The sequence below is a fragment of the Prunus dulcis genome, chromosome 6, assembly GCF_902201215.1.
Source record: "Prunus dulcis chromosome 6, ALMONDv2, whole genome shotgun sequence".
NCBI classification, from domain to species: Eukaryota; Viridiplantae; Streptophyta; class Magnoliopsida; order Rosales; family Rosaceae; genus Prunus; species Prunus dulcis.
In genome coordinates, this window is record NC_047655.1 from 16957895 (window position 1) to 17078588 (window position 120694).

Below are 120694 nucleotides of genomic sequence, written 5' to 3' on the forward strand. Positions count from 1 at the left end.
AACTGCCTACAACGCGGTCAGGCCTTAATTGCAATTGAAAAATATAACAATGATTAATTTTTGTGTGAATATGCAGTGTCTTCAATTGGTGTCTTAATGAGAAAAAGAGAAGTAATGGATGATGAATGATGATTTTAGTTTATGGAAAATGCTAGGCATACCTTATTTATATACCACATTTTGTACCACCTCTATAATAGAGTTTTTAGGTTGAATGGTCTGTGAACTTTTACCCAGTTCGCATTTTTGTCCTTCCATTTCCAAAATCGTTCATGTGGTCATTTAACTTCAGTTTCTTTAGACAAATGGTCCCACCGTCAGTACTATAAATTTTTTTCATTAAATTTAGGGGTAAATGGGTCTTTTTAGGTTGGTTTTATTTTCCCCCATTGTGAAATTCGCCTTCCCTCTGAAACAACAAACCTAATGAACCTAAATTGCAATCCCCTTCCTCTTTATAAGCTGGTGTTTCTCATATTGGTTGAGTAAATGTTGAAATCATCAATTTTGGAAGCTTGGAAAGCAGATTAATTCACAGCCACCAAACAATTTACCAATGAGAGGAAGAGGACTACAAGATGAAAGGTGTTTTGTAACTGTTTTGGGTTCATCCATGATTGAACTATGTTGTGACTGCTTTGGATTTTTAGGAAAAAAGATTAAGTGTCTTTTGTACTTTGTTTGAGTAACAAGTTATCATTTTGAAATATTTGCTATTTTGGGATGCCCTCTGTGATTGAAACATGTCTGTCATATTTTGGGGATGTATTAAACATGTCATATGATTTCACTTTTGTAGAAAAGGCTCTATTTGTGAACATTTGAAATTTTAGTGAATGCAAGTTTGATTCATTTGCATATCATTGAAGGTTGCTATACTATTTCATGTGTACATTATGATATTTTGGGTGATTTTGTTTATTTTTTATGTTAATATTATTGTATTTGGTTTTAGGTGCAATGCATTTTGTGGCTTATCAATGAATTTGTTTTTCTGCATATTATTGCTTCAAAATGCAAAATTTTGGTTTTTGCATATTATTTGTTTTTTTAAATTGAAAATTAGTATTTTTATGGGAGATTCACTATTATACCCATATTAGGAGTCCAAATTATAAAAATACCATACATGAAATAGACTTTAGAAACACACCAAAATCTCATTTATAACATAACAAAGAGGCTTCGAACTTTCTATAAATTACAAAACTGCTATTTATTTCTTAAAACAAGCCCAACCCCAAAACTTCATAAAAAAACCAAAACACTTAATAGGGTATCAAAGTAATTTAATAATCAAAATTAAATTCAATAAGGTTAGCTATTATGTTTTGGATTTTTTTTGGGTTTGTTTATAGAAATTAAATGGTGTAGGGTTTATCTATGTCACTAGTGCTAAGAATAGATATATAACTAAAGGGAAAGGATCTAGTGAGAATACCTATATGAGAATATTATATGAGAACACCGTTGGATCTAATCTAACGGTTGCGTGAAAAGCAATTGTACGTGAAAGTGTTGTATTAGAATGAGGCCTTCTTCTCTTTCCTCCCTCCAAAATAGCTGTTTGCTTTGTTCAATTAGGAGGCCAATTTTTTTTTAATCATCTTTGATTGAGGAAGAACACTAACACTGAAGAGATAGTGCCCTGTTATTCCTTATTCGCTTTGAGGAAGAACACATAAACGATACCCTCATTTTTCTAGCTTTCTCATTCAAGCGAAACAAAGCAATCTTGGATCTTATATTTTCATCTTTGTGGTTTGATCTTTTTGGTTGGAACATTTGTCAATCCTTAACCAACATCGAAACTGGCGTTGAGTTGGAAATTGGCTACCGTACCATTGTGGTTATGTTCTCTTGGTTTTGAAATCCTTGAGCACGGTTGAAACAGAGGTTGAGGAAAATGAAAAGTTTTTGGGGTTGATGTACAGATCTAAAAGGGCTACATTGTCATATTTGTTGAAATTTCGAAGTTGGAAATCACTTATGAGGTAAGTGATATATTGTATTTGTTAATTTTAGTATTGGGCATCAGCATGAGTTACGTTAGTTTGTATGTAGGTTTTTAATGTTTCACCAGAGAGTCATTTTCATGTCATATGTTAGTTAATATACATACATATATATATATATATATATATTTTTAAAACTCTTTGAAAGCATGTGTCAATGTTGGTATGATGGTTGTGATGTGATATTCAGGGTTAAATTGCAAGAATTGTGAAATGGAGTGTGAAGGACAGGTGATACTGGAAGTAAGTTCGGACTTCAAATCAAAATTGAGACTTGAATTTGATTGTTGTGAGGATGTGTTTAATTTTTATAATATGTATGCCGCAAAAGCCGAATTCGGCAATCGGTGTTCTACAACGAGCATATGCACATTGACAAAAGAGGTAACAAGGAAAGAATACGTTTGTTGTAAACGAGGGTATTCGTTGACAAGCATTGTTACTCATAAGAGAAGACATCAAGGTTGTACTTGAACTGGTTGCAAGGCTAAACGTGTGATTTTGAAGGTAAAAGACAAGAATAAGTACATTGTTGTAGGATTCAATGAGGTACATAACCATGACATGACCACAGTTGATAAAGTCCATCTATTGAGATCTTATAGTAACTTAACAGAGTCTATAAAGGTCTATAGCACACATATGAGCAAAGTTAATATCCATGTACATAAACAGGTAAGCCTTCTTGAAGTGCAAGTAGGGGGATTGGAAAATGTTGGGTTTGTTAAGAGAGATGTCTATAATTATGCAAGGGACATGCGGGAGAGGTGATTGGGCATGCTGCAGAGCTGCTGAAGGAGCATTTTTTGGCTGAGCAAGAAAAGAATGAATCATTTTATTTCAAGATGGAGGTAGATTCGGAAGGAATGATGGGTAATGTTTTCTGGGCAGATGCAAGGTTAAGACGAGTTTATGGGTTTTTTTGGAGAGGTGTGGTATTTGATACAACGTACAACACGAACCATTATGGGATGGTTTTTTCACCTTTGTTAGGCGTTAATAACCATCGACATACATTGTTGTTTTGGTTGTGCATTCCTAACTAGTGAAACCACAGATTCATTTGTATGGTTGTTCAAGGAATTCAAGAAAGCCATGCCAGGTGAGCCACCCGAAATTATCATAATTAATCAAGATGCAGCCATGTCATTGGCAATTGTTATAACTCTTCCGAAAACATTCCATAGATATTGCATATGGCATATCTTGAAAAATTTACGGAGAAACCTGACATTGGAGAATGTTTTTCGAAAATATGCAAAATGCATATGGGGTATGGATAGGGCTCGTCAATAGGCCGGGCCAGGCTAGCCCGGCCTGGCCCAAATTTAATGGGCTTGGGCCGAGCTTTAAAGAGGAGAGAGAAAATATCAGGCCGGGCCGGGCCGAGTTTTTTAGAAAATTCAAAGCCCAAGCCCGCCTCATGAGCCAGGCTTGAGAAAGCCCATTAGGCCGGGCTGGGCTAAACCCAGCGGGCCGGGCCTAAACGGGCCTTATTTCATTAAAAAAAATTCATAAACTTAATCATAATGGCATTTTAGTCCAAATTTGAGATTAAACTCACTTAATTCCAATATTTTCACATCAAACCAAATTCATAAAACACCCAATAAAGTCACACAACTTATAAGATTTTTCACAAAAATGATAAAATCAAGTATTATTTTTGAGGTTATTACATAATTAGATCGTAATACATTTTAAGAAATAATTTTAAAAAATAATAAGTATAAAAAAAATATTTTTTTTAAAGGATGGTATGAATAAATATGCAAATATTTGGAGATGTGTTCAAGAAAAGCATGATTATATTTGGTGGTACGATTATATTTCGTGATATGATTATATTTGGTGATGTGATATGTTGTTCATCTTATATATATATATATATATATATATATATATATAAAATTGTTGAATTAATAATTGACACAAATTAATGTGCTAATCATCCAATTATAAATTAGGAATGAGTAAAGAAAAGTAAATGAAATGAAACAAATTATATATTTGATTTAAGTGATATAATCCTAAACCTAAACTCTTATTTATACATAATTATATATATATGCAGGCCTAACGGGCCGGGCTTTTGTGGGCGGGCTCGGCCGGGCTTTCTTGGGCTTAATCGGGCCGGGCCGGGCTTTAGACACCCAAGCCTAAGCCTAGCCCGGCCAAAGGCGGGCGGAGCCATCTCAAAGCCCATAACGGGCCGGCCCAGGCTTTTTTTCGATTGGCCGGGCGGGCCCCCATTGGCCCATGAGCCCGCGGGCCAAATGATGAGGCCTAGGTATGGACACGAAAGAAGAATTTGATGTGAAATGGGATGAAATCATCACAAGTAATGGGCTGAAAGACCATTCTTGGCTAAGCTCATGCTTTGCGGAGAATTGGCTTCCATCATATGTAAAACATGTGTTTTTGGCTGGGATGTTAAGTATTCAAAGGGCCGAAAGCTGTCATTCATTTTTCAAACAATATATTAACCCAAAAAACACATTTATGGAATTCATTGTACATTTTGGAAGAGCTCTTGGTTCACAGAGGCATAAGGAGTTAATGGCTGATCATGTTGATAACAATGAAAAACCTTTACTGCTATTTCGAACACCAATGCAACATCAAATGACATGCATTTACACTCGGGCAAGTCTTGAAATGTTTGAGAGGGAATACTTCAGAAGCCTTTTATGCTTGTTTGAATTTGTAGAACAAGATGAAACCCACTACAAGTGAGAGGGTAAATCCGGAGGTGACACGGATGAAGGAGCTTGTGCATGATAAAGATGATGATAAGCGAAAAAATCTAGGTCTATACAAGTGTATGGTCAACAACGTAGGACTTTGACTAGATCAAAGTTAGAGTTTCTACCCGGTAAGGTGGAAACTTCAGGTACTTCTTTCTCTTGTTGGAATTGTTATGCACAGAAAAGAATTGAACTTATCATCCAAGAGGCATGAGTGTGGTATCGGTCAAGCCCTCTTTGATTGCAAAGTTAGAACAAAGTTAGGGTTGATGAGAGAGTATTTGGGCAGAGTGTCTGAGTGAAAATATTTATTCGGGCCATGCCCTAATCATAAAAAAAGCGATCTTATTTGGCCATGCCTAATTATGATTGGAGGTACTGATCACAAGGGGCCAACCAATGAATGATACTTGGCGAGGGTTAGGAATGTTTTTAATGTAAGACACAGCCATTTGTTGACATATGGCATTGGTGATCTAATTAGTCCGAGTGTATGATCTTCACCTAGACAGTTCATAGAGGAGCACATGCCAGCATGAATAATTATTTGCACGACACCTATTAAGATTTTTCAGATTTTTACAAAACCCCTAAAGTTTAAGATAATACACTAGTACCTCATGAGGTTTCAAATTGTATTAAAAAAAATATTTTCGTTAATTTTCGTCCAAAATTGCTGATGTCTTCACAAAATTACTTCGAATGATAAAAATAACCTCAAAGATTAGAGGGTGTATGGGTCATCTAATCTTTAAAGTTAACTTTATCATTTGGAGAAATCTTGTAATGATGTAAGTAATTTTTGAACGGAAAATTAACAAGAAGGATCTTGTAAAAACAATTTAAAATATTAGAAAGTGTTAATGTAATTTCTCAAACCTTAAAAGAGTTTTGTAAAATGAGGAAAGACCTAATAAGGTGCCAATGTAAGTTAACTCTTATTAAACAAGAGCCTTTGAGCCAATGCAATCAAACATTCATGCTGAAGTTTTTAAGCAGAAATAATAGTTCATGAAATTTACATGCAAGCCCAAGCCCATTTCAAAGTTCTCTCCACTTCCATTCTTCTCTTCCAAGTTTCGAACGCAGCACAGCAGTCTGATTCCCTCCCTCCCCATTGCGAGGTTATCTCATCAGCTTTTTTGTTTTCTGAATTGTGTATATATAATTTTTTTTTTTTTTTTTTCTGAGTTGAGTTTTACTTTGTGCCAATATAGTTGCTTTGTTCTCTTCTAGGTTTTCAGCTCTATCTATATCTCTCAAATCCCAATTTGGAAATTTCAGTTGAGACCTAAGTTCAGCTGCTGATTTTTGGTAATTCTTCTCTAACTGTTACTTTACATTTGAATTGCGAATTACTCGTTTTAGTTTGAGAATGAATTGTTAGGGTTTATTGATTAAAGGTGCGTTTGTTTTATGAGAATCTCGGTGTTTGATTTGGTTTTTCTTTTCTTATTATCGATTACCTGTATTTTTTTTTTATATATAAAAAATTTGGTGCAGTTGGAAAAGTGGTAGATTGCTGGTTTTGTGGTTTTTATTCAGTCATAACTTTCTGGCATTAGTTTATGGAATTTAGTCCTGTATAATTTATAGAATTGAGGGTTGGTCTTGAGTTGTAGTTTGCTGACTCTTGAGTAAGCAACTGTGGCTGGTGAATCTCTTCTCTTCCTAATTTATATCACGTAGACTTAGTCCTACAAGTTCTATGCCAGCCATGGAATTAATTGTTTCTTCCATTAAAAAAAATTCTATCACCTTCCATTAAAAAAAGAGAATAAATGTTTTGTTTGGAGGTTTAGTCCGCCTGAACAAACTATTCTGGCTCCACTCACGTTTACTCTCAAGTGTGAAAGAAGGCGTGGAAGTGGTGCACAAGTGATCAGATGTATTTGCAAATGGTGGAACACTTTCATTAGCAGTTCAAGATTCATAAATTTCCGTCACGAGATGAATGTCATGAAAAATGCTTGTGAATATTTCTTTAATGACACAGCATAAGAAGGTGCTCACTCTTTTGTTATGAAGCATTTCCCAAGTATTTGGATTTACAACTTCCTAATCCCATAAATGGTTACGCCGTTTCTGGTTTGTGCAATCAGTTTCTTTGCATTTCTAACAATGTTTTGTTTTCACTTTTGGACCCTTTTGACTTTGATGATTCCTCTGTAAATTTAGAATCCATCAATCCGGAAATCTCAAGCGACTTCCATAAGGACTTATTCATGAGCACTTCTCTAAGCTTCGGGATCCAAAGTGTCTTTGGTGGGGGCACAGATGACTAAATGGTTCTGTTTTGTCATTATTGGTTGTTCAATTGTGTAATGTGGGTCTCCTAATTTGGTTGGATATATTTCCTATTTCCAGTTAGTTGCATGTATACAATTATGAACTGGTTCATGGTTTTGCCCTCTTTAAATGAAGCATGCATGGTGATGCTATTGGGTTGGATCTTTTCTATCTTCAAAAACTTTTACTTTTTTCTTCTACTCCTTTTCTGAATTAGTTAAATATCTGTGAAATTAATCAACTCACCTTTCATGCTTCTTTAAAGGGTAATACATTCATGGACCATTTACAATAAAAAAAAACCTTAAATTAAAATTTTTTTTTTTTTTATAAAAAAAAAAAATCACTTTGAATTCATGTGGTTTCAATTTTGGCAAGTTGATCCATATAGTTTGATTTTTCATTAAAATTCAAGGACATATCCAAATTTCCATCCAATTTGACACGTCCAAATTTCAGTCCAATTTCATGACGGAGTAAGCACATGCCCCTCACGTAGAGAGTTAAATCAGTATTTCATGACGAGATGAGCTACTTCTGCGACCTCTAAATTAAAATTTTCTCACTATGATCCTTCTACAAATTGATCGAAATCTCAACCCAAGAGTCTAAATTTTTTAAGAGCTCTTACGAAATAGGAAGAGATTTAGCCAAGTAGTAAGGTAGATAACACGAGTAGACAGAAATACCCCTATATGTGAAGAGCACATGCTTACAACATTAGGGAGTTGGAAGGAAATTTTTACTTGTTCTTGGATTGCGACCTTTATCAAACTATTTGGATCAAATTGGCAGTTGTGACACCAAAAGGACCAAAGTGTAACATCCGAAAACCTACAAGGACTAAAAGGTGACTTTATTGCGTAAACACAGCACAGCGGCGCAGACCATCACTCACTCAGCCTCTACTTCGACTCCATCCTCCGCGTACTCTGCAACTTCACTTTAACACTCACCCAAAAAAATCGACAGACAAACATCCAAGTCTTCTCTTCCAGACCGCTGCTCCCCGCCACATCCACCGACATCGGCGACAAAGTCCACACTGCCATCATTCGTCCTCTGCGTCCCCATCCCTCCTTCATGCTCCATCGTTGTTGGCGTCGTCTCTCTCTTCTCGTCGGCTCTCTCATCCTCACCCCTCTCTCTCTTTCTCTCTATTCAGGCCAACAACAGTGAAGGAGACGACCTTGCCAGCCTCCAAATTTGAGGTGGCTGACTTCAGATTTAGAGGCCAATCTCTCCCTCCCTCCCCATTGCGAGGTCAACTCATCATTTCTCTGTTAGTCTTTTCTCTTTTCTTCGAACACACCTCACTCTCAGTTGTTTTCTGAGTTCTATAATTTTTTTATATATATATTTTTTTCTGTTTTACTTTTGACTTATATGGTTGCTTTGTTGTCTTTTAGGTTTTCAGTTCTCTCTGTCTCTCAAATCCCAATTTGGGAATTTCAGTTGAGACCCAAATTCAGATGCTGATTTGAGGTAATTTCTCTCTTGTAGGCACTGTTACTTTACATTTGAATGGTGAATTACTCAAGTTAGTTTGGGAATGAATTGTTTGGGTTTATTGATTAATGGTGCGTTTGTCTTATAAGAATCCATCTGTTTTGATTTGGGTTTGGCTTCTGTTATATTGTCAATCAAAAAATTGGTGAAGTTGTAAAAGATGTAGCTTGCCCCTTTTTTATTTTATTTTGTATTTTCTTATTCTGTCATAATTTTCTGGTAACCGAACTGATTCCACCCCAATTTATAGAATTGTAGGTTCCGTTTCGTTCTTTTTTTTTTTTCCCCCTTCCCCTTCTCTTCATTAACTTAGTCCTACAAGTTCTATGTGCCATGGAATTAATCGTTTCTTTCATTAAACAAAGGCTCTATCACCTTCCATTAAAAAAAATGTTCATTTTGGAAGTTTAGTCGGCCTGAACAAACAATTCTGGCTTCAGTCATGTTTACGCTCAAGTGTCGAAGTAGGTGGGGAAGCAGTGCACAGGTTGTCAACAATGATAGTTAGCACAAAGAATTATCCCTCATATTTTCAAGACACTGCTCCACTTTAGAATGCAAATACATCCCACCAGTTGGAACTGCTAATGAAAGTGTTCCACAATTTTCAAACACATTTTGTAACCTGTGCACCGCTTACCTGCCTACTTTGCGAAACAATCGTGTTGCACTTGCATTGTGTTCCTGGGACGGGTCAGGGCCTTAATTGCAAGTGAAGGAATGTAAGTTCTTTTATTTTTCAGTCTAGGTATATAATCAATTCAACGAACCATGTCCATTCAATAAGTGTTTTAAATTCTATTTCAAAGCTAGATATATAATCAATTGAATGTGTTGTACACCAAAGCTTGACCCAGGAGATACCTTGTCATAAGTTTTTGTGTAACTTATTACACATCTAGATGTCATAGTTGAAAAGAGATCACCACAAGTACAAGACGTTATGCTTCAGTTTTTGATAGAATGCCTCTAGTTTTGTTTCTCTCTTCTGCTTCTTCATGTTTTGGTTCTGTTCTGTTTTCAATAAGTGTTTTAAATTCTATTTCAAAGCTAGATATATAATCAATTGAATGTGTTGTACACCAAAGCTTGACCCAGGAGATACCTTGTCATAAGTTTTTGTGTAACTTATTACACATCTAGATGTCATAGTTGAAAAGAGATCACCACAAGTACAAGACGTTATGCTTCAGTTTTTGATATAATGCCTCTAGTTTTGTTTCTCTCTTCTGCTTCTTCATGTTTTGGTTCTGTTCTGTTTTTGTTATATGTAAAGTTAGCTTGAGTAATACAAAGAAAATTAATCTTATTACTCAGAATTTTTCGTTTCATGGTTGTCTGATTGTGTGCCATGGATCTCTAATTTTTTCGCTGAAGTTATTTCACACATGGTATAATCTTTGCGTAGAGCTTGAGCTATAAGAAATTCCTCATCATATATGTTTGGGGTATAGAGTAACTTATTTGACAAAGATTCTTGTTCCTGAAACGGGATCATACAGACTACAAATTTGTACATGGAGCTTGAGCTAGGAAATTTCCAACCATATGTCTGAGAGGTATAGCATAACTTAATTGACATCATAGATTCTTGTTCCTTAAAGGGGATCTTCCTGACAACAAGGCCTCCTACTTAAGTTCTTGTGCTGCATTTTTATTTATTTTGTTTCGTAATGTTTCCTATTAAGAATTAAAAAACCATATGTCATGTTTGAACTTTTTTTTATTTGTTGGTTATCTGATTGTGTAATGTCAGTTTTGAAATTTGATTGAATTGATTTGTTTTTTCATGTTAAGATGAAGCATACATGGTGATGCTTTTGGATTGGATCTTCTCTATCTTCAAAAACTTTTAGCTTTTGTTCTACTCCTTTTTGAAGTTTGGCATACATGTTAAATTAAAAAAATCATCTTTCATGCTTCTTGACAGAATGTATCTCTGCGTGAGCTTGGAACAGCAAGCAAGGAAACACTACTTGGTAACTTGTCTGCCATTACATTCAAGAAATGTTGTAACAATATTTCCCTATTGAAATGTTTAAACTATCAGTAATATTAGGAAATCAAATGACTGAGAATTAAGAACTATTACAAGTGAGACAAAAACGCTTATACCTCTCCCAATGTACAATGCTTCTTTTCTTCATTAAAGTGCCCACTGGAAGAACATCACTTAATTATTCCTTTATATCTTTCATTTTTACCTTTGATTCCCCCTCCCCTTGGTCACCTTTCCTTTCTTTCATAATCATACAACACAAAAATCTCCCCATCTCTCTCTCTCTCTCTCTCTCTCTCTCTCTCTCTCTCTCTCTCTCTCAATATTTTTATATAGTCACATATATAAATGCACTTATATATGGCTATAGGTGCAAATGAAAGCTCTGAAACCGCTTATGTTCTTTCGTTCACCTCCAAAATTCCAATGCCTTCCCTCTAACACGGCCAAACTTTCCATATCTCTTTTCTCTTCTCTATCTTCACCCATGAAAATCCCAAACCCAAATGGAAACTCTCACCTAACAGATTACCTTATCAGTACCTTCAAATTTACCAAAACCCAAGCGTCCTCAATCTCGAATCGCTTCTCCTGGGTCACATCCCCTGAAAAGCCCCAATCCGTTCGTAGCTTTCTTCGAGAGCTTGGACTCTCCGATACCCATATCCGCTCTGCTGTGCGTGGCTCACCCCAAATCTTGTTTTCTAATATTGATAAGACCCTAAGGCCAAAGCTTGAGTTCTTTCAACAGTTAGGTCTTTCCAGTTCTGATCTTGCTAGTTTGATTTCCAAGAATTCCACGCTTTTGACTGTTAGTTTGGAAAGAAAATTAGTACCCTGTATTGAAATTCTCAAGAAAATCTTAGGGAATGATGAGAATGCCAAGGATTTGATTCGGGTTTTGTGTAGATGCAATTGGGTAGTGAGGAAAGATCCAGAATTGAGATTGTTGGGCAACATTGCCTTTATGGAGAGTTGTGGAATTGTTGGTTCTCAGCTTACCATGCTATTGAAGAGGCAGCCATGGCTTTTCATTGTGCAAGAATCTGTACTTAGAAGCCTTGTTTCACGGGTTCTGGAAATGGGTTTCTTATTGAATTCTAGGATGTTGGTTCATGCTCTCTACACAGTCAGTTGTTTGCGCAGTGGGACAATCAGCAGAAAACTGGACCTGCTATGTATTTTTGGCTTTTCAGAGGATGAATGTATGGAAATGTTTAGAAGAACTCCAGGTTTGCTTAGGACATCGGAGGAGAAGTTAAAGTTAGGAATTGATTTCTTCTTGAACACGGTTAAGTTCAAAAAGTCAGTGTTAATTCATACACCTTGGATTTTGATGTTTAGCATGGAGAACCGAGTGATTGCCCGATACAGGGTTTTAGAGGTTATAAAGTCAAAACGGCTATTGAAGAGGGATCCAACTTTTTATGGTGCACTTGTTTTGACAGAGGATGAATTTTTGGATAAGTTTATATCAAGATTTAGAGATGAAGCAGAGGTATTGTTAGTAACTTACAAAGCTCATCTGCTGGATTCTACTCAGGAAGAAGATTCTTAGTACAATTCAATATTTCAGCTTCCCAGGTGGGAGTTCTAGGCCACATTTGAATCAAGACTGTATCACATGGTGGTGGTTTTGGGTTCAGACGGATCTGAAAACCCCTTCGTGCCTTGTCTGGAGAATGGGTTGTGAGTAGCCTGAAAGTTTAAGGATATGCAGGATCACCATGACTACATGAGATACTTAAGATTTGGATATTATTTTTCTGTATTTTTTTTTATACGAGGTTATGTTGCATTGTTCTGGTTCTGATTTGTCCGTGTTCTTTTTAATGCCCCATTTTTCATTGTTTAAACAAAAAGAGGAGAGAATATATCTATGCTGAAAGGATCAACACACTTTATGGTTCAAATATGAGGTGGCACAAACACCTTGCAAGCACTAGCTATGAACCTACTTGCAGGGTGGACAGTTGGACATGGGTCATGCATGAATTGAATTGCACTCAGAAAAACAAAAAAAATTCCCATGGAATATAGGGGTAATTGGTATGAACAAGTTGACGTACAAGTCCATTGCCTAATTTAACTAGTTTTGGTAATGGATAAACAATACATCTAAGAATAACTCTTGAACGTTAAATTTCTTCTTCATCTTCCCACCTCTTAACGACGAGCACACGTGCTCTCACGTCATCCAATTTTGGATTTGGATGTGTTAGCTATGTCCATGTTCATGCGCATCAGTTGTGATAAGCTTGATCCTGGTGTAGCTTAAGTGTATTTCTATGTTATTTTACTCAGAAAGGGTATCTTTATTTCTATCCTCATTCTGGCAAATCTTTTGTTTCCATGGATGTTAATTAGTTGCCTGCTAGACAACGGTCCAAACTATCATTTGTAATAGCTCAATGTAAATTTTATTTTTTCCTTTTGCGAACGATATTAGGGTCCTCCCCTTTTCTTCGTGGTGGTTGGTCTCCATTTTGTTGGTTACATCCTCCTCTCCACCGCCAAAATGATGCATTCAATCCCTTCAAATCTTTTAAGCTCTTGGTTGAATGTTTTCTGTATCTAGAATGAACCGACGCTATTTCTTCATTTCAAACAGACGAATTGCAAAGGGCTTGTAATGTATTTAGGGGCGGAGTGACGCAAGCCTAATAAGATATGACACGAGCTCCTTAGGCCATGGAGTCCATGTCTAATTGTTTTCAGCCAGAGACAGTAAAATCGTTGCTTATGTATTTGAGGGCACACCACATGTGTATGGTAGCTGTGACTTGTAGACCAATAATAGCCACAGTTGGCATGTTGTGTCGTGGCTAAGGAAACTGTGGAAAGGAGAGGACATCGATTGGGTGGTGATGTGAACTCTTTTAACTACCTACAGGCTCTTGTTGGTCCTTGAAAGTTAATAGCCTTTATGTTCCATTGTTGAATGTCAACATGTGCAATACGTGACTGATTGAATAAACCAATGTCTTTTATGGACTTTGGACATTGTCGTCCCAACTCCCAACTTTTAAGGGGTCGGCCGAGATTTCCATGTTTCGGATCTCGCCGCTGTTTCTGTCACCTCCGTTTTTTTGATCTCTCCGATGTCTGTGATTTCGATCTCTCCACTGTTGATTTACCCTTGTCTCTCGACTTATTCCATAAGATATAATAAGTCTTAAGTGCACCTTCTCGATGAAAGGATTGATATTCATTTCCGTCCATATATGTCGTTAAATTCAATGTGAAGGTTTCGTCCATATATGTTGTCTGTGAAGGTTTCGTCGGACTTCAAATCATTTGAAAATCACTTTTCCTTTATCAAACAGAATAGAAGTAATATCAAGAAGAAAAGAACCAGCTTATATAGCAATTCTATGTGAATTAAGAACAATGCTATTGGGTTGTTATTTCAAAGTTTCGTTGAAGAATATAAGTCTCACATTGGAAACTTGATTAAATAAAATACAATAATATATAATGAATGTTTTCACTATTAATATCAATGAGGCCTTTTGTGATAAAACTCCACACCTACTGAGCTTTGTAGGTGATTAAGTTGGGACAATATCGGTGTCGCTAGTAGTGGGGGCGTTGACCATTCTCTTTGAAATTTAAACAAGTTTTTCTTTTGATTTTTCATTTCATTTATATTATTAAACTGAATTGGTTTTTCTTTTTCCCTTTTTTTTCTTCTTCATTTGGCTCAGAATAATTAGAGAACTTTTTTTTTTGTGGTCAGAATAATTGGAGAGCTTTTGACAAGCTTTAATTTCGGTTTCTGCAGCTAATATTTAATCAACATCTTTTCTGTCTTCAATTCTACACCTCAAGTTTCTCTTCAAATCTGCACCCAACATTCAGGAAATCTTACAGAAAAACATGTGACCTAACTTTTGATTCTGTTTTTTTTTCAATGTCCCTTTCTTTTTAATAGGATATATGTCAAATGAATGACAGCTAGGGTTAGTCCAACGAACTGAACTTGTATACATACCAGCTTTCCAATTAGTTCTGCAGAGAAATTGTGAAAAAAGAGGGGTTTCTGCGGCAGCAAAAAAAATGAAAAATATTTTACCTTCTCGATCCGGTATGCTAAGAAAATGTAGGCCATATGATCATTTTTAACAGAAAATGAGACGGAGTTGACAGAAAGGACTCATAATGCAATGTGCAATTTAACTGGAGAATGCTTGTAACAATTTTTGGAGATCACAGACGAAAATGCAAAATGGGGCATATGTCTGCAGAATTTTTGTATGAGGTAATTATGTTAGTTTCTCTTTTGAAAAAACAAGCTTTTCACTATATCTTGCGCAAAATTTATTATTGTTCTTTTGAAGACACATGCTGATTGAAACTAATATGTATCTAAAAGTTAGAATAGAAAAGATAAAGAATAAGCGTTCTGAGTTAGTACGTAGGTCAGTACAATGCTAATTCATGTACTCCACAATGTATTTTCATAATCCGACTCATTCAATTTTTAGGCCCTCATTCAAGGATTATCGATCCTTGCCAAATTGCATCCAAATTAGAGATCATTTAGCCACTTTTGCAAAGAATTCTTTATTTATAAAAAAATATAGTGTTCGTCTATTTAGTTTGTCACAATTAGATAATGAAGAGGTTTTTAATTTGAGTGAATTTTTTTGTACGGATGATTTTTCAATAAAGATACTTAAGAAGGAAACAAGTCGGATTATGAGATACATTGTAGTGTGGGCCAAACTATGCGATTACCGCAGTTTAAGTTACGAACTGGTAACCGTTTGAACGTTATTGATACTATATTACTTCGAAATTTTTAGTTCAAACTACATTTCCTAAAGATCAATCAAGTTGGTGGAAATGAAACCTTTTTTACGTTTGAAAACTACCTTGGAATTTACAAAGAAGATTCTCTACATATCTTCAAACCAAAACGATCAAACTGTAATTTATGTAATACAATAGAAGGAAGGTGACTAAACCAAATACGTACATGATGAAGAGTATGTCCTAGATTTGGTAAAGAATTGGCTACTATATTGGTTTCTTGAAAATTATGTGTAATGCCAACCTTGAAAGTTGTGAAGAAGAGCCTTACAAAAACTGCAGCTGCTTAACCATTAGAAAGAACTGAACCCATGCGGACATCCGTATGTTATTACCCATGCGGACCTCCGGCACATATAGTCATAGTAGCATAAATTTGTACATGAAACTGAAGCTTTTGAAAATACCACACGTCCGATTGTTACTTTTAATTATACATTAATTCTCGTTTTGTGTGGGACAGTAGAGAGGCATGTGGCTGTATTTTGAAGCCGCTGGACGTTGGAAACCCCTATTTAGTCTCGGAGGGTTTGAGGATGTTGGCACCCAAGATGTATAGCTAGCTAAATACTAGTTACATCATCACACGTACGAGATGGATAGTTCTTCGGGAGTGAGAAAAGGAGCATGGACTAAAGAGGAAGATGATCTTCTGAGGCTGTTCATTCAGAAACATGGAGACGGGAAATGGAACCAGGTTTCTCTACATTCAGGTGATACATATATTATCTCAAGAAACCCAATTCTAGTTTTAGTGCTTTAAAAGATTGGATGTACATATATATTTGATGCAGGGTTAAAGAGATGCAGAAAAAGCTGTAGACTAAGGTGGTTGAACTACTTGAAGCCAAACATCAAGAGAGGACACTTTGCTGAGGATGAAATAGATCTAATATCAAGGCTTCATAAGCTTTTAGGAAACAGGCAAGTTTTATATATCAATCCCCTTAATTTCCAACCTAGCTAAAGCACACCATATTTATTCCTGCTTAATTACTATTGTGGATGGATAACAGTTTTGCCATTCTTCATCTTGAGAATTAATCCCTGATCATGCCCGACCAAGAACTTTCTCCTTTAACCAAGAACTTCCTCCTTTAACCAAAAACTTTCTTTTGCCATGCTTACTGTCCTAGCTAGAACAGTATGTTCCAATAAAGGAAGCTAACCCCTAACTCTATAAGGTACACAGACCATTTGTAGCTAAACTTGGCTACTTTTGGTTGGATGAGTTTATTTTTGAGATTCAAGTAGCAGGTAGATTAAATCGATTTTTTTATCAAATTTAGCCAAAATTTAGCCCCCAAATTCATAAATGTCAGTTTTTTAAAAAAACTTTCAAATGTAGTCAAAAACTCACTTAAATTGACCAAAATGCCCTCTAAATTAAAAACCTAACCAAAAGGCTAATTGTCGTGCTCTTCCAAGCCATGGCCCTTAATGGATTTGCTTTGCAGTTGTTTCTTAATTAGGGTTTGGATACGTACATTTCATGGAACAATTATCACAATATCATGTTTTATATGCACCCACACTAGATATATTTTTGTTTTTTCACTCTCTTTTTGTTTATTTCATTTTATTATTATTTTTGTTTTATAAAGGTAGAAGGGAAAGCAAAGCTAATATAGGTAAGTTTGTGCTATGGGAAGATAGTCTGTGAATAGCGAGGGCCTTGCAATTTTTCTGGAGCTGTTATCCCTGAGGGAAGGCCTGGTTTGCAAGAAAGTTTAACCCCCTTATCAGATGCAAAGCAACATTATTTAAAAATTATTATGTCAAGAAACTAACTTTAACTTTTTTTTATTGTAAAAAACTCCCAAACCCACCGATTCAAGCCATAGCCGCATCGATGATTTTTGTTGCCTGGATTTATGAAAACATTGGCTTTTCCCCTTCTTCTTCTTTTTGGTAATTACATTGTCATTTTTACGATAGGATTCATAGGCATGATTGAGTTGATGGAGCCAATTTTGGTGCTCCTGCTATTTTGGGTTTTTGGTGTAATTGAGTTTTAAATTAGTGGGCATTTGGGTTTAAGTGAAATTTTTGCTATATTTGAAAGTTCTTAAAAAAACTGACATTTATAAATTTGAAGACTAAATTTTGACCATATTTGATAAAAACTTAATTAAATCACACCCATCCAACGACAGTTTGTGTGGTGGTATTGGTTTTCCATCAGCTTTTGGAATACTCAACATGATTTTTAGTGCAAAATATTTGCTCCTCGTGGTAAGTTTTTTTTTTGTGTGGATGAAATCGTGGTAAGTTTTAGTGCATATTGAGACATACGAAATCAGTTGGAATCCAATCCAATGCTAGAGACTAGTTTACAATAATCTGCACTAATAAATGAAATTTAGTGCATGTTTTAATGATAATCATATTATGTTGTTTTTTGTTTTTTAATTTTTAATTTTTCTCCAACAGGAAAATAAAACTCCTTTTATGTCTGGCAAAAAATAAATAAAATAAAATAAGCTCCTTATGTATTTCTTTTCTGTGTGTTATGCATGTAAGGTGGTCATTAATTGCTGGACGACTTCCAGGAAGAACAGCAAACGATGTGAAAAACTTTTGGAATACTCGACTGGGTAGAAAGATGGCTTCTGGTGTTGTTGAAAAGGTGAAAGAGAAATCTCCAGAGACCAAAAAGGACATCGCAGTCAGACCTCAACCACGGCGGCTCTCGAAAACTTCACACTATTTGAGTGGGCATAAAACTGTAACTTCACATCATAATCAACCAGAAGAGAATTTTAGCAAACTGCCAATACTACCCTCATCGCCTATAGAAGATGAAGTTGATTGGTGGGAAACCTTATTGGAGGACGAGGACAATGTGGAACGGACAAAATGTTCATGTCTTGTGCTAGAGGAAGACCACTTCACAAACTGTTGTGTTAAAGATTTGGCTCAGTGGACAAGAACAGATTTTAGATATTTGGAAGACTGTCCTTGTTGGATTGGCTCTTCTGATATGGACCTTTGGAATCTATCAACATAACAACAAAAGTTCACCCCTTCGGGACCAACTATGAATTTTATTTCAACGTTCTAAAACGATTAATAAAAGTTCACTCCTTTGGCTCTTTTGATAAAATACAATTTAATCAATAAATGTAAGGGTTTCTTAGCTCTAGGTCCAAAACGATTAGTTGTCATTAGGCTAAGTCCTCGTCGTTTTAGTTTTAGATGCAGGTCCTTTGACTTTTATTACTTTTTTTGTTGTGTCGATTTTACCCTTTGAGGTAAATAAAGAAACACATTGAAAATCCAATTTAATGCTAATTGTAATTGAATTTCAAATTTTAAAATTTGAATTCTTTCCTTGTGAATATTTACCTAATATATGGATAAAATACAATTTAATCAATAAAAGTAAAAACTCACATATTATACTAACCGATGAGACAAGTACTCACATGAAATTATGTACCTATGCATCAGGTAAACCCCCAAATATTAAAAACACAATATGTTTAATACTTATCAGGTTGATTTGTGGTGTTTAAGCATAGCAACAAATAAAAAACTTGAGAAAAACAATATAAACAAGAGAACTATTGATGACATTTTAATTATGTACCTAATATATAGGTACTATGAGCTAATGTGCTTTAATTAAGACAATTTTCTTCCACTATAAAAGTCTCTATTTGGTAAGGGGATTGTAGCTCAAGTATTAAGAGCATTTATCCCTACACCCGAGGTTCGGTTCCCCCTCGTCCGATAAGATTTTGTGGAATTGGATATATTTTCCCTTAGCATACCCCAAGATAATCGAATCTGACATTAGTTGATTCTCACAGATATTGTATTTCACTTGTTTGGATTGTGGATCTGAATTATTGAGTCAATGGGTGTTACTTGCAGCTAGCACTTGTTTTGATTAAGGAATATCAGTTTTGAAAATGAAGTCAGTTTGGGTTTCATGACTTCTTTCCTTTTATATAGTTTTCACATAGTTGAAATCACGTCCATAATCTGAGTTTGTTGTTTCAATTAAGCAATCAAGTCTACTTAAAGGAATCGACATTTTCTCAATCAGCATTATAAGTCTTTCTCTGCTCCTATCAACTACTTGATGATATTGCACTATGAAGAGATGGAAGAATCTTTTGCAAGGTGAACAGTTGGACATGGGTCATGCATGAATTGAATTGAACTCAGAAAAACAAAAAAAATTCCCATGGAATATAGGGGTAATTGGTATGAACAAGTTGACGTACAAGTCCATTGCCTAATTTAACTAGTTTTGGTAATGGATAAACATTACATCTAAGAATAACTCTTGAACGTTAAATTTCTTCTTCATCTTCCCACCTCTTAACGACGAGCACACATGCTCTAACATCATCCAATTTTGGATTTGGATGTGTTAGCTATGTCCATGTTCATGCGCATCAGTTGTGATAAGCTTGATCCTGGTGTAGCTTAAGTGTATTTCTATGTTATTTTACTCAGAAAGGGTATCTTTATTTCTATCCTCATTCTGGCAAATCTTTTGTTTCCATGGATGTTAATTAGTTGCCTGCTAGACAACGGTCCAAACTATCATTTGTAATAGCTCAATGTAAATTTTATTTTTTCCTTTTGCGAACGATATTAGGGTCCTTCCCTTTTCTTCGTGGTGGTTGGTCTCCATTTTGTTGGTTACATCCTCCTCTCCACCGCCAAAATGATGCATTCAATCCCTTCAAATCTTTTAAGCTCTTGGTTGAATGTTTTCTGTATCTAGAATGAACCGACGCTATTTCTTCATTTCAAACAGACGAATTGCAAAGGGCTTGTAATGTATTTAGGGGCGGAGTGACGCAAGCCTAATAAGATATGACACGAGCTCCTTAGGCCATGGAGTCCATGTCTAATTGTTTTCAGCCAGAGACAGTAAAATCATTGCTTATGTATTTGAGGGCACACCACATGTGTATGGTAGCTGTGACTTGTAGACCAATAATAGCCACAGTTGGCATGTTGTGTCGTGGCTAAGGAAACTGTGGAAAGGAGAGGACATCGATTGGGTGGTGATGTGAACTCTTTTAACTACCTACAGGCTCTTGTTGGTCCTTGAAAGTTAATAGCCTTTATGTTCCATTGTTGAATGTCAACATGTGCAATACGTGACTGATTGAATAAACCAATGTCTTTTATGGACTTTGGACATTGTCGTCCCAACTCCCAACTTTTAAGGGGTCGGCCGAGATTTCCATGTTTCGGATTGTTAGGAAATAACGCAGATTTCCTATAAACCAGATTAGTGTGAATGTGAAATAACAGAGGAAATAAGACACACAAATTTGATAACGGAGTTCAGCCAATTGTGCCTACGTCTCCGGACTTGCTGCAGATCATTTTACTAAAGGGAGAAAATATACAAAGTGTTTACAACACTTACAACTCTCAACCCACCCCGAATTATACTAAGAATTTTTCTCACAAAAATTCTTTCACAAGCTTTTTCTCTTAAGCTTTTCTCTCAAACTCTCTCTAATTCTCTAATTCTGGGGATACACTACAAATGAGAGCTACGGGATTTATATAGGCTTCAAAAAACATGGGTTGCCTAAGTTAGGCACCCCTTATTTATGCATCTCCATTGATAATTGCCTAAGTTAGGCACCCCTTATTTTTAACCAAAAAATGGTTGATGCCCATTTTCTTGACAATCTCCCACTTGAAGACTGATTTCAATCTGTCTTCACACCTCAATCTATGCAGCAGATCTTTCCGATCTTGTTACTCTTGCAGGCCAACTGAAGTTGAACACAACTTCAGTTTGTCGATAGCCACCGTCTTTGTCAACATATCCGCTGGATTCTTGCTTCCTTGGATCTTCTCCAGTATTAACACCTCATCTTTCAATAAAGATCTGATAAAGTGATAACGAAGTCCAATATGCTTGGTTCTTGAATGAAATGCTGAATTCTTCGCCAAGTGTATTGCACTCTGACTATCACTATGCAAAACATTCTTCTCTCACACTGCCAAGGGGCTAAGCTTCACCAACGACTGACAAAGCCCCCAGACCACCTGCCGGCAGACAATCTCACGACACAACAAAAATGTAAACATCTCCAGATAGACAAGCCGGCAAGGCCCACGAAATTTTCATGAGGGGACGAACATACCTGCTGAAAACGAGGATCCGCCTCAAGACCCCTCTGGTGCACTCCTTGCCGAACCACTAAGATTCTAGACCCTCACGGTCCTCTCGCAAATTTGATCAAGCCACCCTAAACCAAAGAAAGAGCAGACTCGCGAAAGGAAGGCCTAGCTCACGGAACCTTGCCGATGCGTGTCCCTTGCCCAAGCCACCACGTGCTGCTAAAGCAACTTTCCAGCCACGTCAAAGCTGTTCACGCAAACTTTACAAAAATTTCGATACACCCTTGCCGAACGGCAAGGGTCGAGAAGAAAGGTTGAGACCACAAAATTCCCTGCTTGCTGGCATAGGACCAGCCCCACGAGCTCACTGTTCAGCACCAAGGCCACCTTTGCCGAACAGCAAGGGTCGTTGGAAAATCGAAGGGAGGCTCACGACAATCACGACCCGAACCTTTAGCACCAACCCCTTGCCGAACCCAACCTTGCTGAAGCTGGGGATGAACAAAATCTCCTACCGAGCCACCTTGCCAAGCTGTAGAAGTGGAGCAACAAATTCACGAGCTCACAAGCAAGCCACCTCCCACCAGGTCTTACCGAACGACGCTAGCTCCAGCTCCAGCTCTCCTGCGAACAAAGTACCTAGCCCCCCTTTTCGATTTCACCTTGCCAAAAAGTTGGTCTGACTTAAGGGAAGGATATCACACTCCTCCCAAACCCTAGGACACTTCCTGAAAGCTCTAAGTCAGGCCCAGGCCCAGCTTTCTTCTTGACCTCGGTCTCGGCCCAAAAAAAAAAAAAAAAAAAAAACCTAAGTACACACCAACGGTCGAGCTCCTCCTTTTTCGAAATTTCTCTCCCTTGCCAAACGGCAAGGACCGTGTAACGGCTATGGAATGCTCGCTCCCTTCCTACAAATCAACTCATGGTCTCAGCCTACTTGCTGAACGTCTACGCCTCAGCATTCTGAGAAATTTGGAAACCCACAAAATTCTACCTTCCACTCGAGTCGTCGCCAAGGATCCCAGCCTTGTTCAAACCTCGGCTCTACAGAAATTTTCGAGCCACCCTTGCCGTTCGGCAAGGGTTGAACTGAACCACGTGACGGGCTTGAGTAATAGCCGAGGACAGATTTTCGCCAACCCCTTTTTGCCAAACACTTACTGCACGACAATTTCTAAACAAAAGAAAAGAGAGAAGAACAAACCCTAGCTTTTTCTCTTATTTTCAAACCCTTCCCAAAGGCCTAGCTATGGCCTAAGTACTTGCCAAGGCCCAGCTCCAAATAGCCAGCTCCAAGTACTTTCCAACTTACCCTCGCAGCCCAGCCCCCATGCTATCACTCAAGCCCAACTATGGCCCAGCCAATCCCGTATTACTCAAGAGTCAAAACGACTAGCAAAAAAAAAAAAAAAAAGAGGCTAGGACCTTGCCGAACGGCAAGGACCATGGAAGGAGAAGAGAACCCCCAAATTTTTCAAAGACCCAGCCTGCCGAAGGCCTAGCTCCCAAAAAAAAAAAAAAAAGGAGGCTAGGACCTTGCCGAATGGCAAGGACCATGGAAGGAGAAGAGAACCCCCAAATTTTTCAAAGACCCAGCCTGCCGAAGGCCTAGCTCCCAACAAAAAAAAAACAAAAAAAAAAAAAAAAACCCCTACGGACCCAGCTCCCATCCTACCTGCAGAATGCCCAGGTACCCAGCTGCCAACAGTTCTAGAGGCTCACACAGCTTGTATCACACATTCCATGTGTTGACGCAACTCCTAGCTTGCCAACTTGGGGGACTAGGGAGTGCCCTACGGCTCCCAATGAAGTTGGAATGCTCGGTCACGATTACACAAAAACTCACAAATTCCCAACCCATAAGTTATTTCTCGACCGCGAACTTGGGGGACTACTGTTTACACCATGGTGAACCGAGCAGACCCAGCATCAAAGCGACTAGCACCAAGGCAGCCACGCCTTCTTCCCTGCCGAAGGAAGACACACTTCTGAGGTGCCAGATACCTGCCGAAGCTCCCAACTGCCAAACCTAGTCTCCAGGACACGTGTCGCCACCACGACGACCTGCACAAAGTCCCACATTGAAACTTTGTGCAAACCTCTTACTTTCACCTCCCTATAAATAGAGAACAGTACCCAAGTAAAAAGGGATCTACTTTCTCACTTTTACTGTCACTCTGCCAAAGTTACCACTTATAGCTGACTTAGGCATCGGAGAGTCTTCGGCCAGCACCACATCGGTGACTGAAGCTTAACGATTACCATTTTATCTTCTGCAGGTCTCCCACCAGCCTAGTTCACCAAGAGCAACAGCCCTCTTCCCTGCTGAAGACCTCACATACCTCATCACTAAGTTGGACTCAATATTGGCCGGGCCATTTTGAGCATCAACAGATTGTTTTGTCAATAATTATAAATAGACGAAGCAAAATATGTTTGTGGGTAAAGGGTAAAATTACCTTAAGCCGAGCTTTATATGAATTGGAATTTTATTTAGAGATGGTCTTCTACTTTGAGGCTAATTAGGAATCCTACTTCTACAAGAATTTGGTGATCTCTAAATTATTATATAAAGCAAACTCTCCAACTTGAGAAGGGGTTCCTCCTAGTTCCTTCCATATCCTCCCGCTAGAACTCAACCCTACGATATCAATGTCTTATTTTATATTTTATATGAGTGTTATAGTTGTAATTGGGATATGAGTTGTGAGGAACAAACACTTTGTATACCTTTATTCTTTGTTCATTCAATAGTGGAAATAACCGACATCCCATGGACGTAGCCCAAATATAAGTGAACCACATAAATATCTTGTATTGCTTAATTGGATGTTCTTGCTTAATTTCTAGCGGACCAAGTTGGTTTGAAAAGATTGTCGACCTCTATCTTGAAAATGACATTTTCTTTTGAATCAATTTCAGGGATCAACCAAAAAAAAACAGACTGCAACTGAGAATAAATAATAGAGGCATGCAAATCTTCTTGCAAGTGGCAGGACTAGCCAAAAATAAAAAATAAAAAAATTGAAAGGACAAAGGGCCCCCCTCAATCAAGAGGGGCAAACTAGAATAGACAAAACATGCCGAGATAAAGAGTAAAATAATGGGCTACCCGCTCTTCTACGATTGGAAGGTTCGTTGAATGATGGATGGTGAGAAACCTCAAAATATGGACAAAACAAGTCGACCTAAAAAAAGAGCAAAAGTGAATGAAAACCCCAAAATATGGACAAAACAATTCCAAAAAAACAAAAACAAAAAAAACACTTTTGCTCCTTAGTTTGTTGAATTTTCACTTTTGTTCTTGTTAGTTCAGTTATGACAATTTGACTTACGTAATTTGATATCTTTGAATTGTTTGATATTCTTACAATTCAAAGACACGTGTAAATTCCTGTTTAATTCATGACAGAGTAAGTATGTGTCATTGACTTGCATAGATGTTTTGGACAGAATTAGAATGAATTTAATAGAATCACTCTTCATTTTTCTGACCAAAAACAGAAAGCAATACATGTCGTGTTTATTCGGGAATTGTGGAGGAAATGAAGATTTTCTGTCGTTTGCAAGAAGATGACCGATCGTAAGTGATTTTACAATGATTTTGTGAAAACGATTTATTATTTTTATTTTTCTCCTTATTTATTTGTAGTTTCGTTTTCAAAATATTATCAAATCAGAAATGTACAACAGTACCACTGTACACCCAGCCAAAGAAATCGACATCTATATGAACTATCAGTCATCATTATTAGGTTGAGCAAATAAAATGGTCATTTTTATATATTATTCACATATATTTAATAGATCTAATTGAATATCTAAACTTTGTATATATTTATGAACATTTCCCGTCAATTATTTTCGTCTAATTGTAATTGTGGATCACACAAAACTTATCTCTTTTATTAATTTTTTTAAAAAAAAATTACACCCGAGAAAGAAAGAAAAAGAAAAGGAGAAATGTTATACCTTTTGTCTTCCCTTTGTATGGAGAGCAGAGATGCACGTACGTAAGAGTATTTATATATAGATACCTTTGTCTGCATATATCATATAAAGACCCTTTATTAGACAGGTTGTGTCTGGAGGCTTCGAGAAGTGCGTACGGCGTATCCCCACGAAATGGAGGGTAATAATTTGTTGAGAGTGAGAAAAGGTGCATGGACTAGAGAGGAAGATGAACTTCTCAGGCAATACATTCAACAGTACGGTGAAGGAAAATGGCATCAGGTTTCTCTCAAAGCAGGTATTATTATTATTAGTTGAAAACACTGCTTGCTTGGTCTTTTCCTGTATGCACGACGTGACAAACTGTAATTTATTTATTCGATTGTAGGAGCGAGTCAGAGTAAGGAGGCAAGTAATTTTCTTAGCTAAATTTATATCTATACTTATAACTGGACTTGCTCAAAAAAGAAACTAAGGCTCGTTTGATAACCATTTTAATTTTAGTTTTTAGTTTTTATTTTTTGTGCTAGAATATATAGGAAGAAGAGGGAGAATAGAAGTGAGAATGAGAGTGAAGATGAGATTGAGAGGGATCAGGAGAGTTGAGGATGAGATGGATGAGTAAACAAAAGTGAAAACAAAAACTAAAAACTGAAATCTTTTTGAAATTGTTTTCACTTTTGTGACGACTCCTTCTCATTCTCTCTCTCAATCTCATCTTGACTCCCATTCTCACTCTAATTTTTCTCTATTCACTAGCACAAAAAATGAAAACTAAAATTGAAATGGTTATCAAAATGGCCCTAAATTGTTCTTTGTGGAGAATGTAGGAAGATTTTATGTGTAAGTTTTATGAATTATATATGCAGGCTTGAACAGGTGCAGGAAAAGCTGTAGACTGAGGTGGTTGAACTACTTGAGCCCAAATATCAATAGAGGAGACTTTACAGAAGATGAAGTAGATCTCATGGTTAGGCTTCGAAAGCTTTTACGAAACAGGCAAGTACAATCTGAACTTCTCTTTCGTAGCAAACTTGCTAGGAATGAGGGACTTTCTGTTCTTTTTGTTCGACTTGTTTGTGCTTTTTGCAGCTAAAACTAAGGACTTGGCCAAATTACATACACCAACCATGTAAATCTTGAATAGTAATATCAAATTGGAAAAAAGAATACCACATCCAGAAGGAAAAGAGTTCAAAAGTAATACGACAAATTATGTTATTTATTCAATATTATATATTATAGTAGCATAGGGATTAGTATGTAGAATTTATTTCACTTGAGTAATCATTTCAATCTGACTTAGTATATTATATATTTTGTTCTTTACATATATTCGTGCTTTTAGATTATAGAAGCATTTTCTGAAGAAGCACATATTATGTGTTTCTTCCGAAAATACTTGGATTTCTTATGAAAATTTTAACCTTCTTATAATAGAAGTGTTTATGAGTATAAGTGTTTTTTAGTGAAGCAGTCCCTAACGAGCCTTTAGACATATAAACAAACAAAACAGTGCAACGCCACATGATTTTGGATCTAAATACTTTGTGTCTCTACTACTATGTACACTTATACCAAAGTACTTTTGAGGCAATCTAATCCCTTTTTATCACTTTTTGTTCTCCATTAATTCACTTGTTCTAATAAGCTGTATTAAAAATGTCTACATAATATAATTTCTAACAAATCCTTTTTCTTTCTGCATGCACATCATTTAGGTGGTCGCTGATTGCTGGAAGACTTCCTGGAAGAACATCAAACCATGTGAAAAACTACTGGAGTACCCGACTAAGGAAAAATAAGTCTTCTGGGGCCGAAAAAGATAAGACCCTAGAAACAACAAAGACAATAATATTAAGGCCTCAACCACGAACCTTCTCCAAAAAGCCAAATTGTTTGAGCAGCCCAGCTCCAACTTTACAGCATATTCAATTACAAGAGAATTTTAACTGGCCATTGCCATCATCACCGCCTACAGAAAATGGAATTGATGAGTGGAAAAGCCAGTTAGCTGATACGAACAGTGTTGAAAGAGCAATGTGTTCTGGTTTTCAGTTGGAGGAAGATTTCTTCACAAACTTTTGGGTTGAAAATATAGCCCAAAACACTGGAACTGGTGTAAATTCTGCTGACGAAGGCCTGCTGAGTAACAGTGACTTCTCTTTTCATCTTTGGAATTTTTCAAAAGAAAAATGGAGAGAGAACTAAGGTTCAGAGGGTCTATGTCTTCCCAGTAGAATTCTTTTGCATCGATCCCTTTTTAAACATTTATTTCTGTTGAATTCTTTTGCATTGTAATATTCTGTAATAAAATTTTCTATTATGGTAGTCAAATAAATAATATTCTAGTTTATCAACAAAAATAACTATTACACATATGCCTGAATTTATTACCATATACGTTTTTTATTTATGCAACTGCTATTGGAGAAGAAGAGATTTAAACACAAGACCTCAAGTGTATGGCTAACTGCTCTTAACCCAACTCAGTGCATGCATTTATTGAAAATTGAATAAGTAGTTTCTTAGAGGCTTATTTACTGTAGTGCCCCTGAAACTTCGGTCAAATATACTTTACCATCTCAAAGTTATAGTGGCTCACTTAACCCCCTTGACTATGATTTCGTGTTCCACTTTACTCGCACTGTTATCTCCATTAATAACTTGGTCAGTTTTGATGATGTGGCATGGCTATTTTAGTTTTTTTTTTTTTTTTTACTATAAGAGAACCTCAGTGATGTGGCCCCAGAAGATGGTCATGTGTATCATCATCTTGCGGCAGCTCGTGGGCGTGGACCCAGCACTGTTGTTAAAGGATGTTGCCAGGGGTGGCGAAGATGGGATGTTGTGATGTGAAGCAGCCATTTTGTTAGTTTATAGTAGAGTTTTGATTGGATGATTGTAATGGCTAGCCTAATATTTTCGACAATTTGTCTATATACATGTTGTATGGATATGGTTGATGGATGAACAATGGTAGAAGATTATGTAATAGATTAAAATGTGGGCATATGGCAGTCGGCGAAACGGACGTAAGGAAGGGTTTATGGACCCACGAAAGGGGGAATAGAATGAGAATTTCTCTCGTTTTGGACTTCTGGTATTTTGTTTTGAATAGAATGAGAATGTGTGGTCCAGATTACTTAAGATTTGATGCCATAACAAGCCAACTAACACTAAACAGAATACTCCCTCACTTATTGGCCAAGAGAACATGAAAAAAAGAAATGGAAGCTTTGGATTTAACAATTAGGTTACAGCTGAAATTGTAAGACTTCACACTTTTTTTGAACTAGTTCTTGGCATTCAGAATTAGTACAGATTTTTCATTTTATAACTAAAATTCACCATCAATAAATATGCAATGACAATCAGAAATCAAATTCATAAAAATTTAAATGTTTCCATTTGATAAAGTTAAATGTTTTGTACAAAAATAAGCTCCTTGTGCCCCTATAAAGTCTCTTGCTGCCTCCAATAAGCAATCTGTGTTTAATAGAAAAAAAAAATTGGCAATCACAAATTAAAGAGTAGTTGCACACAAATGTCATTAACAAATTAGATTATATTGCATTAAACACAAAAGCAACAACAAAAACATACCTGATTATCCAAAAATCATTCACATTGTATTTGCTGTCTTATTTGAAGAATTAAAATTATTACGAGAGCTTTTACCCCAGAAGAAAAAAAAAAACACAGCTAGTACAATACTAATGTCTGAAAATTGATCTTCTTGAATTTTTAGAAGAGAAATCATCAATCAAATGTTCATAATCAAGTTTTTCAAGAAGTTCACTTTCAATTGAAATCAAAGCTAGTCCATTTAATCTTTCTTGCGACATAGTTGATCGCAAGTATGATTTTAACAATTTTAATTTTGAAAAACTTCTTTCTGCAGATGCAACAGTAACAGGAATAGTCAATAGGATTCTATATGCAATGAATGCATTTGGAAAACAATTTAATCTTTTCAAGAAATTTAATATTGCAATAGCTGTGGTATTTTCTTTTGGTAAAAGCTCCCGTAAAACTTTCAACTCAACAAATAAATCCTCCCCATCGACGTCAAAAAACTTGTCATTTTTCAAAATGCTTTCCAGATGACTACAACTATTCTTCAAATCGCAATCATCCAATGAATTTAACTTCTTTGAAGTAAACAAAAACCCAAAAATATTCTCATACTCTTGATATTGTTGAAACCTTCTTCGTAAAGAACCAATAGCTTGATCCACTAAATACAAGAAATAATCAATTCTAAACTTTTCTTCAGCTGATTTAGGAACTGATTGGGATGGCTCACAAGTATTCTCATCAAAATGTTTTTTTCTACGAATTTTTCGCTTCTCAAGAAACACCGGGTCAATTCCCATGTCAGTAGCAATTTCTTTAGCAGTATACATAGCTTCTGTAAACCCATTTTCTCTATACTTTTCAAAAAATGTAATCAACCCTTTCACTTTATCAATAGCAACATCAATAAGCATGTCTTCAGATTGTAAGTTTTTGCTAACTACATTGACAGCACCTAATATATCATACCAAATAACCATGCCCAATAAGAACTCAAAATTTCCAAGTTCATATGTTGCCAAAGAATTAGCTTCACTTGTTATTTTGGAGTCACCGTCACTTTCTGCTAACTGAAGTAAAGCTTCTCTTAAATCTGCAGCTTGGAATCTTATTGCTCTTACACTTTCAATACGACTTTCCCAACATGTAACTGACAATGATTTCAGAGTTAAGTGTTTAACATTATCTTTCAATATCTTCCACCGCTTTGTAGAATTAGCAAACAATGTATAAATACGTTGTATGATTCCAAAAAAATCTTTTGCTTTTCCACAAGAGTTTGCAATATCGCAAAGTGTTAAATTAAGACTATGACAACCACAAGGTGTGTACAATGCTCTAGGATTTACATCCAAAAGTTTTCTTTGGACACCTTGGTATTTCCCACTCATATTTGATCCATTGTCATAGCCTTGTCCTCTCACATTATCAATATCAAGCTTAAGTTTTTGCAACACCGTTTGCAACTCTTCAAAAAGTCCTTGTCCTGTTGTATCATTCACAATCAAAAATTCCAAAAAGAATTCTTCAACCTTTATTGGATTAGTAGAGACATCCACACATCTTACTATCAAACTCATTTGTTCTTGGTTGCTAGCATCTGGAGTACAATCAAGAATCACAGAAAAATATTTAGCTTCTTCAATCTTTTTAATGATTGCACTTTTGAGCTCAGAAGCTAACAAAAGTATCAATTCATTTTGAATCTTATGACTAAGATAATGATAATGAGTCTCTTTATCATCCATACGTCGAACATGCTCCTTCATAACTGGATCCCACTCTGCAATCATTTCCACTTGGCCCATAAAATTTCCATTGTTTATATCATGGATCTTCTCATTACTTCCACGAAAAGCCAAACTATATTTTCCAAGATATTTCACAATTGAAATTAATCTTTTTAATAAATTCCTCCAATGCTCTTTCTCTTTCTTGATTCGGTTTTGAACAACTCCATCAATTGTTTTATTTTTTTGCAATCTAATACGAAAATCAATCCAAGTGCTCATATGATTGATATGTTCAATACTTGTCTCATGCTCTTTAAGTCTGCCACTAAGATGTATCCAATCTTTAAATCCCTCATTTGCTAACTGACTTTTTTGTGGCCCTTTTTTAAATAACTTACAACAAAAACAAAATACTTTGTTGAGATCCTTTGAATACATTAGCCAATCTCTATCATGTTGCTCTCCATTTGGCAAATAACGAGTGTAAAATGTTGAAGAGAAACGTCTATGTAAATGATCTTTAGGACCTTTTCCTATTAATAGATCTCTTACAGGACCTTTTTCCACTAATAGGTCACGGAATTTGGGATCAATATTATTCCAATTTCTTGGATCATAAATATCCAATGGAATGGACTGGCTTGGTTCTTCATTGAATAAATCAGTGACGTTCTCATTGTTATGATTTTCTATGTCTACATCTTCAACATCTTCATTATGATCATCAATATCAGCATTTTCATTGTCATCATTCTCATTCTGCTCAGCATTACCCACACATTCATCCATATTGTTTTCAATATCTTGCAATTCCTCAACATCATCTTGTTCTTGTTCATTGAAAATATTTTCATCAATTGTAGCATGTGATTCTCTAACAATGAATCTATCAAGAGCTCCTCTTTGAGATTGAGTCAATTCCTCGATTTTTCTTTTTCTAAGCCTTTTTGTATATCCAGAAACATATTTTCTAGTAGGTGGCATGTTTAGATTACAAAGAAAAATTCCAAAACCCTATAACCTGGAAGAAAACCCCAGCAAGAAATAGATAAATATTTCTACAAACTATATTCTCATACAACCAATCATCAACATGATAATAATTTAATAAAATAAGTCATGTAATATATAGAATAGATTGAAATTTAGATACATACCTGAATTTGAATTGAGATTTGAATATGACTATTTTATTTTGAGTGGTCTTTATGAATTCAGGAATTAGGGTTTTCTTTTTTTGGTGTTCAAATTCCTGAAATTGAAAGAATAACAAAAATTGTCAAAGGATTGAAAAAAGAACCAAAGAGAAATTGATGAACAATGATGATTACTTACTAGAAAATCAGAGTTTAAGAGAAAGAAGAAGTATGAAGCTTTTTTCGTGGTGTTTTGAATGAAGAAAGTACTTTTCTTGGAGGAGAAAACCTTTTTTTATTTTATTTTTAAGAACGTTTGGGGGATATATCATATATATTCGTCCTTTGTTGAGGTTAAGTTAAGCTTCACGTTGCTTGTTTGTAAAAGGCTTTCTGTTTTTTTTATTTTATTTAAATTTTATAATTATGTAAAGTTTGAATGCAAAAATAATATCAAAAAATGCTAGCCAGTAGAACGACCTCAAGGAGCATCGAACTCGGGCCCTTTTGCCAAAGAGAGATGTGCTCCATCCAACTCCCCCAAAACACGCTGCTGTGCAAATATCTAGACGCTATACTATATATACGATTCATATAATATTAATATATATATATATAATATAAAGAATTTTTTTTTCGGGGGCCCTTAAGAATCGGGGGCCCTGTGTGGTGGCACCACTTGCAGCACCCCAGGGCTGCCCTTGCATCCAATGAGATCCTTACACTTGGCTTATAAACTTAAAGAAACGAAAACTAGATTAACTAACTCCTAAGTTAGCTTAAAGGCTTATAATTCAACACTCCCCTTTAAGTCTTGAGCTGATTTAATTCCAAGCATACTTATGAGATAATTGAACCGATCCTTAGCCAATAGTTTGGTGAAAATTTCAGCAAGTTGTTCACTTGTAGGACAGCACACCAAATCAATGATGCCTTCCTGTAGTGTATCTTTGATAAAGTGATATCTTCTGTCAATATGCTTTGTCTTCTGATGAAACACAGGGTTCTTAGTGATGGCAATTGTAGATGTGTTGTCACACTGCAATGGAGTTGCTTCTGTCTGAAGTTCCCCAAAGTTTTCTAACACAAATCTAAGCCAAATGGCCTGTGCAGTAGCTTCTGATGCACTAATGTACTGTGCCTCTACAGTAGACAATGCAACACAATTTCGCTTACATGATATCTAGTCTAGTAAAAGTTAGGTACAAGAGACTGCCTATAGTGCTTCTATATTGCTCCTCACTTGTTGCTCCACTTCCATCATCTTTAATCAGCTTCTCAGTTGCTACAAGAGGTGTGGTCACAATCTTGCACTCATTCAAACCAAACTTGTTCAATAGAGAGCTTGCATATTTCTTTTTTGTGGATGAATATGCTAGAGCTTGTTTAAGCCACTCCTATACCAAGAAAATGAAGTAGAAGACCCAAGTTTATCATCTCATATTTCATCATCATGTCTTCCTTGAATTCATCCATCAATTCCTTGCTACTTCCTGTATACACAATGTCATCAACATAAAGAGAAACAATTAGAATGTCTTTGTCTCCCCTTGTTTTGGTATAAAAGGTAGCTTCACTTAGGCTCTTCTCAAAACCACACTGAGTGAAGTAGGTGTCTATCTCTCCATTCCAGGCTCCAGGTGCCTATTTTAGTCCACAGAAAGCCTTGTGCAGCCTGTACACCTTGTCTTCTTTGCCATTGACCACAAAACCCTATGGTTGGTCTATATAGACTTCTTCTTGCCATACACCATTTAGGAAAGTTGATTTTACATCAAGCTGATATAGCTTCCATTCTTTCTGAGCAGCTAGAGCAATGAGAGTTCTAAGGCCTTCTCCAACCATAAGGGGCTAAACCCAAATTTTCCCCTCCAAAAAGTAACTATTTGGGTTTTGCCCAGACTCAAATCATTTTTTCTCCCAACCCTCAAGACTCAAATTTTAAATCCGCAACTTTATTAAATTGTTTAAGAATGGTTTAACTCTAATATATATATATATATATTTTATGGATAACTTTTCTTCATTCAATCTTTTTAAATAAATTCATAATTAAATTTTTTGAACAATTTCACCTAAAAAAATTGAAATTCCACAAATATAATTTTATTCCAAAAGAAAACACACAATGCACACCTCTTTGAGATTTTATGGACATCTTCAACAAGAATGAAAGGAGATTGATGAGATTGACAAAGGAAAAATAAATTGATAAATAGATAAAATATTTTTGGTAGATTATTTGAGAAATGGCTGGGTATTTATAGAGTTTGGAGTGAGTTTTGGGGTTGGATCTGATTTAGATTAATTTAAAATATTATTTTGACCGTTGGATTTAAATTTCAGTCGTTAGATCTTTTTTTTTTTAATCATTAAAATAGCTTAGATTTAATACCCATCGTTGATTTAAGTTATATGTATATACAAAAAAAAAAAAAAAAAACCAACTTATTCAAATGTTGCTGTTGGATTCCAACGGCAACTTCATAGGATAGCAACACGTGGTGCAAACAGAAGACAATAAGCAGCAGCAAATTTGGAGGTGGGACCCACGTCAGAATCTTTGCACATGGGGTTGTTTGGGATGTAGGTGGGCTCCACGAAAGGATTTGTGTCCAGGCAATACTTGGACTGGTATTTGGGTCCAAGTTTGGATTTTTCCAAATTTTGGCCCTTTCATTTTTTTGGGTTGGGAGAGGTTTTGGGCAATAATTTGGGATATTTTGGGGTTAGCCTCTTGGGTTGGAGATAACCTAATGGTGTCCAATCTAGCCACAAGAGCATAGGTTTCATTGTAGTCCAATTCAGGTTTCTGAGCATACCCTTTGGCAACTAACCTTGGTTTATTCTTTTGGACTGAACCATCTAAGTTTAGCTTTGTTTTGTAAACCCACTTGACTCCAATAACTAGTTTCTTAGTTGGTCTGTCCAATAGTTCCCATGTACCATTTTTGTAACAATCCGATCCTAAATTATTAGTTAAACATTAAATTATTCAAGAAAAAAGACAATTTTACCCCGGAAATATTGAAATGATTTAAGAGTTGACTTTTATTCGGGGGAGATTAAATTATTAAAATAAAAGAAAATAAAAGAAAATAATAAAATAATAAAAAAATGAAATAAACAACAAAATAAAATGATTTGAATTCATTAAGGTTTTTGAAAATTAAAGATATTATTTAATATAAAAAGGGGCAAAAAGGTCATTTTAATTTTGGGAAGGAATTTGGAAATTTCAATTTAACCGTTATGTAGAGCACGTCGAAACAAGTTCGTAGACATGTAGTGGACTCGAATCAGAATTGTAACGAAGAAATGGCGATCAAAAGAAGTTCAGTGGTATAACCGTAAATAATTCGAAGTTCATTTTTTTTAAACCCAGAATTTCTGCATTTTGGGGGACTCAACCAGCCGACTTCAAGAGGTGATTCCTATCAACTCCGACCACCAATTCAAGCAAGACCGGTTCCGTTAGAACCATCACACTTCCCTCTTCCAGCCCCACCCATTCTCTGCCTCTATCCGCCACCGTTGTCGCCGGAAACAGTCACGAAACAGGCAGTTTTGGATAGTTTTTTCGTAAACTTTCAACGGCTCGTTCTCCCTCCTCCGGCCACCGTTTCATGCAAGTGAGGTATGATTTCTTACATATTTTTCATAATCTAGCTAATGATTGGGTAGGAACTTATCAATTTTAAGCCTAGGTAGTTTAATTTTCGAATTGGGATGGCGATTCGGGCCACTTCCGGTCACTTTTTGGGGAAGGTCCAAGAACAAAAGTGGTTCCAAATAGGGTGTCTTACATAGGGCAGGAAGCTGGGTTTCCAATTTTGAAGATTTCCTGTTACCCAAATTTGATCAAGCCACCCATGTGCTACCAGCTATTGTGGTTGCACGTGGGCAGCCTAGTGAGGTCACTCTCAGTCCTAGAATGAACCTCATGTTGTCACGACTGTGTAGGAATTCGCAGATCTCAATTCGGACAACGTTTGAGCCCCGATCGGATCTCGCGTATTGTGCGATTTCTGGGTTCGATACATTTGAACCGTTGGATTGTAGTTATTCTCGTATATGTCGATCTAGATAATTCTAGGATCGTGTAGAAGTTGATGGATTGTGAACCGGAGTCCCGGATACTCCGAAAAGGCTAGCCCTAGGGCTAGGGTTATAGAAACCGTTTGATCGTGCGATCGTGATCAATCTGACCGTCCAATTGAGACCAAACTTTTGGGACATGTGTCCTAGGCAAATTGGAACCTTTAGGGACTGTCGGATCGGAATTTTGAGGTCGTGAACCCCACGGGACTCGGTTGACATTTTGGGACTTTATCACTTTTAAGTCCCGAGACATTTTTAGACCACTTTAAACCTTGGGAAAAGCCACCGCAAGCATAGAAATGACTTTGAAGTTGGTGCACGTACTTCCAGGAACCCAGGGCTAGGGTTTTGGATAAAATAACTCTATTGTTTATGTATGAGCTTTTAGGAATTCATGTACGTATGAGTGTTCATTGGTTTAACTATGACATTAATTTCATGAATATAAATGATCCTGGAATGGGCACGCATAATTGGAAGCATATTTCACTATGTGAGGGTATACCTAAGGGTTTTTACAGTGTTTCGTATTAATAAATATAAATAATCCTGGAATGGGCACGCATAATTGGAAGCATATTCCACTATGCGAGGGTATACCTAAGGGTTTTTACAGTGTTTGGTATTAATGCTTAAGTGAAGCTGAGGAAATCTCTAAGAGTATGAGTGTTTATTTATCTGTTTAGTGACCACCTGTTTATATATTCATATGACTAATTGTTTGTAAGATTATAAATGTAATGTTTGAATGGTATGTTAATCAGAGATCAATATGGTTAACAAACTAGCTAAGTATTTAATATATGTATATCCAGTAGTTGAAAAGAATGAGTCGCAGCCTTTGGCTGTTATTAGATTATGGCATATATTTATGTATATATTCTAAGTTCAGTTAAGAACCAATTTATTGGAAGTTGATATAAAGACGAGTTATGGTTTTCAAACCCACCGTGAGAGTACCCCCCTAGTTGCTTTGAGACAGTTTATCTTTTATGAACACTGCCCCACGTGTTTTGGGGACACCCGAACAGTGTGGTGCGAGGATTGCTGCTCAAATTGAAGTGTTATCTCTGAGACCTGTGATGAATGCGGCTCGAATGGACTTAGTGTCTCCGGGACCTGCGAGGATTGCAGCTTAGATTGAAGTGTTATCTCTGAGACCTACGAGGAATGCAACTCGGATGGACTTGGTGTCTCTGAGATCTGCGAGGATTGCGGCTCAGATTAAAGTGTTATCTTTGAGACCTGCGAGAAATGCGGCTCCGTTAAATTTATGTTTCCGAGACCTGCGATGATGGAATTGACGGTATTAAAGGAATTGATGGATCAGAAATGGGGGTACGACTAGGTGACGAGGATTTAAAAGTGCCTGGGTTGGGTGACTTCACACCACCCCCAAACATTGGGTATGGTCCATTTTATTTGGTACGGTGTCTATTTTGCAGTTCCAACGTTTACTAATTGTAAGGTAAGCTTTAGCTATTTTGATTTCTAGCTTCCTTACACAGTTTTGTATTTGCTACTGTAAATCAAGATTAATTAGTCTAGGATAGACTTGGTTGAACAGAGTTATTATGACTAAGATAAAGTGTGGCTAAATGCAAATCAGCTCAAAGGTAAAATCTTGCATTGGAATATGTCAAGTTGTGTTGACTAGTCATCCGTTACTCCCAATTCATTTAAATTCTTATGTGAGACTCATATATTGATAGCTGTAGGTTTTCTGTCCTCGCAAATTTATCTCATTTAAATTCAAGGTCATTTTATAGAGAAATTTTTATTATTTTCAAAAAATATGTAAAAAGAAAACTATTTGAGCATATAAGTGGGAATTGAACATGTACTTATAGTGAGAGTCAGAGCAAGACAAACCAACTCTAGTGTGTTGTGTGCTCACATATACATATAATCTATATATATATAAAGTAAAAGGCAGAGAATGGTGAAACATTGAAAATATCAAAAAATATCCTTGGTTAGTAAACATTAATAATTGAAATTATTAATTAAGTGAGGATAATATGGTAAATTCACACTTTTTTATATTTTAAAAAAATTAAAATTAAAAGAAAAATTAGATAATGGATCCTATTTTTATAGAACACAACTACCCATTATCTTTTTTAATTCTAAAATAAATTTAAAATTTTCTAAAAAAAAGCCCCTCTCAAGCGTGGAAGTGCGTGCGGAGAGGTTAGTATATACATGTGCAAAAAAAAAATTGGGTGCCCTAAAAAATTGGAGTCCCGATGCGGTTGCATCAATTTCACCGTATCAAGGCCGACCCGACACAGGATGAGAGTTTTTGAAAACACGTTCAAACCATACTAGACTCAAACGGGACCGGTATGATTCGGTATCAATGTTGATATCGTAAAAAATCTGCAAAATTTCATAAATCTGCAAAATTGTAATAGAAAATATGTTTTCCTAACATTTGTCTGAAACACACTGTTAGGATGAACATCATCCCCTATAAAAACTTATAAAAAAGAACATATGCAACGAAAATGTGAATAATCAATTGAAAAATAAACAGAAGATGACATACAAAAATGAGATCACACATTGCTGTGCTCACAGAGCATTTTCCAGAAATCCTTGAAAACTATTGGTACTTCCAAGTTCCAACTTTCTATTTTCCTGAAATTCTTTCTCACCCACTATTCTATAACGGAACCCAAAAAAAGCAGAATCAATTTTCTCTGCTTGGTTTAGTTTGTTGTCATGCAGCCCTGTAATATTTGAAAGGGTTGGGTCCATTTTTACCTGGTCTCTGTTTTTTCTTTTCTTTAGCCATTTCTTTTTCTTTCTTTTTTTATAAATAAATGTTACTGATTCAAATAGATAGAGATAGAAAACTGAAAATGGGAGAGAGAGAGAGAGAGAGAGAGAGAGAGAGAGAGAGAGTGGGAAAGGAAGAGAAATAAGGGAGGTTCTTGTGAAGGAGGGGATCTGATCTTTCCTTTTCGCGTTGAATTCTCTTATAGCTTTTTTGTGTAACACACACATATACACACACTAGGTGAGAGAGAAAGCAAAATAAAGAAAGAGAAAAAGGAGAAGAAGAAGAAGAAGAAGAAGAAAGAAACAGGATAGATAGGGAGATCCCTTTAGGCTTAGGAAAACTATTAAGGTAGCTATTGTTTAGCAAAATATATTGAGGAGAAACAAAGTTGAGTCAAAATGTCTGTGGAGAGAGAGGAGGAAGAACTGAAATTAAATTAGGATTATTATTTACATGTACTGTTCGGTACGGTATGTCACCAAATGGGATCACAAATCTAGAACTAATGTCGTGCCAAACAGTAATAGGATGGTACAGTATCATTCCTTTTATCCGTTAACACCAAACGGGACGGCATGAGATTGGCACGGTTTGACATGATTTCGAGATGATTTTGGTATTCCAATTTTAAAGCCCACCCCTAGATAATGCTACTGAATGCTCCAAGTTATTTTCATATTCACAGGCCCACTTATTTTCAATCATTGGGAGATGAAGATGCATACAAACCGATGCATTCATTAGTTGTTGGGAAATTCAAAGCTCCTCAATCAATAGTAGAATTCTCTAGTACTCATCGACTGTAGAAAAAATTGTATGAAATGGGAATAATACTATTTTGCTATCTTCTGTCAATCATATGATGTCACGTGGAAAAGTTATCACGTATGGTATACTGTGACTGACTAGAGATAGCAAAATAGTGTTATCCTCGTTTTATATAAGTGTTTCTCCACCAACTGACGATGCATACAAATTCAATGCATTAATTGGGCTACATATGATGTGTAGGATTAGGTAACTCACTAATGCTGAAGTAAAAACTGGAGTTCGACTTTCAAAGTTGAAGATAGAAGAAGAATTCATGAAGGAAAACTTTTCCCTTCCAATCTCTACAAATAGTAGGTTATCAGCACTTTATAATTAATTCATCTAATCCCTTCAACTTTTACAAAATGTGGTAGTTGGTATTCATTTCTAACTTTAAAATAGCTTGAGTGAACTATCCAATCCAATCATGGACACAAAGGTGGCAAAAGAATTCAATTATTCTACTGATTGTATAATGTAGTAGCTAAGGATTATCCTTTGTAAATCATTAATTAAAATATTTCTAATACCAGAAATAATATTTTAATTTGTATTCAATTGTGTTGAATCTCAATTACGTTTGAAAGAAAGAAAGAATAAATAAATAAATAAACTCGTTACCAGCAGCCCTTGGCATTCAATGTTAAAGTCAGTTCTCTATACCCCGCTGCCTTTTGCATCCTTTGTACCAGAGAAAAAGAATAATATGTTGGGAAGTCTTGAACACGGAAAGTTAACTTAATTATGATTTGGTATTTAAACACACGAGGAATTAATTTCAAATAAAACAATTATTGAATGAAATTTCACACTTTTTTTCAAAGTATTTGTATCTTAAATATAAAGTGGTGCAGTTGGCAAACTGCTATCTCCAGCTGGCGAGCTACCTAAGGTCTCAATGGCAGGGGATTAAATTTTGTTTTGTTTTATTTTAAATTTTTTAATGTTTTATCATTTTCAAATTATTTTTAAAAATATATATTTTTTATTTAATCCACATGACATCATATTATTGGTATGTGAGACTCACATGTGTGTCACATCATCAATTTAACATATTTTTGGACAGAACCTAACGGCATGGACTCTTTCTGACCGCACCTATTAACCTTAAGGACCACAAATGATTTTTAAAAACATAAAATATGTAATCTGATAATTTTGTAAACTTTAAGGATATTTTATGATAAAAAGTCTTCTTTTTTTTTTTTGGAAAAAAAAAAAGGAGATTTACGATTATACCCAATATAGGAGTCCAAATTATAAAAAAAAAAAAACCTCATATGAAATGGATTTTAGAACACACCCAACGCCCATTTATAACATAACAAAAAGACTTTTATATTTTTTTAAATGACAAAACTGTTGTTGATTTTTTAAAACAAACCCAACCCCAAAACCTCTTTAAAAAGCCCAAAACACTCAATAGGGCATCAAAATAATTTAATAATCAAAATTAAATTCAATAGGGGCAGCTATCATTTATTGGGTTTTTTTTTTGATTTGTTTATGGAAATTTAATAATATAAGATTAAACCATATAATTTGTGCTAAAAATAAGTATATAACTAAATATTTCTATAAAAAAAATAACAATTGCACGTGAGAAAGAAAGAAAAAGAAAAAGGAGAAATGTTACTTTCTGTCTTCTCTTTATATGGAGAGGAGAGATGCTCGGAAGAATATTTATATATATAGATACACGGCTTCGAGAAGTGTGTACGACACATCCCCACAAAATGGAGGGTAATAATTTATTGAGAGTGAGAAAAGGTGCATGGACTAGAGAGGAAGATGAACTTCTCAGGCAATACATTCAACAGCACGGTGAAGGCAAATGGCATCAGGTTTCCCTCAAAGCAGGTATTATTATTATTATTAGTTGAAAACACTGCTTGCTTGGTCTTTATCTGTGTGCAGGACGTGTTTGTAATGTAATTTATTTATTTGATTGTAGGAATGAGTCAGAGTAAGGAGGCAAGTAATTTTCTTAGTTAAATTTATATCTATATTTATAACTGGATTTGCTTAAGAAAGAAACTAAAGGCTCATTTGACAACCATTTTAATTTTAGTTTTTAGTTTTTATTTTTTATTTTTTGTGATAAAGTACAGAGTAAAAAGAGGGAGAATGAGAGTGGAGATGAGATTGAGAGGGAGCATGAGGGTGGAGGATCGGATGGATGAGTAACAAAAGTGAAAACAAAAACTAAAAACTGCAATCTATTTGAAATTATTTTCACTTTTGTGATTCTTCCTTCTCATCCTCCCCTTTCATCCTCTCTCTCAATCTTATCTTGACTCCCATTCTCACTCTCATTTTCCTTCAAAAAGGCCCTAAATTGTTCTTTATGGAGAATTAATGTAGGAAGAATTAATTTATGTGTAAGTTTTATGAATTATGTATGCAGGCTTGAACAGATGCAGGAAAAGCTGTAGACTGAGGTGGTTGAACTACTTGAGACCAAATATCAAAACAGGAGACTTTGCAGAAGATGAAGTGGATCTCATGGTTAGGCTTCGAAAGCTTTTAGGGAACAGGCAAGTACAATCTGAACTTCTCTTTCGTAGCTAACTTGCTAGGAATGAAGGACGTTCTGTTCTTTTTGTTCGACTTGTTTGTGCTTTTTGCAGCTAAAACTAAGTACTTGGCCAAATTAATACATACCCCAACCATGTAAATCTTGAATAGTAATATCAAAATGGAAAAAAGAATACCACATCCAGAAGGAAAAGAGTTGAAAAGTAATACGACAAATTATGTTATTTATTCAATATTATATATTATAGTAGCATAGGGATTAGTATGTAGAATTTATTTCAATTGAGTAATCATTTCAATCTGACTTAATATATTATATATTTTGTTCTTTATATATATTCGTGACTCTAGATTATAGAAGTACTTTTTAAAGAAGCACTTATTATGTGCTTCTTTAAAAAACACTTGGACTTCTTATGAAAATTTCAACCTCCTTATAATGAAAGTGCTTATGAGCATAAGTGTTTCTAATAGTGAAGCAGTCCCAAACGAGCCCTTAAACATATAAACAAACAAAACAGTGCAACACCACATGATTTTGGATCTAAATACTTTGTGGCTCTACTACTACATACACTTATACCAAAGTACTTTTGAGGCAATCTAATCCCTTTCCTTTTATCACTTTTTGTTCTTTCCATTAATTCACTTGTTCTAATAAGATGTATTAAAAATGTCTAAATAATATAATTTCTAACAAATCCTTTTTCTTTCTGCATGCACATCATTTAGGTGGTCGCTGATTGCTGGAAGACTTCCTGGAAGAACATCAAACCATGTGAAAAACTACTGGAGTACCCGACTAAGGAAAAATATGTCTTCTGGGGCCGAGAAAGATAAAACCCTAGAAACAACAAAGACAGTAATATTAAGGCCTCAACCACGAACCTTCTCCAAAAAGCCAAATTGTTTGAGCAGCCCAGCTCCAACTTTACAGCATATTCAATTACAAGAGAATTTTAACTGGCCATTGCCATCATCACCGCCTATAGAAAATGGAATTGATGAGTGGAAAAGCCAGTTAGCTGATACGAACAGTGTTGAAAGAGCAATGTGTTCTGGTTTTCAGTTGGAGGAAGATTTCTTCACAAACTTTTGGGTTGAAAATATAGCCCAAAACACAGGAACTGGTGTAAATTCTGCTGACGAAGGCCTGCTGAGTAACAGTGACTTCTCTCTTCATCTTTGGAATTTTTCAAAAGAAAAATAGAGAGAGAACTAAGGTTCAGAGGGTCTATGTCTTCCCAGTAGAACTCTTTTGCATCCCTTTTTAAACATTTATTTCTGTTGAATTCTTTTGCATTGTAATATTCTGTAATAACATTTTCTATTATGGTAGTCAAATAAATAATATTCTAGTTTATAAAATAAATAACTAAAACTATTACACATATGCCTGAATTTATTGCCATATATGTCTTTTTTTTTATTTTTAAATTTTATACAAACGATATTGGAGAAAGAGAGAGATTCAAACACAAGACCTCAAGTGCACGGCTAACTATTCTTAACCCAACTCAGTAGTTTCTTGAATGTTAGAACCATTGGTTCAGATTTTTGTGACCAAAACAAGGCATGAGATATTTTTGAATGACGCTAGGGATAAGTAATTATATATTAGTACTGGAGTATGGTTACGTGATATAACTTGTCCACGTGTTATAATATAAGTAGATTTAGTGATATTATTCCATAAAAAAGGGAAATATCAACCATTCTCCACCCATATTATAGCACGTGCACAAGTTTTACCATGTATCCGTACTCCAATTACCACACAATAATTTCTCGCTAGGGAGAGCCTNNNCACAACATGTCAAAGACCAATGTCACGTAATATTGTTGTAAAACGAATTATAGTCCGAATGTACATTTAACCATGGGACAGTTTATTTAATCTTTGTTGATTTTTGGGTATGCTCCATTTTATTTGGTACGGTATCTATTTTGCAGTCCCAACGTTTACTAAATATTGTAAGGTAGGCTTTAGCTATTTTCATCCATGGCTTCCTTAGACAACATTGTATTTGCTATTGTAAATGACAAAGCAAGATTAATTAGTCTAGGATAGACTTGGTTGAAGAGAGCTACTATGACTAAGATAAAGTGTGGCTAAATGCAAATTGGCTCAAGGGTAAAATCTTGCATTGCATATATTAAGATATGTCAAGTCAATGTGTTGACTAATCATCCGTTACTCCCAATTCATTTAAATTCTTAAGTGACTCACACATTGACATTTGTAGGTTTTCTGTCCTAACAAATTTTATCTCATTTAAATTCAGGGTCATTTTATTGAGAAATTTTTATTACTTTCAAAAAATATGTAAAAAGAAAACTAGTTGAGCACATAAGTGGGAATTGACCATGTGCTTCTAGTGAGAGTCAGAGCAAGACAAACCAACTCTATTGTGTTGTGTGCTCACATATACATTCAATATATACAACAATGGAACAATCTATGTCAGTTAATTGAATGTTCTCGATAAAAAATAAAATTGGAATAGATAGTACTACTGAATGCTCCAACTTATTTTCATATTCACATGCCCACTTATTTTCAAGGAGATGACGATGCATACAAACCAATGCATTCATTAGTTGTTGAGAAATTCAAAGCTCCTCAATCAATTGCAGAATTTTCTAGTACTCACCGATTGTAGAAAAACTTGTATGAAATGGGGATAATATTGTTTGTTATTTTTTGCTAATCATATAATGTTATGTGGAAAAGTTATCACGTGTGATATACCGTGACTGGCTAGAAATAGCAAAATAGTGTTATCCCCGTTTTATGTAAATGTTTCTACACCAACTGACGATGCATACAAATTCAATGCATTAATTAGGCTATATATGGCGTGTAGGATTAGATAACTCACTAGATTTAAAGAATGCTGAAGTAAAAACTGGAGTTCGACTTTCAAAGTTGAAAGTAGAAGAAGAATCCATATGAAAGAAAACTTATCCATTCCAATCTCTACAAATTGTAAGTTATCAACACTTAATAATTAATTCATCTAATCCCTTCAAATTTTACAAAATTTGGTAGTTGGTATGCATTTCTAACTTTAAAATACAATCATAGGCACCAAAGATGACAAAAGAATTCGATTATTCTACTCATTGTATAACGTAGTAGCTAGGGATTCTCTCCTTTGTAAATCATTAATTAAAATATTTCTAATATCAGAAATAATATTTTAATTTTTATACAATTGTAATCTCAATTACGTTTGAAAGAAAGAATAAATAAACTCGTTACCAGCAGCCCTTGGCATTCAATGTTAGATTCTGTAGCTCTCTATACCCCGCTGCCTTTTGCCTCCTGTGTACCAGAGAAAAAGAATAAGAGAAATGCTAGCAACCTTCTCTCTAACCTTCTCTTTTGGACCTTCTCCCTTCTCCTCATGACAAGTGTCATTTTCCTTACACTAAAAACAATGTCATTAATGCATCACACAAGATAGTTTTTGTTTTTCAAGTTTACCCTTTTAAAATGTATTGGCTTTTATATTTCCTTCAATTTATTCAAATTTTGTTACAACTTCTTTAGCACATTATTAAAAATTAAATAAGAAAAATGTCATTTTTTAGAATTTAAAAAAAAATAAAAATTGTTACATGACATTGTTGTCATCTTTATTTTGTTTTTAACAAAACACACATTCTCTTTGGAAAAAAAAATTTGAAAAACTTCAGTTTTTATTTTCTTATTTAATTTTTTAACAAGGTGATAAGAAAGTTGTAAAAAAATTAGCTTGTAATTAAAATAAATTAATACATTTAATAGGGGTAAACTTGGAAAACAAAAATTAGTTTGTGTGATGCATTAATGACATTGTTTTAAGTGTAAGGAAAGTGACACTTGTCATGAGAAGAAGAGAGAAGGTCCAAATGAGAAGGTTAGAGAGAAGGTTGCTAGCACTTCCCAAAGAATAATATGTTGGCAATTATTGAATGAAATTTCACACTTTTTTTCATTCAAAGTATTTGTGTAGACGTAGAGATAGAGAGAGAGAGAAAGAAAGGGTTGAGTTATATGGGGGCTGGGCTATGCTTTTGCTTGCTTGCTTGCAGTCTGCGTATTCTTCACGAGAGTTCCTTTCTGCCCATGGCAAGTTGGCACCCCAAAATCGTACGATCCCTTTCTCCACTGACAACGTCGTCGTCGTTTTTACCTACCTATCCATGGGGTACCTATAGCCATACCTTCCTTTTTCAGCTCGTCTCTCTCTGCTGAATCAGTGAGACCCCACGTTCATCACCTTCATGCATTTATGGAAATTGGGAGGTGTGCCAAAAATGCTTCTTTTCTTTTTATGCAACAGATGTAGCCCCCGATTTTTTTGCTTTTTCCAAAATTTGAAAATTTTATTCGAACCGACAAAACAAGAGACATCAGGAAATGTACCACGACCCAGATAAGATCGATCCATTAAATGAAGCACTACTCTTCCGTCAACTGAAACTTTTACTTCTCTGACTGGCCCAAATGATGAGGGTATCATTTATTAGGTGTACGTTGTCATCTCTGATTGGCCCTAAACTTTATATATATATATATATATATGAAGTTGATTTTTCCACTCTTATTTTCTTCACTTCTACTCCCTTTTACTTTTTAAAACTTTTTAATCAATCTTATTCTTTTTTGTTCTTTCTTTTTTCTACTCTACCCTCCTATATTAAAGTTTTGATAATAAAAATGAACAAAAGTTAAATAAAACCCCAAAACAAAAAAAAAAAAACAAAAAAACCAAGCCCACCTGTTTATCTCGACACCATTCCCATCCCAAGCAATCACCAACCCCACCCCCACCCCCACCCCCACCCCAAAACCCAGCTCCACCGACCAACCTCCCCCATCCATCTAACCCCTCTCTCTCTCTCCAAAACTTATCAAGACACTCCATCCCTCTCCTTCTTCGACGAACCCAGCTGTTGTGTTACTCGCAATTGTACATGCCAATTAATAGTATAACAAGACAAGTACGAGGTGGTACCCACGAGGATTGAGTTTAGATTAATTATGTACTTAGATTACCCAATTCTAGAAACAAGAAGTTAAGGCTAAAACAGATTTTAAAGTGAGATTGAGTTTGGAAACAAATGAAACAAAATGAAATTGGAATTTGAAGTGAGAGTGGTTGTGATTGTGAAAACAAATGAACAAAATGAAATTGCAAACGAAAGCAAGTAAACAAGTGTAACAAAGAGTGGTCTTAAGGGTTGGGAAATGGATTTGGAGACTTGGGCATTTGATTCACCATAATAAAGTTTATAAGGATTCAAGTGACAAGTCTAATTCAGATTCAAAGATTGATTCTAGCTAAAGTATGATTAAGCCATGGTGTCTGGTCCTAACCTTGTATTCCTAATTCCCTAAATAGATCCTTGTTGTCGAACCTAAATCAAGCATGAGAAATCCATTAAGCATAGAAGAATGTTTTAAACAACCAAGCATGTATCTAATCCCAGTTGTCGAATGTCCATACATACTCTTCCTATTCATAGTTCAATTAGAATTAAGGCATATGGTGTCTACTCTTAATTCCAACCAAGATACACAAATCTGAATGATAGTTAGGCATTCTGATTAGCAAATAGGCAAGTAGGCATAATGAATAAGATGTTGGAATTTTAAAAGGTTTTAAAATTTAACCGTTTTTATTTATTTTGGCTGTTTTATTTTATTTATTGTGGGGGGTTATACACATTTAATTTTCAGATATTATTTATATATTGTATGCCTTAATTTTATGGTTGGCTTTTTATCACAAAACATCTTTGACGTTTGCGAAACTATCAGATTGCATCCTTAAAGTTTTTTTGTATCACTCATGGTCCCTAACGTTAATGTAGGTGCTCTTAAATAGTCCCTATGTCAAAAAAACTATTAAATCCAGGGATATAATCGTCAAATCAATCCAAAATTATAAAAAATATATATTATTTCCTTCCCTTCTCTCTTTCTTCCTCCTTTTTTTTCAATTAATTTTCATCAGAATTTTCTGGGTCGGGATACTTATTTAAATTAGGCTTCTGGGAATTCACTAGTCTCGACGTTGTTTTCGACTGCGATATTGGTGAGCGATGAGCAATTTCGACGGCGTCGACCTTTGCCCTAACCTCCGTAGCCTTCTTTCGTATCGAAGCAGCCGACATGTTGTGTAGCTGCTGGCCGTCTTCTTGGAACACAAGTTTTGGGAAGTTGAGGTGCGTATAAGGGCATCTAAGGTAGAAAACGGTGGTGTCACATGCTCGGGCAGCGGCAACCGGCGTCGTGTAAGAACCAAGCCAGATTCAAGACCTCTTGTTAGGTTCTCTAATCTCAGCCACCCACTTCCCCCACTTCCTCATCTTATCCCTCTATATTTCTTTTCTTGATTACGATGATCATGGTTGCCTCCTACTTGTTGCTTTTGCTGCTGGTTTTGCCTCTGCTTGCGCTTCTCTATGCTTGTTGTTGTGGTTGTTGAAGACGATGAAGATGAAGAACAGCAATACTCTCCTTCCATCCCGAGAAAAGTTAGAAGCTACCTAATATTAATCAAAACCCTTTTAATCTGTTGTTGTTCTTATTGTTGTGGTTGCTTTAGAAACTAAATAATCCCAAAACACAAAAACGAAAAGGGGAATGCTAGCAACCTTCTCCTTTGAACATTCTCCCTTCTTTGCTAGACATGTGTCATTCTTCTTACACATAAAACAATGCCATTAATATATTATATAAGTTAAATTTTGCTTTCCAAGTTTACCCTTATTAAATCTATTCAATTTATCCAAAAAAAAAAAAAATTCACAACTTTCTTTGTAAGAACCTAAAACAAAATATCTAAAAAGAAAGAAAATATCTCAAAAGTAAGGAAAATATCTTTTTGCAAAAAGACAAGTTTGCCCTCGCATATTTTAATGGGGGAAAATTTGACTTTTTAATCGAGAAAGAATTTGGGAATTTCGCTTACGCTATTGCGTAGAGCGCAGCGAAACGAGTCCGTAGACACGGAGTAGACCCGAATCGGAGCCATAACGAAGAAGTTATGGTCTAAAAACCGCGAAGGGCAAAACGGTAATTTGACCAAAAAGTCAGACTTTTTATCTCTCTCTTCTTCCCCTTCACTTTTCTCTCTCTTCCCTCTCTCTCTCCCGCGCGACTTGGCCGTGCGCCCGTTCGACTTCCAGGCGACGGCCCGGCCACCACAGGCCGAGCCGATCTCCGCCGTGGGTACCATCGGGTCCGCCTCCGTGTCGCCGTCAAGACCTGACCGACCTCAACCCCGGGGCCGCCCTGAGCTGGCCGGAAAACCATGTTTTCCGACGGAGGTTCCTTCGAAGCCACCCGAACTTCCAGCTCAAAATTCTCCTTCGTTTCTCCACCAAATCGATCGAGTAAGGTATGGTTTCTCAGCTATTTTTCGTGTTCTAGCTGATGGGTATATGGGTTTCGATCGATTTTAGCTCTAAGGGGTTCGAACTTGAAATCTGGCCAAAAGTGGTCACTCCCAAATGGGGTGTTTTACCTAGGGTAGGAGTTTGGAGTCTTGGTTCCGAGATTTTTCGGCCACCCGAAATCGCTTTGGACACCCAAAGCTGCCCGCGCGTGCTGGAGCGCGTGGGCGAGGGTAGTGATGTAATTCTGTGCAGTTTTGTGACCCTCGTGTCGTCACGAGCATGTGGGATTTCGCGGATCTCGATTCGGAGTCCGTTTGAGCCTCGAACGGATTTTCCATGATGTCAGTATCGTTAAATAATCAGATCGCGCTGAATTTCGGATATGTCGGTCTACATGATGTCAGGATCGTGTAGGATTCGACAGATTGCGAATCGGAGTCCCGGATACTCCGGAATCGCGAACCCTGGGACTAGGGTTTGGATTTTAAGCGATAACCCGATTTTGGCTAATCCGACCGTCCGTTTCGGACCAAATTCGTGGAACACTATTCCTTCTCTATGAGGAACCCTTAGAGAAGCCCAGATTGTCCATCGGAGGCCATGGACCCACGGGGTCCCGGGTCGGCCGATCAGACAGCTTATCGCTTAATTAAGCGTCGGGTCTTCCAAAACTGATCTAAGAGTCTAAAAAGTTAATGTGGGCTCAGGAGTAACTTGGATTTGAATACGTGTATTTCTAGGAGCCGGGGCAGGATGTTTAATTTAATTCTTTTATTCAGCAGTTTATTAATTTAATAATTATAGGTAATCAGGCACAAGGAGCCCGACAGGACCACAGAAGAGACCTACATGAGGTCCAATTAGCTCGGACCATCTGTGAGTGGACTTTCTTTCATAAAGGCTTTATTTAAATAAGTTGTATAGATAATTTCTATAAATAAGATTTCATAAGAGATTTATATTGATTTTATATAAATAAGTTTTCATAAATGAGTTTATTTGAATAATTTCAGTATTTGATCTTGAATAAGTGATATTGCATATTTTCGAAGCGTGATTAGCATTGTGAAACATCTTTATTTTATAATATTGGTTGAGCAGCAGACTTGAAGGTTTTAATACAAAGGTAGTAGTTAGTTCAGACTTATCAGATTTCAGAGAGTTATCAGATTTTCTAATTAGGCCACCGTGTACCCATTTATTCTTGGTGATTACCCACAGTTGGACCGATGTCTACGGACATCCAGTTCGATTTCAGTTTATGTCAGTGCACTTGACTTTGCCTCACGAGTTTCGGGGACGCTCGGACCGTGAGTGCCAGGATTTGCGGCTCGGCAGACTTGGTGTCCCGAGACCTGCCAGGATTGCGGCTCGGCTGACTCTGTGTCCCCGAGACCTGCCAGGATTGCGGATCAGGCTGACTACGGTCCCCTGCATCCTGCCAGAGCGACTCGAGCGACTTGGTGTCATCGAGGAATCTGCCGGCGGGACAGGCTGATCATAGTCCCCTGATTTCGCCAGTTTGCGGCTCGGGTAGACTGCGTGGCACCCGAGACCTGCCAGGGGAATTGACGGTTATGATAGGGGTACAAATAGGTGGTACTTTCAAAGGATTTTGGGTTTTATCTTATTTAATTATGACCTTCAGTTATTTTATATCAGCTTTTCCGATTTTCAGGCATTGGTACCTTTTTATATTGTTCAGTTATGCAAGGTTTGAGCACAGAGCTTTTATACAAGTTTGATTTCAGTGTTTTATGCAAGCTTTGGTTTCAGTGCTTTTGTACGAAACTTTTCTAGCTTGAATATGATTTATATAGGATGCCTTGAGTTTAGCTTGCTTTAAATGGAGAGTACGTATTTAGTTTTATTTAACTATTTTTAAATGGGGGTTATTATGTTTATAAAATTATTTTCAAGAACATTATTTTTGTCCACTCACCTTTTCAACTTGTTTTTCGCCCCCAGGCCATAGAAGTACGCGGGATCCACCACCGGGCCATTCGTAGCTTCCGCGCCATCAAGTAAGGTAGAGTTTTGTAGAAAATCCTCGAAACATTGAAAACTTTAGAACATGCTCTGATATCTAGTATTAGTGGGAAAATGGAGTTGAGGACTGTTACTTGGGATATTCTGGCTGTTGGGATGGAGTTAATGATTGTTTAATAGGTGGAAAATTTTGGGATTGGTCAAAATACAGGGGAGACTCTGCCGAATTTTCGGCAGAAGTCTAAGGGAAATTTTAAAGAGAATTTGTTACGAGAAGGGTAAAAGGGTCTTTTGTGCCCGACATTCGCCAGGTGTCGGACACGCACAGGACTGGGCTCGAATTCCAAAGCGAAAATTGGGTCGGGGTCCTGTCATTCTTACCATTTTATTATTATTATTTTTTTAATGTAAGTTATTTTTTTAAAAAGAAAATGTCTGTTTTTAAAAAAAAAGAAGTAATATTCATTTTTTTTTGACACAAAGGGTTTGATTGCATTTCTTATACTACTAAATAAACAAAAATATCCCCCAAATCTGAGTAGAAACAAAACAACACATTTTAATATTAGCAACGGTTACAAAACACCAAATAGTGAAATCTTTATATAATATTAAAGTCTTCCCAAAAAAATTTCAGAGTCTAGTAGTAGTAGAAACAAAAGATGATTAATCTTCCCAGACTTCACTTCACTTCTCTTCTTCAAAGGTATACGACTTCACTACTCATCTTCCCAGACTCCATATGCAAATCTTCTCTAATATGTATCAACTGCTCCTATTACCACAAAATTCAATTGGTCAAACAAGCATAAACAAAGTTCTTATAAATAAATAAAAATTCTATAAATAAATAAAAAGTTCTTATAACAATACCATCTTGTGTAGCTTGACCAGCAAAATATTCATGCATGTCTGAGTTCCACAAATTATAAGTTCCCTATTACATATAGTAGATATGCAACTTAATTAATACAAAATATTAGCTTCAAGGGCAAAGAGAAGACGTTTTAGCTTCAAGGGCAAATATGGAAATATAATTTTTGATTTTTCTATAATTAATAGCATTGTGTTATGTGTAAGGAGAGTGACACGTGTCAAATAAAAAAGGAAGAAGGTCCAAAGGAGAAGGTTAGAGAGAAGGTTGCTAGCATTCCCCAAATGAAAAAACCCAAATGAAAATAATCAGAAAACACTTGCAATTCCTGACAGCAAAGGTTATATTATATTCACAGGGAGAGAAATAAGAAGAAGAAAGAAAGAGTGAAGGGAAGGAAATAAAATATATATTTTTATAATTTTGGATTGATTTGACAGTTATATCCTTGGATTTAACATTTTTTTTTAACATAGGGACTATTTAAGAGCACATATATTAACGTTAGGGACTATGAGTGATACAAAAAAAACTTTAAAGATGCAATCTGATAGTTTCGCAAACGTCAAGGACGTTTGTGATAAAAAGCCTTTTCTGGTTTAATGTGGTGAAGGTTACATGTTCTTGGATGCCTATAAAAGGCCACTTCCCCTTCACATTTGATACACCATCAAAATATCAAATATCACAATCTGATTCTCTCCTCTTCTACTTTTTATATTTTCTCTACTTATATTATTATTTTGGCAATGGTTCTATGACTTGGATACCTATATCCGTCTATGAACATGCTCATAGCGGATCTTCAGTTTGTGTACAAGGGGTCGTATCTTGGAGTCTTGTAGACCGTCAGTACCTGCACGTAAGGAGGCTACAAAGGCTTTAGGACAGTGTCTTTGACGTGCTTCACCATACCAAGCTCACCTTCTTACTTATAATGTATTTTGCTTTTACATACCTATCAATTTGTTTTTCTTTAGTTTCATTGTACCTTAATAGCTTTCCAATTTGTTTATATATTATTTATAATACAAAGTTTTTTGTATTTGGCTTTACGGAAAGAGGATAAATATATTTTTTATAACATAAGAACATGATCATGAATCAAACTTGAAACTTGAAATTTATAAACCCAGAATATTCATGTTAGGTTACATCGAAGCCCTAGATATGGATTTAGCTACTCATAATTGGAAAGAAACTTAAACATAAGTGAGAAAACATAATGAATGCAATAAGAGTAGAAAAACCATTTTCTGAAGTTCTTGTGGTGTCCAATGCTTCTCCAAGAGCTTCTCCACGTCTAATGCATCTCCAATGGCTTCTCCACATCTAATGCTTCTCCAAGAGCTTCCCCACGTCTAGAAGGATGTATGAAGGTTAAGAGGTGATTTGGGATAAGTTTGGGTGAGTGGTGATGGCTGCGAAAGAGGAAATTCATAGGGAAATGAAAGAGACGCTTGCTATGACAGTTTTGGTGATTTAGGGTTGTTTAGAGTGTTAGGTTGATTTCTGGAGTGTTTGGGGTTGTGGGAGTGTTTAAGGGTGATTTTTGAATGTGTTTGGGTAATGATGGGAGTGTGAAGGATGGAGTGATTTGTGGGAGTGTGAATCCCAGGATGTGGTTCTTCATTTGGTGCAGAATGGATGTGGTATTTATAGGGAGAAGGAAAGGGGAAATCTGATTTGAATATGCCTTCTACCAAAAACACTCACTTCACTAACTTTACCTAACACACCAACGCAATTTAAAATCAGTTTCTTTTATTATTTAATTGTGGCACTTCACCATAAAATCCCACCAGAAACCATAGCTCATCATGAACAAGCAACAATCAGCTCATCCTTAGGTCAGCATGACTAGCAACTTCATGGGCTTACTAATTGGACTTCCCTTAAGCAATTGATGACTTTGAGCCATCCATCTTAAATTTCATACTGTCATCTTTCCAACCACATGTCATTTGGGCCAATCCAAGGTCGGAGGAAGGAGTTAAGGCCGAAACAAATTTCTTACTCAAATTGCACGTTTTTGCACCATTTTTACACCTTTTCCTATCCAAAGCCACCATTGCTACCTAAAGCTCAATGAACTGAATGATAAACACAAAAGAGATTAAAAGCACAAGTTTAACTCAAAAACATAACCAAATCATAAGCTAGAAGGGTACAAAATGATATACAATTATGCACTAATCATCACACATGCTAATGACTAAAGTTGAGAGGTTTTATGTAGTTCTTCCACACACAAAAAAAAAAAAGGAAAAGGAATTTAAAAGGGGTGGCAAGTTTTATTTCGGTTAGGGATGTGGTGGGAAATTTCTTTAATTTTCTAGCGGACAATGAAAAAAATAAGGACTTATTACGGCTTGCATATTTGAACGCCATGAATATCTTTTTTTATATTTGAACGCCATGAATATCTTTTTTTTAAGGCGTGCGGTAAAAGGACGCCATTAATACCTTCTTTTTTTTTTTATTATAGGGAAATAGTGCTTAGTGCCACTACTTTCCAAACTTTATCTACAAATACCATCTTTATCCATATATTTGCAAATATAACCTATAAATACATACTTATTGCCCACTTATCGGCCACATAGCACTTTTGGTCAGTTTTTAGGGCCACATAGCACTTTTGGTCAGTTTTTATTTTCTCTCTCAGCTCTCTCTCTCTCTCTCTCTCTCTCTCTCTCTCTCTCTCTCTCTCTCTCTCTCGTGCACCTCTATCCCTCTCGCCTAACTCTCTCACTCGTGCACCTCTTCCTTTCCTAGCACTCTATGTCGGTCACTCAGCGAAACCCATTTCATCCTCTCATCTCTCTGTTCTGAATTGTGAAACCTCCCCAGACCCCATCTTCTAGGTATGTCTTCCAAATCACCTAAGGTCGCAGCTACTTGTAACCTTGGAGCTCAACTCCATCGCCGAACTCCAATAGGTAGTCTTCATGGTCATTTTCTCAATCTCTGTGGGTTTCTGTGAAATTGGTTTTACTCTGGTTTCTATGGGTTATGTGTTTTGAATCTTCATGCTCATCCATCTAGGTTTTTACCAAATGAATTTAGATTGCTATGGATATATGAATCTTGAAACTTGGGATTTTCCATTTGATGTAGTAGATTTGTATATTCTGATTTTGATGAATCCTTATTTACTGCTGTTTTATTGCTGTTGTATTGTAGTTGTGTTGCTATTGTATTCCTAGTGTATTGTCGTTTTATTGCTATTGTATTGCTGTTATGGTGTTGTTGTATTGATTTTGTATTGCTTATTTATTGTGGTTTTATTGTAGTGATTTGCTCGTGGCTTCACATGTGTAATGGGTAACCTCAAAGAAGATGCGCAAATACGAAGGGGGTGACTCAAAAGGCATAATAGTACCACGGACCATCACATTTGCTGAATTATTGGATCGTGTGCATAAGATTGGTAATACAAACAACAAGAGTGACAAGGTTTGCTTAAAGTTCTTAGTTTTGGTAGCCTGGAATGAGTGGAAGCACATAAAGATTGAGGACAATGATGATGTCAAATTTTTTATGAAGTACAATTGACTGGATATAGTTGTTGAAGGAGCATTACGGCTGTTAACCCCAACAAATTCCTCATGTCTTGCCAAGAACACCCTTGAATTGACGTAATGTGCCCAAGTCAGTCCCAAAGCTGGACTCACCTGTCTGCCGGATGTATGCAAGCACTTCAAGTTTCCCAATCTCACCACATTGATTCCATCATTTGGCCCAATAAAATCTACCACTTGGTTGGTCACAACCACTGCCACCCCAAACTTATTTGCTAAATCCTTCAATGTCCCAGATATCTTGAAAAATATTTCAGACCTGCATTTCAAATCTATCGGTGTTCTTTCATACTGTGATCGGAACAATGCAGCAACGGAATCAATGATAATGAGCTTCACAGGTAATCGGGTGCAATCAATGGCAATAAATGCTTCTATGTCTCGAAGGACATGGATTAGTTGGTGTGCATCATGAATGCTATGAATATATATGTCTTCCAATGGGTCCAACCCTATTAAGTTGGGGTATGATGCCTGATAAAGGTTGGCTACTTGTTGCAATTAACGAAATGAGAAGCTGAATTATGTGAATATGTAGAGGGAGGAGCCCCATAGTCCACCATGTAAGAGTGGGAGCTGAGCTCGTACCGTTAGTTAGAGACAAAGTTGCGTCTTCCCGGAACTGCTCTCCCCTACCAATTCTATTATCGAGTTGCAGAGTATCCCACCGCCCAAGCAGCTATCTAGTATTGCCGATGGATAATTTAGGGTTTGAAAGAGGAAGGAGCATGAGGTTTTGTGGTGTCATTTTTTGTAATTTAGGGGGGGATGTGATTGTGCAAGGTATGAATTGTATATATAGAGTCCTTATTGAAGGTGTGTAATGTAGGCCATATGTCTTTTAAGGGATGTATAAGTCAATCAAATGGTAGAGTTTGATGCAGTACCTACTGCAATAGGATCCTATTGCAACTGTATTGTGCTCTTATTGATCTCATATTGCCATTATACACTGATGTATTGTGGGGTTATTGCCTCCAAACCCATTCACTGTTTCAAACAAGGAATCATCATAATCAGAAAATTTCAGAGAAACCTCTAAACCCTAAGAAAAGAACCATCAACAGTACCTATTGGAGGTCAGCAATGGAGTTGAGCTTAAAATTTGGAAAGCAGTGGCATTAAGCGCTATTTCCCTTTCTTTTTTTAAGGCGTGCAGGAAGAGGACGTTGTAAATACCATTCATTTAAGGCGCTCATTCTATGCATGCTGTAAAAACAATTTGGATAAGTTGCAAGAAAAATGAAAGTCAATACATATAAGAAGGGTAAATTTGGAAAACAAAAGATAGTTTGTATGATGCATTAATGACATAGTTTTAAATGTAAAGAGAATGACACATGTCATGAGAAAAAGGAAGAAGGTCCAAAAAAGAAGGTTAAAGAGAAGATTGCTAACATTCCCCATTATTCATTTATGGCCTGCATTCAATGAGACATTTCTTGTAGTGTGGGCCCTCAATTACTTCCCCAATTTCATGGCCTATGGCGTCCAAAAGTAAAAACATTTTAGTAAGTACTAAGATGACACGGAGGTTCGAACCTGAGACCTTTAGTTTGCAAGTCAAGACCATTTTTCATTGAGCTAGATCCCATTAGCGTTAATTTACCCGTTCTATAATTTAATAAAATCTATAAGCAACAGTTAAGAATTACGAATTAAGATGATTTAGGATGAAATTTATGGTCACCTTTGGTCAATCCTAGGCACATATATACAGAGGTTGCATGTATTTCAACACTCAGTATATAGAATTACATACATTCATTACAAAGTGAAACTCAAATTATTATTAGGGGTAACGACAAATGACACCCTGCTGGCTTAGGGTCATTCTCAAATTGGACCCCATGGTATCAATTTACGCCCTGACGTTTTCAACATCGTCCAATTTCATCCTTCAGTTAAGTTGACCAGACGACCAATCATTAAATGCTGACGTAGCACCTGTGGGACCCACCCCACCAGCGCTTTTACCATTCCGCGCATGCCAATTGAAGGGCACTTTTGGGTTTCCACAATTTTAAATAAATAAATAAAAACTGAATATCGCACCCAAATTGGGCACACGTTGCAAGAAGAAGACCAAAGAAAAAGCCCCAAAACGTTGTTCGTCCTCAACCTCAATTTAACCTAAATCCTAAATCTCCATAGTTGAGAGCAAGTTCTACGATTTCGAAGAGGTGAGAAGAAATGAGTTGGGATTTCAGGTCTCCAGGCGCTCCTCATCCCTCGTATGGTAAGTTGGTTTAAATTTTTGTGATTTGGGATATATATGTTGAATGAGTTAGAGGCCGTATGGGTTATTGTGGTTTGAATGTTGTGTTTTATAATCTGCGTGGAATAGTGGGAGAAGTATGAAAGATTTTGTCAAATATAGGTGGCCCTTTTGCAGATTTCGAATATAGGTGGTCCTTCAAGCTAAGCATGTGTTGGAAATGTCTACCTTTAATAAGGTCAAAGCATCTGCCTTTAATAAGGCAAAAGTGTTAGGTGGAAGGGTGTGAAAAGGGTTGTTTAATAAAAACTTGGCCTTTTTCTATAATGGTCCTAAACTGAAAATAATTGAAAAGTGAGTTATGGTTTTTATGTAATGTGTGAATACTTTGTTTGAATACTGTGTTTTGTGTTGTGTTTTATGTTTTAACTGAAAATAACCCATGTTTGGTACATGTAATATGTAGGTGATCCTGAATTGTTTTCTATTCAAATGTACCATGGTGGTCAAATATGTGGTAACTATTATGCTTATGGCAGTGTAGCTTGGTTTGATTATTATGACAAGGATAGAATGTCAATGACTGAGACAGAAAATATGGTAAGGGAGTTAGGCTATGATGGGGTGATTAGTTATTGGTATATTATCCCTATCTATAGCAATGGTGGCCTAACAAAGCTAAATGATGATCAAGATGCCATAGACATGCTTGTATGTGTAACAGAGACAAGGCTAATAGACATCTTCCTACATCATGGGGTTGATAGTAAAGAGGGTTGGTTTTATAGTCAATCAGGATCAATCTATTTGTTGATGTAGAAGCTGATATTGTGCCTAACAGAGGAGTTGTGATTGAGGAGCTTGATGACAATTATAGGGCTATTACTCCTGTTGGTGGGAAATGCAAACAATGGAGGCAACAAAAAAACAAAACAAAACAAGTGTTGTGATAGAAGAGCTCAATGAAGACCCAAATAGGGAACAAAGTGGTGGGGGTACGCAAAAGCCAAAGGAATCTTGTGCAAGACAGGGTGTTTTTGAAAAAAGCAAAGAAAAAGCAGTAGAGAGGGAATCTTCTGCAGTGCAAAAAGACAGAAAAAAAACTGTTGAGAGGGAATTTTCTACCACTGTAGACAAAGGGAAAAGTAAAGTCAGCTCTGTTTTTGGGAAAATGAGGGCAAGAACTTTTGGTAAAAGGAGGTGCAAAAATATAAAAAAGACACATGAAAAAGAAGACCAAAGGTCCAATACAGTGATTGAGGGACTAGTTGAGAGTGAGGTTGTTGAAGGAAGTGTAGAAAAGAGCAAGTTATCAAGATGTCATTAAATGAAGACAAGAAAAGTAAGAAAAATTACCACAGTCTGTGATGATGAGGAGAAGTTAGCAGATAGTTTGGACTCTGATTTTGCAGACCCTAACTTCAGCTGTGATGATAATGATGATGAAGTCGATTTTGATGAATGGGTGGACAAACAAACTGAGTGGGTTAGAGATAGGGCAAAAGGAAAAGAGCTAGCAAATGCTAGGGTTGAATCTTGGGATTGGGGTGCAGATGTTGAACTGGATTCAGAGGAGTATGATTTTGATAATGTGCAGCCTAAATATGATTCTGATGATGACACTCCAATAACAGATAGATGGCCAGGGTTCAATTCCGCAACTGACATGGGAGATCCACAATTTAAGGTTGGGATGAAGTTCAATGATCGGCTGTCAGAGAACAATTTATAAAGAGGAATAGGGATGTTGTATTTGTGAGAAGTGAGGCTTTCAAGCTAAAGGCAGTTTGTGCAGATCCAGATTGCTCATGGGAGATATATGCTTCCAAAATGCAGCATGAGAAGACCCTGCAGGTTAAGAAATATGATGGCGAACACACTTGTGGTATTGTTTGGAAGAACCCCACTATGAAGTCTAGTTGGCTCAGTGCCAAATATATGGAAACATTGAAGACCAATCCAAGTTGGCCAGTTAGCTCATTCATGGAGACTATGGGGAAGGATTATAACACTGGAGTTTCTAGGCAACAAGTTTGTAGGCAAAAGAGAGGGCATTGAGGTAGATTGAGGGAATATACACAGAACAATATTCCAGAATTTGGGATTATTGTGAAGAGTTAAGGAAGACCAATCTAGGAACAACAACCAAAGTTCTATGCGATTTCAATGAACAATTGGGTCATCTAGTGTTTCAAAGGTTATATGTGTGCCTAGGTGCATGTAAAGCAGGGTTCATTGTTGGATGCAGACCCATTATTGGATTGGATGGCTGCTTCTTGAAGGGTGTATATGGAGGGCAATTTTTAGCAACAATTGGTATAGATGCTAATAATAAAACATGGGTGATTGCATATGCAGTAGTTGAGTCTGAGTGCAAGGACTCATAGGTTCAGTTCCTGGAATTGCTGGTAAAGGATGTAGAGATTGTTAACCAATTTGGATACACTTTCATATCAGATAAGCAAAAAGGATTATTACCAGCTTTTGAGCAAGTTGTTCCTAATAGTGAACATAGTTTTTGTGCAAGACATCTGTTCACTAACTTCAGATTACAATTCAAAGGGAATGCTTTGTCTGAAAAATTTTAGGGCACTGCAAAAGCAACAACTGTTCCACAATTTGCAAGACAGATGGAAGAACTGAAAAACCTTGATAAGGATGCTTATGCTTGGTTGACTGAACCAAAAAAACCTCCCAAGCATTGGTCTCGATCACACTTCAGCACTCATGTGAAGTGTGATATGCTTTTAAACAATATGTGTGAGTCCTTCAACTCATTCATATTGGCATGCAGAGATAAGCCAATACTAACCATGCTTGGGATAGTTAGGTGTAAGTTGATGAGGAGGATATAAGGCAGAAGTGTCAAAATGAAGAATTGGATAAATGAAATTTGCCCCAAGATTTTTAAGAAGGTAGAGATTAATAAGGCAAAAACAGGTGGAGGAAAATTTTAAGTTGGCAGTGGTGGGATTTCACAGTATATTGTGGACTTGGATTTGAGGACTTGTTCTTGCAGAGAATGGGATTTGACTAGTTGGCCTTGTGTTCATGGAGTGGCAGCTATAAATTACAATGGGGGCCTAAACGTAATGGATTTTGTGGATGCATGTTATCACACTCAGACATATTTCAAGGCATATGAAAACCTCATACTACCTATGAATGGGATGGAGTTGTGTGATAGAACTAATATGCCACCATGTGTGCCTCCTTCATACTCCAAACAATCTGGAAGGCCAAGAAAGGCTAGAAGGAAGGAAGCAGGTGAATGTAGCAAGAAGACCAATGTTGTTACAAAAGTTCAAGACTCTCTAAGGTGTGGCCAATGTGGAAGAAAAGGCCACAATAAAAGGACTTGTCATAGGAATCTTCCCTTAAAAAAAAAAAAAAAAAGAAGAGGAAGGTTGAGGTAAAAATCTAAGGATGAACATTTTATTAATTTTAATGTTTTTGGGACTATCATGCAACTAACAGTTTATTATTTTTTGCCTCATCCCAGCAAACTACTCAAACAAGTGAAGCTGGTCCCAGTACAACAACAAGGTGAACTAAGCCTGCAAGATCTGTGCAAAAAGGAAAATGGAAGAGAAAGGCCACCATTGCAGCTGGAAGTTCAAATGTACCGCCAAGTGATTCTGCTGCTCCATCCTCAACGTCTGCCCATCCTGTAAGTGGATTTGTGTCTCTTACAACTGGATCTGCCCCTCCTACATCAACTAAAGCTCCAACTGGCAATTCTTATTTATTGAGGAAACGACCTATGGTTGTGGGAGCATCAGACTTGAGCAAGGAATGATGATGGTCTTGCACACTTGTCTGTGTTCTATTAGTTGGTTTGGTTATTTTGTTATCACAAGACAGTTTTACCTTTATTAGCTGGTTGGATTAGGTTATTATGTTAATTTGGAAGACAAGTTGCCTTATTTTAGGAGGATAGCTTGTGATATTTTGTAAGACAGGTTCTGTTTTTTTTGGAAAACAGGTACCGTGTTTTTGGAAAACATGTACTTTTTTTTTTTGGAAAACTAGTTGTGTTATTTTGGCAGGTTGTAAATGTTATTATGTGGCCTATTTTGTTGTAATGTTGTAAGTGGATATGTTATTATGTGGCCTATTTTGTTGTAATGCTGCAAGTGGAAATGAATTTGTTCATATGTTGTACAAACGAGTTGTTGGAATGAACAGGTTATTGCATTACCAAAAATGTCACATTGTATGCAGATTACATAGCCATCATGATCATTCCCATTATGCAACCAAAATGCAAACTGTTCATTACATAACCAAAATGCGAAATGTTCATTCCCATTACATAACCAAAAACACACTGCTTCCATACCAAAAGCACAGTGCAAACCCTAACCAAAAGCACACTACATTACACCACAAGCATAGTACTTCCCATACCAAAAGCACTGTGCATCCCTAAAACATCCCATTTCATGCCAATTCCAAAGTCTTTAGCTTCAGACCATCTGATCCACCATTCCCTCCAAAGAAGAACATTGCAATAAGCATTCACAACACCACCAATGCTGCCCAAAGAACCAACTCTCTGCGTCTAGCCTTTGCTAGTGAATTCTCCAACTTATCCCACGATTTTAGCAACCTCGGAATCACAACTTTAGACCTTTCACACATTTCCACATCATACCTAACCCAGAAATCACAACCTCCTCTACCCTGCACAAAACCCACTCTGTAAATTAATATTTGCACATGCTACAATTCAAAATTTAATATTTTGCACCAAATCCAGTTTTTTACCTTTGCACACATAGCGAATCGCCTCATAGGATTTGAAATTGTCCACGAGGTTTGGATCCTCGCATTCTTACCACACCAACACACCATAGCCTTATGCTCCATTTCTCCTTCGTTTTATGGGTTAAGGAGCCAATACACTCAAATACACCTTTTGGGCGGCTCACTTCTTCAAAATCGTAGATCTGAGCTCAGCTATGAAAATTTAGGATTTAGGTTAAACTGAGGTTGATGACGAATTTGGGGCTTTCTCTTTGATCTCCAGCTTTGGCAACGCGTGCCCAATTTGGGCCTGATATTCAGTTTTTTTTTTTTTTGAAATGTCGAAACCTAAAAGTGCCCTTCAACTAGCATGCGCGAAATGGTCAAAGCGCTGATGGGGTGGGTCTCACGGGTGCCACGTCGGCATTTAACGATTGACCATCTAGTCAATTTAATGGAATGATGAAATTGAACGATGTTGAAAACGTCAGGGCGTAAATTGATAAAATTGATACCATGGGGTCTAATTTGAGAATGATCCTAAACCAGCAGGGTGTCTTTTGTCATTAGCCCTTATTATTATTATTACATAGAAAAAATTACAGCCTTACAACATATGAGTAAATCATGGATAATAGAACTTGTTAATTTGGCTCATTGATATCCCCGCAACAGATAGTCTTACCTGATAAAGTTTGGTTGGTTTATTCTAACACTACCAAATATCAAAATTATGAAAATGGAAATTATACACATAAATATTATTATCGATATCATTGCTGCTGAAGGCGATAAGTAGGAACTGCCAATAGATGCTTAGCCCTAGGAACTGTTAGACCAAACTCCTCCGTCATGTCCAACTCAGATGGCAACATATTATTTGGAAGCTCCCAATCAAAACAATGAACAAGTTGTGCCACCACAAGCTGGACCATAGTTATCCCTAATTGCATTCCGGGGCAACCTCTCCGGCCAGACCCAAATGGAATAAATTGAAAGTCACGTCCCCGAAAATCAATATTGCTACCGTCGAACCTTTCGGGTATGAACTTCTCTGCATCAGTCCAAATACTAGGGTCTCTCCCAATTGCAAATATGTTGATCATAACACGAGATTTTCGGGGTATGTGGAAGCCATTGACATTGCAGTCCTCAATGGCTGCATGGGGAAGCAGCAATGGTGCCACTGGATGAAGCCTCATGGTCTCCTTCACTACCATGTCCAAGTACTCCAACTTCTCCAAGTCCGATTCTTCCACCTCCCTCTCCATGCCCACTACGTTTTCTAACTCTTTCTGGACTTTCTTCATCACCCGCGGATGCTTGATGAGTTCGGAGAGTGTCCACTCGATTGCTGTCGCTGTTGTGTCCATTGCGCCGGCCAGCATGTCCTGCAAGGAAATTTTTGGACAGAAATACCATTTATTGTAAGATATGTAGTAGGGTTTGGCAAATTGTGAATTTGGACCGTTGATTAGGTTGATTGTTGCAGATGGATTGATGCGTGTTTTGTCCAAATTCACTATCTAACAATATAAAAATATGCATGCTAATATAATTACCAAAATTATAGCTTTGATGTTGGAGCGTTCGATTCGGTACTCGGATTCTTCTGACCCCATGAAGCCCAGCATGACATCAACAAAGTCCTTTGTTCTTTCTTGATCTGTAGATTGAATATGTTCATCAATGATCTTCTCAAAAAATGCATCAAACACCTTGCTAACCCCCTTCATGCGCTTAGTTAGCCCCTGGAGGTCAAGTGGAGCAATAAAAGGAATGAAATCACCGAAGTTTGGGGTGCCTGCTAAATGCATGCCCTCTTGGATCACAGCCTTGAAACCCCTCTCGTCAAATTCTTTATCCATGTACTTCTTCCCAAACACCATCAGGCAACTCATGTCAGCAGTGAGAGACGCAACCTTGCCACTGAGATCAACAGTAACACGATCACTAGCAGCCTCTTGAATAAACTTAGTCAAGAGGGCAAGCTCTTCTTTCCTCATGGGCTTGAAAGAGTTGGTTTTGTGGCTGCTGAGCAACTCAAGGGTGCACATCTTACGCATGGTTCGCCAATAGGAGCCATATGCACCGAAGGACAAATTCCTTTGCCCATAGGAAATATGTTCAGCAGCTTGAAGAGTTGGCCTACTTGCAAAAACAAGGTCATGTGTTTTGAGAAACAGCTCAGCAGCCTGAGGGGATGAAGCAACAACAACAGGAGCAAGGCCTAAGCGCATATACATGATGTCGCCGTGCTTTTGGGCTAGTCGATGCAGATCCCGGTGAGGGAACTCCCCTAACATGTGCAGGTTTCCGAAAAGTGGAAACCCTCTGGGACCAGGAGGCAATCTCTTCTTCTTGTTCTTGCTTTTGGACAACCATGCTTGTAGTACATAAACAAGAGCAAGCAACCCAAGTATTGCCCCAACCCAATCCATGGCTAACTCTACTACACAGCTATAAGGTTGGTGATTGAGCTTGTTGGTTGTGCTTAAATGGTTGAGTAGGTTAAGTGCTAGAGTGTACTGGTTTAATATTGCACTGCAAATATTTATAGGAGCACTTTGATCTCACGATTAGTTACAATATCAATGACTTGAATTCTTTTTTTCTTTTATTTTTTGGGTTTAATATTGACGTGAGTAGGGGCGAGTTCAACCTCTTGTCTGAGGAGCCAAGCTTTATTTGAATATTTATCCGGCACTGAAGATGGAATTAAAAAAACCAATAATACTATTTGGACCATATTTACTGACCACCTCTAATCTGGCCAGTGTATATGGGATTCACCTGTATTTGTATTAGAGAGGTGGTCAGCAATGACTAGTCAGTAAATGCGGTCCAAATAACACCACCCTAGAAAAACACACTCTTGGCTAAGTTTAATGTCTAGCTACGCCTTATTATTTTCTAATTTTTATTTCAATTAAGGAATGAGTAACTTTATTTTAATTGATACCAAATTCTCGTAGACATGGATGAGATAAGTTGTTTATGGAACTGAAATTATTTTGAAGTGGATATCAAGTAAAAAGCACACTCTTAGCTAAGCTTAAATTATATTTTCGCATTCATTAAGAAATGAAAAAAACTTTATTTAATTACTCCAAATTCTCAAGGATATGGATGAGAAATAATTCCTAGTTGTTTATGGAATTTCTTGTCCCAAGCTACTGCCGACTAAATTATTGTGAAGTGGATATCAAGGAGGAATTTTAATAAACAAGGGTCCTAATCTTTGTTTCTTTGTTTCCTTGTGTTTGGTAAATACTACTTAATCTTTTTTATATTTGGATGGATGTAATATCAAGGCACACTTCAAAATTAAAATATGATGTCGATCGTTTCTATGATGGAGTATATTCAGCCGGCAGAGAAGAATTCCCTACTGGCTTATGACAGGATTCCATCAGTTTCCTTCTAGGCCTACAAGACCAATTTGATTTGTCCTCAAAACTTCTTCTGTTTTACGCAGGGGAATTTCAGACATAAAAAGTTATCCATTTAACTACTTTGAACTCGAGTTACTTGAATTTATTTAACACGCTCAGAAAGTACAAAACAGAACAAAAGAAATCACACCCAAAAAGCAAAACGAAAGGAAAAAGAGTGCATAATTACCATACATTCGCTTATGTAAAAATTTGCTTCATCTACATTAGAAGAAATCACACACAAGTGTGAGAAGAGTAAGGCTTTTTTTTTTACTGTAAATGGGGAAGAAGATTATAATAGCAGTAGAATTGCAAGAAGATGAAAACGGCAGAAGAAATTACAGATATTTAGTCATATACCCATTCTTAGCACTAAAACTATAAATAAATCCTATACCATTTAATTTCTATAAACAAATCCAAAAAAAACCCAAAATATGATAGTTGGCCTTATTGAATTTAATTTTGATTATTAAATTACTTTGATATGCTATTGAGTGTTTTGGACTTTTTAATGAGGTTTCGGTGTTGGATTTATTTTAAGAAATCAATGGTAGTTTTGTAATTTAAAAAAAGTTAAAAGTCTTTTTGTTATGTTGTAAATGAATTTTTGGTGTGTTTCTAAAGTCCATTTCATATATGGTTTTTTTATAATTTGGACTCCTATGTTAAGTATAATAGTGAATCTCCCAAGAAATTATTACCGGGCAATGTAAACTTCTTATCTGTTTCAATTCAAAGGGAAGGCACTAAAAGGACAAGGGGAAGACCAAGAGCGCATGGGATATAGACCAAATGACACTTTAAGACAGCAACGCCTGCTCTGTCGGCAGATTGATGCGAATGGGGCCGGCAGAGGCAAGAAATAAAAGTTAATGAGATACCAAAATCTTACTCATGACATGGGCCTAAACATGATATAAACGCACATTTCTACAACAGATAAAATAACATCAAACCAAAAGTTCAAATTATTTGGCATTTATGGAAAATCTGATAGGGGCTGACTACATTTGAATGACTAAGAAGCAAAAATCAAAGCAATGTTGGTGTATAGAAATGAATTGAGAGTAAAACCGAGTAGTCTATCACTATGCTCTGGCTTAAATCAACGTTCATGACCATGTTCGATTCTCTTGGGAAATTACTAAAACAAATGACGAAAATTACATATGAATTATATACAGGAAAATGATAGAATATATTTCACATAAATCCAATCTCAAAGGTGTCAGTAGAATGATACAAGAGCATTTTCAGGCACTACAGTGATTGTTAGCACAATGCTAGAAGTAAATTAGAGAACCTTGGATTGGCAAGTAATGCACGGTTATGAATCCTGATTGACCACTTGAGCCATTTCAAGTCAGTCATCCCTCTTCCGACTCTGCCCATCAATCCAGAAATTAGAATGAAAGCAGAAGAATGAAAATTTTCAGTTTAAGGGGCATATTATTCACTCCCATACATTTTAACAGTCCATCCATCACATAAAAGGGTATATTTGCCATAATCTCACAAAAGGAAGAAAGATAAATTTGAAATTCAAAGGCCCAAATAAATTCCACTTGATAAATGGCAAGCATGTGCTAGTTGTAGTGTTGATATTTTAAACGAGAGAGAACAGGTACTCATTGGAAAGGATTCATACCATGTATGGCTTCCATGTTGTCTTCCTTGTAAACACCAAGGGGTGAGCCATGGACAGATAAGAGCATCTCCCCAGGCTTTGGGAGCCTTCGCGTCTTGGGTGTCATCCCAATAGACAGCCTCTGGCTACTCACCTGCAGCATCAACCAGGGTTGATTAGATCATACGGACTGGAAGAGCCATCAAGATGCTCTTTTTGCTCAATAGTATATCCAACAGTACAACAGCAGAGAGTTTTAGGACAATCAACAACTATATTGGCAGTTAAACTAAGTACTAACTTTTGCATACTCTTGCCACAACTCAATACCTAAAAAACTTGTCCTAATAACTTATTTTTCTCTCAACACAATTAAGGTCACTGAAACTTAATAATATTTTCCAGTTTTCCCCTTTACATATCGATTTCTATGTCAACATTACTGTTATTTTTTCAGAAGTCTAGAACTTTGGACTCGACTCTTCAACATTCTGAAAGGGCTTACAACATAATCTCCCTAATTTACGTAAATTCACTAAAGCAACAAGGGTTTGCTCGTAGTTGTTAGCACTAATAGAAAATCAGCTTAGCACTTCTTTTAGGTCTTGAGGATAGACACTGACAGCATCTATACTTCTGGAGCTCATGCACTTCAGTAAGCCATTTAGGCCGCCTACTTATTCAAATTTATGGTAAAAGAATTTGAAATCTAACCAAAAGCTATCAACAGAACAACACAAATTGTCATAATAAAACCAATTGCAGCTTGAATAGACCTAAATATGATAAATCAATCAAGAAGCTACAAACCCCAGGAGTTTGGAGAGTATCTTGCTTCCCTAGCATCAGACTATCAAATGGCTCCTCTAAACCCTACAATAGAAATTTCAGCAAGGTAAATATCTGTATGTGCATGAATGGATGGATGTATGCATTTATGTATGCATGTGTGTGTATTTGCATATGCATGTGTGTGTATGTGCATATGCATGTGTGTGTATGTGCATATACATGTGTGTCTGTGTGCATATGTGTATGTGTGTGTGCGTCATGTGTCTGTTTGTATGCACAACATGGAATTGAACCTTCACTATATATTAATTGCATGTGTGCTACATAAGCATATAAAAATGTATTTAAACATTTTGATTTTCGTGTTAGACACATTTGAAAACTCCACTAATATAGACGTGTATATAAGAAGAGAACATACAAAGTCGCTGATCTGCGGATTATCAACACCCAGAAGGCTTGTTTTATCTGCCACCAACCAACTCAATCATGTGAGATATAAAAAACACACAAACAATGAGGGGTACAAACTCATTCCTCAAATTCCTGATCCCCGTGTCCAAAAAATAGGAGTTTCTAAAGTTGCTAATACCTGCTTTACTAGAAAACTCAAAGCCACCAAGAGATGGAATTGCTGCTGAACAACCAGAATAAGCAATGGACAACCGGCGAAGAAGAGTCTCATGTAAATCCATTCCATCATTCATGGATACATTGCCATCTTTATCAATCCATTGCACTTCCATTTGTCCATTTTCTCCATTTCTTACATTCAACAGGTTTTGAAAGTTCTCTTTAAAATATTGCAATAGAGGGGTTCGCTGCTGTTCCTTGTTGAAGTAGGAGCGAAGCAAACGCAAATTAGTCAGGAGATGTTCAGTCTCAACATCACGAATAGCCCTAATGGCAGAAATTTGCCGCTCAACTGTGAAAACACAAACAAACAGTACACGCATTTGGTCACAAATTAATTGAAATTTGAACTCTAAAATATAATTTAGCAACTTAAATGCCTGAAAATTGCTCATTGAATCTGGATTTTGGACAGATGACAATAAAGAGGGGATTAGAACATCAAAACTTTATAAGACTAATAGAAGGATGGACAGCCCAACATCAAAAGAAAAATAAAGACATCATTCTTTTCCAATGGAGAATCAGAAGCAGAGTTTCTCATTAAAATGGAAACTGTATTACAACTACCCATTGAACGTTAACAATCAACCTATAAAAAGAAAAGAAAAGAAAAAAAACCTAAAAATGTAATAAATTAAATACAAATGCTGTCAGTAGAAACACAAATATAAGATGCGCGGAGTGAAATTATACCATCTGGGTCTGTGAATTGAGCTTCTTGTTTCGCATTCTGGGGCTCCTTTTCCTCTGCAACATTGAAATCGGTCCCTGGTGACAAGGCAACTTGTTTTACAGTTTTCTTAGCTCTTTTTCTTGCCATTTGAACTGGTAAATTCTGCTATCATATCCAAAACAATTCCATAAATCAACTATAAAATTTATACACGACACACATAATTGTCAATTTTTTCAATTTGTGTTCAATGTTAGCTTCATGCGTGAAACAGCAACCAGAGTATGTTAGATCAGAAATGCCAAGCAACCCAATTTGCATTTGCATACTCCAAAAAGAAGGGGGAAACATTTTCCCTTCTTTCTTTTCTTTTCAAACGGTAAAAAAGAATGTCATTTCAATGTTGCAGAAGATTGAAAACATAAAACTAAGGGCCGATTTGATAGAAAACAAGTCAAGCACAAAGCAACAACAAAATCCAAAAACACAGCAACAACAAAACCCAGAAACACAGTAATAGCAAAACACAATAACAGTCCAAATATCAAATACCCACAGCCTAAAAACACCAAATCTAAAACACCCAAACAGTCCAAGTCAAAGAATTTCATACCTTTGATGAAAGTCCAAAGGAAGAGAGAAGAGGCAGATGGAGAGTTGTGAGAAAGAGGGTTGAGAAAGCAAGAGTGAATGTGAGAGTGAGAGAAAAAGAGTTCAGAGGGCGAGAGCGAGCGTGAAAAAGAAAATAGAAGACTGAAATTTGAAATTGATTTTTGGTAGCTTTCAAAATTATGCCTCGTTTTGAAATCAGTTTTCAGTTTTCTACAAACTAAAAATTATAATTAGTTACCAACACATTTTCAATTTTCAATTTCATGAACTGAAAATGAAATTATTATCAAACAGACCTTGAAAAAAAGATAGGGTTTTGTGAAGAGGTGTACTTACCACTGACCGGCCGGCGATTTGGGCTTGTCGAAGCTTGCAGTGCTAGGCGTGGCCGCTTACAAAATGCGTTTGAATTTTGAGATTTTAGAGGTAAACAAATTCGTTCTGAATAATTGGCAAACAAGTGGGAAGAGAAGTAGACTAATATTTTATTTTGTTTTATTTTTGGTCTCATATTACTCTTGCATTAACGACAAAAAAAATCAACTGAAATTACGTGGAAGAATATTAGTGCTTCTTTAGAAAGAACTTCTGCTCATAAATGCTTTTAGCAAAAGCTCTTTTATTATAAAGATATTGTAATTTTCATAACAAATTCAAGTGCCTTGAAAAAGCACATAGTAAGTGCTTCTCCAGAAAGCGCTTCTACAACCCAGGAGCATTTCTAAACTTTTCTGTCAAACACTGTCAAACGCATTTCTAGTTGACAGGACCCGACCCAAATTCCACTTTGAAATTTGAATCGAACTCGGTGCGTGTCCGACACCTAGCAGGTGCTAAACACGCTTGACCAGATTGCCCTTTTAAGTCTAAAAATTCTTTTTCAAGTTAGACTTCTGCCAGAAATTCGGCAAAGTCTCTCCTTTAAAATGCTCGTTTCCCAATAACTCAACACCTGTAAATATACAATTAACAATGAAAAACAAAGTCCCAATCGTTCAGCATACATAAGACCAATAACCTGAATGGCCTCAGGCCTCCATAAATCAAATAAAATATTCCATCCTTGAATAAGAACTCAACTCTTAGAATAATGTGAATCCTTTATCAACTTCCAATAAATTAATTCACAATTACACTTAAAATATACACCACAATCTGATAAAAACCCATATCCATGATTCATCATCTTTAAACCACTAAGTATATATATATATATATATATATATATATATATTAGATTTTAACATATAATAATATATATATTAGATTTTAACATATAATAAACATTTAGTTAATTTCTCGTCTACACCAAAATCCAGTTAATAAACCATCCCCTAACTTTACACAACCAGTCATAAAAAACCCTTAGAAATAAAAGCGATTACCTGATAACCCTAAACATTTGAACAATCCAATATCACCCAAACATACACTTTTTCCTAATAATAATAAATAAATAATTAACACGCTAAACTTCAAATATCAGAATAACATCCAATAATATCATCAAACACTATAATGTTATAAACTAAAAGAATTGAAGAGAGAGAGAATTGAAAGATCAAAACTAATCTGCTTCGTTCAGTATGCATTCGTTTATATAATTAGAATGTGGGCCCCTTTATGTGGGCTCCACACCCAATAATTTACAACACTCACCCTTGGAGACCACAAATGATATAGAATATGTCTCGTTAAAAACCTTGCCAGTAAAAACCCAGTGGGACAAAAACTGGTCGAAGGGAAAAAGAGTACATAACCATGCGTAACATAAAATTTTGTGTATATTGACATGCGTGCAACACTGCCTCGTTAAAACCTTGCCAGGAAAAATCTGAAGGAAAAAAGAGTACAGTGTGGAAAAGGTCTTTATTGATGGCACGCTCCCCCTGATGCTTGATAGAATATCTTGAAGCCATACTGTTGATCATCTGTCTGAATCATAGTGGACACTGCTTCTGTGAGTCAATCTTGAGCGACACTGCCTCGTTAAAACCTTATCAGGAAAAACCCAGTGGGATAAAAACCTGATGAAGGAAAAAGAGTACAGTGTATGAAAGTCTTTATGAATACCATGCTCCCCCTGATGAATATCTCCCCCTGAAAACTTCATGACTAGCTGTTTCCAGTAAGCGACCATAGAGATTTCCAGAGTCCGCATATCTAATAACACTTGGGCTATTTATAATTTCACTCAAAAAAAATATGCCCGTATATGGTGTTATGCTTAGATAGCATCAAATATGCCTCACATCATCCAAAATGATGGAGTTGAGCTCTATCTGGAAAATACGATGTCCGGTCCAATATACTTCCGGAAAATCCTTCAAGTGTCCAACGAATAATCCTCATAAAAATGCTTCAATACTTTCTTAGTATAAGCAATAATCTCGTTGGCATAATGCTCGATCTTTCAGTCGAGACAAATATTTCTGGAACTCTTGAGAAGCTTTAATGTGTTTGCAAACATATTAATGTACTCACTGAGGCAATTTATGCATATTAGTATTGAGTACGGATTTTGTGCTTCAGGCACATGTCATTCGGGGACTTGCTTCATGCAATTTCAATCCTTTCAAGGATTTTGTTTAAAGGGATTAAACTTTATGACACATTATATAGCTTTAACCCAGCTATTTATACATCTTTAGGGAATCACTTCAGGTGATATGCTCTGTGCATTTAATAACCCTTAAAGATAACATGTTGGTCTCCGTAAATGTGCAATAAGGGGGCACAATTGAATTTGTAAATATGGAGAAAACCCAACATTCCTTGTTTCTGCCAGAAACATTGTGTCATACAAAGTAGGTATATTCCCTTTTATTCCGAACACCCAAGTATAACTTTCAGTATTAACAATTTTGGGGTTCGTACTGTGGGTTTGTTCTTTCACGTTCATTCTCATCTATAATGGAATTGCCTCATTCCATTTTGGCCAATGATATTGTCGACATTTAATAATTGAACGTGGTTCCAATCAACACAGCCCATTGATGATTTGAGTAGCTACTTCAAAATCAAAATTTGTCATTCATCAATTCATGATCCCACCATTCTCATGTGCATGCGCATGCATCAATTATAAGCATTTCTTTGCTTTTGGGTACCCAAGCCACTGCAGGGGGCTTTTATTATGTGAGAATGTGGATTATAACCTCCAATGGAGCGTTATGTTATAGTAGGGCGTGGATAATCTCCATTTAGGGAGTTGGAACATTTAGAACCATATATCTGTCATGCTGCAGGCATGCTACAGATTAATATATACATGTCAATTAATTTCTGGGACTTTAACCCATACAATTTGCAACGCATTAGGCGTGCACAATATCAATATTGACATGTCAAGGGATTGTCCTTTCGGGACTTCAATCCACATCATTTGCTACGCAACAGGCGTGCATCATATTGATCACTGCTATACCCATATTTTGTTCTTATGGGACTTTAATTTGTGCAGTGTATTATCAATGTATCCAACTTGCAATTTGTAAAATTTGCATTAATAATTCATGGATACATACAAGCCATTCTTTTGGAACGGACTTATCTCCCCATTTGGTTACCTTTCAAGATAAAATATCAAATAAGTATATAAGCATAAAATAACACAAGTATTGCTTACATCCTTAGGTGGGAGAAACTTTTCTCAAGTATCATTCAAGCTTGTATCGGCCCAGTAAATATAATGTAGTGCTTGATGATCTAGTTATATCCTGCAAAAGCAAAAATCACAATTCTTTTCTCTGTCAAAAACAAATAACTCTCAGAGTTAGGATCACTTCATGGATTCTTTCTTCAGATGTTCATTCTAAAGAAATAAAATCTCTTATGAACAGAGAGTGCAAAAGAGAAAAAATGCAAAAAAAATTGTGATATTGATTGCAAGATAAGGTAAGCAATCAGGGAAGGAAGCTGGTGGGAGCAGACAAGCAGCTCATCAATCAAGGAAGGAAGCTGGTGGGAGCAGAAAACAAGCTCTCAATTCTCCTAGTCTAGAAGGACCTCAGGAGATTAGAGCACAAGGCGCCTTCACAATTCCCTGATCTTGCAGAAACATGATCAGGGATAGTCTTGCTTCCTGAATGGATGATCAGAGATAGTCTTGCTTCTCAGGCATATTAAGTGCTTAATGATAAGAAAAACAAGTAGATATAGCATCATTTTGTATGGGAAAACTGGATGTCTTCTGCAAAGAAAATTTCGTTAGTAACACATTTATACACAAATACAATGAATAGATAGAACCGGTGAATTTCAAATTAACCATAGGAAAAATTGCGAGATTCTCGGGATACTTTTGAAAAAGTAGCTCCGTGAAATCCGTAAAGCAAGATCGGCTTTGAAAATAATACTTGAAAACGCCGAAAGTGCCGACAGGCATTATCAGAGGCCACGTGAAGTTTTGGACTCTTGCGAAAGAAAAAGATAATGTGGGGATTCGAGAAGATATTGGAATCCTGAAAAGTTGCCACATTTTCGTCTATAGATATTGCCTTTGCAAAACTTGATTGAGCAACTGCGTTTCAACTCAACTTTGTTTCAACTCAACTTCCTTCATTTTCTGAAACTTTAGTTTTGTAAGACTTTCTTCGAAACCTTCTTAAAATGGCTTCCTCTTCTTCCTGCCCAAATAATTTCAATTTAAATGATGCTCCCACAACAACCAGTGACGCCAAAGTTTGGCGTCCATCCTTTGTATCCCAAAATCGTCATCTCACAGTTAATGATTCTGTGATGATGAATGATGCTACTGCTGTCACAGTAGCTAGGAATTTCATTATTCCAATGGATGAAATGCTGTTGACAGGGAGGTCTGAGGAAGAAGCTATTGATGACTCAATGGCTTTTAGCATTCAGAGTGCTGCTTCTGTTTCTAACATGGCTGATCGTTTGCGTGTTAGAGCAAACGAGGTTCAGAAGCTGACAACTGAAAATTATTCTCTTCAAAGAATGCTTCATGAGTCTCAAAAAGAGGTTGAGAAACTCAAAGGAGAGAATAATTCCTTGTTGAAACTGGTGAGTTCGTACTCTGTTGATACACTGAGAAAGCTAGACATGCTGCAGGTCTCAAATGAAAGAATTTTGGGAGACCATGAGAGGCTCATGGCTAGGCTTAAGAGGCGCCGTCCTCTTCCTTCAGAGGCTTCCAGAACATAATGTAATTTTATAGATTTTACAGGGCCTGCACCTTCATTGCAGGTGTAAAAATCTATCTGTTGTATGTTCCTTTCCTTTTATAATAATAATTGCGCACATTCTTAAACTTGCATATGTGGTTTTTACGTCTTTTCAAAATGACGGTCTGGAACCTTGTGCCTTATAGGTTCAAATAACCACATCAAATCTCTCATATTTCCATGCATGTGAGCCCAGAACTTTTGGTCTGGGTTAAACCCAAACTCATAATTTATTCGCCATTTTCAAATGGACATGAAATATGAATTGAATAAAAGCTACGATAATATCTCAATATAGTAGTGAAGAACATTAACTACTATATACCCACAACTTCAAGTTTTAGGATCTCTCATATATTTGGATCCATGGGCTTCCGGCCCAGATGTAACAAAATATGTGGGGAGCCTCAATTCATCATTTGATTTTTATACTGATATTATCCATTTCACGGTGTATTCTTAACAACCGAATTCACAAAATATATTTCTTCCTTGAGGTGTCGATTATAACAAAATCGAACTTTATTAAATTCATCATTCTCTTATGCCAAAGAAATATGTGGTGTACCACAATTTGCAATAATACCTCAAGGGTTGTCCATTTAATTGTTGGAACTTTAGGTTCTCAACACTGTTAGATTTTGAACTTCAGGCCAAAATCACATATTCTCATGGTATGGACATTTTTACAATTTTCTATACATATTTCGGGACTTCAAGCCCTTACATAATTGTCCATATTTTGAGGAACTTCTGGCATCTCATTTAATTGTTTATCCATGAGTTTAAGGAACTGCAGGTTCCATTTTGTATATAGTGACGGTTTCCCCAAAATGGTTAATATTTATGCATACGTCACTATTCATGTGAATAGTACTATTCATCAATCATGAATACATATCTATTCATATGTGCAGTACATTTGCCAGTACAGTTATTATTCATGTGTACGGCACTTTTAACCAATACGGTACTGTTACATCATTAAGGAAACCCAGGTCCTTATTCACATGTCAGGGATCAAGGACCCTTAAGTCCGATCACATGTTTACAAATATAGTACCGGAGAGACTGCCAGCTCTCATATCAATATCATCATCAAGGATCTTCAAGTCCTGATGTAAATGTATGATGAGGATCAAGGAACTTCTGGTCCTGATCTGTATACTGTAAAAACTCATCATACAGCACAATTAATCCATAAAATAAATTTACTGGTAAATAAATTACTTGTATGGACGTTAATCCCGCACCATACTTTAAATGTGCGGTAAAGTAAATTCATAAATTAAATTGCTGTATGGACGTTAATCCCGCACCATACTTTAAATGTGCGGTAAAGTAAATTCATAAATTAAATTGCTGTATGGACGTTAATCCCGCACCATACTGTAAATGTGCGGTAAAGTAAACGTGCTTGTATGGGCACTAATTCTGCTCCATACATTTAAATAACAGTAAAGGCGTGGACGATAAACCCGCACCACCCTTTAAAGTAAATTTATGATAAAGTAAATGTGCTTGTATGGGTAATAAACAGTAAAGGCGTGGACGATAAACCATACAGTAAATAAAATAATTGCGGAATGAATAAAGTAAAGACAATTATTTGTGGGTTCATATCAACACCACAATCAAATAATATAGTAGATAATATTATTATCGTTTGTGGGCTTTACTGTGCTGCTTTTATTGTCTCCTCCTTGCAAGTTGGCAATGACATGTGGTTGCCAATAATTAATCATATACCAAGACAAACAGCCACCAATCAATTTGTCTGCCAATTTATTCGATTCCTTTTCTGCCTTTTTTTTGTTTTTTGTTTTCTTGTGTTGCGGCACTTGTGCAATTAGATGGATTGTTCATAGACTGACCTCAACCAAAGATGGGACACCAGACCATAGCCACCATATCCATTTGTTATCCAAAACAATTTTGTTTGGTTCCTCTCCTTTTTGAGACATGAGAGTTACTTTTGACATAAATTGCTTAAAACTTGCAACTTTACAACTTGTTCACACTTCCAAGTCAAGCAAACAACAAGAAGTAGAAGAAAATGAACAAGACGATTTGAAGAAACTTATGAGCTCGTACCTTGGTATGAGCTTGGGCATTTTCTTGGCTATAGCTCCAACCAAGTTCGAATAGCTACAGACCCCAGTGAGCGAGCTCTCTGCGAGACTATGGCAAGCGGAAGAACAAGTGAGACAGATGAGATGAGTCGCTTGGGTTTGTGAGAGTGTTTGTTTGTGTTTACTTTCAGTGCGGAGAGATCTTCCCCAAGATGGATAGTTTGGAACATCACCAAGCAATTCGCCATGCTGGTAACTACTCTGGGCTTAAACCCAAACTGGGTTTTCTTTGTATTTATCAGACTTGATTGGCTTTTGAATAAACGAGCAGGGAATGAAATATGCAGCTGCGATGTAGTGGTGGTAGATACAGCCGCCATGAGAGGCTTGAATTGTGTTCAGGGTCTACTGGAATATGGAGAAGAACTGAAGACCCATGAGAAGTTTTGTGAACCAAGTCTGGTTCTTGAATTTGTGAAGTGGGTTATCTAAGGAGGCAAAAGAAAAATTCCAGCAAGCCTCTGCTTGAGTTTTGCGGAGAGAAAGAGAAAGAGGCTCTGAATAGAGAAATCGTGCTGATAACGTGTTATAAACTAAAAGAATTGAAGAGAGAGAGAATTGAAAGATCAAAACTAATCTGCTTCGTTCAGTATGCATTCGTTTATATAATTAGAATGTGGGCCCCTTTATGTGGGCTCCACACCCAATAATTTACAACATATAACATAAACTCGTAATCCAAACATAATTAGAAAAGTTCACAAACAGTCAAACCTCGTTTACACGGTCGTTCTTGTACTACTCGAAGGGTGACACTATCTCGGAAGACTCGCGATCAACCGAGGATCAAACTTCCTACACTGGGTCAACTAGGCCCATGGAGCCCACGACCTCCGATTTCCAATCCGAAAGTTGCTATGGGTTCAACAAGGTTTACTATACCTGTCCTACAAGTTTGGACTGAATTGAATGGTCGGATCGCTCACGTTCAGACGGTCATCGTTTATCTAAACTTTAAATTATTGAATCGGAGTATCCAGGACTCCTATTATTGATCCGCGAAGTCATATACGATCCTAGAAGTGCCTAGATCCACATATTTGAAAATGAAGTCGATCCAACGGTCTGAACATATCAAACCTGGATAACGTCTAATATGTGATATCCGATCGACAATCAAACGGTAACCAATTTCCTATCCGAGCATACCATCGTGCTCGGGACGACATCGTGCTCGGGACGACATGATGATCATTTTAGAACTAAGAGGGACATCCAAACAGTGCCCACACGCCGGCACACGGGCCGGCAGTGCATGGGTGTCTAAAATGATTCCGGCGATCGTGAAATCTCCAAACCGCCGGTCCAGACCTATACCTACATGATCAGAACAATGAATGGAGCAACTTTGGTTCTTGGACCAACCCCAAAAAGTAATCAGAAGTGGCCGGAATCGAGGGCCGAAACCGGCCAAAACTTTGATCGCTTAAATCCGTTTCAAAACGCAGAAATTAATCCTAAACAACCCAACCAGCAGCTAAAACACACTGAGAGGATGAGAAAGCATACCTAGATCGCAAGATTTGGTAGTCGGAATCGCTTGAACGAACTCCGTGAAGTTATGGGTAAAACCGGCCCTATGTTTGCGAATTCCGGCGAGATACAGTGGCGGCTGGGCCGGAGAAGGGTCGGGATGGGAAGGTGACGTCGCGCTGGTTCTTTTGGTACCAACCTTGTCGAGTTTGGTGGTCGGAGGTGGTGGTGGCGACCCAAAAATAGGTCGGATGAATAGTAACAGCGCAGGGGGGAGGCTGATGCGAACCAGAAGGAGAAGGGAGCAGAAAAAAGAAATTTTTTAAAACAGTCCGGTACTGTAGCAGGTTCTGTACTGGTACCGTTTGCTACAGTGACAAATTTACAAATTTTTGTTACTCTTTTAACTCTTCATGAAGCGCTCCAAAACAGTTCCATTACTTCAAAGATAGCAAAAGCATCCAAACACAACAATCAACATTTTTTTTTTTTCTTTCCAAAATTGTACTTCCAATCCAAAATAGAAATTCTAATATAATGTTGTGAGAAATTTCTTCTTACTGTAATTTAAAGTATCGCTTATACTAAAAAAAATATATATAGTGTTATGTAAAACAAAACGTAGCTTTAGACACTCTCTTTTGGGCTAATATTTGAAAACTAAACATCAAAGCCCACTCGACCAGTCAAAACTTCGATGGAAGAAAGAGAGTGACTTTTGAACTCTCTCGCTTTCTATAACGAATCTTTGAATTAGTCTCTCCTCTGTCACTTTACCTATCGCCTAATCCCAACTATGGCGTTCTCGCCTATGTGCTTTCGCCACGTGTGCACAATTGCTATTTTAAACCGCCCATTGGTGGCTTGTAGATTGTCTTCTTCTGATCATGTAGACGAAGAAAAAGGTGAAAAAGCAAGTGTTCAAGCGGAGCTTTGTACATGGTGGTAACCATGCAATGTGAGTAACTCTGGAATTTTCTTTCATCTGTTCCAGCAAATGGGTTTTTGAATTCATAATCTGTAGATGCTAATTCTTTGGTTGCAGATCCGCTGCTGCTGCTGCTGCTGGTTACCATAATTCTTTGGTTGCCTCCTACTTCAAGCCTTGATGCTACCAACAGTTCAACCAAAAAAAGGCGAGAGGTAATTTCAGGACGCCATGCTGCTGTTGCCACGGATGATGGACGATGTTCCAGAATTGGGATGCATGTTCTTCGCGAAGGAGGTCATGCCGTTGATGCATCAGTGGCTGCTGCTCTTTGCTTAGGGGTTGTGAGTCCAGCATCAAGTGGCATAGGGGGAGGAGCCTTCATGCTTATCAGGCTAGCCAGGGGGGAGGCACAAGCCTTTGATATGAGAGAAACTGCTCCCTTGCTAGCTTCTGAGGTTTAAACCTGCTTTATACTAAAAGCTCTCTCTTCCATTAGACTTGAATGAGTTGCCTGGTGCTTATGATTTTTCTTTCTTCCTACTTTCAGAACATGTATTCTTCCAACACTACGCTGAAAGGTAAAGGGGCTCTCTCCATAGCAATTCCAGGGGAACTTGCAGGCCTTCATAAAGCTTGGAAACAATATGGAAGGCTTCCATGGAAAAGGCTTGTAAGTCCAGCTGAGCGTCTCGCTCGTTTGGGATTTAAGATTTCACCATACCTCAACATGCAGATGCATAGAACAGAATCAGGAATCTTGGCAGATGAAGGACTTCGTCATGTATTTACATTAAACGGGAGTCTCTTGAAGACAGGTGAGACATGTCGTAACTGGAAACTGGCACAGACACTCAGAGACATCTCGAATTTCGGTCCCAGAGCCTTCTATAATGGATCTATCGGATCCAAATTGGTTAGAGATATTCACAAGGTCGGAGGAACACTGACAATGAAGGATTTGCAAAATTATAGAGTTAAACTGAGAAAGCCTATATCTACTGACACTCATGGGTTTAAAATACTGGCTATGCCTCCTCCTTCCGGAGGTCCTCCAATGATACTTGTGAGTATATATCTCTGTTCTTGCATTCTTTTTTGTCTTTTTTTTTTTTTTTTTTTTTTAAAAAAAAAAAAAAAACAGAACTTCAATTCCACTGTTACAGATGCTAAACATTCTTTCTCAATATGGAAATGTTTCTGGAGTTTCTGATCCTCTTTGGGTCCATCGAGAAATCGAGTCCTTGAAACATGTATTCGCAGTGAGGATGAATCTTGGTGATCCTGAGTTTGTTAATGTGACTAATGTTCTAGCTGATATGCTTTCTCCTAAGTTTGCTGAGGAGTTAAAGAAGACCATATATGACAACCGGACTTTTGACCCAAGCCATTATGGAGGCAGGTATGTTGTCTAATTGCCAACAGTATTTATTACCTGTTAGATTATACATTCGTTTAACTAATTATTCTTGTTTTGGTTACCAAATTTTCTATCTCCTCTGTCCAAGATTTATTAATATAAATTCTGTTTCTTGCTAATGCATGGAATAGTACATATATGCACTTGAGTAGCAATGCTTCAATGTGCATAGAACTAATGTTGTGAGTTCCAGATTATACTACTGAATTCGTTTTCTCGGCGATGAGGAAGTGGTTTAAAAATGGTGGCGCATTGAGTTTGTTTTGTCTCTATTTAATTTGCTACTCAAGCTTCTTATACATCCGTTTAGAAGTCCATTTGCTTCTAATGCGTCCAGTTTCATCAATTTCAGATGAAGGGAATGCTATCCACATGTATGCAAGCATGAGTACAAAGATGTACTAAACTATTTTTCATCATTCACTAATTCATTCATGTTGGCAGTCAACATTGGACAGAAAATGGTAATGTTGCGATATGAATGTTGTGGGATTTTAGTCTAAATTATATACAAAATCTGCCTAACTAAAGCAGTAAAGCCCTGTTTACCAAAAACAAAAACAAAAAAGTAAAATCCTGTGTAACTTGCTTTCACTCTCACGTATTTTGCTTGTGCTTGTAGAGGCCTTTTTACGTATTCTCCTAATCCAAGACTTTTAGTTTGTTTATACTAATCCTTGTTTCCTAACAGGTGGAACCAGATCCATGATCATGGAACCAGTCATTTGTCCATCATAGATAACGAGCAAAATGCCGTCTCCATGACTACTACTGTGAATGGATATTTCGGTGCACAAATACTGTCGTCAAGTACAGGAATAATTTTAAACAATGAAATGGATGACTTCTCTATACCTGGAAATGATTCTACAGTTCCACCTCCAGCACCGCCCAATTTCATCAGGCCAGGAAAGAGGCCATTATCATCCATGACACCTACTATAGTCCTGAAGGTAATGCATAAGCGATATGGAGAAATGAGGAGAGAGAGAGAAGTAGAAGAGGGAGTGAAAGAGAGAAGATAGGGGTAGATAAAAGAACAATAGGAAGTTTCAACTTTAATGTTTTTCTATGCAGTGTGTATTCCTGAGCAATATTTTCATGTCTTCCTCTATATGCTTTGACAGGATGAGCAACTGAAAGCAGTAGTAGGCGCAAGTGGGGGGGGCATGATCATTGCTGCAACTGCACAGGTTCTTTTGAATCATTTTGCAAGGGGATTGGATCCACTCTCTTCGGTCATGGCTCCGAGGGTCTATCATCAGGTTTTCATTTAAGTCCCATCCAGATTACACTCTCTCTCACGCACGCAAGATATACCTTCAGTGCAATTTATACTTTTCATAATAAGTTCTGCCATTATGCTGTATGGTAAAGAAATGTCTTGGATAGCAGCTGAATAATAGGATTAAGGGATGCCTCCTTTTTTCTTTTTTCGTTTTTTGATTAATTTTCTGTAATTGGTTCACATATTAACTATCCTTAGGTGATGATCCACCCTTGAGCAACCTATCGTTGCTCTAACCCTGCCCCCAACTGCTTCAGCTTTTCCAGTATTGAGCTTTTGTATTTTGTTTGATTAGAAGAGAGGCTTACTCTTTTACCATTCATAAAACGTAAAGTTCAATTTAGTTATCCATTAAAGCTTCTAATCTGATGCATTTCTGTCTTAACAGCTATTACCTAATGTGGTTCAGTATGAAAATTGGACAACCGTGACTGGCGATCACTTTGAAGTTCCTTCTCAAATCAGGAAAGCCCTACACAAGAAGGGTCATGTCCTAGATCCCCTTTCTGGTGGATCTATTTGCCAGTTTATAGTTCAACAAATAGAGGCTTTGAAGAACAATGGAGGCACTAGGGAGATCGTGGCAGTTAGTGATCCAAGAAAAGGCGGTTTTCCTGCCGGTTTCTGAAATTGGGGGATGGTGCTATGCTAGTCACTACGGAATTGAAGCTAGTTATTGCCTTTGTTCCCATGCTAGTTTTCTCCCCCTTTTCCACAGTAACGAATTCAAAATTTCTATTATATAACAAGATTGACAATATGTTTAGTGCAGTTCATTTTGTTTTATCTTTTGCTCCACAAAGAAAAAAGCACAATGGTTATGATATTGCTAAAGAATTTGAGAAAATAATACTCAAATGTTAGTTCTTCTCAACTCAAAGAAGGTGCATAGTCCACAAATAGTCTCAAGAAGACTTTCAACTCAAACTTGAGGAAATGAGTGATATTAGCACTTGAATGAGAGATTAGTTTATACAAGCCAAGAGATTAGCAAATGCTGAAGAGATACAGAAAGTAAGTATAGGAGGAGTGAAGAGATAAAGTACCACAACATGGTTGAACAGCAGCAAGATGCTCTGTGTTCGGGTTTGAGGTGAACTCACATGATTCTGTTGTGGAGTGGATTTTCTGCATGGTTTGCTTTGCATTCAATCGTAAACTTTCATTAACTGGACCGGGTTAGCTTATTTGTAAGGCACCGGAATCTGAAACTAGCCCTTAGTCTCGGAGAGATGAAGGCTAGAATGTAGGGGAAGACTCCTCAATGCCCAAAAGATGATGGAGAGGGCCAAGACCCTCTGTCTAAAATTCTTGCCAAGCTTGGAGAAATACGGGAGAGAGCAAAGATAATGGAAAGGGTTTGCTTCCTTTTTCTGCGGCTAACGATACAGATTGCCCTGTGTTATCAAATTTGTTGGACCTAAGTGGAAGTCTCAAGGCTTGTATAAAAGCTACACTGACTGAACTATGTGTGAAGAATTGAAAAATGCAGCAGTCTTGATAACATTTTGGTGTTGGAACAAAAAGCTTCTAACTCTTGATTTAGCCGTTTTTAGTGATTCTGCACTGATAGAATTAGGTTATCTTCCTAATCTGTATTGGAAAGTACCAAATAATTAGTCATGGATGAAAATTTGAGCTTCAAAATAGACCTTAAAGTCACTTATGCCAAAAGAAGAGAGAGCTACAACAAGTGTTGAAGAAATAGTCCCACATCGGCATGCCGAGTTTAGACAGAACGCTTTATAACCGCAGGAAGGCGAAGGAACATTGCCGAGCTAAGTAACGAGAGCTTGCAACTCGAGTGAGGGCATTGAGGTGATGGAACTTTGGCCCAGAATTAACGGGTCGGGTCTGGTGTGGCTCTTTACTAGCCTGCCCATTCCAAGCAAAGAGTTGTTCCATGTGATCTGAGCGAAAGCTCTGGGCCACGTGGCTCCTAAAGGGGAGGGCACCGCGTGAGGCTGGGTTCACAGAGCAACGCCTACCTCCCGCTCTTTGCAGTGGAAGGATAACGGGTTGGTGCCACCTTGATCCACCGTGGCCCGGTAGACTGGTCCAAATGAACCTAATCCTTTCTTTTTTTGGTTTTATTTCTCTCTCGCTCTTTAAGTTCGTTTGTTTGTTTTAAATTAATTTTCTGTAGATTTTGGTAATGTATTATGGAGATTCTCTTAAAAGAGGGCTTAAATAAACATTGCTTTGAACTCCTCTATCAATTGTAACGAAGCTTTCTCTTTTCCCTTTTTCTTTAGAGTACAATTAATTTTTTTCTCCTCATCATACATTCACCATTAGGTAAAAATGATTCCTATTAGAATTGGTTACTGAAAATTACGAAAAGACGAGGTGAAATCCCCATCTTCCTCAACAACTGAAGACAACGAGTCGTTGTTGTTGTGCAGTCCTCCAGAGCAACCAGTGAGGTCCTCGGCTGTCGTTTTCGTCAAGATGATTTGTCGAGATCGAGGCTACTTTGATATCAATATACAATTCTACATGTAAGGGTCTTTTTATTCCAACAGCTTAACGAGTGGGCTCGGGCTGCTGAAAAGAGAAGCAAGTGAAATTACCCCCTGTGCCTGAGTTCAAGAATCAGGCCCTAAGAATGCTTCGAAAGGATAGTGAAGCCTTAGGAAGCATCTTGGTTACCTTCACCAACAAAAATAATGGCTGCTTACGGGTTGGTGCCACCTTGATCCACCGTGGCCCGGTAGACTGGTCCAAATGAACCTAATCCTTTCTTTTTTTGGTTTTATTTCTCTCTCGCTCTTTAAGTTCGTTTGTTTGTTTTAAATTAATTTTTATGTAGATTTTGGTAATGTATTATGGAGATTCTCTTAAAAGAGGGCTTAAATAAACATTGCTTTGAACTCCTCTATCAATTGTAATGAAGCTTTCTCTTTTCCCTTTTTCTTTAGAGTACAATTAATTTTTTTCTCCTCATCATACATTCACCATTAGGTAAAAATGATTCCTATTAGAATTGGTTACTGAAAATTACGAAAAGACGAGGTGAAATCCCCATCTTCCTCAACAACTGAAGACAACGAGTCGTTGTTGTTGTGCAGTCCTCCAGAGCAACCAGTGAGGTCCTCGGCTGTCGTTTTCGTCAAGATGATTTGTCGAGATCGAGGCTACTTTGATATCAATATACAATTCTACTTGTAAGGGTCTTTTTATTCCAACAGCTTAACGAGTGGGCTCGGGCTGCTGAAAAGAGAAGCAAGTGAAATTACCCCCTGTGCCTGAGTTCAAGAATCAGGCCCTAAGAATGCTTCGAAAGGATAGTGAAGCCTTAGGAAGCATCTTGGTTACCTTCACCAACAAAAATAATGGCTGCTTACAAATAAATTCTTAGTGCTTGCAGGTAGAATCTTAGCTTGGCATGAAAGGCTTGTGGCTAAACAAAGAGAGGGCTGTGAATTCTTATGAGAAACAAGGGTTTTTAAGACAAGGGGGAATGGATTCTAAGAGGGTTTGTTGAAGAGGGAGAGAGATAGGGGTATGATGGGTGTGTTGAGCAGTTTCCGGCAGCTTGACGAAAACTCTGTCAAGCTTTGGAACAGTTTACCAAAAGGGAAAACGGGGATAGATAGAAGGATGGGGCTTGAAAATTGCAGAGGTTTTAGAGGTGAGAGATAAAGCTTGCTCTCTAGATGTGTATTGCTTAGGATAAAGAAGAAGGAGATAGAAGGTGAGGCACTTGGCCTTGATGTTAGCAGTTAAAGAATAAGCTTACTCGACTGCTCTAGTTGAGTTTAATGGGTAGGAGGTACCTCCTTTTATAGTCGTTGGAAGCTCCTCCTTCCCAAGAAACCCTAATGGGTTCTCTCCAATTTTGCCAAGTCTCGCCTTCCTTTCTCCTCTCATCCCTTGACTTACCCTATTTGGTAAAATTCTCTCTACCCAATCGCACAAAAATAGGATTTGGGGAGCTCTAGGCTTTTCCCATTTTCAGCCATCTTTCTTCCCTCTTCCATGATGGGGGGAAAATAAGTGGGTATGTACACTGGTTTGAAGGGTGCCTTGGCTCCTAGCAACTTACACGCGCTAATATCCCTTGGTTCTTTGCGTGTTCCACCTTGGTGTTCGTTCTTAGCCCATGTGCTGAAGCCTCCCAGCAACTCACTAACATAACACTTTGGCTTTCAACGTGGTTCACGTTTCCAGCCAAGTGATGGAGACCATAGATATTTTTCTTGGCTTGCTTGGGCCTTGCTAAAGTGATTGGCTAGCCTACCAAGGGAATGGGCTTAAATGATGGGCTATTTATTTATGGTGATGGGCTAATTTTTCCTAAAGTATTGGGTTATTTCTCTCTTTTATGCTTACCCACATATTTGGGCTCAAGAAATGGGCTTGAGTTTTGGGGCTCCCAAGCAACCCAAAACTTCCATTTCTCGGTTTATCAATGGGCCTCATGAAAGCTCGTTACCATCCATACCACAACCCACTCAAGCAAGCCCTAGGCATTTGCGTGGCTTAAGCCCACTTAAGCTTGTATTGTGGTTAGGTGTGAAATAATAATTTCTTGCTTGGCATGGCATGTCAATCGGCGTGCTTTAATTTTATCATCCTTAAAAAGGGGCATGATGCTTGACGGGGTAATTAGCATGGGCTCGTAGAGTCAGTGTATTTTATAAGCTTATCTCAATTCCTAGCATGATAGATTATTTATTTGGCATGATATGTGGGTTGCGGCTCGTGCAAGCGTGCATGACGAATTTCGCTTGCTCCGAACCGGGTTTTTTCTTAATACAGCATTACGTTGGGCCGGGAATTTATTTGGGCTCAACCCTGGATTTTTGGGCCTCAACACTACCATAATCTCAATCTAATACCTTCGTCCACAAATCTACAAGCAAAAACAAAAATATGAAGAAAAAAAATATAGGAGAATGAACTTCTAGAGATCAAGATTGAGGTGATCCAATTTGGCGAGCTCAGGCTTGGTCCCTTGAAAAAGTGTCAAAGCCAGCAGTGGAGAAGAGACATACATCCGCATAATCCAAAAAGTCCAAAGAGAAACATGATTTCAAATTAAAAAATGGAAGAACAAAAACTGAAAGTTGAGGTTGAAGATGAAGATTGGAGACTAGAGCTTGTGAAAATGAGCTCTCCTCTTGCTTCAATGCCTAATAAAGGGATTAGAATTCCAATTTTATGTTAAAAGGGCAATAAAGGTATTTCATTTTATTAATTAAACTAATAAATGTACAACTGTCAATTTTTGATTTTTGAGTTTTTTTGGGGCTTGTTGATAGAAATTAAAAGGTATAGGATTTCTTTATAGCATTATGTCTAGTAATGGGTATTTAACTAAATTTGTAATTTATATTAACTAAATTTGTAATTTCTCTATTTCATAAAGCCTTCAAAAGTTTCGAATGATCATTTTCCATAGATTTTTCAAATATTAAAAATACTAATACATTTGTTGATTCGAGAGAATACTTGCCATCCTAAATGAACAGATGCATGGTAAATTATAATTACGATAAGATTAGCAGCTAATGTGTGCGAAAGTGATATTGAAATCAACATGCAGAGTTAAATCTTTTGTTCTCTTATTTTTATGTTCATTACTTGGATGGCGTGTTTACTAATCCAATTAGGAGGAATTGAATTGAATTGAGGAGTTGGATTGAGGAAAATTAGATTCCGGATTTCTATTGAAGTTGTTTATTAAACCATATGAATTGAGAAGAGTTAAATTACAGATTCCTATTGAAGTTGTTTACTAAATCATATAGAATTGGGGTAGGAGTGGTAGTAATTACTAAAGGGTTATTGACCGAAATGGTCCCCCAACTATTGCTCTAGTATCATTTTGGTCCATCAACTAAATTTTTTATTTCAATAGTCCTTCAACTAATATAGTAACTGAAGTTTCATTCACATATTATTTTTTATTTATTTTATTGGGTCGGTGTTTTACTACCTGCCACAAGTTTTGTGTTGGATGCAGTACTCATACTGGAGTTTTCTCCCAAAAATATAGCCATCCCTACCCCCTCACGTCAATCCCACGAGCCTCGGTGTATTGTTTCATTGTGATACAATCTAAATCGCAATGTAACTTTCTTGTTCCTGAATGGGCTTCATGATCAAGATATGGGTCAAGTAATAAATATTCATTTTTAGGTGGTCTACGAGCTGCTCTTTATTTGGTATCAAGACGGTCTTACCATGATAGATTCCACCACTTCTGAACACGCAATGGCCATGTGACTGAGTTTTGAAGGGTATATGCAACTTTTTGAAAGGCTGTATCCTTTAGAAGAAAAATACCTAAAGTTTGGTCAATGTTTCTATTATTTTAGGCAATTACCACGAACTGAAAGGGATTCTTACGCGAGTCGCTGAATTGGTCCATGCTCTAGTAGTGTGCGAATCACTGAATTGGTCAAGTTAGTGTGCAATTTCAGTGTTAATTTTGGAGTTCGAATTTGGGAGTTTGGGTTAGGGTTTGATTTTGGGGATTTTGTGAAATTCACTGCTTGCTGATAATGGAGTTCGAATTCCGTTTGGGTGGAGAGGCTCCAAAATAAGGTAAAGGCTTCTGTAATGCATTTTATATTGTTTTTGTTTGCAAATAGATGAGTTGTCCTTGAATGGAAGTGTGAGTTCTTTATATGTAAAAGATTCATTTTCCTGTGTTTGTGTTCGGCTTTTTGGTTGTTTTTTGTTTAAAGTAAGGGTAAAGGAATTGTTTTCCTGTATATGGGTTTAGCTTTATGCTACATTAATTGCAGAATATGTGTTTTTTTTTCTAAACGTATGTGGTCCCTTGGTTGTCTGCTTCACACCAAACTCTGTAATTGTTGTCCTTAGCATTAACAACAAAACTGTGACTTTAAATTAACATATTGTTGTTTCAATTTTGCAGCTACCAATGGAATGTGCACTATAGAATTACATCATGGGGGCTGGTTTGAAAATGAGGTTTATAAAAGGAGTAAGGTATGTAATTTGGACAATATTGAAGATGATTTTCTGTCCTTATTAGATTCAATGAAAATAGGGAAAGCTCTTGGGTATGATGTTGACATTTCTCAAGTTCAGCAAAGTTTGAAAATTAGGTATAGAAATGTTAAGGGTGAACTGGAGCTTCTTACATTTGATGCTAAAGTGGTTGAAATTGTTGGTCACATACCATCCAATAAGGTTATTGTGTTATACTATAGTCATATTGAAATTTTTAATGGAGTTGGGAGTCAAGCATCTGTTGAGTGGCCTAGTTTGGAATGGAGATTATGACTATGATGTAGATGCAGAGAATTGTGGTGGGGATGTGACGTTGCCTTTCATTGATGAATTGGCAGATAATGACTTTTCCCAAGTGAAAGAGGTGGGTTATAATGAAGACGAGGAGACTTTTGAGAATGTTGGGACAAAAATGGCAAATGAAGATATAGGGGCGGAATTACCAAATCAAGATGTAGGGGTAAATATGACAATTGATGATGAAGGGGGAGAATTGCCAAATAAAGATGAGGATTCAAAATTTAAAGATAGTGATTATGAGTTCAATGAAAATGAGCCAGAGGTTAGGGCAACTGTTCAAGAGAATATAGCAGATGAGGGGACTACTCATGAGGCTCAAGAAATGTGTCATCAGATGGTGCTAACACATCGGAATTTGACACTAGAAGTGAGAAAGAAGATGAAGGTAATGGTAGAAAAAAGAAAAAACTGCCAAAGTTTAAGCAGTAGAGAAGATATATGGATTTGAAAAATCCTGAGTTTAGATTGGGAATGAAGTTTTCAAACAAAAACCTACTGATAGAGGCTATCAAGGAGCATGCAATTATACATGGTAGGGAAGTGAAATTGATAAAGAATGACAAGAGACGAGTTCAGGCAAAATGTGTGGAAGGTTGTTCATTCCAAGTATATGGATCAAAGATTGATATAAAGGAAGGGACATTTGCAATAAAAGATTTAAGCCTAGATCATGAGTGTGGGATGGTGGACAAGCTTAGGTATACCACATCAAACTAGCTTTGTGACAGATATGCAAACAAGCTCAAGCGAAACTTAGAGTTTGATCTGATATCATTTCAAGAAGATGTGTTGGAAGATTACAAAATAAATGTCACAAAAATTCAAGTTTATAGGGCAAAGAAGCTAGCCAAAGATTTAATTGAAGGTACTTATAAAGAATAATATGATGGGTTGTGAGATTATGCAGAATAATTGAAGAATGCAAACAAGGATGGTACAGTTGCAATTAAAACTCGGATTGTGAGGGATTAGATAGTGTTTCAAAGGATTGCAATTAAAACTCCCTTTTTTTTTTCCTGAACCATTTCTTTCAATTTCTCTTGTAGTTCTTTCTTTTATGCTTCCACATATCTCAAATTTTCCTCCTTTGCTCTACCTTCCTCCTCTATTGCTCTAAGTCTTCTAAGCAAACCAGGGACCACTTGTTTTTCTCTTGGACAAGTTTCATTATCCACCCACTCGAAAAAATGCATACCTCTTCTGATATTCTGCAAATAACCAATTTCAGACCTCGCCAAGAAATTGGAGGGAATCGTTTCAGCATGTGGCTTGGTCGTTTTAAAGGAGGGTACTGACCTAAAAATACTGTTTTGTCCCTCGATTTCACGTAATAGTTCACAGACTTTGACGATATGACCATCTTAATACCAAATGAAGAGTTGAAAGACTATTGAAATGAAAAATTTAGTGGTGGACCAAAATGATACTGGAGCAATAGTTGAAGGACCATTTCGGTCAAAAATCCAATTACTAAAATGTCCTCGTTGTTGGGTTAAAGCATATGACAAATTTGGAATTTTTAAAATTGTGTGAGCATATAATGGGTAAAAAAGATGAATTCCTAATGGATTAGTTCTCTAGGAATTAGAATACCACCCCCTACCCAAGAATTGAATTCCTCCAAAATCAAGAATTCAATTCCTAATTTTATGTAGGCCTCTCTCTCTCTCTCTCTCTCTCTCTCTCTCTCTGAGGTGCTTATAGATAGGAAAGAGATGGCACAAAAACGAAGAAACATGGAAGATTTGAGAAGGAAAAGGAAAGAGGAGAAAACACTCACATTTTCATTCCTTTTTCTTTCCTTTGTGTATGTGTGTTTTTGTTAAGAAAGTTTTTGTATTGATATTGTTATACCTTCCAGGTTTGAGAGATCAACGAAGAAAGCGAAAGAAACAGCTAAATAGGGGAGATTGAGCTGAATGACCATGAGGCTAATCTTCTTGGGGGGCCTAGTCTAGCGTGAACGCTTCGCTAAGGGCCCATACGGGTGTGAACATCGGGTTGTGGGCCTAGCCTCTTGTGTAGGTTGATCCTTGTACTTAATCTCGATTGGAGACCCGATCTACTTTAAGCGAGGCTAGCGGATGCTTGCGACATACTGACGTGCTGAGCACACTTTTGTCCTTCTCCTTGTCTACTTGCCCCTGCTCGACCTGCATGAGACCTCTCAAACTACCTGCGGGTGCGTTCGTCCATCTTTCTCTCTTTGCCTTACAGTCTAAGGCCAAAGTCTTGAACCAAGTTAATTTAGTTGAGGGGCTGTACAACCAAGTTATTTTGGTTGTCCACTTTTTGAGTCAGCTGGTCAACTCTAAGACTGAGGTCTTATAACATTCCACATCAACCAACAAAGAGGGAGCGATGTGCATTATATGTACATGCCCGCCTTTATCTAGCACGAGGCCTTTTGGGAGCTCACTGGCTTTGGAGTCATGGGAACTCCGAAGTTAAGCGAGTTGGGGCTAGAGTAATCCCAGGATGGGTGACCCACTAGGAAGTTGCTCGTAAGGTCCCAGAAACAAAATCGTGAGAGCAGAAAGGGGGCCCAAAGCGGACAATATTGTGCTACGATGGAGCCAATCCCAAGATGTGATAGGTCTACTTGACTTTGTGGATCAAGAAGAGAGAATTGCTTGGAGCCCAATTTCACACGGGCTAGGGTTTCACTAGAGGTGTACACGGGAGCATACGTTGATAGAGGAATTTAGAATTACCTGGAATGTCTTGTGTGGCTATGTATTTATAGCCTCCTTGTGTGCTAGGGTTTTGGGAGAATAATTCTTATTTGGTTTGGATTATTCTTCCCCAAAAAGATGATAGGAATTACTCCAATAGATTTAGTAGATATTGGTTCCTTGATATAGAGAGATATTCCTATCTTAAGTCAAAGATAATTTTCCTAATAGGAATTAATTGGGGTAATTAGTTTGACCTAAGAAATATTATTTTTCCATGTGTCGTCTTCTTATTTGCCAGTGAAATATATGCTCCCTCAAACTCCATGATTAAACCATTCAAGGGGATAATGTAACATCCCGTCCCAAAAATTACTGTTTAATTACTTATTTATTGTGAAATTACATTTTTGCCCTTGGGTGTACCGGCATTTTAGTCAATTTTTATTCAGAAAAGAATTTGGGGAATTGAGCGTCACCATTGCGTAGAGCTTGATGATACAAGTAAGTAGACAGGCGGCACGCTCAATTCTGAGTTATAACAAATGAGTAAAGGTCTAGAAACAAAAAGATGTAATGGGAATTTTTCAAATTTGTTGTTATGCGCTACAATACCTACTACAGTAACCGGGATTTGTTTTTATTTTTATACTTCTTCTTTCTTTCTCCCTCCCTTGCGAGATTTTTTCTTCTTTCTTTGTCCATTCGCAATAGTCACTGCAGCAAATAGTGATTGTTCGACTTCCTGGCCTCCAATCGACGACGTTGTGCACCGGTTGCCGCACCACCTTCACGAAAAATGTTCCTTGAGTCCTCCTCTACCTAGCCTAGGGATAACATCAACCATCAAGCATTTCAGCGATTTTAACGAAAAATAGCCGAGGTGGCTTTGTCTTTTTTTCCCAGCGGTTTTTGGGTGTTTTCCAAAGATTCCGATGGCCAAATCCGTTGAATGAGGTATGGAAATTCATCCCCTCATCATGCTCTACCTGTTTATGTAGTTATTTTGGTTAATTTTGGAGTTTTGGATATTGATTTAAATACTAATATTGGGACAACGGTTTTGGCCCTTTTTCACCCATTTACGGATACTTTTTGGCCTGGTCCGAGACCAAAAGTTGCTCCCCTTGTAAATTTGAATGTATTGGTATAGATATTGGCCGGTAGTTTGAAATCTCTAAAGACACCCACTGTTGTCGATGGCAGGTGGCGATGTGTGGGCAACTTGGTGGCAATTTATAAAGTTCCAAAATACTCCCCATGTCGAGAGCACGAAGGTATGCTCGGATTAGCAATTGGATATCATTTGACTATCAAATGGATATTACACCTATCAGGCGATGCCTGGGTTCGATAGGTTAAGACCCATCCGATCGGTCTCATTTTCAAATATGTCATTCTTCGTATCTCTACGATCATGTAGAAACTGGTTGATTGAGAATCTGAGTTCCGGATACTCCGGGTCAATGATTTTAGGGTTAAGTACTAAGTTGACGTCCGATCTTTCTATCGTGAGTGATCCAACCGCTAAATCGAGACCAAACTCTCGAGACGTGTAACGTAGACCTTGTTAGACGTATAGGAACGTTCGGATCGAAAATCAAAGGTTGTGGGCCCCGTGGGCCCAATTGGTCAAATTTCGCAATCGTGGTCAAACCGAACTTTGGATTGTGACAAGACTTCTAGGATTTGTTTAACTTATGGTTATGGACCAATAGGAATTGTCATATAACAAATTGAGGTCGTGGGCCCTACGAGCCTAGTTGGCTTAGATAGTGGGCTATGTCGGCTCGGTTGGGGCCATTTAGTAGTTGTAATTGTAATTGGAGTTTTTGTTTTAAATTGGTATTATGCTTTGAGAGTTTTATTAAATGTTTATGAATTACTGTGCAATCGCATTTACTTTCCAATTATATTATGTTTAATTGGGATTATCTTGCTTGGCAGCTGGGTTTGCGTCAGATGACTGTTAATTCTGATTCTGCCGTTGTTGTTGATATGATTAATGGAGAATGGGTGGACTCTCATCCTATGTCTTTGTTCCTTACCAAGTGCAGAGAGCTTTTGAAAAGCCAGTGGAATTGCAGCATTCTCCATGTCTATAGGGAGACCAATTTTGCTGCTGATTTTCTAGCTAAGATGGGTCATCATAAGGGGTTGGGTTACCACGAGCTCTCTTCTCCCCCTGATCTGATGCAGCCTATTTTAGATGATGATAAGAGTGGTCTTTTGAGGCCTAGATTTGTTTATGTGTAATCTTTTTGTTCTGGGCTTTGCCCCCTATTTTACCAAAAAAAAAAAAAAAAGGAATGTTGGGATTGATCTCGTTTTAAAAAGTGATTTTTGGTTATCTATTTAAGAACTGATTTTTTGGAAAGTTGAGAAAATATTTGGAAAATAGATTTGTGAGAGTGGATTTGAGGGAAAAGAGGAATTTTATGATAAGTTTCGAAAAATGGTTTTCAAACCCACCACAGGAGTACCCCTCCGGTTGCCTTCGGAACAGTCTAGTCATTTATGACAATGCACCACGAGTCTCGAGGACGCCTAAATCATGTGGTGTAAGGATTTGCGTTCTCAAGTTGATTATATCTTCCTAAGTTATGCGAGGGAATTGGACCGATTTGCGTTTCGGGCTGATCACCCGATTCTGCAAGGATATGCGTGCTAGGGCTGACCACGTGTCCCTCGAGTTCAGCGAGGAAATGAGTTCTCGGGCTGACTACGTGTTCCCCAAGTTTTGCGAGGATATGTGTTCTCGGGTTGACCATGTGCCCCCCGAGTTATGCGAGGATGTAACATATATGGTACTTGGAATTGACGGATTATGATTGGGGGTACCTTAAGAGTTTTGAGATGTTTTAAACTAAAATTGATAATTTTATCTTCGTACTTATTGGTGAAAGTTTTAATACATGTTTTCAGATTTATGAGACAAGGATTGAGAGTTTTCTAAGTTTTAATGATTTTATACAATTCACAACTATTTTCTTAAGTGATGAGTTTGTTTTAACATGTGAAAGATGGAAACATGTTTTATTCAAACTGTTGATATTTATATTGAGGTTTCAAGTGGCCAATGTTATTTTAATAATTTTCATGTTTTCCTACTTATCTGTAATGAGCTATTATATATATGTATTTGTATATGCACATATGTGATGGGTAGAAGATCAATATCTGTTGCTTAAGTTTTAGCGGATTGATTAGAGTTTGAAGCTTTTGGTTTTAGGAAAGTGTGAAAGAATATTTAATTCATGTGCTTACATATGGGTTGAACTTTGTTTTCTTGTATAAAGAACTACGTGTGGCTTGATCCCTTGGTAAGGGTATGTAGGCAACCTAAAGTTACTAAGTGCAGTCGCAAGATCAAGTGCTGAAAATTTGTTCAATTAGGTCATTTTGGAAATTGTTAACGTATCCATGTTGTTCTAAGAGTTGAGACCATATTCAGATGGTTGAATGATTTATGTGGTATAAAGAGGCCTGATACCATTCAGATTTAATTGTCTAATGCATGCTGAATGATTGTGATTTTTTTTTTTTAACTGCATATCTTTTTTACATGTGGAAATTTATTGGGAAATGTTCGTTTTTCAATTGAGATTGTACCGGTTTTCTAGTAGAAGTTAAATCCCTAAGGGTGTTTTCGTTTTGCAGTTTAGGGCAAAAACGGTATTTTGGTCATTCATGCACGACACCTGTTAAGTGTGGGACACACACAGGGTTCCATCCAAATTCCAAAGTGAAATTTGGGTCGGGTCTTGTTAGATAAAGTCTAGAATATGGTAGATGCCATTTAAAGAATATATGTTCCCATTATCATCCCATACTGGCGAATAAGGAGCATGAATTCCTAGCACTTACACAATTGAAAAATCAGAGCCAATAAGCATAGAATGTAAATTCACAATCCTTTATGTATCGAGATCTTATTACTCTTCGTGATTATGAGTCATTGCATCATTAATGACAACCTTTTATGTATGTAGGACTATTGCATTCATTGAGCAATTATACATGGAGACAAATTCCACTCATTAACCATTTCAAAATTAGTCTTTAGGGCTAGAAACTTTTGACAACCATTAAGGCACTTTCATATTTTTTATTTAATCTATTGGCTCTGAAAAATGGTTAAATGCCAAAATAATCTTTGTGTTTTATCAATTTCGATAATTTAGTCGTTGTATTTTTAATTAGCCAATTCAATTCACGTGTTTTATGTTAGCCAAAAAACAAATTGTTTAAAAACAAAACTAAGATTGAAAAAAGAAACAAAACACTCTCCAACCATGGAAGTGATGGAAAGAGTAGGGGTGGACATCAATATGATTGAATCGACTAAACTGGTTGATTTTGTAAGAACCCAAAACAAAATATCTAAAAAGAAAGAAAATATCTAAAAAGTAAGGAAAATATCTTTTAGCAAAAAAGACCAATTTGCCCTCGCATATTTTAATGGGGGAAAATTTGACTTTTTAATCGAGAAATAATTTGGGAATTCCGCTTACGCCATTGCGTAGAGCGCGGCGAAATGAGTTTGTAGACACGGAGTAGACCCGAATCGGAGCCGTAACGAAGAAGATATGGTCTAAAAACCGCGAAGGGCAAAATGGTAATTTGGCCAAAAAGTCAGACTTTTTATCTCTCTCTCTCTCTTCCCTCTCTCTCCCTCGTGTCGCACCCAGCCGTGCGCCCGTTCGACTTCCAGGAGACGGCCCGGCCACCACAGGCCGAGCCGATCTCCGCCGTGGGTACCATCGGGTCCGCCTCCGTCTCGCCGTCAAGACCTGACCGACCTCCACCCCGGGGCCGCCCTGAGTTGGCCGGAAAACCATGTTTTCCGACGGAGGTTCCTTCGAAGCCACCCGAACTTCCAGCTCAAAATTCTCCTTCGTTTCTCCACCAAATCAATCGAGTAAGGTATGGTTTCTCAGCTATTTTTCGTGTTCTAGCTGATGGATATATGGGTTTTGATCAATTTTAGCTCTAAGGGGTTCGATTTTCGACTTGAAATCTGGCTGAAACTTCGGCCGCTCGAAACTACTGTTTCTGGTCACTTTTCGGGGTATTCCCAAGAACAAAAGTGACTCCAAACGGGGTGTTTTACCTAGGGTAAGAGTTTGGAGTCTTGGTTCCGAGATTTTTCGGCCACCCGAAATCGCTTTGGACACCCAAAGCTGCCCGCGCGTGCTGGAGCGCGTGGGCGAGGGTAGTGAGGTAATTCTGTGCAGTTTTGTGACCCTCGTGTCGTCACGAGCATGTGGGATTTCGCGGATCTCGATTCGGAGTCCGTTTGAGCCCCGAACGGATTTTCCATATCGTGCGATCCGTGGGTGCAGTGTCGTTAAATCGTCGGATCGCGCTGAATTTTTGATATGTCGGTCTACACGATGTCAGGATCGTGTAGGATTAGACGGATTGCGAATCGGAGTCCCGGATACTCCGGAATCGCGAACCCTGGGGCTAGGGTTTGGATTTTAAGCGATAACGCGATTTTGGCCAATCCGACCGTCCGTTTTGGACCAAACTCGCAGAACATGGTTCCCTCTCTGTAAGGAACCTTCAGGGAAGCCCAGATTGGCCATTGGAGGTCGGGGACCCACGGGGTCCCGGGTCGGCCGATCTGGCAGTTTATCGCTTAGTTAAGCGTCGGACCTTCCAAAACTGGTCCAAGTGTCTGAGAGGGCTAACGTGGGCATAAGAGTAACTGGGAATGAGATGCACGTATTTCTAGGAGCCGGGGGCAGGGTGTTTAGTTGAAATTCTTTTTATTCAACAGTTTATTAATTTAATCTTTATGGGTAATCAGGCACCAGGAGCCCGACAGGACACAGAAGAGAACTTCAAGAGGTCCAACTAGCTCGGACCATCAGTGAGTGGACTTCCTTTCATAAATTATTTTATATAAATATGTTATATAGAGGATTTCTATAAGTAAGATTTCATAAGTGATTTTATATAGATTTTATCTAAATGAGTTTTATAAATGAGTTTATTTGAATAAATTTCTTTATTTGATCTTGAGTAAACCTTATTGTGGTTTCGAACATGATTAGTACAGTAATAGTTTTATAAATCTGTGCTACTTATTTACCAGTTATAGAAACAGAGTTTGAGATTGGAATCAGTTGAAATAGCAGCACAATTTGAGATTTCAGTTATTAATCAGATTTTCTTTTTCTAAAGGAATTTATTTTAAACCCACCTCGTACCCATTTTCTTTGGTGATTACCCACAGTTGGACCGATGTCTACGGACATCCAGTCCGATTTCAGTTTATGTCAGTGCACTCGACTTTGCCTCACGAGTTTCGGGGACGCTCGGACCGTGAGTGCCAGGATTTGCGGCTCGGCAGACTTGGTGTCCCGAGACCTGCCAGGATTGCGGCTCGGCTGACTCTGTGTCCCCGAGACCTGCCAGGATTGCGGATCAGGCTGACTACGGTCCCCTGCATCCTGCCAGAGCGACTCGAGTGACTTGGTGTCATCGAGGAATCTGCCGGCGGGATCAGGCTGATCATAGTCCCCTGATTTCGCCAGTTTGCGGCTCGGGTAGACTGCGTGGCGCCCGAGACCTGCCAGGGAATTGACGGATATGACAGGGGTACAAATAGGTGGTATTTTCAAAGGATTTTGAGTTTTCTTTTATTCAAGGATGACTTTCAGTTATTTTATATCGGTTTCTTAGTATTTGCACATTTATATCTTTATATCTTTATTCGGTTATACTAGTTCTTTGATTTCTCCAAGCAGTGATGTCTTTATATATTTGATCGATTATGTAAGTTTATTCATCAGCATACTGATTCATGCTTATAGAATTTCTTATATTGAAATATAGTTAAATTATCGATATATATATATATATCCTTAGTTATTTCAAAACGGGGGTATTATATTCTGGCTTGTTTTTAAGAATTTTATTTTGTCCACTCACAGTTTAAAACTTGTTTTTCGCCCCCAGGTCGTAGAAGCGCACAGGATCCACCACCGGGCCACTCATAGCCTCCGCGCTTCAAAGTCAGGTAGAGTTTGTAGAAGAATCCCTGAAAATCCCGTGAACTTTAGAAAATTGCTCTGATATCGAGTTTTAGTGGAAAAACTGAAACTGGCAAATATTAGTTTATCCTATTCTGGCAGTTGGTGTGGATTTGTTGAATGTTTAACAGGTGAAAAGTTTTGGGATTGGTCAAAATACAGGGGAGACTCTGCCGAATTTTCGGCAGAAGTCTAAAGGAATTTTAAAGGGAAGTTGAAGTAAGAAGGGTAAAAAGGTCCCTTGTGCCCGACATTCGCCAGGTGTCGGACACGCACAGGACTTGACTCGAATTCCAAAGTGGAAATTGGGTCGGGTCCTGTCAGATTTAAACCATAATTATCAGGTTGGTTGGTTTTGGCTAAGAAACAGTCAAATTGTTTAGAAATCAAACCGAATCGTAAATGGTTTGATTTGGTTTGGTTTTGAGCTTTCGCAAACCGGCCTAAACCGAATTGGACCTTCTACTTGTATATTTTTTTATTTTAATTTAATTATACATGTGTAGTTCTCTCATTGGATAATAACTAGATATGGATGTTGAATTTTAAGTTTTATGACTTTTTTTTTTTTTTTTTTGGAAATACAGCGATTACAAATTATAAAATATAGGGAGGGGGGCTCAAAGATAACATGAGGTTCTATCCTGGGTGCCAAGCATGTTGAGTTATAGGATGGTTTGATACACTAGAAAATGAAAAATAAAAAGCTAGCATGTTGTGATTTTTTGTTCTTGTGATTGGGCTAAAAATGTTGAAAAAAAAAATACTAAAGGAAAAATAATTCGGCTTAGGCCCAAATTAGCCGAACCAAAACGTCTTCAATTGATTTGGTTTGGTTTTCTCCATAACTTTTGTAATAACCCAAACTAAAATATCTAAAAAGAAAGAAAATATCTAAAAAGTAAGGAAAATATCTTCTAGCGAAAAGACTATTTTGCCCTCGCATTATTTAATAGGGAAAAAATTGACTTTTTGATTGAGAAAGAATTTGGGAATGCCGCTTGCGCCATTGCGTAGAGCGTGGCGAAACGAGTTAGTAGACACGGAGTAGACCCGAATCAGGGCTGTAACGAAGAAGATATGGTCTAAAAACCGCGAAGGGCAAAACGGTAATTTGGCCAAAAAGTCAGATTTTTATCCCCCTCTCTCTCCTCTCCCCCGTCACTTTCTCTCTCTTCCTCTCTCTCCTCCTGCGCGAACTGGGCCGTGCGACCCTTCGCCTTCTCGGCGACGGCCCGGCCACCACAGGCCGAGCTGATCTCCGCCGTGGGTACCATCGGGTCCGCCTCCGTCTCGCCGTCAAGACCTGACCGACCTCCACCCCGGGGCCGCCCTGAGCTGGCCGGAAAACCATGTTTTCCGACGGAGGTTCGTCCGAAGCCATCCGAACTTCCAGCTCAAAATTCTCCTTCGTTTCTCCACCAAATCGATCGAGTAAGGCACCAGGAGCCCGACAGGATTGCAAAAGAGACCTTCGAAGGGTCAAAGTAGCTCGGACCATCTGTGAGTGGACTTTCTTTCATAAATTATTTTATATAAATGAGTTATATAGAGGTTTTCCATAAATAAGATTTTATAAGTGATTTTATATTGATTTTATATAAAAGAGTTTTTATAAACGAGTTTATTTGACTAAATTCCTTATTTGATCTTGAGTAAGCTTTATTGTGTTTTCGAGCATGATTAATACAGAAATATTTCTATAAGTTGTGTGCTGCTTACTTTTACATGCTTAAGAGTTATAGAAAACAGATTTTGAGGCTTATGAAGAAATAACAGCACAACTTGAGATTTCAGTTGTTATTCAGATTTTTCTAAAGGATTTTATTTTAAAACCACCTCGTACCCATTAATTTTTGGTGATTACCCAGAGTTGGACCGATGTCTACGGACATCCAGTCCGATTTCAGTTTATGTCAGTGCACTTGACTTTGCCTCACGAGTTTCGGGGACGCTCGGACCGTGAGTGCCAGGATTTGCGGCTCGGCAGACTTGGTGTCCCGAGACCTGCCAGGATTGCGGCTCGGCTGACTCTGTGTCCCCGAGACCTGCCAGGATTGCGGATCAGGCTGACTACGGTCCCCTGCATCCTGCCAGAGCGACTCGAGTTGACTTGGTGTCATCGAGGAATCTGCCGGAGGGACAGGCTGATCATAGTCCCCTGATTTCGCCAGTTTGCGGCTCGGGTAGCCTGCGTGACGCCCGAGACCTGCCAGGGAATTGACGGATAAAACAGGGGTACAATTAGGTGGAAATTTTTAAAGAATTTTAAGCTCTTTTATACAGTTATGACTTTCAGCTATTTTATACTAGCTTCTCTGATTTTTTCAGGCATTGATACATTTATATAGTTTTGTTCAGTTATACAAGGTTTGAGTACAGTACTTTTATACAAGTTTGGTTTCAGTGTTTTATACAAGCTTTGATTTCAGTGCTTTTGAATAAAATTTATCGAGCTTGAATATGATTTACATAGAATGCTTTGAGTTTAGTATGCTTTAAATGAAGAGTACGTATTCAGCTTATTTAACGATTTTTATAGTGGGGGTTGTTATGATTGTTAAACTGTTTTCAAGAATTCTCATGTTTGGTCCACTCACATCTTCAAACTGTTTTCACCCCCAGGCCGTAGAAGTATGCGGGATCCACCACCGGGCCAATCATAGCTTCCGCGCCAAGGTAGAGTTTTGTAGAAAGTCCTTGAAACCTTGAAAACTTTAGAGTATGCTCTGATATTTAGTATTAGTGGAAAAATGGAGTTGAGATCTGTTACTTGAGATATTCTGGCTGTTGGGATGGATGTACTGATTGTTTAACAAGTGGAAAATTTTGGGATTGGTCAAAATACAGGGGAGACTCTGCCGAAATTTCGGCAGAAGTCTAAGGGAATTTTTAAAGAAAATTTGAAGCAAGAAGGGTAAAAAGGTCTTTTGTGTCCGACATTCGCCAGATGTCGGACACGCACCGGACTTGGCTCGAATTCCAAAGCGGAAATTGGGTCGTGTCCTGTCAACTTTCGTCAAAATCGAACCGAACTAATTCGTTATACTGTAATTGGTTCGGTCTCGATTTTGTGATGAAACTGATCCAATTCGAACTGTACCCACCCCTAACAACTAATGTAGTAAAACACATAATCAAATTGGCTCATTTGAAAACATAGGTACCACATTGGTGAAATGGATAAAATTCATAGACCATCTTAGTATTTAACCCTTAAGAAAATGCCCTTCCTTTTTTTTAGACTTTTCTCCAACCTACAAAAAATTGGACTAGGCAAATTCACTGAAAAATCGCTCAAATTGACCAAACCGAAAATGCTAAAAACCAAGTTGTATTGCTTGTAATCTATATTGCACGGATACGAATATGGGTACGCCAATACATATGATTCCCCAATACGATAAATCTCAAAAAATTAAAATACGAATACGGTACAGATACGGTGATTAAAATAGTATATATTTTAAAAGATAATATAAATAGGTCAATAATGGGCCCGAGGAATAATCATAGTTTGGGCATCTAGGTTAGACTTACTTATAAGAACCCAATTTGGTTCTCATTCTTCGTATAGTGTTCTTTTGTCAAAACAAAGCTAGCCCATTAGGTCATCTCTAGTCATAGGGCTAAATATAGTCCAGAGTTAAAAATTTAGCCCTCCAAAATATTAATTTTTTAAAGAATAGTGCATGGCTAAATTTTTCCATCTCCAGCCATGCATGGCTATGTTTTAGGGCTCTTCATATTTTATTATTTTGAGAAAAACTATGGTACAACACTTATATATTCCACAACTATGTATTATTTAATTTAATTTATATATATTTTTTAAAACAAAATGAATTTAAAACATTTAAAAAGGTTTTAAATAAATAAATAAATAATAACTTTTCAATTAACGATTCTGACCTCCAACGATAAGAAATCAATTATATACATATTTTAAAACAAAACGAATTTAAAAATATTTAAAAAGGTTATTAAAAATAAAAATAAAAACCTAATCACTAGCAGACGTCATTGATGATGTCAATGCGCCTTTAATATTGGTTGTTGGATTTACAGTTGCACGAAATGTTTCGTGCTCTTACCCACGCATGATACTTTCTCTTCTTGAAAAACACATGGATTGAGCCCACAAAAAAATTTCGCCTAGGCCGAAGCTAGGATACATTTGGCCTAGTTGGAGGTCTAAGGCCATCTCTAGCCATGGGCTATATCCCAGATATAGCCCTAAAATAATGCAAAACTCATCTCCAGTCATGGGCTAAACAAAATTTTGGCCAAATTTGGAGAGACACATTTGGCCCTTAGCCCTCAAACTAAACCATATTTAGCCCAGCTTTGACCTAGGCCAAATTTTTTTGGGGTCCCATGCATGTGCTTTTGAAGAAGATAAATTATTAAGTGTGGGTAAGAGCACGAATCATCTCATGCAAATGCATATCCAACAGCCAATAATAAAAGCGCTAATGTCATCGATATATTTTTAAAAGCCTTTTTAAATGTTTTCAATTCGTGTTGTGTAAGACAAATTTATAAAAAATTATTGGTCATGATCATTGGAGGTCAGACTATTGAAACCCAACCATTTTTATTTTATTTTAAATGTGGTCACCTTTTTAAATGTTTTCAATTTGTAAAAAAATTACTGGTCATGACCGTTGGAGGTCAGACCATTGAAATCCATCCTTGTTTTTTTTTTTCGGTAAATAAATGTGGTCACCTTTATAAATATTTTCAAGTGTTATTTAAAAAAATTATAAAAAATTATTAGTCATGGAATACCGTCTCTAAATAGTAGTTTAATTAAATTAAACAATACATAGTTGTGGAATGCATGAGTGTTGTACTATAATTTTTCTCAAAATAATAAAATATGAAGGACCCTAAAATATAGTCTTGTATGGCTGAAGATGTTCTTTAAAAAAAATGAATATTTTGGAGGGCTAAATATTTAGTCTTGGATTACATTTAGTGACAGGACCCGACCCAATTTCCGCTTTGGAATTCGAGCTAAGTCCTGTGCGTGTCCGACACCTGGCGAATGTCGGGCACAAAAGACCTTTTTACCGTTCTTGTTTCAAATTCTCTTTAAAATGCCCTTAGACTTCTGCCGAAATTTCGGCAGAGTCTCCCCTGTATTTTGACCAATCCCAAAATTTTCCACCTGCTAAACAATCAGTAAATCCATCCCAACAGCCAGAACATCTCAAGCAACAGATCTCATCTCCAATTTTCCACTAATACTAGATATCAGAGCATACTTTAAAGTTTTCAAGTTTTCAAAGATTTTCTACAAACTCTACCTTGGTGCGGAAGCTATAATTGGCCCGGTGGTGGATCCCGCGTACTTCTACAGCCTGGGGGCGAAAACAGTTTGAAGATGTGAGTGGACCGAACATAAGAATTCTTGAAAACAGTTTAACAATCATAATAACCCCCACTATAAAAATTGTTAAATAAACTGAATACGTACATTCCATTTAAAGCCTTCTAAACTCAAAGCATTCCATGTAAATCATAATCAAGCTCGATAAATTTTATTCAAAAGCACTGAAATCAAAGCTTGTATAAAACACTGAAATCAAACTTGTATAAAAGCACTGTACTCAAACCTTGTATAACTGAACAAAACTGTATAAATGTATCAATGCCTGAAAAATTGGAGAAGCTGATATAAAATAACTGAAAGTCATAATTAAATAAGAGAAAACCCAAAATCCTTTGAAAATACCACCTATTTGTACCCCTGTCATAACCGTCAATTCCCTGGCAGGTCTCGGGCGTCACACAGGCTACCCGAGCCGCAAACTGGCGAAATCAGGGACTATGATCAGCCTGTCCCGCCGGCAGATTCCTCGATGACACCAAGTCAGCTCGAGTCGCTCTGGCAGGATGCAGGGGACCGTAGTCAGCCTGATCCGCAATCCTGGCAGGTCTCGGGGACACAGAGTCAGCCGAGCCGCAATCCTGGCAGGTCTCGGGACACCAAGTCTGCCGAGCCGCAAATCCTGGCACTCACGGTCCGAGCGTCCCCGAAACTCGTGAGGCAAGTCAAGTGCACTGACTAACTGAAATCGGACTGGATGTCCGTAGACATCGGTCCAACTCTGGGTAATCACCAAAAATGAATGGGTACGAGGTGGTTTTAAAATAAATTCCTTTAGAAAAATCTGAATAATAACTGAAATCTCAAGTTGTGCTGCTGTCTCATCTGATTCCAACCTCAAACTCTGTTTCTATAACTTGTAAATAAGCAGCACAGACTTATAGAACTGTTACTGTACTGATCATGTTCAGAACCGTAATAAAACTTACTCAAGATCAAATAAAAAAATTTATCCAATAAATTCATTTCAAAAAAACTTATTTATATAAAATCAATATAAACTCATTTATAAAACTTATTTATATAAAATCACATCAAATCATTCATGAAATCTGATTTATGAAAGAAAGTCCACTCACAGATGGTCCGAGCTACTTCGACCCTTCGAAGGTCTCTTTTGCAATCCTGTCGGGCTCCTGGTGCCTGATTACCCATAAAGATTAAATTAATAGACTGCTGACTAAAAAGAATTTCAACTAAACCCCCTGCCCCGGCTCCTAGAAATACGTGCATCTCCTTCCAAGTTACTCTTATGCCCTCGTTAGCCCTTTCAGACACTTGGACCAATTTTGGGAAGGTCCGACGCTCAACTAAGTGATAAACTGCCTGATCGGCCGACCCGGGACCCCGTGGGTCTACGATCTCTGATGGCCAATCTGGGCTTCCCAGAAGGTTCCTTACAGCGAGGGAACCGTGTTTTGCCAATTGGGTCTGAAATGAACGGCCGGATTAGCTAAAATTGCGTTATCGCTTAAAATCCAAACCCTAGCCCCAGGGTTCGCGATTCCGGAGTATCCGGGACTCCGATTCGTAATCCGTCGAATCCTACACGATCATGACATCGTGTAGACCGACATATCCGAAATTCAGCGCGATCCGAATATTTAACGACACTGCACCCACGGATCGCGCGATATGGAAAATCCGTTCGGGGCTCAAACGGACTCCGAATCGAGATCCGCAAAATCCCACACGCTCGTGACGACACGAGGGTCACAAATCTGCACAGAATTATATCAGTACCCTCGCCCACGCTCTCCAGCACGCGCGGGCAGCTTTGGGTGTCCAAAGCGATACCGGGTGGCCGAAAAATCTCGGAACCAAGACTCCAAACTCCTACCCTAGGTAAAACACCCCATTTGGAGTCACGTTTGTTCTTGGACCACCCCCAAAAAGTGAACGGAAATGGTAGTTTCGAGCGGCCGAAGTTTCGGCCAAATTTCAAGTCGTAAATCGAACCCCTTAACGCTAAAATCGATCGAAGCCCATATACCCATCAGCTAGAACACGAAAAATAGCTGAGAAACCATACCTTACTCGATTGATTTGGTGGTCGGAAGTGAGAGAACGAGCTCCCAAAAATTTTCAAAAAAACTGTTGGAACCAGCCTGTTTCGTGGCAGTTTTCGGCTACTACAGTAGCGGATGGAGGCTGAGGAGAGGCAGGGCTGATAGAGGGAAGTGAGGTGGTTCGTTTGGGACCGGTATTGCCTGAAACGGTGGCCTGAGTTGGGATAAATCGCTGTCTGAAGTTGGCTGGTCGAGATGGTTCGAGAGAGAAGAAAGCTGGGTTTATAAAACTGAACTTTGAAATATTTACGGTTCTGCCACTGAGACTCTTTTGACCATAACTCCTTCGTTACCCGATTCATCTAATGTCTATAATCGGAATTACCAAAAAGAGGGGGTAAAATTGTCTTTTTGCTAAAAGATATTTTCCTTACTTTTTTAGATATTTTCTTTCTTTTTAGATATTTTATTTTGGGTTATTACATTTAGCCTATGACTGGAGATGGCCTAAAGAGCCAAATGTGGCAATCTAAATTTGGCCAAATGTTTTTTTAGCCCATGATTGGAGCTGAGTTTTGTATTATTTTAGTTAGGGCTATATTTAGCCTATTGCTCATGGCTGGAGATGCCTTAGTATTTAAAAAAAAAAAAATGCAAGTAAAACGATGCGTATTGTAGTTGGGGCACCTAACATCTTCTTCTTCTTCACCAGTTAGCCGCCTCTTCTCCGCAGAGCAACTGCAACTGGAGATTCGCAGCAGCTGCAAGTGCAAGTAAGTTCTTTTCTTCTTCCTTCTTCTTCTTCTCTACCTCCGAAACCAGTAAAAACTAGCCTCTGCCGAATCCAGAAGAAGAGCTAAAGTATATTGCGAAATACCCCCGCCATATCCTTGACCGTATCGCTTGTGTGTCCATGGCGTATCGAAGACGTATCGGATGGTCAACATAACAGGAATGTCCACGATACGTCGTTTTCCGTATCCGATACGTATAGGAGGCGTATTGTATCGGAGGAGTATCAGTGCAACGTAGCTTGTAACAGTTCGAAAATTGGTTCAATTATTCACCCATCTCTTTCTCTCTTCCTCGCCGTCTGTTTTCTTCTAAGATTGGTCTTCCTCGCCGTCGCTTCCCCTCCCTTTGCGTTGCAGAGCTTAATCACAATGAAGGTGAACGTGATATCTCGGTCCACAGATGAATACACTAAAGAACGAAGCCAAGACCTCCAGGTGAGTTTTCACTTCTCTCTTACTCTCAACTCAAATTTCTTCGTTTTTTTTTTCTCTGTAAAAATATGATTTTTGGTTCAATTTCCGTAGAGGGTATTCCGTAATTTCGACCCCAACATCCGAACGCAAGAGAAAGCAGTGGAGTATGTCCGGGCATGTAACGCCGCAAAATTAGAGAAGGCATGTTTTGGGATTTGGATTTTTTTTTTCCTGAATTTTTGATTGCATTGCATATTTGGGCATATGGATGCTAAATTTGATTGAATGATGTTTGTTTTTGTTGATGTTCGTAATTTAGATTTTTGCGAGGCCATTTGTTGGAGCAATGGATGGACATATAGATTCTATTTCCTGTATGGCAAAGAATCCAAATCATTTGACAAAAATATTTTCTGGTTCAATGGATGGAGGTACTTTGTTTTCTCTGAAAATTTCTAATGCCTTTTCTCTCTAGTTGGTATCCTATACTACTGCTAAATCTAAGAAAAGCAAGTAGCAAGATTTCATCTTAAGAAAAAGAACCGTGATTTCTAATTAATACTTTTAGATTTTAGAACTTTTAATATACTTTGTTATTAAGCTATCGAGTTTGAATTTGCTTTCATTTCTCAACCCATTATAGTGTTTGATATTTATTTTCTTTTGGCAGATATTCGGCTCTGGGATATAGCTTCCAGGTAACCACACACTGCTGAATCAAGTTGCTCAATTTCATACAGATGGGTTAGAATCTCAGTATTAGGCACTCTTCTGTAGAGAATCCACATATGCTTTTCTCATGTGGAGTGTTATATGATTTAATTGAGATTCGGACCACTGTCCCTTTATTTGTTTTTTAATCTATAGTTCAGATCCTTTAATAGCATTTCAATACTTCATGCATAAGTCATTGAAATTTATTGTATTTGTTATAATCATTGGACCCAAAAAGGCGAACAGTTTGTCAATTTCCTGGTCACCAAGGTGCTGTGCAAGGTTTAGCAGTATCTACAGATGGGCGTGTTCTTGTTTCTTGTGGAACTGACAGCACGTAAGGCTTAACCTCCTGGGTTACTCCCGCCTCTATACATTTGATTGTATCTATCTGTTTATGAAGATTGTTCATGTTGAAATCACTATCTTCCATTTTCAGTGTCAGGCTTTGGGGTGTACCTGTTTCTACTCTTCTGGAGGAAGATGTCTCATCTGATAAATCTGCTGTGGTATTGCCTTCCTAATAGTGTGATATGTCGTTCCAATGAATGATTTTTCTTTATTATATGTACCTAACTAATTATAAATGATATTTGCAGCCACTGGAAACTTATGTTTGGAAGAATGCATTTCGGTAAGTTTCTTATTGAATTCTCGGAGGAGATGTTACTTAATTAGTTAGTTGTACAAATTAATTGACATGTGCTATGATTTTTATGGGTTTTACTATTAAGATTTACTTTCTCATTTTCAGGGCTGTTGATCACCAGTGGAATTTTGATCGTTTTGCTACAGGTGGAGCTGGAGTAGATATATGGAAACACAACAGGTTTTGATCTGGCCTGGTTATTCTTCTATTAAGTTGAAGGAGAAAAAAAAATGTTTATCCCTCTTACCATGACAATGTACTTTGCGATGCATAGGTCTGCACCAGAGCAGAGTTTTGAATGGGGAACAGACACAGTTGTATCTATAAAATTTAATCCTGGACAGCCCGATATCTTGGCAACATCCGCAAGGTCTGCATTATTGCTTGTAGATAAGATACTCATATAGTTCGAAAAACTTGTACGTTAAGCACATTAGATACCATGTGCTTGTTTATAATGGTTTTTGGTCTGGATACATCGGTTTCTAATTTGAGTTTTGAGTTACATTTGTTTTGCTTAATAAGGAATGGTACTGATAAAAGACTTTAAGTATTTAGCATCTTGGAAAACAAATGGTTTCTTGTAAAAGAAGGTTCAGCTGCAAAGGGCAGCTTGTCTGCTGGTCAGCATCCATTTTTTCTTATGAAAACATCTTCCTCTTCCCCCTTGTACTCTCTTCCTCTTAATATGCCATAAATTTGAAGGAAATTCGAAAATTCCACATTGTAAAATCTGAATCTCTCTTTGAAAATTGTTGTGAACATGTGGCAAAGTGCCAAACCGACAATTAGTTCATCCATTTGAGGAAGTTGGTGGTTCTATTGTTACAGTGGCATGATTGTTTTCAATCCATGCTTACTGTAATGATTTTATTTTAGTTTATTGTGTTTAGGAGAGAATAATATATGATTTTTTTTTTATGGCAGTGATCGCAGCATAGCAATATATGACTTGCGCATGGGGAAACCAGCAGCGAAGTTTATTATGAGGGTATTGTTAATGTTAACTTAAGGGTTCTTAGCAACATCCGTACAGTCTCTTAAATTTTTGCATGTATTGACCTTTCTGACTTACATTTTCTTTGGACAGACAAGAACCAATTCCATTTCTTGGAATCCAATGGAGCCAATCAACTTCACTGCTGTAAGCATGTAACCTAAAGTTACTTAAAAATTTGGATTTTGTCATAGTTTTTTATTTCTGATATTTGCATTACTAAGGCATTTGCTTCAGATTATCTTTGTGCATCCATTTTGTGGTTTTAGGATGTTTGATCATTACATATGTTTCTGAGTTGAGTATGGAATGGAACTTTAGATCTGTCTACCGACAGCAATTTGGTAATATGATTTGGAGCAACTTCCTGTGCAAAAACCTTCTAATTATATGTAAAATATTTGAATATCATGGTTACGCTTATTATTGGTTTTGAGGAAACATCTCTATGATGTCATAAACCGTGTAATCTGATGACTTCCAGTAGTACACCAATGCTAGAATATGTGGACTTTCTTCCTTGTGTAGCATTTTCTTATCCTATTCCATGAAAGTGCTAATCTAATTCCTCAATGACAGGCAAATGAGGACTCCAATTGCTATAGCTTTGATTCTAGGAAGCTTAATGAAGCTAAGTGTGTGCACAAGGATCATGTATCTGCTGTGTAAGTTGATAATTTTTCAATTGAAATATTTGGTCTTTTTCTCCACTCCTGAAATTCATTTTTCCTGTTGTATATTTAATATGAAAGTTTTATACGCCAAACTTCTTTTTTCCATTTCCAGGATGGATATTGATTATTCTCCAACTGGTCGAGAATTTGTCACTGGATCTTATGACAGAACAGTGAGTTCATTTCTTATATGATTTTGACAATGTTGTCAATGTGTAAATATGGCCGTACGTCTTAATAAAAAATTTCCATTTGCAGGTGAGAATTTTCCAGTATAATGGTGGTCATAGCCGGGAAATTTATCATACAAAGAGAATGCAAAGGTTTGGTCTTCATGTATTCCCTTATTTGGGTTCTCGGATTTGTTGAACATATGTAATTAGCTTTTATATGCTAATCACTTTGTGCTCCATTTCTTGAACTGTGCGGCCATTGGATTCCAGAGTGTATTGTTACACATAACAAAATGGAAACTGTAGCTTTATGTTGACTAATTTCATTATACTGACTCTTTTGTTTCCCTCTTCCTGCTTTTTATGTAGGGTGTTTTGTGTCAAGTTCAGCTGTGATGCTAGTTATGTTATTTCTGGGAGTGATGACACTAATCTTAGGCTTTGGAAGGCTAAAGCATCAGAACAATTGGGAGTTGTAAGATATCTCTTCCTTTCCTCGTGTTTCTGTTGTTGACCTTGGGTTCCAATATGGCTTTCGTCTGCTTCCATTACCTATGTGGAATTCACTCATTTACTTCTTGTATATTACATTGCAAATGTTGAACTGCTTCTTTGTGCGTAGTATTTTTGAAGGGTTTTTTTATTTTTTATTTTTTATTTTTTATGGATGAAATAAATACATAAATGGTTTGACCATAGAATTTTATTGGTACCATGCATACTATAACCAATGTAGGATTGAAACACAGAGACTAGTAACTGCGAGTTGAATGATTTCTATTGACTTTTTCGACATCCCTTCTTTTAGACATCCTATTATAAACTTTTAACTACTTGTTACCTGTAGCTTCTTCCAAGGGAACAGAAAAAGCATGAGTATAATGAGGCTGTCAAGAATCGCTACAAGCACCTTCCCGAAGTCAAGCGTATTGTGAGGTATGATAAAAGAATGCCAGCAATTAGCCTCTTAAATTTGCCCTTTTGTTATAGAAAAAAAAAAAAAAGTAATTATTGTCAATATATTTCCTATTTAGATATTACAAGATCCATCATGTTTGCATGTTTCCTATGAAAGATTGTGGGAGTATTTGATGATTTTGTGGGCATATGTAATAAGCATAGAAAGATGCCCTTTTGATAAACTTCCATGTATAAAACCACCATTGTCCTTTTCTTTTTCTTTTTTAAAGTAGCAAATTTTTAATGTATTTAGGACCCTTCCCGGATTAATCTCTATAATATATGAGGTGGTTGCAACTTGTTATAAGTTTAGGTCGGGCTTGCAGATTAGCGGTTCCTATATCTTAACATGTGAACCTGATTCATTGGATGTTCCTAAACTAAGCATTACCTTACGTATTTAAGGGATAGCGTGCAGTTTCTGCAGAACCCTACAAAGATTGTATGGCTAATTTCAGAGTCTCTTCATAAAATAATGATTTTCTTTTCTTTTTTTTTGGGCATGGAAACAAATAATGAGTAGCATATGACATATAAAATGGTTAATCGTTGTGAATGTTGATTCTGCAGGCATAGGCACCTACCAAAACCAGTATACAAGGCAGCTGCAACATTGCGTGAGATGACCGAATCTCGAAGAAAGAAACACGAGAAGAGGAAGGCGCATAGCGCCCCAGGAAGCATCATTGAAGAGCCATTACGGAAAAGAAAAATCATCAAAGTTGAGTGATAAATGTGGGTAGTTTGTAATCGGCTCATGCATATCCATGTTAAAGAATGGATCTTTCATGTGCAATGTTCGTGAGCTCCATACCAGTGCCTTTACAGTTCAAGTGATTTCCCAATCACCTATCCTCATCGTGCATGTGCCGTGTCTATTGTGGCTTTGACGGACAATGTTTTGTTCATGCTATAGTAACTTCAGGTCATAGTGTAGTTTATTTCTCCTGTTTAGCCTTGTGCAATTTTGTCAGGAAAAATATGTAACTGAATATTAAAAGGTATATTGAGGGGACTAATCTTTTTCAGCCTGTGGACTAAATAGACTGCCTAACCCAAAAGTAATACATGGAATTGAAAGTCAGCCATGAACAAATCACCCTTCGGCCGTTTGGTTCACGAAAAGGAATTGATGAGAAATCAACCTTCATGCCTTTTCTTAAGGATTAAGAACACAGTAGAACAAATTATAGGAAGCAAGAATTCGTACCCCTTTTACCAGGTTAATTCCAAACAAGAACAGTTATAAAATCTGAAATTTTCATTGAAAAATACGAAAACTGACGCCTCAATCCCAACAGATATACCAGAATTAATTTGAAATTTAAAACAACTAATGTCTAATGATCAAGTAGTAAAAGAAAAATAAAATTTTTGCTATAAACTCCAACCATATGCGTCGAACTAACCCACCGAATTGTAAAAGATAAATAACTAGTATGGCCATCATGCACTAATAACTAGTTTAATCATAATGACGGACATTTTTGGAAGAAAATTTTTATGTAATCTGAGTCATCAACTACCAGAGAAAATTTGCGGTACGGTTACCCCGATTTTTTAGCCAAATCGCAAACCGACCGACTATTTGCTGTTTGGTCTTTTTTGAAGTCGCAAACCAACTGCGTTTTGCAGTTAACCGCATCGTGGTAAAACTACAATTTCGGTTGGTTACCGTGAATTAACGGTTTAAACCGATTGGGACATTTTGGACCTAAATTAGACAGTTTTAGGTCTTTTGAGTTGGGTCTTTTTGTGTCATAAAAAATTCAGTCTTCCATACTTTTGTAGGCCTAGTTTTGAAGCTTCTTTTGAAGCCTTTTGAGTTTAAGCATACTTTACAAATTTAAGAAAATAAACTCACAACCTAAACAAATAAATTTAAACCCAAGAAAATAATGTTAAAATTTAGTTACAACCCAAAAGAAAAATGCAAAATGCAATGCAAACTTAATTAAAGTTACTACCTAAAAGAAAAATGCAATGCAAAATTAATTAAGTTACAACCCAAAGGAAAAATCCAATTCAAAATTAATTAAAGTTACAAACCAAAAGAAAAATGCAATTCAAATTTATGGGAACCAATACAAACCCAAAAGAGAACTCAAGTGTTGGTGGTGGTGAGTGGATTTGAAGGACCCGATTGCGATGTATGAGCACCAATTCTATCTATAAATAAAACAACACAACTATAGTACATTTTATTATAAGAAGAAGCATAAATAACATGAACATATATAAACTAATTCTTACAAGTTGTAATATGTTCCATTTCCTTGTAGAATTCAACCTCATCATCCGTGGGTTCCTTATAAAAGGAAAATTCGTCTGCCCTAAGCCAATCACAAGTACACACTAATGCCTTTACCATTTTAGGATGCAAGAAGGTTCTAAAAGGATCCACAATCCTCTTGCCTAGGCTAAAAGCATTTTCACTAGTAACCGTAGAACTTGGAATTGCAAAGATATCCTTGGCAACTTGTGAAAGAATTGGATATCTTGTTTGGTTCCCTTTCCACAAATTCAAGAGATTGAATTGTTTGCTCAAAGGACTCTCAAAAGGATCTGTCAAGTACTTATCCTCTTCATTGGATAACTCAATGTATTGCTCATCCTTCCTTTTTTGCACAAATTGTTGCATTAGTTGAAATGTGACATCAACATCATCACCAATTTGTGCAACCTCATCATCAACATTATCCTCATCAATTTGGCTTACAACACCCCCAACCCCTTTATACTCATTATACAATTCATTCAAATACTTTACAACCTTCTTAACAATCTCATCTTGCTTTCTAGCATCCACCTCAAGATTGCCAAACCTTATTTGAAGCATTTGAAGCTTCATCCTTGGGTCTAGCACATTGCCCAAAAACATAAGCTTATTCACAACCTCAAAGCTCCCTCAATATTTTTCAGATTTCAACTTCATTGAAAGATGCTACCCGTTGCATAGTAGGATTTCTAGGATCCTTCATTTTAGCTTCTATTTGAACTTGTAAAGCAACCAATTCTAAGAAAATTATTGGGGATGTACAAGTTTTGGTTGCACTAACTTTCAATGTAGCATCATAAAATTTTTTGAGAAAATGCACAAAAGCTAATGCCTTCTCCCAATCATCATCTTTTGGAGGTCCCACTCTCTTAACCATCACTTTCTTAACTTTTTCTTCCTCTAGAAAGTAAGCTTGAAACACCTCACAAGAATATGCCATCTTCTCAAAGACTTGCCTATATTTGAATGCACCTTCAAGCATTTTATAGGTTGCATTCCACCTTGTAGGCACATCCATTGGCACATTTGCCATCTTGTCCATCCTACATGCAATGGCAAACTCTCTAAACTTATCCAACCTCGCCAGAGAAGAGTGAATAAACTTCACACAATTTCTTATACCCTCAATTGAGGCACTAAGCTCCTTCAACCCATCCTTAACAATTAAATTAAGAATGTGACAAGCACACCTCAAGTGCAAGTACTTCCCATCCAACATTAAGGTGTTCATTGCCTTTAGACTTTGTGCCATGTACTCAACCGCCCCATCATTGGCGGAAGCATTATCAACGGTAATTGTGAACACTTTATGTATGCCCCAATCCATCAAACATGCATCTAGGGTTTTTCCTATGTCAATGCCCTTATGACTAGTGATCTTTGTGAAACTAATTATTCTTTTGTGCAAGTTCCAATCACTATCCATGAAGTGGATCGTCACAACCATGTAATTTATATTTTGGATCGATGTCCAAGTATCGGTTGTGATACTAACTCTTTTCTCACCAATCACACTTTTTATCTTTGCCTTTTCAACCATGAATAACTCCCACACCCCCTCGGCAACCTTCTTCCTACTTGGTACCTTCAAACGAGGTTGCACCTCGTACATCATTTTCTTAAAACCCGAGCCCTCAACGATTCTAAAAGGATGCTCATCCTTAATGATGAACTTCACAACCTTTAACTCACTTTTTTTTTTTTTTTATATTGAATGTGTGAGGGACTAATTCACTACCCATTGTATCTGTTGTCAAGGAAGGTGATGCAGATAAAAAGCCATTAAAGTTTATGGGGCATTTGAATCAAAAGCATTAATAAGTTCAATGCATGAACGTTTTGTTTTGGCTTCTAATAAATTTCATGTATTTGGAATGAAATAGCTAGAGTTATAATTATTTGGATGGGGCTTAATGTATCTGGATTAATGGGTTAATTAATTTAGGTGCTAGTTCAATGTATGCGATGAGAGATTAAGTCTTTAAAAACTTGTATGCTCATATTTCTCAAGGGGGTGGTGGTTGTTGATAGTTGAAATTGAAAACAAAGAGAGTGTTATCTCATCTTTGCTCATAATCTGGGTATTCTTAGAATTAACGAGTTTGAGTATTTTGTTCTATCTTTTATGTCAAGTTTTGGGTATTCTTAGACTAAACAGGGCTTGGTGGTTCATGGTTCGTGTTTTCCAACATCCTTGCTCGAGTGCCGCTGCATCAAAAGGTTGATTTGCATCACCTTGTTGTTGATAGAGAGGAGAGAACTTGCATCTTCTCTCTATGTGATTTTTAAACCCGTTGTCCCTTTTTTTTTCAGGGTCCGCCGACATCTCCACTTTGCAATAATTGCGAACCCCTATAATCTTCTCTACCCTATTACCATCCTTCTTTATTTATTTTGTGCAATGTAACCACACAATTGACTTTGGGGCTTTCCTCCCATCTCCCACCACAAGCCCCTCATGTGTGGGATTTTGTGTTTGAGTTGGAGGTTGTGTTTCGAGTGTTTCGGTTTGTGTTTGGAGATTAGAGGCATTAGGTGTGTTAGAGTGGCTAGACTCCATCTATAAAACACAACACAACACAACAAGAACAACATAAACGCATATTAATAACAGATTAAACACAACCAAATTAAAACATAAAACAGCAAATTAAACTTTTAAAAAAAAATTTAAAAAAAAAAACAGGAATCAAATATTTAACTTCTAATATTTAACTCAATTCAACAATTTAATTCAACTCAATTACACCATAAAAAATGTAAGCATTATCAAATTAAACCTCCAAAACACAACCAAATTAAACTAAAAAACCAAAAAGCAAATCAATTCAAAGACAAAAAAAATAGAATCCAAAACATAATACTCCCAAACCTCCAAAAACACAATTTAATTAACATACAAAACACATTATTTAGATTTACCTCCGAAAAAACAGATAGCAAATGATCCAAGCTTAGCAATCACTCCAAAACCTCCAAACCAAACCCAGCTCAGCAGCAATCCCTGCCAAAAAATCAAATATGTCACTAGAAAATTTTAGAGAACCTGCATTTAGCCATAAATCGAACCTTATTATTCCCAATTTCATTCAAAATTCGAAACCTTGATTTTGAAACCCTTAATTTCAGAAATTAGGTTTACCTGATTGATAGCTCCAAATCAACTATGACTGATCACGGTGGAGAGGTTGAGTGAGAAAGGCGGCGCCGGCAAGGTTGACTGGAGACAAGCTTGAGAGAGGTGGAGAGCGGCTGAGGTTTAGGGTGAGAGTGGTGGCAGGTTTGAGTTGAGACAGAGGTTGAGTTGAGAGAGGTTGAGTTTGAGTGAGAGTGGTGGAGGTTGAGTTGAGACAAAGATCTAATTGAGTTGAGAGAGAAGAGAACTGAGATCGAGAGAGGAGAGAGTTTAGTTGAGTCTAAGATAGAGAGAGCCCAGATTGAGAGTTGAGAGAGAGATAGAGAGAGACGAATGAGTGATTGTAAGAGAGAGAGAGAGAGAGAGAGAGAGAGAGAGAGAGAGAGAGAAAGAGGCTTAGGTATGATCGTAGCCGTCAGACGAATGAGTAATTAAAAACAGTTTGCGGTTACGGTTACCGCAAGTTTGGTATTTTCCAAACCGCAACCACAACCGGAATTGCGGGTTGGTTCCTCAAACCTCAAATTGCAATCTGTTTTCTCGCATATTCTATTCAAATGCGGTAATATCTTGGTTGGTTTTTGTGGTTTTTCAGTCTAAAATGCCACCCTTAACGTGTTCACTGTTGAGAAAGATAATGATTATACACCTTGGGTTAAAGTGGTAAGCAAAAATGCTTCCCTAATCTACATCTTCTCTACCAAATCTTGCACAAAGGTATAATTTGCATATGTATATTTGGCAACCACTTGCACCACTCGTTTTCTTTTTATTATGTCACCTCAAGATTTTAAATCTCCAAATGGACGAGTCAAAAATTAAGGCAATTTTTCCTTGAAGGTTTCCACAAAGTAAATTTTGTCTTGTTGAAATGTTGAAGTTTTCTAGGCATTTGCTTAACCATTTGTCTCATCGTTTAGAGTGACAAATTTCTAATAAGGTAAATTTTGAAAGCAATGATGAGCATGAAATGAGATTTAGTAAAATAAATCAAATTTCTACAACCTTTTTTTTAGTGCGGCTAAACGAATCCTAAAATTAATTGAGTACACCCTATGATCTAAGTACACTATAATATTTTTTAATCAAAATATAAAATTAACTTATTACACCTTATTTAACTACCAAAAATACCCCTTGTACACTCTAATACACTCTATCACACAACACCCTAATACCAATCCTAAACTAGGTTTATCTTTTTACATGAATTCGTGCCCTCTTTTTAAAATTTCGGTTCGCATCAAAATCTTATTAATTTCGTAAGCTGTTGTGGGAGTAGATTTGCTAGCTCCTTCAATTCAAAGCTTGATTCTTGTAAATCCTTGTGATTTTCTTTGAAATATGTGGAGGGGACTCAAACATCTCTGTCAAATTACTAGTGAAATGCATCATCACCAATCCAAAATCCTTGAGAATTTTGGATGCTTCTAAGTTAGAAGAAAAGTTTAAACCCTAGGATTTTAAAGTCATCCACTTCAACTTTATTGTATGGATGATGTTGAGCTAAGAAGTCAGACGAAACAAACTTTTTCATTCAAATATGGCTGCCCATCTTTTGCATTAGGAAGAATCAAGTACATGGAGAAATGCCGACACTTGTCTTTTGCTATGTTTGTAAGAAGCTCTAAGCCTTTTAAGCATCAAAGACCCCTTAAATTATACGAAAAATTCTCTATGTCTGATTAGGGTTGAATATGGTGAGTATGGTGTACTTATTAAAATTATATTTGTTTCACAATTCTATATATTCTTTTTGGTCATTTTATATTATGATAAATTAGTAATTCAATAAATATTTTGGTAATTTGGTGTATTTAGTTAATTTTAGAGTTCGTTTAATAGCACTTCTTTTTTTTCTTTTTAAAATTCAAAAAGAGCTGTGACTTGATCACTGAAGACTGGTAAAGTAAGTAGGGCCTATAGAATATTCACCTAATTCATTGTCTATTAATAATATACTGAATGACAGCTTTAAAGCATTATATTATTATATCATAATTATCATGATGGAACCAAAAAAGCATGATCTTGATCACAATGAAATTTTTAAGTGTTGAGTTTAGTCCAATCAATTAGCAATGTACACAATTTAGGTTTGCATATTCACTTATCAGGAATATATTCTAATCTCTGCTTATGTGTTTATTAGCCAATACTATTAAAATTATTCCAAAGAATTATGTGAATTTTACATTAAAATACATAATTTAATGACTATAAAATTAGTCCAGTCAAACTTTTATGTTTAAAGAGGCTCGTCTAATCTCTAGAATATAGCTCGGTTTTTTTTAATACTTATTTCTCCTTTATCAATAAAATATTATCGCCTTTTACATTTAAAAAAAAAATGAAA

General features: G+C 37.1%; 9 protein-coding genes and 1 pseudogene across 25 annotated transcripts; 6 read left to right on the plus strand and 4 right to left on the minus strand.

The window, feature by feature from the left end:
* The first annotated feature begins 5865 nt into the window (after window positions 1–5865).
* Window positions 5866–12439, plus strand: LOC117631279. 6 transcript variants are annotated; one of them, XM_034364337.1, is made up of 4 exons: window positions 7885–8333; window positions 8461–8536; window positions 10063–10119; window positions 10491–12439. In XM_034364337.1, exon 4 carries the CDS (start codon window positions 10936–10938, stop codon window positions 12115–12117), a length of 1182 nt encoding a protein of 393 aa, XP_034220228.1. In that variant the 5' UTR covers window positions 7885–8333; window positions 8461–8536; window positions 10063–10119; window positions 10491–10935; the 3' UTR covers window positions 12118–12439. The 6 variants fall into 6 exon arrangements, with proteins under 6 accessions (XP_034220225.1, XP_034220227.1, XP_034220228.1 ...); XM_034364334.1 differs by lacking the exons at window positions 7885–8333; window positions 10063–10119 and adding an exon at window positions 5866–5886; XM_034364336.1 differs by lacking the exons at window positions 7885–8333; window positions 10063–10119 and adding an exon at window positions 5868–5886 and having other exon boundaries at window positions 8469–8536.
* A 3419-nt stretch (window positions 12440–15858) lies between these two features.
* LOC117631280 (transcription factor MYB114-like) lies at window positions 15859–18472 on the plus strand. The gene is made up of 3 exons (XM_034364338.1): window positions 15859–16087; window positions 16169–16298; window positions 17898–18472. The coding sequence occupies exons 1-3, from the start codon at window positions 15970–15972 to the stop codon at window positions 18382–18384; spliced, it is 735 nt and encodes a 244-aa protein (XP_034220229.1). The 5' UTR covers window positions 15859–15969; the 3' UTR covers window positions 18385–18472.
* A 7013-nt stretch (window positions 18473–25485) lies between these two features.
* LOC117630378 (transcription factor MYB1-like) lies at window positions 25486–27647 on the plus strand. The gene is made up of 3 exons (XM_034363113.1): window positions 25486–25734; window positions 26306–26435; window positions 27158–27647. The coding sequence occupies exons 1-3, from the start codon at window positions 25611–25613 to the stop codon at window positions 27645–27647; spliced, it is 744 nt and encodes a 247-aa protein (XP_034219004.1). The 5' UTR covers window positions 25486–25610.
* A 1118-nt stretch (window positions 27648–28765) lies between these two features.
* Window positions 28766–31732, minus strand: LOC117630379 (zinc finger MYM-type protein 1-like). Its single transcript, XM_034363114.1, has 3 exons — window positions 31201–31732; window positions 29329–31074; window positions 28766–28776 (listed from the first exon to the last, which is right to left on the minus strand). The coding sequence occupies exons 1-3, from the start codon at window positions 31730–31732 to the stop codon at window positions 28766–28768; spliced, it is 2289 nt and encodes a 762-aa protein (XP_034219005.1).
* A 9590-nt stretch (window positions 31733–41322) lies between these two features.
* LOC117631456 (transcription factor MYB1-like) lies at window positions 41323–43334 on the plus strand. The gene is made up of 3 exons (XM_034364614.1): window positions 41323–41446; window positions 41994–42123; window positions 42857–43334. Exons 1-3 carry the CDS (start codon window positions 41323–41325, stop codon window positions 43332–43334), a joined length of 732 nt encoding a protein of 243 aa, XP_034220505.1.
* Window positions 43335–48118: 4784 nt separating this feature from the next.
* Window positions 48119–48677, minus strand: LOC117632599 (annotated as a pseudogene).
* A 14927-nt stretch (window positions 48678–63604) lies between these two features.
* Window positions 63605–65566, minus strand: LOC117632366 (cytochrome P450 71AU50-like). Its single transcript, XM_034365824.1, has 2 exons — window positions 64496–65566; window positions 63605–64324 (listed from the first exon to the last, which is right to left on the minus strand). The coding sequence occupies exons 1-2, from the start codon at window positions 65372–65374 to the stop codon at window positions 63707–63709; spliced, it is 1497 nt and encodes a 498-aa protein (XP_034221715.1). The 5' UTR covers window positions 65375–65566; the 3' UTR covers window positions 63605–63706.
* Window positions 65567–67374: 1808 nt separating this feature from the next.
* LOC117631172 lies at window positions 67375–79874 on the minus strand. Of its 9 annotated transcripts, none has more exons than XM_034364171.1 (8): window positions 79538–79869; window positions 71050–71104; window positions 70122–70263; window positions 69385–69717; window positions 69214–69260; window positions 68811–68873; window positions 68022–68154; window positions 67375–67757 (listed from the first exon to the last, which is right to left on the minus strand). In XM_034364171.1, exons 3-8 carry the CDS (start codon window positions 70246–70248, stop codon window positions 67741–67743), a joined length of 720 nt encoding a protein of 239 aa, XP_034220062.1. In that variant the 5' UTR covers window positions 70249–70263; window positions 71050–71104; window positions 79538–79869; the 3' UTR covers window positions 67375–67740. The 9 variants fall into 9 exon arrangements, with proteins under 9 accessions (XP_034220062.1, XP_034220065.1, XP_034220061.1 ...); XM_034364174.1 differs by having other exon boundaries at window positions 70122–70266; XM_034364170.1 differs by having other exon boundaries at window positions 71050–71154.
* A 461-nt stretch (window positions 79875–80335) lies between these two features.
* On the plus strand, window positions 80336–85215 carry LOC117631316 (putative inactive glutathione hydrolase 4). 3 transcript variants are annotated; one of them, XM_034364398.1, is made up of 7 exons: window positions 80336–80459; window positions 80547–80887; window positions 80980–81495; window positions 81596–81831; window positions 82541–82802; window positions 82977–83114; window positions 83526–85215. In XM_034364398.1, the coding sequence occupies exons 1-7, from the start codon at window positions 80441–80443 to the stop codon at window positions 83763–83765; spliced, it is 1752 nt and encodes a 583-aa protein (XP_034220289.1). In that variant the 5' UTR covers window positions 80336–80440; the 3' UTR covers window positions 83766–85215. The 3 variants fall into 3 exon arrangements, with proteins under 3 accessions (XP_034220289.1, XP_034220290.1, XP_034220291.1); XM_034364399.1 differs by having other exon boundaries at window positions 81764–81831; XM_034364400.1 differs by lacking the exons at window positions 80336–80459; window positions 80547–80887 and having other exon boundaries at window positions 81381–81495; window positions 81574–81831; window positions 83526–84011.
* A 23010-nt stretch (window positions 85216–108225) lies between these two features.
* LOC117632324 (DDB1- and CUL4-associated factor 13-like) lies at window positions 108226–113966 on the plus strand. 2 transcript variants are annotated; one of them, XM_034365768.1, is made up of 17 exons: window positions 108226–108778; window positions 108869–108958; window positions 109077–109188; window positions 109428–109455; window positions 109710–109808; window positions 109911–109977; window positions 110071–110105; window positions 110226–110300; window positions 110395–110490; window positions 111048–111111; window positions 111211–111264; window positions 111697–111782; window positions 111904–111964; window positions 112050–112114; window positions 112334–112439; window positions 112812–112900; window positions 113495–113966. In XM_034365768.1, the coding sequence occupies exons 1-17, from the start codon at window positions 108713–108715 to the stop codon at window positions 113652–113654; spliced, it is 1353 nt and encodes a 450-aa protein (XP_034221659.1). In that variant the 5' UTR covers window positions 108226–108712; the 3' UTR covers window positions 113655–113966. The 2 variants fall into 2 exon arrangements, with proteins under 2 accessions (XP_034221659.1, XP_034221658.1); XM_034365767.1 differs by having other exon boundaries at window positions 108227–108778; window positions 109911–109980.
* Window positions 113967–120694: the final 6728 nt, after the last annotated feature.

Coding starts and splice junctions, on each gene's coding strand:
- LOC117632324 (XM_034365767.1), top strand. CDS start 108,713: ATGAAGGTGAACGTGATATCTCGGTCCACAGATGAATACACTAAAGAA. Junction 109,809..109,910: donor TCTTGTGGAACTGACAGCAC/GTAAGGCTTAAC, acceptor TTCCATTTTCAG/TGTCAGGCTTTGGGGTGTAC. Junction 112,115..112,333: donor CATACAAAGAGAATGCAAAG/GTTTGGTCTTCA, acceptor CTTTTTATGTAG/GGTGTTTTGTGTCAAGTTCA.
- LOC117631316 (XM_034364398.1), top strand. Junction 82,803..82,976: donor CACCTACTATAGTCCTGAAG/GTAATGCATAAG, acceptor ATGCTTTGACAG/GATGAGCAACTGAAAGCAGT. Junction 83,115..83,525: donor CTCCGAGGGTCTATCATCAG/GTTTTCATTTAA, acceptor CTGTCTTAACAG/CTATTACCTAATGTGGTTCA.
- LOC117631279 (XM_034364334.1), top strand. CDS start 10,936: ATGAAAGCTCTGAAACCGCTTATGTTCTTTCGTTCACCTCCAAAATTC.
- LOC117630378 (XM_034363113.1), top strand. CDS start 25,611: ATGGAGGGTAATAATTTGTTGAGAGTGAGAAAAGGTGCATGGACTAGA. Junction 25,735..26,305: donor TCAGGTTTCTCTCAAAGCAG/GTATTATTATTA, acceptor TTATATATGCAG/GCTTGAACAGGTGCAGGAAA. Junction 26,436..27,157: donor CGAAAGCTTTTACGAAACAG/GCAAGTACAATC, acceptor CACATCATTTAG/GTGGTCGCTGATTGCTGGAA.
- LOC117631280 (XM_034364338.1), top strand. CDS start 15,970: ATGGATAGTTCTTCGGGAGTGAGAAAAGGAGCATGGACTAAAGAGGAA. Junction 16,088..16,168: donor CCAGGTTTCTCTACATTCAG/GTGATACATATA, acceptor TATTTGATGCAG/GGTTAAAGAGATGCAGAAAA. Junction 16,299..17,897: donor CATAAGCTTTTAGGAAACAG/GCAAGTTTTATA, acceptor TATGCATGTAAG/GTGGTCATTAATTGCTGGAC.
- LOC117630379 (XM_034363114.1), bottom strand. CDS start 31,732: ATGCCACCTACTAGAAAATATGTTTCTGGATATACAAAAAGGCTTAGA. Junction 31,075..31,200: donor GCCAAATGGAGAGCAACATG/ATAGAGATTGGC, acceptor GGATACATCTTA/GTGGCAGACTTAAAGAGCAT.
- LOC117631172 (XM_034364172.1), bottom strand. CDS start 70,248: ATGGCAAGAAAAAGAGCTAAGAAAACTGTAAAACAAGTTGCCTTGTCA. Junction 69,718..70,121: donor TCAATTCACAGACCCAGATG/GTATAATTTCAC, acceptor GTGTTTTCACAG/TTGAGCGGCAAATTTCTGCC. Junction 69,261..69,384: donor TGAGTTTTCTAGTAAAGCAG/GTATTAGCAACT, acceptor GGTTGGTGGCAG/ATAAAACAAGCCTTCTGGGT.
- LOC117632366 (XM_034365824.1), bottom strand. CDS start 65,374: ATGGATTGGGTTGGGGCAATACTTGGGTTGCTTGCTCTTGTTTATGTA. Junction 64,325..64,495: donor ACATCAAAGCTATAATTTTG/GTAATTATATTA, acceptor ATTTCCTTGCAG/GACATGCTGGCCGGCGCAAT.
- LOC117631456 (XM_034364614.1), top strand. CDS start 41,323: ATGGAGGGTAATAATTTATTGAGAGTGAGAAAAGGTGCATGGACTAGA. Junction 41,447..41,993: donor TCAGGTTTCCCTCAAAGCAG/GTATTATTATTA, acceptor TTATGTATGCAG/GCTTGAACAGATGCAGGAAA. Junction 42,124..42,856: donor CGAAAGCTTTTAGGGAACAG/GCAAGTACAATC, acceptor CACATCATTTAG/GTGGTCGCTGATTGCTGGAA.